This window comes from Phascolarctos cinereus, unplaced genomic scaffold, assembly GCF_003287225.1.
Source record: "Phascolarctos cinereus isolate Bilbo 61053 unplaced genomic scaffold, phaCin_HiC Scaffold_5;HRSCAF=322, whole genome shotgun sequence".
Lineage (NCBI taxonomy): Eukaryota > Metazoa > Chordata > Mammalia > Diprotodontia > Phascolarctidae > Phascolarctos > Phascolarctos cinereus.
The window spans coordinates 162,846,004-162,990,182 of NW_027555958.1; the positions used below are offsets into that span (position 1 = coordinate 162,846,004).

At 37.6% G+C, this 144,179-nt stretch overlaps 1 protein-coding gene and 1 long non-coding RNA gene across 2 annotated transcripts; one reads left to right on the forward strand and one right to left on the reverse strand.

Moving 5' to 3' along the window:
• Window positions 1-12,458: 12,458 nt before the first annotated feature.
• LOC110216454 (uncharacterized) lies at window positions 12,459-103,304 on the reverse strand. Its single transcript, XR_002326774.2, has 3 exons — window positions 103,257-103,304; window positions 15,633-15,695; window positions 12,459-12,590 (listed from the first exon to the last, which is right to left on the reverse strand). It is a non-coding gene; the product is annotated as an uncharacterized LOC110216454 (long non-coding RNA).
• Window positions 103,305-114,623: 11,319 nt separating this feature from the next.
• On the forward strand, window positions 114,624-138,805 carry MCHR2 (melanin concentrating hormone receptor 2). Its single transcript, XM_020998270.2, has 5 exons — window positions 114,624-114,805; window positions 123,033-123,242; window positions 132,379-132,573; window positions 134,868-134,987; window positions 136,552-138,805. Exons 1-5 carry the CDS (start codon window positions 114,624-114,626, stop codon window positions 136,874-136,876), a joined length of 1,032 nt encoding a protein of 343 aa, XP_020853929.1. The 3' UTR covers window positions 136,877-138,805.
• The last annotated feature ends 5,374 nt before the right edge of the window (window positions 138,806-144,179 follow it).

A 144,179-nucleotide genomic window follows, 5' to 3' on the forward strand; every position in this document is an offset into this window, starting at 1 on the left:
GTATGTATACTAAAGCAAAGTTGATGGCTTTGGGGAAAAACCATTGTTAAAACTCATACATGCATTGTAATGTGTTGTTAAAACTTATACCTGCACTGCATAAGTTAAAACTTATGTCATGCAGCAAATTTTAACAGGAGAAGGGAGCTATCTACAGTTGGGTGAAGTTCACTTAGACAGGAAGCAGAGTTATCACTGTGGCCGTAGGGCTCAACTTGATAGAGGCCAGCTTGGTCATTTCACAAAGTGAGTCAAATGGCAGAGTACGTTGGATGTGCTTAAGCCTATTTGAATGCCCAACTTCTTGATGTCTTCCTTGATCTTGGACCTTCTTTCCTATTTGCCTTTTGGATGCTTAGCATTGCCAACTTGTCTTTCTGAATCTGGGAATCTCCTACTTCTGTCCTCATTTACTAGGTATCTCATTATAACTGACTTTTGTTACAAACAATTGATTTCCTGATTCTGACCCATCACTAACTGATTTATCACCTTCATAAACTGTCCTGCCATGAACCATGTCAGTGTTCCAGACTATAGCCCACAATGATCTCAAGTTACACCTTTAGGCAAGTCTTCCCTGTCCTCATTCATGTTAGGTTAGGTACAGGGAAAAGAACATATAAGCAAAGAATAATCAAATTTATAGGACCACCATAAAATGCCAGACCTATCTCCTTATATCTTTGTGTGGTTGTTTACATCACTGGATTGTATTATCCTATCCTTTGTAAACTTGGTTGTGGTTATGAAGTAACATAATAAGAAATTACTGAAGGAACTGACCATATAAAGATATTTTTATATGAAATTTCCATGACGCCAAAAGTTCTGCTAAGCTAGGTTTCTTCTGCTGAAATCACTTGGTTTTGTACACTCATTTCACAACTAGTTTATCATAATGGTTTTGTGAATTTTAAACAATAACCTTTCACATTTATATAGCATTTTTAGTTTTATAAAACACTTACCTCACAACATTATGCAAGGTGGGGGTACAAGATTGATTAACCCCATTTTACGAATGAGGAAACAGAGAATTAGAAAGATTAAATGATTTTCCAGTGGTCAGTCAACACCTAAATTTGGAGATAGAATTCATATTTAACTCTCCCCTGACTCTGAGTCCAGCAATCCTTCCAGAACACCAAATGAGCACTGAAAATTGAATCGTTATTAAGTAAAACTTTATTTTTACAGAAATGATATGCAATGATTAACTGAAAAAAATAAGTATAAGAAAAATATACCACTGACTACTCCAGAGTATGCAAGCATCTACCTGAGATTAAGTTTTAAAAGTATGACCAGAAGAGAACAATCTAGGAAACATGGCAGCCTGAGTCTGCATGTGACAAATGCTTGTAACCATAACACCATTACAGCTTTCCATTTCACTTTCTACTTGTCTTCAGTTCTCAGATTTTGTGTGTTGATTGATGTTAATGGTTTTTTTCTTTTCTTTTAAAAAAATTGTTGTAAGGAATAGGTTTCTGGAAGGGAGAGAAGTATGCAGAGAGAAAGATAAGCAATGTATAAACAAAAGGTATCAATAAAAATCTATTATTTGAAAAAGGAAAGTGAGGAGTGGATCTGAGGGTCAGAGAAGGGAAAGGATTTGGAGATTTGTTGGGGATTCATTGACAAGTCAGAAGAGGAAGGAGAAGAGGAAATTGGCAGGAAGGTTGGGGCTGGGCTCTGGAGCATGGGGAGGGGGAAGTATCAGGTCTGGCAGTGACCCTCCCTGAGCCTGGGATGGAGTCTTCGATTGTGGTTAGCCTGGGTTTATAGGCTTATCTGGAGCCATTAAGAGATTAAGTCACTTACCCAGGGTTGCAGATATTGTTTATGTTATCAGAGATAGAACGTGAATCCAGGTCTTCGCCAATCTGAAACTGTCTTTCTCTACTATGCATCCTGACTCTCTCATACTCTTTATTTTTACGATGTAATTACATCTTTCAGGCACTTGTTTCATATGGTTCCAACAGCTGAACACAGAAAAACTAACTGGAATTGTTGACAAACAAGGATGTGTGTGTGTGTGTGTGTGTGTGTGTGTGTGTGTCTGTGTGTGTGTGTGCCTGGGCGGCGGGGAGGAGAAAAGATGGACTGCCCTTTGACTGGTTCACATTTGAAAGTCAAGTACAAACTCCACTTTGTAAAAGACAATATTCTCTCAGCCTGTATCATGTGGTATTCCATCATTTATGCAGTGTGACTTGGAATGCTAAGCCAGAACTTATCAGTTCAACAGCTATGATATAGGAAGAACAGAAAAGGATTTTTTTTTCTTTCCATTAATCTTGTTTTAACAATGCTAAATTCAAATAAGGACAAAGGAGTCTGCATTTACATTTTCTTTTGTTTAATGAAGTGGCCACAGTAGAACAACTATTAGAAATGAGTGTGGGGGAAGGCAGCTAGGTGGCTCAGTAAATAGAGCTCTGGCCCTGGAGTCAGGAGGACCTGAGTTCAAATCCAGCCTCAGACACATAACTCTCACTAGCTGTATGACTCTGGGCAAGTCACTTAACCCCAATTGGCTCACCACCAACAACAACAACAAAAAGAAATGGGTATGGTAAGAAATTTGTTGTTGGTGAGTTGTGTCCAGCTCTTCATGATCTCATTTGGGGTTTTCTGGGCAAAAATACTGGAATGATGTGCTGTTTCCTTCTCTAGCTCATTTTACAGATGGGGAACTGAGGTAAACAGGGTTAAGTGACACACAGGGTCACATAGCTAGTATGTGTCTGAGGCTGAAGTTGAATTCAGGAAGATGAATCTTTGTGGCTCCAGACCCAGCATTCTATCCACTACATACCTAACTGCTAAGAAATTAATTAATTTTAAATGCTTTGCTCAATGGCACCAAAGAACTACTAAGCAATAATGAGAATCGCAATCATAGAATGATACTGTAGAATTTGAATGGGCCTAGGCCTCATCTAGTTCTCCCTCTTTCAGGCAAATGAATGTTTAAGTCATTCAAACTTTCTGTTTTCTTCTTGAAGATCTCCAGGGATGGGCATTACTCAACTTCTCCTTGTTACTTTTTTTTTGTCATTTTGTTCCTTTGAGCTCAAAAAGTTATTTCTTTTGGCCAATCAAAATATTTTCTACATTAACTCTATTCCCTCTTGTTTTCTCCTGTGGTAAAACAGGGAGCTGCACTCTCATGTGACTCAGAAGTTTTCCAAGAGATACAACACAGAAGGGTATAATTTTGTTTATCTACTTCTTTCCCATGGTGCATAAGTTTCACTTGAGTAAAACTGGCAGAGTCTCTTCAAGCAATGCGCTTATTCTTAATTAATGATTCCAGACATAGGCTTTCAAACTTAAGACATTCATTGGTGTGGATAAGAGGATTCAATAGAGCATGGCTGTTGTGGAAATAACACTGGAATGGGAGGTAAGAGACTTGAGTTCAGATATCAACTCTGATTCTCCTGGAGAGTTCTCTAGACTATGATGCACAAAACATAAAGGAAATCAACCATTTAGGTGTCACAGTGGATAGAGCAATGGGTCTGGAATCAGGAAGACCTGAATTCAAATCTACTCATTAGCTGAGTGACCCTTTCGCAGCTTCAGTTTCCTCAGCTGTGAAGTGGGGATAATAATTGTGCCTAGCTCCCAGGGTGGTTGTGAGAATCACATGAGATAATATTTGTAAAGTGCCTGGCATGTAACAAGCTCTATCTATGTAAATGCTAGCTATGATTATATTGAAATACACTTACAAAACTTTTCAAAACATAAGTTTGTGGATCCCAGTGTATTTCAATATAATTGGTTTCCTTTTTAATCCTTTGCATTTTACTTAATGCATTTCAAAACTTTATTTGAAGAATGGGTCCACAGGCTTCACCACAACATGGGGCTCATGACAAATAGAAAAGGTTAAGAACCCCTAGATTAGAATATGAACACATACCACCTGCCTTTTCACCAGCATAATTGAAATGCAGGAAATTTTGACAATGCCTTACATGCAACCTCAGTCATAAATTATTTTGAGGAGAGAATATAGGACTTACAAAAAGACATCCATCTATAAGGATAAACAAGTGTGAGCGTTTGATAGCTCTAGTAAATCTTTACATTAGATTATAGAATTACATTGAACTTGCATAAAATTCTTCTATATCTTCTATAACGCACTAGAGAGCACCTGTGTGACCTCAGGCAAGTTAGTATCTCTCTGGGCCTCAGTTTCCTCACTTGTAAAATGAAGGGAGTTGGACTAGATAATCTGTAAAGTCCCCACAGCTCTAAAATGCTATTATCTCTATAATGTAATTTTAAAAGGTCTATTTTGCTTCCTTTAGTTCCAATGTTATAAACAGATACAGAATAAGAAATACATTCATTAAAAAATGAAATTAATTTGAACTGAATCCTTAAGTGATAGTCCATCTTTATTTTGCTTTATATCACCCCACAATTATATTAACTTGTAATAAACATCAGAGTCAGTCTTGTTCTCTTCCCTGTAAAAAGAGAATAATAAAGTTCAATGAATAGGAATACTGGGAACATGGTCTTCTAAGATTGAGGTTATTGTAGTTACATAAAGAAAAAACCCAAGCCTTCCTGGAAATTAAATCACTTCTCTGGATCCACATTTGTTGGTCATGCAAAAACGATTAATTCCACTGAATATTCTGTGCCCACTTCTGATGAGGTCCCTAGGCTATGATGGACTGCAGTGGGAATGTGGATCATTTGGTCTTTCACTGGTATAACTGACATTCAGGAAATTTTAGCAATTCATTACATGCAAACACTGTCATAAAATACTTAAATAAAGAGCAGTATAGAATATACAAAAAGGCCTCCATCTATAAAGCATAAGCAAGGGTGAGTATTTGATAGCACTAGTAAATCTTTATACTGGATTACAGAATTCTGCTGAATGTCCCTGTTGTCCTCCTATAAAGCCCCAGACCATCCTTCTGACCCAGACCTGCACAACTTGGCAGTAGGTAGGGGCCAGAATTGAAATAGACTAAACTTTCTTCAGCTGCAGATAGGTTAGACTAGAGAAAGACTGACACTGGTTGCCATGGGTCACATGACAAACAGGAGACTGTGCAGCGGCAAATCTACATTTTTTGGTGGCCCTGGTAGATTGTGCCGGTTTTATTGTAACCTATTGTTTCTTCTTCACTTTGGGGAAAGTGTAGGAATTGGAAACAGGGTGGGGAGGAAAGGGAGAAGGGAGGGAAAGGTTTAAGGTATAGCATAGATGAGAAACATTGGGGTAATAATGATTAGTATGACCAATTTGCTGTGGGAAATGCAGTTTGATGGAAGGATGACAGCGAAACATTTAAAATATGGTCTCATACTTTTCTAACAAAGAAAAGTACAGGCTGAGATTATTTGGTCTATACTTTTGTTGTTGTTCAGGCATTTCAGTCATATCCAACTCTTTGTGACTACATTTAGGGTTTTCTTGGCAAAGATACTACAGTGGTTTTCCATTTCTTTCTCCAGCTCATTTTACAGATGAGGAACTGAGGCAGATAGGATTAAGTGACTTGCCCAGGGTCACATAGCTAGTAAATGTCTGAGGCCAGGTTTGAACCCTGGAACACGAGTCTTCCTGACTTCAGGGCTAACACTCTATCTACCACACCACCTAGCTTGATCTTTACACTCTTAAAAATTAATGAGGACTTTCCAAAGAACCTTTTTTAAAAAGTGGGTTATATCTATCCAAATTTACTGTATTAGAAAATTTTAGTATTATTGGAAAAATAAGTCTGTCCTGACCAATTCCCTAACAGAGGCTCAGGGACCCACAGGCATCTTTCGACTATGTCTTTAGAACCACCATGACAGAAGATTGATATCTGGAGAAGAGATCTGTGTCCAGTGAAAAGTAGTGTGTTCATGTACATGACAACTTTTTTACACCTCAGATTTTGGGGCACTAGCATTTTGTGAACAATTAAATCACAATTCTCATTAAGGAGAAAAGCAGTGAGCAAATATGCTTCTGTGTTTTGAGTCTCCCCTGACTATTTTTTCATTGTGATCTATAATAATGAGCAAAGATAAATCATGTACAGTCTCCCTTGACCCAGACATTAGAAAGTGAAGGGAAAATGCTATCTGTTTGACATGATCAGCTAGGCAGATCCAAAGTCCATGACTTAGACTGTATCACATTAGTTCTCAATTAACTAATTTTCTCCTACACTTTGTGCTATGTATACCTAACCATGGGGAAAAAAAATAAATGGAACTTGAATAAAATTTGAATACTACCAGGATAAATTGGAGCAAAGCCAAATAAATTATAACTATTTATTGACACCAAGGAGAATTAACAGCTGTCCAAATAACTCATGCACACAATTGAACAATTAACTATTTATTAATAAGTAGATTGTGTGGAGAATAGATAAAAGAACAGGAGTAAACCAAACCTGAGGGTCTTGATTTCTGCAGTTGTTTAAGACTGCTCTGAAGTGGTAGAATTTCTATTCATAAAATAAGATAACAGAATTAAGGAATTTCGAGTAGATTCCACATAGACTTTGTTTTTTAATATGCTGGAAAATATCATTCATTTTGGTAAAACAATAATAGATCCCCATTCCTTTCTTTTCTAGCTTTCCCCCCCCACTGAATTCTAACTGTATCCTCATCAAATTTCTGCTTTATCTCTTACTTCCTTGGTTTATAACATTCCTTTCAGGCAATACCTCTCTATTCGGGAACATAAAATTATATATAGCTTCTTCCACATTACTCATAAATGTCTAGATGGCTACATAGTATAATCACAATCAATGTGAGGTTTACATTCATTTGTCATATTCTTGGTTTTCCTTTTGATAGAACACTAGGCTTCGAATCGGGAAGACTCATCTTCATGACTTCAAATCCAGCCTCAAATACTTACTAGCTGCGTGACTCTGGGCAAATCACTTAACCCTGTTTGCCTCAGTTCCTCATCTATAAAATGAGCTGGAAAAGGAAATGGCAAACCACTCCAGTATCTTTGCCAAGAAAACCCCAAATGGAGTCACAAAGAGTTGGACATGTATGACTGAAACAACTGAATGACAACAACAAAATATTTTTTGCTTAAAATCACTTAAAATGAGTGATGGATGGGGAAGGAGAAGCAAGAAATCAAGAAAAAGACTGGGGATTTGAAGGGTAATGACCCTGAAGACCATCTTTTTTCAATTACTCCTAGGTCCCCAGATACAGTACTGAGGCTACTCCTGGAAAAATAGGCATAAAGAGCATGTAAACTATTGATCAGGATATATAGCGGGGACTGGACTAAATAATTTCTTGCAGTTTTTTTTTCAGACCTGTACCAAGACTGCTGAAGGAAAATAAGGCTAGTTTTCAAATTCTAGCTGTTTCTAAGGTGCTTTAGCCCTCTATCTAATGTGCATCTCAGAAAAAAAAACTAGCATGAGGAGGGTAGAGATGATCATCTACTTATTACCACTCTGTGTAGCTAAGCTAACTTCCCAAGTTGATACTCCAAACAGTAGCAAGGTATATTTCTCACTTGTTCAGAAGGGCAACCAGGCCCCAGGTGAGAGACTGAGTATAGCAGTTCTTTTTGGAGGGATCCTGAGAAATATCTATGGAAAAACTGAAAGCACTAAAGTGGGAGAAGAGAGCAAGGGAAGAGAGGAGGCTGTGCTCAGGGCCCAGCCTTTGGAGAGGTACCTCTGAGACTGAAAATAGAATGGAATCACAGGAAATAGGAAACAAGGGCTAGAAGGGCTGAGCAAGAAAAGAACATAATATTCTTCTTAGGGGCTTGTGGCCATAAAAGCTGAATTTCCTGGACCTTTAATCCTTTCTTTATAGCAAATATCATTTCCTACAAAGAACACAGAGCCTCTTGGAAAAGTTCCAGATAAAATTTATGACTTATATTGCTGTCATAATTGGTCACCTTGCCAGCCAAACTAGAAAGCCAAGAAGACAGTCATCATTTGAAAAATATCATTTTGTCAGCTTGGTTATTTATTAATATGACAAGTATTCAAAAGGTGAAAGGGTATTTTAAATATGGTTTTCTTGTCTTAGTGACTCCACTTGGACTATATGTATGACTTTTTGAAGATATTATTGTACTTCACAAGAGACCTGAAAGCAAGGTGACCTGTAATAAATACTGTGAATGTCAGAAAAAGTCCGTTGTCAGATCAGATCCATTGAGATGAAATTTAATAAGATAACTAATAAATCCTACATTTGAGTTCAGAAAACCAAATGGGAGAGATGTGTCCTGACACATATGAAGAAGATTCTAAAGTTTTAATGGACTCCAAGCTCAAAATAAGTTAATAGCCAAAAAGGCTAATGGAATCTATGCAGTATCTAGGATGAGGAAAGTGATAGTTCCATTATATTATACATTGGTCAGAGCTTATGTGGTCAGAATATTGTGTCCAATAACTTGTTTTGTAGGAAGGATGTTGACAACATTGATAACTGGTACTTCATCCAAGAGAAGGTAACCAGAATGTTGAGGAGACATAGAACCATTAATCATTTAAAAGGAGTCATTAAAAAGAACTGTCAGGTATTTAGTTTGCCTTCTACACGGTATCACTGAAGTCTTTCTCATCAGAATGGAATTTATCTGTGGCATATCTCCCACTCTTTCCTTGAATACATTTCCCAACAATCAAGGATGAATAAGAACAAGGTCTTCCCATCTTTCTTTTCATCCTACCTCACTTCATCTGCTTCTACTCTTCCTCTCTTAAAGTATATATGCGTGCATTCCACTGCATCTTTAAACAAACATTATTTTAAAAACTGCTTTTAGGCATGCCAAACAACTGCATTGTCAATCATCATTTAGCAATGAAAATAAAATTAGTCAAAAAGGACTCTACTGATAGAATACAGTTTTTTTGTCATAACAAACCTGATGTTTTATTCAAGCAGTGTCTCCTTCTGGTAATTCTATGCAGAGTATTTTAATGTATATCAAATTCCTAAGGCTGTATTCATACTGGAGCTATCATCTGGTGTTTGTCTGTTTCCAGCATCATAAGTATATAGTGCTCAAATTTTCAGATTTTTGTTACCTTGTATTTGTCCTGTTAGGGGGAGAAGGGCTAGAAAATGTAAAATTAGATGACCTTGAGAAACAAAGGAATCTGACACTTTTTAATCCCACAAAGTTCTGCATACATTCATATTCTGCTAAGTGCTTGCCTGCTGAAAAATATCCTGTTACTATGGTTTAAAAAAAGAGAACTATTATTCTTCTTTAGAAAGGGAGTGTGTGTTGCTTGTTTTATTTGGAGAATGATACTTTATGTGCTGAAACTTGTGACTATAATTTTAAAGTCTATTTTTCTTAGCCTACAGACAACTATTTCATAAATTGCTATGACCAAAGAATTGGCAATCTAGTGGTCAACTAGGCTGGTCAGTTAGGCAGTGCAGTGGATAGAATGCTGGGCCTGGAGTCAGTTCAAAGCTGGCCTAAGACATTTAGTATCTGCATGACCCTGGGCAAGTCACTTCACCTTGTTTGCCTCAAGTTTCTTCATCTGTAAAGTGAGCTGGAGAAGGAAATGGCAAACCATTCCAGTATCTTTGCCAAGAAAACTGCAGATGAGGTCACACAGAGTCAGACAGGACTGAAAAACAACTGAACAACAACAAGGTGAGTAAATTTTGGCTATCAAGAAGATAGTCTGCCACTGAAACCACACAGGGTATCTCAAAAGGTTGAGTGTAGTTTTAAGCCTGAATGAACTTCATATAAGTATCCTAGGGTGCTAATAATAGTAGTTAATATTTAGAGCTGTGTTTAAGGCTTGAGAGGCAGTGTGGTATAGTAGGTAGAGAGCAGCCCTCAGAGTCAGGAAGATCTAGGTTCAAGTGCCACCTGTAACACATAGTGGTTGTATGGTTCTAAGCAAGTCACTCAATATTCTAGGCAATTCTCTAAACCTGTAATTTGCATAGAAGTTGACTACCTACACTGATAGAGAAAATTTTCCCATCTGGGAGTTCTTTATACCTATGAAATCTCAGGGTCAGTATCTATCCCCTTTAAGGTTTATGAAATGCTTTATCTACATTTTTTCATTTGGCCATCACAACAACTTTATGAGGTCCCTAACAACAAAGTATTTTTAAAAATCTAGACCTGTGATGTCAGTGTAAAGAACACCTGGTATGGAAACTCCCTCCACTGATGTATCTGTGTAATTCATCTGTAACTCATTTGTAACTTTGAGAGTTGTCTGGGGTAATGAGAAGTCAAATGACTTGCCAAGAGTCGCATAGAATCATGGGCAAGAGTCAAACCAGATCTCATCTAACTTCAAGACAAGTATTCTTTCCTCCAGTGCCTATGGTTGGCAGATGCTCACAGAAGGAGCTTTTGAAGATAGAATCTTCAAGAATTCATGGTCATCTCCGTGCCATGACACGGAATCAGAGTAGGGTCTCTATGGGATTACGATAAGCAGCAATGGCACCGTACGACAGTGATGAAGTCACAGATCCATCCCTACATGACTTATTCTTCCATGCTCCAATTACCAGAATTATAATGTCTTAAAGTATCTAGTAGGTGTTCAATAAATATTTGATAAAAGAAATAATAGAGAAGATTAGTATTTGATGCCTTAGAGACACTTCAGGTTATTATTCCAGGTCTTAATTAACAACCCATATTCATTAATTAGTGACAATTATCTATTTTAAGAATTTTCACCTGTGGAATGTCTCATAATTGCCTACAAATTCAGAGTAACTGCTCCCCTTCAATTTAATTTAACAAATTTTTAAGTGAAATACACTGTGCTAGGTGAGGAAGAAATGAAAACCAAAAAAGTAGCATATGTCTTCCTCCACTTCCAAAGAAGTACAGAGGGATGTGACACATACACAGACAAGTATACATCAAGGTAGAATCTTACAGGGACAAAGCAGAAATAGGGTTTAGACCTATAAATTCTTTGGTGTAGAAAATTCCTTGTGAGCAAACTTCCCCTGCCAGTGTAGGTTAGCACTTTCTTTGAAACTGATAATCTTGGAGAACTGAAAATTGAAGGGATTTGCCCAGATCACACAGCCTGTATATGTAAGAGGCAGGGCTTGAACACAAGTATTCCTGGCTATGAGGCTAGGCCTCTTTTCGCTACATCATGCTATCTCTAGGGACAAAATGCTTTAGGAAAATTATAGGTAGATGTAATTTTCAACTGGAGAAATCAGAGAAAGCTTCAAGGAAGAAGCACTACATGATCTGGGTCTTGAAGGAATATTTCAAAAACTTGAGGTGAGGAGAGTGCATGTTCTAGAAACAGAGGGGTGGGGTGGCATAAGAGGGAAGAATAGCATTGGAAAATAGCTAGTGGCAGTCACATTTGGTGATAATTTGAAGATTATGAAATAAGATTGGAAAAAAGGGAGAACCAGATAACAAATAGCCAGGTTAAAGAAGGTTTTATCCTATTGGCATTGGGGAACCAATGAAGATTTTAGAACAAAGAAGTGATATGGTCATTTCTGTGGATTCTGAAAGATTAGGTAGACAACTGTGTGAAGGATATACTGGAGAAGAAAAAGAGAGACAGGAAGACTAGTTTGGAAGTATTATAATAATCCAAGTGAGAGGTCACAAGGGTCTAAACCAAAGCAGTAATGTGAGTGATGGAGGGGACAGATATATAATACAGCTTAGAGGTAGAATCAAAAGATCTCTAAGGTACTTCACTGGAGACCTCCTACCGGAGTGACCATTAAAAATTATTCTTTGAGTCCAGCCAGCCAACCAGTAAATCCAATTGTATCCTAATCCATATCTCTCCATCTTTTCTACAAGAATAGCATGAGACACTTCATAAAAAAACTAATTCTTTTGTGCCAAGAGGTCTCTAGTGGAGCCTCCCAGGAATCTATGCTGTTTAACAATTTTTAAAATTATTTAAAAAAAACATACGTTGTATGCTCATCAAACATATAGATGACACAAAGCTAAGAGGCACAGCTAAGACCCTGGATGGCAATAATAGGTCCCAAAAGACTCTTCACAGGCTTAAGTATTGGACTGAATCTAATGAAATTAGAAATTATCTGATGAAATTCAATAGAGATAAATGCAAAGTTGCACACACGCATATGTGTGTGTGTGTGTGTGTGTGTGTGTGTGTGTGTGTATAAAATCAACTTCATAAGGACAAAATAGGGAAACCGTAGTTAAGACAGCAATAGTCTTGAAAAAAGATCTGGGGGTTTTACGAATATTTCACACTCAATATGAGTCAGCAGCACAGCAAAGCGCTCAAAATACTAAAGAAATTTTGGGCTGAATTTCATGGAGTCAGATGATATAAAGCTAGCAACTAGTCCTGTGATTTTTTTCTCCCATTGACATAGGTGTAACCCCAGTCCCAAATCCCATTAGTATGAAACTCCTTACTGGTGGAGATCAATATCTCATGTCTACATGAGGGCTGAGATGGAGTTAGTGACAGTGTAGTTCCTCTTGAGACAATCTTTGGTCTCTTCAAGTCTCTTAGGGTTCGGCATTTAGTTCAGGCTCTTCTGTCTTCCAGCTTCAAGAGAGAAGATGAAAGAAGTCAACCCCAAGTTAGGTTGCTGAAGGAAAAGACTCTGAGAAGAAGCCAACATGAGAGGAACTGGTAGTCTCCATTACATCCCTATCCCCAACTTGCTCCACTACACTCTGGAAACTTCTCCTTGTGTAAGACCAAACACTCTCTCTCTCTCTCTCTCTCTCTCTCTCTCTCTCTCTCTCTCTCTCTCTCTCTCTCTCTCTCTCTCTCTCTGAATAACCATGATCCCAAATGGCAGAACTCCTTCACCCTGTATTCTCTTGTAAGTATTTTCCCACGTATTACTTTCTCTAATTTCTATTTTGTTACCAATTTGGATAAGTCCATATTTTGGACTTATAGAATTCGTATTTGGTGGGAAGGGAGTAAAGCCTTGAATATGAGCTTGGGGTCCTCCTGCTTCTTCTATTTATGAAGTAGCAATCAGAAGTTAGACTGAACCTTAAAATCACATCTCCTAGATTAATATAATTTAAAGAAACAGATAGATATAAGTCTAGCCCTTTCTCTGAGGAGAACAGGATGGTGGCCTCTGGCCCCAACCTACCTCTTCCCCTCCTAGCAGGAGTTAAAGTCTCCCTTTGAGAAAGGTAGGGGGAAAGGAGGCTAGAGATGTCTATTCTGCCTCCCTTTGAGCCACACAAAGACCCCATTCCACATGTGGGAGATAGCCCTTGCCACATGCAGAACTCCCTGAGGAGGAAATTCCCTCTATTAATGTAGGTTGGAAGGCTGCCCAAAGCTTTCTGTGCGGCTAAATGGCTTGTCCAGCATAATGTAGCCAATTTATTTCAGAAGGATTTGAACACAGGTTTACTTGGCTCCAAGACCAGATCTCCATCTCTATGCTGTATAGTCTCTGATTTGGAGTTAGGTGTGTTGGGTTCAAATTCTATTTTTGCTTCTTCTCACCTATATTGCAACAAATAAGACATTTAACCTTGCTGGTCCTCAATTTCCCATCTATAAAATTATGGGACTGGATTAAAGAATCTTCAGAGTTCCTTCTATCTTGAAATTTATGATACTATGACATAAAGAGATTTTGAGGCATAGGACAGAGATGATGAAGCTAATGAAAAACAACTACAATTTTCTAAGTAAAATTGAAAGCTCATGAGAAAAGAAATACTGAAGTGTTGGGCATTGTGCTACGCACCAGACATTCAGAGACAAAAAGAAAACATGCCCTGCCATCTAGAATTACTAGAAACTTGGAGAGAAAGGAGAAGGTATGTCATTTATGGGAGGTGAATAGGGAGGTGGCTAGAGATAAGTGTTGGGGTTGTTATTGCCAATGGTGGAGGTGGTGGTGACGTGTGTGTGTGTGTGTGTGTGTGTGTGTGTGTGTGTGTGTAGCACAGAAGACCCAAATGAGGTTAGATTCAAGTAGACACGTATTTGCAGAATGCATTAACGTCTCTGCAAGACACTTATTTCCCTAAGAATAAATCCTACCAAATTATTGGCCTTGGACCAGAAAAGTTCAATATGGCTTTATTCAAAACTGAAAGGGAATATGTGGAGATACTGATGTAAATCTCTCCTTTGTGCAATTGAAAGCCTAGAGCTTCAGCCATACAGTAAATTGTTTTCTGTGCTCTTAGCATAAGAGGCCTTAAGATGTTTGCGACTGCTGAATGATTGTTTTTTAACCAAGTGATCTCAAGAGACTCCATCTACCTGATGAAATCCCTGTACATATAGGCTTACTCATTCCTCCTGTAAATCTGCTTCTGGAAAACAAAGTCTGACAGCTGCAGATGGTCTCAGAGAGTGGTGTCAGGTCTAATGGCCAATAAACATTATTTTGGTTTTTTTTTTCAGTCAAGCTGTTTACAGCTGAATTTTATGCTGTCTTTTAACTAGATAACCATATCCTAACTAGCCAATGCAGAATGAAGGGCAAAGCCAGAGGGCAGGGCCAAAGTCAACAAGACTTTGGCTTCAGGAGACAGGGAGCCTCACTATTATGGGAGGGAGGAGTCAATGCCTAGCTAAAGGCATTCTGTGTTAGTTTCCTGGTTTCTACTGATGCAAAATTGCTGGGCTAGGGGCCATTTGTTCCTCTAAGGTCTTTTGGCTTCAAGTAAGCACTTAAATTTTTAAGTAAGGTCAGACTTTGAAGACGCCAAGGTCATTCACTGCATCACAGGCCATCACCAGTCATCTTGACTTTTGTCCTGCCACTGGACTTTGATGACACTGGAAGAGAGACTGAAGCTGACAACTTTGCACAACTCTGCCTCACTGAAATCTAATTCATGCACAATTCATTCATCATCTACTATTTTATCTCAACATCATGATGTCTTTGTCTTCTTCGAAAATGAAGGATGAGGATAGAGCACCGCCCCCGAATTCAGGAAGATCTGAGTTCAAATCTGGCCTCAGAAACTTGACACTTACGACTTGTATAACCCTGGGCAAGTCATTTCACCCATTGTCTCACAAAAAAAAATAAGGATGAACAACAACAACAAGCACTTAAGTTTTTAAAATTAAATTTAAGTTATTCTGTTATTATTATTGATGATGATAGTGTTTGCAAAGCACTTTGTATATGTTATCTCATTTGATCATTTAACAAAAATCTATTTTCTCTCCCACCTAACCTCCTCCTTATTAGGAAAAAAGAAAGAAAAATAAAACCACTGTAACAAATATGCACAGTCAAGCAAAATAAATTCTCACATTGCCCACGTCCAGATGATATGTCTTATTCTGTACCTTGAGTCTATCACGTTTGTGTCCAGGGGGAGGTAGAATAATTCATCACTGGTCCTCTGGGATCATTGTTGATCAATACCATTGATCAAAGTTCTTGAGACTTTCAAAGTTTCTCTTTACAATGCTGTTTCTGTTACAGTTATTTAAACTAAACACTAGGAATAACTTTGTAAATATCATATTGCTACTTTGTTTAGAGTGCTGGTATTTCACAAGTCTCCCTCATATGTTTAGCTGGAATATGATAATTCTCAAAGCAACTAGATGCATTATGATGTTGTATACACTTACCTGTCTGGGGCCTCTAGCAGGACTTGTCTGGAAATTTTCCCAAGATATCAATGATCAGAATACCTATGAATCACAAAATCTGAGTTGAAAGAGGCCTCTCAGATTATATAGAGTTCAATTTGTGCCTCCATAGAAATCCCCTTAATGGCATTTCCAAACAAGTTGTCATTCAAAATAAATTTTCAGAAATCCAGTGATAGGGAGACCACTAGCTCCTGAATCTACCCATTCCATTTTTGGACACCTCCAGTTATGACAAACTTTTTTCTTATGTTGAACCCAAATTGGTAACCCTGCACTTCCTGTTACTCCTAATTCTGCCCTCTCGGGTCATGCATAACAAGTCTAATGCACCTGTCTTATACCCACCTTGTCAATGTTCAAAGATAGCTAAACATGATCCCTCTAAATTAGAGTTTTCCAAATTCCAAATATTCTCTGGGAGTAAGGGACACAAAGCAATGGTCAACATTACTGGGTAAATACTAGTAAAACTTTTGCATAAATTCATCCACTTTTTTCAATGGAAACAAAGTTCAAATCAAACTCAACAAAAATCAACCGGCTGGCATGGATAAAGTTCCTGCTCTGTGTTGGGCATTGTGCTAGGCACCAGACATTCAGAGACAAAAAGAAACATTCCCTGCCATCTAGAATTACATAGTCTATGGAATTAAAACTAAGGCTCACACTGCCAATCCACTTCAAATTGTGGAGAGCTTCAAAGAAGAAAAACATTTCCTTAGTGGGCCTCAGAGCCTGTGGTGAAGGACAGACAGAAGACTCTCTGTTCCTTCCCCTAGAGTCCAACAGAGGGATGCAGTGAGGGCTTATGGCAGCAGACCACCTACATGCCAATGACCTGATGCCTCCCACAAGTTTGACAGGCTGCCTAGTGCACAGAGCAATCCCAAGTGTTCCAGAGAAGGGTGTCTGCTCCATGGACCTTTTTCTTTTTATTCTGGGTGAACCCCACACCCTCAAAATAAAAATTAAGGGTTTAGGAGTGGGGGAGGTGGCTCAGACAAAGTCTTGATGAAGTTCACAAGTTAGGGGAGAGATGACAGCCTTTCCCCCATGCTGATCCTAAGTACTTAGCATATCTAGACATTTAATTATTGGGGTGTGCAGAGGACTTCTCCTACTCTCCCTTTACTTTTTTGCTGGCAGCATAGCTCAGTAGAAAAAGCATGTTAATTTTGGAATCCAAAGAGCTGGGTTCAAATGCTACCTCTGCCATTCACTACCTGAATGACCTCAGGTAGGTGACTTCACTTCCCTGGGCCTCAGTTTCCCCAACTAAAAGATGAAGGAATTTATCTGGAAGTCTCCAAAGGTCCCTTCCAGCTGGAACACTATCATTCTCTGACAGTGAGAAAATGCAGCACAGCAGTCATTTTCCATCATTATTTTCCTAGGGCATAAATACTTTATTCAGATTCTGGCTCAGGCCAATAAAACATTGAGATCCCTGCTTTTTATAGCAATCTTTTAGGTAGCCATAACACAGAATCATTCAATTTAGAAATGTCTGCATCTCCACTGAATGATCCTTAGCCAACAGTTTTTAAAGTGATTGTTCTGATTTCATTTCCCGTATTCAATCTACGTCAATCGTTCCTTTCCCAACTCTAACCCAGGCGATGAGTGGTGTACTGGAAGGGCCAGGCCAAGTGTGAATAGAGTTTAAAATATCACTTACTTGGAGTAATTATGCAGAAGGCTCAAAATAGGTTTGGAAGCATGTTACAGAAGTAGAATTAAATGAGGAGGGAGAAGTGGTGGCCATAAAAATAAATGTGTTTATCTTTTGCACAATAGACGATTATCAGAATTTTAAATTCTAAGCCATAAACTGATGCAGACAGGTTCATATATGGGTGCATCAGCATAAGATTACTTCTTCCAGTTCAAACCGTGCTGTAAAAACGTCACAATTTTTTTCATATAGAAGTAGATGTTTTTTGCTTTCTTAAGGGATACTTATGTGGTACCACAGGGCTCATGAGACCTCTAGTACCTGATCACTCCACTGTGTGCAGTGCTCGCAGTGCCCCCTTCAGATTTCTATCCATAACCACTTACTCTCTATTTACTAAGATGTCCTGCACACCAAGGCTCCTCCTGGAGCTGGAAAGTAGATGCTAGGGTTTCCTTTATCCATTCCTCTACTGCTTAATAATAGTTCTCAACCTAGCAGATAATTACAGATTTGTTATGAAACATAGCAAGAGAACAGACAACAAAGAAAGGAGTTGGAATAATAATGCACAGTTTACAAAAAAGTCTTATGATATTTACATGCTTTCTAAAAGTTTTCTCAGCAAATTCTTTGTGGTGGAATCCCACCTCCAATACTTGCTGGCTGTGTGACTAGGAGGACATGCTTAAACTATTGGAATTTCAGTTTCCTCATCTCACAGGATTGTAGTGATTCACAGAATCACAAAATTTCAGAGCTAAAAGTTACCTCAGAGACTATATAGTCTAATCCTCAAATTCCTATTGCAACATAACTACAAAATGGTTGTCAAAACTCAGCTTAAATGAGGGAGAATCTCTGTTGTTGTTGTTCAGTTGTTCCAGTCATGTCTGATGCTTCCTAACCCATTTGGGGTTTTCTTGGCAAGGACACTGGAGTGGTTTGCCATTTCCTTCTCCAGCTCATTTTACAGATGAGGAAATGAGGTAAACAGGCTTAAGTCACTTGCCCAGGGTCACACAGCTAGTAAGTGCCTGAGGCCAGATTTGAACTCAAGTCTTCCTGATTCCAGGCCCAGCACACTACCACCTAGCTGCTGGAAAAGAACTTTACAAGCCACCTAGTCCTACTCTCCCATTTTATAGATGATGAAAATGAGGCCCAGAGTGATGTATTCAAAGTCACCGAACTGAGATTTAAACCTAGGTCCACTGATTCCAGAACCAATATTTCCATTGCCATAAAGCTGCTTCCTGTTCAATGAAGGTGGGATGGATGTCAAAGCTGCCTTCCAGAATCTGCTTCCCTAGCCCTCAAAATGACATGCAGGAATCTGAAGTCTAGGCAGAGACTCTCATTTTGAGATAAGTTACCTTTAATCCAATGGGGGAAAGCCTATTCTGAGGCTAACCTCCTATAGAGAAAGAGTACTTTTCTATCTAGGTCTCCCATGTACCTCTACAAACATTAAATCCTTGCTCTCTCCTGCCTCTTCCCTCTTTCTTGCTCTCTATTCATGATCCAGTCCCTTAAAGAAGTTGTTATCCTTTTCACCTTGCCTCATGCTCTGTTATGGCTAGTACCATGACATAGGTTCCACAAGTCAGCTCTTTGGTCACAATTAGCCCTTGACCCTCTCCTATCTCTTTCATCCACACTCAGAAAATGGCAGTCTACTTAGCCAGGCCAACCCAAATCTACTGAACATGACTTCTTTACTCTCCAAGGCTGCTTCCCCACTCTGACCTGACCTCTCAAGTAGGCCTGCTCTAGTCCCCTACCATTGGCTGAACTAAGCTGAGAGGCACTCATCAGGATCAAGAAGTAATGAATGTCTTTCCTTTGTTCTCAGTTAGAAATCCAACCATTTCCCCTCCACAGGCTTCTGAGTCACTGTTATTGCTTCTCAGTGTCCCCATAATACAGAGATGTTTTCATAATTATGAGTAATAATTCATTAGTCGAGAAAGGTCAACATCTCACTCCCTCCATAATTGAGCCCAATCATTTTTCCTCCATATGTCAGTTAGTTGAACTGCAATGGGAAGGTGAGGGGGGGGGGGTGAACACAAATGGAACAGCTATGGTCTCTGCCCTCAATACATTTACAGTTTAATGAGGGAGATAGCACAAACACACAAGTAGAAAGGGAAAAAATTAAAAAGCTGCTGCCTCCTCAAAGGATATAAAAAGATATGCAGACACAGAGACATTAAGTCAGACTGAACCAAATCAGGATTTGAGATGTCAGACACAGCATGCATTTTCATAGTTTCTTGATATGAGGAACTCCCAATGAGAAAATGCCCTCTACTCCTATGTAGACTGGAACACGCTCTCCAAGATTCTGGCAACCTGGATGAGCTACTTCAAGGTTGGGCAGACTTGAACCAATGGAGCACCAATGAAACCATTCTTTTTACCCCACAATCAAGTGGACAATTATATGAGCCATACCTGTGATTTCACTGGCATAGAGACCTCTCAGGTATGGAAATTCTCTCTACCTATGTGAGCCAGCACTTTCTCTGCCATTTAGAGTTCCAGAAAGGAGCCCAGAGTACTGAGAGGTTAAGTCACTTGCCCAGGGTCCCAGATGATATGTGTCAAAGGGGGAATTTGAGCCCAGGTCTTCTACATAGCCTCCTTCAGTGAAATATAAAAAGGTAAAAAACTTTTTCAATACAAAATAGGATATCATGGGTCAGAACAATTTCAGTGGGTGGTAACCTTTATTTGAATGCCAAATTTGCATACATACTTTCTCCCAAAAATAAAAAACTGTACATTCAAAACATGCTCGACATCAAATGTTTAAGCCTATGATATGGGGAAAACTCCATTACATAATTTGAAAAACGAAATCCTAAAACTGAACACTATTTTCTCATCTATAAAATGGGCATAATACATACCGATCTACCTAAGGGTTTTTATGAGATAATGTGAATAAAGTGATTTGTAAGCTTTAAAAGGCCATATGAATGTCAATTATTATTCTTGAAGTATTGAAGAATATTATGTAAAGAATGATTATTGCAAAATGTAATTTTTTCTTATCTCATTTTATTCATAAGTACTCATTTATACATAAATGCTTCAAAAGATCAGATCATATTGCATGGGTGTTGTGCCCCCCTCCCCAGTCCCCTCTTCTATCCTTGCTTTTTCCTCTTCTTATTGATGTATTTCTATAAATCATCTAATCTTTTACAAGCCTTCCTCTGGATTTTAAGAGTATTTCCTAGGTACCTGAACACCACTCAGGATGTTTATATGTTACTTTTCATTCTCACTATGTAACTAGCCCAGCTCATTTTCCAGTTACACATGTCCTTGGTCATATCTTTTATGCCATCTCACACAGGTAAGTGATCATTAGTTTATGTGCTTCAGCCTACTCACATTTATCATGTGTCCTTCCAGTGCCCCTTAGGTTACCTGAGATTTCACTTCTTTGGAGGTTGACATATTGTATAATTTAGAAACCTAAAGTATCATCCAGAGAATATTGCTGTTTAAAACACTGGCTTTGAGGACAGGGAGCAACTCAGAGCCATTGGAAGAAGCACTATGAAATTTCACTATTGTAAGGCAGCCCAATTTCCATTCATTTACAGTGTCTTTCTAACTACATGCCAGGACCTGGGCAAAGTGCTTTCTTTATCCATTTACTTTTTCCCCAGAATGTCTTGATTTCTCTTGAGTGGCCATGGATCTGATTGAGAAGGTTCTATAATGTTCCAGGGCTTTTTTCAATCAACACAATGTCACCAATAAATAGGAGCTTCTTAGAGGCTCTTATCATCTATAAGGAAACCCTCTGGGGGGTAGTGCCAAGACGGGGGAGAAAAGAGAGGAAGTTACCTAAGCTCTCCCTAGTTTACCTCGAAAAACAATGTTAAATCAAGCCTCTTATTGATTCTGGAGCAACAGAACCTACCAAAAAGACAGAATGAAACAATTTTCCAGCTTAAGAAACTTGTAGGGACTTCAGGAAAGGTCTGTCTCATTTGGGTAGAAGGGGAGCACAGCCCAGTGCAGGCAGTATCTGGGCAAGCCTTCAGGAAGGCCTTAGCCACAGCACAGATCAGCAACCAGGGCCCCATATTTCTGTCTCAGCAGGCCATCTGTGAGGCCTCCAGCTCCAGTGAAGAAGGCAAATTGCCAGGCCTGGAACCCAGGGCACAACAGGTGTGACTAAACTGGGGCCACCCCAGTACAGTGAGCAAGCTGCCAGCACCTCAGGCACTGAAGCAGAAAATCAATGACCAGGTCCCTGATCCCAGTATGAGAAGCTTGGGACAGGGCCCCCTGTTTCCCAGGAGCAGAGCTAAACTTTAAAAGCAGGAAATAGGCTAAAAATGGGCAAGACACAGGGAAGAACCCTGACCATAAAAAGCAACTATGGTGACAGGAAAGATCTAAACACAAACTCAGAAGAAGACAACAATGTCAAAATGCCTACATGCAAAACCTCAAAGGGGAATATGAATTGGTCTCAAGCCCAAAAAGCCTTCTTGGAAGAGCTCAAATTTAAAAAAAAAAATCAAATAAATAAAGTAGAAGAAAAATTGAGAAAAGAAATGACAGGTATGCAAGAGAGAGTCAACAGCTTGGAAAAAGGACAAAAATTGACTGAAGAAAAAAATTCCTTAAAAAACACTATTAGCCAAATGGAAAAAAAATTCACTAAAGAAAACAACTCCTTAAAAAGTAGAATTGGCCAAATGGAAAAGGATGTGCAAAAGCTAACTGAAGAAAATAATTCCCTATAAATTAGAATTGGGCAAGTGGAAGCTGATGACTCCATAAGACATCAAGAATCAATCCCCAAAACATTAAAATAATGAAAAAATTTTAAAAAATGTAAAATAACTCATTGGAAAAACAACTGACCTGGAAAATAGTTCTAAAAGGGATAGTTTAAGATTTATTGGACTATCTGAAAGCCACAATTTAAAAAAAAGATCCTGGACTGCATCTTTCAAGAAATTATCAGGGAAAACTGCCCTGATATCCTAGAACCAGAGGATAAAATAGTAATTCGAAGAATCCACCAATCACATCCTGAAAGAGATCCCAAAATGAAAACTCCAAAGAATACTGTACCAAAATTCCAGAATTATCAGGTCAAGGAGAAAATACTGCAAGCAGCCAGAAAGAAACAATTCAAATATCAAAGAAGTGGAGTCAAGATTACACCGGACTTAGCAGCTTCTACATTAAAGCAGCCCTTCTACCAGGGCTTGGGAGATCATGTTACAGAAGGCAAAGGAGTTTGGATCACAACCAAGAACAACTACCCAGCAAAATTGGTCATAACTTTTCAGGGGAAAAGATGGATATTCATTGAAATAGGGGACTTTCAAACTTTCCTGATGGAAAGACCAGAGCTGAACAGGAAATCCAATCTTCAAATACAATACACAAGAGAAGCATAAAAAGGTAAACAGGAAAGAAAAAAAATGTTATTCAATATGGTTAAACTGTTTACATCCCTACATGGGAAGATTATACTTGTAACTCTTGAGAACTGTATCTTTATTAGGGCAGTTAGAAGGGGAATACATAGAAAGAGGGTGTGGTTATAAGTTGACTTTGATGTGATGCTATAAAAAAAATTAAGGGTTAAAAAAAGATTATACTGGGAGAAGAGGAAAGAGGGAGGCAGAATAGGGTAATCATCACATGAAGAGGCACAAAAGAACTACTACATTAGGGGGAAAGAAGGGAGAGGGTGAACAATGCTTAAACCTTACTCATTGGATTTGGTTCAAAGAAGAAATAACATACACACTCAGTTGGGTATAGAAATTTATCTTACCCTATATAGAAGTGGGAGGGGAAAAGAGAAAAAAAAGGTGGTGGATAGAAGAGGGAAGAAAGGAGGATAGAAATAGGAGGAGAAAGGGGAAAGAAAAGGGACAGGGGCTTATAGAAGGGAGGGCAGATTGAGGGAGGTGGTGGTCACAAGCAAAACACTAGTGAAGAACAGGGTGAAAGGAGATAGATAAATACAAACAGGGAAAATAGGATGGGGGAAAATACATGGTAATCATAACTGTGAATGTGAAAGGATGAACTCTCCCATAAAACAGAAGTGGATAGCAGAGTGGATTAAAAACCAGAATCCTACAATATTTTGTTTGCAAGAAACACATTTGAAGCAGAGAGATACACACAGAATAAAGGTAAAAGGCTGGAGCAAAAAATATCATGCTTCAGCTAAAGTAAAAAAAAAATCAGGGATAGTAATCCTGATCTCAGGCAAAGTAAAAGCAAAAATAGACCTAATTAAAGAGATAAGGAAGAAAACTACATAGTGCTAAAAGGTACCATAGACAATGAAGTAATATTAATACTAAACATATATGCACCAAATGGTATAGCATCCAAATTCTTAGAGGAGAAGTTAAGTGAACTGCAGGAAGAAACAGACGGCAAAATTATACTAGTGGGGGACCTCAACCTCCCCCTCTCAGAACTAGATAAATCTAACCACAGAATAAATCATAAAGAAGTTAATTAAGGAGGTGAATAGAACTTTAGAAAAGTTAGATGTGATAGCTCTCTGGATAGAAGTGAATGGAGGTAGAAAGGAATATACCTTTTTCTTAGCAGAATCTGGCACCTACACAAAAACCCACATAAGACATAGTAATAAATGACTATGGTAATCTACTGTTTAGTAAACCCAAAGACTCCAGCTTCTGTTTGACAAAATTTGACAAAAACTGTTGGGAAAACTAGAAAACAGTGTGGCAGAAACCAGGCATAGACCAACATCTCACATCATACACCAAGATAAGCTCAAAATGGGTTCATAATTTAGACATAAAGAGTGATACCATAAGCAAATTAGGAAAACAATCCTGTCAGATCTACAGAGAGGGAAAGAATTCATGACCAAATAAGAGATAGAGAGCATTATGAAATGAAAAATGGGTAATTTTGATTACATTAAATTAAGAAGTTTTTGCACAAAGAAAGTCAATGGAACCAAGATTAGAAGGAAAACAGAAAGCTGGCAAACAATTTTTACTGCCAGTGTTTCTAATAAAGCCTCATTTCTAAAATATATAGAGAACTAAGTCAAATTCATAAGAATACAAGTCCTTCCCCAATTGATAAATGGTCAAAGACATGAACAGGCAATTTTCAGATAAGGAAATTAAAGCTATCTATATTCATATAAAAAATGCTCTAAATATGAGAAATGCCAATTAAAACAACCTTGAAGTACCACCTTGCACCTGTCAGATTGGCTTATATGACAGAGAAGGAAAATGATAAATATTGGAAATGTGGAAAAATTGGAACACTAATGCTTTCTTGGTGGAGTTGTGAACTGATCCAATCATTCTGGAGAGCAATTTAGAACTATGCCCAAAGGTCTATAAAATTGTGCATACGTCTTGATCCAGCAATACCACTATTAGGTTTGCATCCCAAAGAGATCATAAATAAAGAAAAAGGACCCACATGTACAAAAATATTTATAACAGCTCTTTTTGTGGTGGCAAGGAACAGGAAATTAAGGGGATGACCATCAATTAGGTACAGGTTGTGGTATATGAATGTAATGAAATACTATTGTGCTATAAGAAACGATGAGCAGGTGGATTTCAGAAAAACTCTGGAAAAACTTACATGAACAGATGCTGAGTGAAGTGAGCAGAACCAGAACAGTGAACACAGTAACAGCAACACTGTGTGATGACCAACTTTGATAGCAATACAGTGATCTAAGACAATTCCAAAAGACTCATGATAGAAAATGCTATCCACATCCAAAGGAAGAACTATGGATTCTGAATGCAGATCAAAGCATACTATTGTCACTTGTTTTTCGTTTTTTTCTTTCTTGTGTTTTTCCCTATTGTTTTGATTCTTCTTTCACAACATGACTAATGTGGAAATATATTTAATATAATTGTACATGTATAATCTATATCAGATTGCTTGCTGTCTTGGGAAGGGAGGTGGGAAAAGAGGGAAGAAAATAAATTTGGAACTCAAAATCTTATAAAAGTGAATGTTGAAAACTAAACAAAAGGAAACCCTCTTCCATTTTGACTGCACAGGATACTTAAAATTTCGTTTATAAAATTTAGCTTAGTTATACAATTCAGACCTTTCATGTAGTTAGAACAAGACTACACCCTTTCACTCTAGATATTTATTCCAAACTAGTTTTTAATCACCAAAGTTATACCCCACATGTGTAAGTGTGCCTCTTTACAAAAAGCCTCCCTGATAGGGTCCACCCAAATGTGGGGAACCATTTAAACTCTTCATACCATCAGTGCATTGACTTCCATAACTTCCATTGTCAACATTTATACAGGTGACTTAAATCTCTATGTCTTGTCTTCACTTCTCACCTGAATTTCAGGTCTATTAATTCCAAAGACCTGCACTAATTTCATTTTGGTTGTTCAGTCATCATCACCAATTCAGTATTTTAAAAAAAAATCAGTCTCTTTGTCCAACGAACCAGCCCACTCCCTGCCTTTTCCTAATACCATATTTCTAAATATAGTACTTACCCTTGAAGTCAGACAACCTAGGTCCAAGTCCCAAGTCTTCTACTTACTGCTATATGATTTTGGGCTAATGCTTAACCTCTTTCTGGGCTCCTGTTTTCTCATCTTTAAAATGGGGATAATACGTCATTCTGTCACAGGTTTCTTATGAAGATCAAATGAGATAAAGTATATATTACCTTAAAAGGAAATATATATGCTCATGCATATGCATATATGCATAAGTACATATGATCTTTATTTCTCAGTCTACTTTTTTTTCACTATGTAAACCATATTCACTTCTGTTTTCCTGACTTTCTTGTGTTCCCTTTCCATTTCCCTCTTTCAAAATTCTACTTAGTGTTAAATATCCAACTTAAGGCCTTCTTCTTTCATGAAGTCTTCCACTACTCCCCAGAATTTGCTATCAGAATCTCACAGTTCATCATTTAATTGTTCTCTGTATGTATTAATTATTCTGTATCACATTGCCAACTATATTTTAATCTTTTTGAGGGGAGGTACCATGTCTTATAATTGTTCTTATCTCCCACAATAATACAATGCTAATCACAGATTAGATGCTCAAAAATATTTCTTGGTTTATTAAATCATATCTAGTGGCTGGACTTTGAAAGTGGGCTATTAATAATGCTAACTATTACAGCTAAATCCTGAATTAAGTAGTTTAATTATTTGAATTTTCAATGAATATTTCCATTGAACTACAACCAATTACCATATTTTACATATAATTATAACTTAGGGTAGTGTAAATTTGAATAATGTGACCACTTCTTGTGATTCTTTATTTGCACTAGTCAGGATTTAACTATAATAGCTAGCATTTATAGACTGCTTTTAGGTTTGCAAAGTACTTTTACAAATATTATCTCATTTTATCTTCACAGAAATCCTGGGAAGTAAGTACTATCATTACTCTCATTTTACAAAGATAGACAGAGGTGAAGTGACTTGTCTGGGGTCACATAGCTAGTAAGCATATGAGGCTGGAGTTAAGCTCTGGGCTTCCTGATTCCAAGTCTAGGACTCTATCCACTACACAAACCTACCTACCTCACTAGTAATACAAATTACAAGCAAATGAACTTGCCCAAGTTCTGATCTTTAGCAAAGATGCCATTTCTGTTATTATTATTGTCTCTTTTCTTTGTATTTTTGCATGTTGTCCCCCCATTAGACTGGGAGCTTCTTGACGGCGGGGATAATATTTTTGTCTCTCTTTGTATCTCTAGCACTCAGCACAGTCTTATAAATGTTTGTTGACTAACAAATACTTCAAAGAAGGACAGTGGCAAGCTGACAAAAAAAAGGAAGAGGTCTTCAGGCATTTTTATGTGATCTAGATTTTTTTTTAATGATATTAGAACCACCACATCTGGATTCTGTCTCTAGCACCTGATGTACTATGTACAGAAGTGGAAGGGATACCTAATAAGATTAAGTTGGGCAGGGTGGTTGTCCCTGACAAAATACATGTAGAAAAAAAAATAAATCCGTGCTGGCAGGAATATTTTTTAAATATCCAGGCATAGATTTTCAAGCTATCTCAAAGAATCAAGTCAATAGGCATTTATTAAGCACATCCTATGTGCCAGGCACCTTGCTCAACCCTGGGGATACATATTCAAGATGGCAAAACAGTCCCTGCCCTCAAGGAACTGACAATTTAATGGAGGAGATAACATGCAAACAACTATGCAAGCAATATACATAATTGGAGATAATCTCAAAGGGAAGGCACTATCATTAAGAGGGACTGGGGAAGGTTTCTTGTAGACAACAACAACAACGGCTGAGACTTGAAGGAAGTCAGAGAATCAGGAAGCAAAAACGAAGGTGGGGAGAATTCCAGGCATAGAGTACAGCTCCTGAAAATGTCCTCCTATAATTATTTACTAATTTGAGTCTTGTACCAGTCCTATGACCGTATAACATGATAAATTTTTAAAGCACTAGAATCATCAAAAACTTTGTTGAAGGACCCATGAAATAGCAAAATGCAACATTGAATTGACATTGAATCTCTTTTCTGCACACTGTCAGTTTAGTGTTTATGTATGATAATAACCAGTAGGGGGAAAAATGGGAAGGCAAGATTTAAAATAAAATGCATTCAATAAGAAGAGTGGACTGTGTTGAGCAATAACCAGGCCCATTAGTTGCAAATGCCCTTACCCTGCCCAGGTCTGTTCCACATGCAGCCTTGCACATGCCTCTTTTCAACCATAAATTAACTACATGTTTCAAGTGAGGTCTCTGTCTTTTTCTTTCAACACCCTCGCCATTTGATATGACTTTTAAAGGTCATCTACCAGGGTTTCTTCTTTTTCCAACTACACAAATAAAATAAATCACCCTCATCCATGCCCAGCATAACTCAAAGACATATTTATCTTGAATGTGTGTCCTCAGTTCCTACCGCTTGCCCTTAGAAGACTTACATCCGGTTTCCTAGCAGTTCTTCAAATCTTCACCTCGCAATCCTGCTATCAACAGCCACCTCTCTACTATCTGTACTAATGGCGTATCAGGGATAAGTGAACACTACAAATAACCCTAAAGTTAATTTAGTCATTGATTTCAGCCCCCCCTTTTGCTCTTTAGCTACTAATGAATAGTGAGCTTGGCAGACTTAAATTTCCTTGTTGTCCACTAATATAAGTGCTAATGACTAGCGAAATGACCAGGAGGTTAGATTTACAGGAAAGGGGGAAAGACAAGGGCATGGTTAATCTACAAGATGGCCAATTTCTTTTTTAGTGTGGGAGCTCTGGGGTTTGTTTTGTTTTATATTTTTAGCTGTTCTCTGTGTATTGAAGTTGGACATTAAGCTCATCTCAGCTCTGATTTACTTTGAAACATGGTCAGGTAATTTAAAACTTTTGTACCTCTTGTTGTCCACCTGTTCAGCTTGTAAGACTAAAAGTTATCTTGCATTTCATGAATTAAAAGTTTAGGAATCTAAATCCTTCAGCAAAATTAAAATTTTAATGTGGCAGTAGTGAAACTGAAGAAAAATATAGGAAAATAATAACTTTGAGGATTTTAATAATAGTTACCACAATTGGGGAATGACTAAACAAATTATGGTATATTAATATAATGTGCTGTAAGAATAAAGAAATGTGAGGAATTCAGAAAATCATGGAAAGAACTTGTATGCATAGTGAGTAAAGCAAAACCACAGGGACTATACAATGACTATAATAATGTAAGCAACAATGCTAAAAAGAAGTTAAACTATGAATGAGGTTGGCCCTGAACATGGTTCTCCCTTCAGTACAGTAGTGGGGGCTGTCAAAGTGGAATTCTCTAGTATATATTATTAGATATGGTTGCTATGTCAGTTGACTTTGCCTAAATATTTCTTTTGTTTTTATTTTTTTTACAAGGAAATATTTAGTATGGGATGGTGGGTTTGAAGGGAATATGATTAATATTGAGAGAGAAGGTAGTGTATAGTGCATAGAAAGCTGACCTTGAAGGCAGGGAGCCCTGGATTTAAGTCCTGCCTTTGACACATACAGGCTATATGACTCTGCTAAGTCTCAACACAGTGATCTAAGCAACTTTCTGATACTGTGAGTTTCAGACAAGGTGTTGATCCGCATTAATAAAAGGCATTCCCCACCTAAGAGTTTCCTATATCATTGATAGCATAATTCCAGTCTGAATCTCTATCCCTTTAACTGTAACATAAAAACTAAAAAATAATAAAAGAGATTGGTTTCATTGGTGATTGGAACATACTTCTCAGACTTGAAGTAACTGGTACAAGTTACCAGAAATATTTTCTGGCTAGCTGAAGTAGCTAGCTGAGTCCTTGGCCCAGATCTAACTAGGTCTGCAATTCTATCCCCACAAATTCCATAACAACTAAGCCAAGGTTGTTCCAGTAATTCCCTTCACATTTGTTTGGACAAGTCCTATATAGTTGATACCATTGATAACAGAAGAGAGGCCCCTGCTGGAAGATTTTGAGAATTTTCGTCTTGAAGCTCAAAGGAATCTTTGGAAACTTCGTCCAGGCCATGATCATCAACAGACAGCTTAGGCAGAGAGGCAGGACTCCCTCATGGAGTATCCCAATTCTTTCTAGATGATGAATCTGTATTTAGGAGGTACATTGTACAATAGGCAGCCTTCAATTTTGAGTCAGAAGATCTCACTTGAATACTGACTCTTCCACATCTTCATTATAGTGTGGCCTTGGGTGAGTCATTTGAATTTTCTGAGTCACAGTTTCTTCAACTATAAAATAAGAAGGTTGGTTCAGATGATAATAGCTAGCATTTATATAGTGCTTTAAGAGTTGCAAAGCACTTTATATTTATCTTTTCAATAGGCAAAGTAATAGGTATAACTTATTTTTAGTTTTTATTTAAATGTTATTTTTTATTATTTAGAAATCTATTTTCTCTTTATCTCACTACCTTTTTCAATGGAAAAAGAAAAAGGAAAGCAAATTCCTTGTAAAAATATTCATAGTCAAGAAAAGCAAATTCCGTCATCGCCTTATATTCAAAAAATTATGACTCATTCTGCTCCTTGAATACACCACCCCTCCATCAGAAAGTGTATAGCACACTTCATTTTCAGTCCTTTGCAGTCATGGATGGTAATTTTATCTTCAAAATAGTACATTGTTTAATATTGATATTATAGTTTCAGTATTTTTTTCTGCTCTCTTCATTCTAGATAGGTTTATACAACTCTTTTCAATGTCTCTTAGAAATAATTTATTTCCTTATTTCTTATAACATAGTTCTCTATTGTATTCATGTAACAAAATTTGTTTAACCATTCCCCAATTGATGGGTATCTTTTAATTTCCAATTTTGAATACCACAAGAAGAGCTGCTATAAATGTGTTTATATACATGTTTTCCTTAGGCAAAGTTTTATTAGCTTAAATCACAGCCTTGTTGTTAAATAGTTATTCTGTCTGCCTTCTCTACCCTTCCAATTCACCACCAAAATAAAAATTTACCAAAATATCCTGATTTTCTAACTGGTGTGTCATTTGGGGGAGGGGTGTAGGCAATGGGGTTAAGTGACTTGTCCAGGGTCACACAGCTAGTAAGTGTTATGTGTCTGAGGCCGCATTTAAACTCAGATCCTCCTGACTCCAAACCCAGAGCTCTACCCACTGTGCCACCTAGCTGACCCCAGGTGTGTCATTCTAAGAGACAAAGATGCACTTGGCAAAGCCATAGTCTAGATGTGACCATACACAATCCCTCAGTTGTTATAAATTATGCTGCTCACAATTACTTGAGGGCCATATGCATACACAGTTAGAAAAGTTACAGGTTAGCCAGCAAAGGCTAGAGTTTCTAGGAATCATTGTGTGTCACTGGTGAGGCTGGAACCCCAGAAGATGGAAATTATTCTGATGTAGGCAGTTCTTATAATCAAGAAAACCCCACAGCAGCTCCTGTGAATTGCTGGGTTTCACTGCTCATCTTTTTGACAACTTTTTTAAAGCCCCCAAGAACTGCAGGAGAAAACATGAGAGAGAATAACAGGAGCTTTAGAAGCATCTTGCCACCCCTAGTCTTCTGGCTTGCTTTGATTTCCAGAGGCTCTTCATCAACAGTCAGTCAATAAACAATCACTTACTGATCATTATGTTCCAGGCACTGTGCTAAGCCCTGGGGGTACAAAGAAAGCTAAAAACACAGTCTCTGCCCTTAGGAGTTCAGAATGTAATGAAGGAGACAACATATCAATAACTATGAGCATATCAAATATATACAAGGTAGGTAAATGGGAGGTAAACTCAAAGGAAAGGCACTAGCAATAGGAAGGTCCAGGAAAGGCATCTTAAAGATTTTAGCGGAGTCTTGAAGTAATCCAGGGAAGCCAGGAGACAGTTAGGAGGAGAGAGAACACTCCAGACAGAAGAGACAATAAGTGTAAATGCAAGGAGTCAGGAGATGGAGTGTCTTGTATGAGAAATGGCAACAAAGCGAGGGTCATTGGATCAAAGAGCATACATACAGATGTATGCTCTTCTTACACTAAAGAAGACTAAAAGGTAGGAAGGAGCTAGGCTATAAAGAACTTTAAAAGCCAAACACAGGATTTTGTTTGATACTACAGGCAATAGGGAGTCACTGGAGTTTAATGAATGGGGAGTGGGAAGGACAATGATGTGACATGATTAGACCTGCACTTTAGAAAGATGAGGAATGGGTGCGTGCATGGATGAATCAATGATGAAAACGTATTTAAGTACTTACTATATGACAAACATTGTGCTAAGTGTTTGGGATACAAATACGAAAGTGAAGATAGTTTTCTGCCTTCAAAGAACAAATATTCTAATGTGGAAATCTACAAAGAACTTGTTGATAGAGTGGGATATCTTGGTTTAGAAAGTTACAGGAATGTTGGAGCAGATAGGTGGCATAGTGGATAGGGCTCTAGCCTTGGAGTCAGGAAGACCTGAATTCAAATCAGCCTCAGACATTTACTAGCTGTGTGACCCTGGAGAAGTCACTTAACAGTTTCAAAACAAAGTTGCAGGAATGGTGAGTAGAGTAACAGGAGAATAGATTGGCATATCCTTTTCAGGAGTAAAAGCAAAGGTGATTTACAAAACTAAAGGGGGAGAGAATAAGCTTTTGTTGTTGTTGTGCAGTCATTTAAGTTGTATCTGACTCTCTGTAAATGCATTTAGGGTTTTCTGGGCAAAGTTACTGGAATAGTTTGTCATTTCCTTCTCTAGCTCATTTTACAGATGAGGAAACTGAGTCAAACTAGGGTAAGTGATTTGCTCAGGGTCACTCACTTAGTAAGTTCATCTCTACTCCAGGCACTCATCCCATATTTAACTTAATCCTACTTGGGGTGCATCTCCAAAAGCACAATGGCATTATCCTTAAGCTTTCATTTATACATTGTCCCCAAAGCTCCAAACTTCACATGGGAGGCTTCTTCAGGGCGTAAGGGTAAGAATGTGGTAGAAGCAGCTATGAGGACTTCTTGCATCACGCAAGCAAGTCTTTGTCTCTAATTCTATGCAGACTTGTGTCTTACTGTTTCCTTCCAAATGTGTATGGACCTCCTGTGGCATATTTAGGGGAAGACAGGGAAAAGTCACACAGGTTGGGCAGCCATGGATGAATCGTGATTTGAACTGGGGGAGAAGGGAGATTTCTGAATCAATGAATTCAAAAATTCACTTGAGCACCTATCTCATAGGGTAACTGTGAGGATCAAATTAGGTAACGTGCATAAAATCCCTTAGAAATCTTAATAGGATTATATAAATGTCAGCTGTTTTCATTACTATTAATAATTCTATTATTGCTAATCATTAAATATGGCAGAATTTTAGGGTTGACATGAAATAGATAAGGGTGGAAATCAGAAGTGCATACTATTCGAAAAATAAAGGGGAGAAATAAGCTATGAGATGCCATTCAAAAGATGTCCTTTGATAGTCACTAAGTTTCATAAAAGGAGGAAACATGTATCTTAGGGGCTTCCTATTATTCTGCCATTGTTTCTTCTTCTAAACATTTAAGCACCAGATTTAGAGAATGAATGTTTCATTTCTGGCCCAGTAGCAATTAACTTGTATTATTTAACTCTAAGCATAATGTCGGACTTCACACTCAGTGTTCTCATCTGTATATCTGCAAAAGCAATGGTTAGAGAAGTGTTGAGCAATCCTGATTCCACTGCTTATTAACTATGGAAACTTGGGCAAGTTGTTTAAACTCTCTGGGCTTCAGTTTCTATTTCTGTAAAATGAGATCGGTGGATTCAATAAACATGCTATGAAAATTATGAGATTAATATATAATGAAGTTATTGAAAAGCATTATAAATTAATAATTATAATATCCATCAAAATTGTTCTAATGGATTTGGTTAATATCTGGGAGCCAATTATATATTATATATTGAGCTTTTGAAAAACATTACTTAGGATTAATGTAACAGAAATGTATTAGAAACCAGAGACCAAGAGTAATTTACCACGTGTGGAAAAAAATAATCATTCTTGTTTGTAACTATTGAGAGAAAGCACTGACAGGGAACATAGAGGTGAATAAATATAACATTAAACTAAAATAATTTATGATATCGAGGACTTTCAATATTGCTGTTTAAAAAAATGCCAGCCATAGTCATTGACTTACAAAAGGTCATAGCAGATCTGATTCTCCTCTAACAGGCATTTCCTAGACCCAACAAATTGTAAATTATTAGACCAAGAAGAGATATTAGATTAGAAATGACCTAATCCAACCCTCATTTTTTTAAAATTTTTTTCACCTCAGAAAGAAACTGAGATCGAAAGAGGTTTGCGTCCACTCATGTCTTCATTCAGTTGAAAATAGAATCTTTGTTGCTAAATCTTTTCTTCTTAGAACCTGGTGAAGCTGCCCAAAATTTTTAAATTTGAAAAGTCTAATTAATGTTAAATAAGTACTACTCTAGATAATCTGATAAAATTTCACTTAAGGGAAGAAATTAGTTTATGTATTTTTCTTCTCTATGTAGTTCCCAAACATATTCCATTTAAAAACACTTTCCACTAAACCGTAAGTACTAGCTAGGATTGTCATTTCATTGCAATGTCATGGTGTGCTTGTTGGATATTCCTGCCTAAGGCTTATTTTCTGTGCTTTATCAGCTCCATCTAAAATTTCCTAGTTATTATACTAGGGATTCAGGCAGCAGACAACATAATCCCATGAAGCACTAACATTTCCCTTTAGAAGTCACCTATTGTTTAAAATATTTTTAAGATGTAAAAGACATTTGCAGAAGGATTGGGAGGGGAAAAGGTAAAAATGCAGGAAAGAAGGACACTCCCCAATTTTTCAAAAATACAAATTACAGTAAATACCCCATCTGAGAATATAGGCATTAAAGATCAATGACTTAGTAACAGAATGCTGGGCAAAATAAATCAAATAATACTTCTTGTTATTTTTAGCTTTGCTGTCATTTATATTTCCTTTCCTTCATTTTTGGAACATCTTCTTTGCAAAGTGGGAGACAAAAATTTTCTTCTCTTTGATTCATGGAGGACAGAAGTCAAAGAATAAAACAAATACATTACTACTGCTTCATTTGATGTTGCATGTTCCTCATAAGATGATTTGCCACTGGAGATGCATGAGTTGACTTCAGATGCAGAAACTGTTTCTTTTATGTTTGCATTCCCATCACCTAACACAGTTTCTGGTGCCTAGTAGGTATTCAAGAAATTAATTTAAGTTCATGATTGATTGATTAAAGTAAAGACATGATAAACAAAAGTGTAAATTTGATCCACGTACATGTTGGTGGTGGTTAAGTCATTACCAAAAAGATTTCTTAGAGAGAAAAAAAAAGGAAGTACATAGAAATAAACATCTCATAAAAGGGTTATCAGAAATTGTCCAGCTCCATGCTTTTGGATCCACACTGAGCACAGATACACGGGAGAGTTCCAACTTAAGTTAACCCATTTTATCATTACCAGAAAAATATATATGTACATATATTTTTTCTATTTTGATCATTTTTAATGAATTTAACTATTCCTGGGGTATCCTTGCTTCCATCTTTTGGTTAACTTGTATATGTAAACTAATCTTGGCATACTGCCATTGTCCATCTTGCTACATATGTTTTCTTCCATTTCAGCAAGTAACTTTCTATTTTAAATAAGATTTTATATTGTTATTCTTTCTTATATTTATTTTAATTATCTTTACTAACAATCCAAAAATAATAGCACATTTATTTTCATTGTGCTATTCTCTTGTTAAATGCATACTTCATTTTAAGATCAGCATGCTATTTTGGGTGATAAAGGGTTATGAAACTTAATTCAGCATCTATGGCCATTTGTTTGCCATTATTTCATAATACAGATATCATATCTTCAAGGGTCTCAGCCATTTGGCTGCTGAAGAGAAGTAGCTCAGGGGTCCCTAGTGTCTGAGCCCATTCTTTATGTAGCCTAAATAACACGCATGGACCAAAATTTGTATCACAGTAGTATAAAGGAATCGAAAGGAATTTACTCACTGGAAATCAAATTGCAGTTTATACTGAAAGAATCCAAGTGACAATAGGAGAAAAGAAGATCAAATGAGAGACTTCAAAAACCTAAGGGCTTCCCTAGTTATCTGACAAAGTGAGGCTGGCTGGAGTCTGCAACACAAAAAAATCAAAAATGCCCCCAAGGGCTATAAAGTTACCTACTGGGAAGAAAACTCATCATAAGTGAAGACCAGAACACATCATCAGAAAGCAGCAACAGTTCCACAAAGATTCTCCCAAAAGAGAGCATAGAGCAGTTCAGTGGAGATTCCCAGCAGAAAGCAATACAATAACATCGCAAGTGGACATTAGCACTTCTACGATATTGAAGGGATAAATTGCTCCAGTCAGGCAAGTTCCCTGTTGGTGCAATTTTCCATATATGTAGCCTGATCATACACCATTTTTACATACATCCATACTGGTAATATAGTAATCTGTGGAAGAGTATATCCAAATATCTTGGTAAGGGAAGGGAAAGAAGGAATCTTTCTTAATATTTATTTTGCTGTGCTATCTAATCAAATTCCTTTTTCTTTGAACTAGTATAGCTCCCAAGTCTTCAGCAGTTTTGAGTGTATGCTGGCTAACAAAGGGTGTCAAACCTGAGGTCTGGGCACGTTCATATGAGAAGAAACTTGGATATAATTCAATCTAAAACAAATTTATAATTTCTTAATTCAAATAATTTTTTTTATTGTGTGTCCATTAAGTGCCTAGCAATTATTGTATGAGTCATATTAGGAAATGCAAAAACATGTAACATTCATTTGTTTCAATTTAGTCAGTTTCCTTTGTTATCCTATGTATTTTGTTTTGTTTAAGAACATGATTCTGAGAATAGGTCCATAGGCTTTACAAGATTGCCAAAGGCATCCAATGAGGTTAATAACCCTTGCACTAGGCTGACTCACAATGGCTGACCTTAACAAGATGAAACGTTTGATGGCTCTAAATTCCCCTACCTTTAGATAGTTTTCTGTCAGTTCAATGCTAGATTTGGTGCCATACACACATTTTATTTCTCTTTTTTATGCTTTTAATTCTATGATTTTATTACTCCAAGGAAACATGCAGAAGTTATAACTCTCCAAAAGCACCTTTCAGTGAACGTTAGACATAGTATAGCAGGTGTTCACATGTGTAAGTAAAGCATTTCAAGGATCATTCAAATCCACAATAAAACAGGATCAATCAAACCACAGCACAAAAGAAAATACAGATAAAGCAAAAAACAAGGCCAAGATTTCATGGGCCATTGCTAGGAAACAGTTTAATTAGCCATCAGAAAACAAGCTAAAACCTTCAGATGGATCTGGTAGCTTGATAGGTTGTTGCTGATTTCTCTGCAAGGTAGTATAGACTTCTTGAAGTTGTAAGAACAGAGTGAAAACTAATTTAAAAAAAGAAAAAGACAAAGCTGCTGGCCATTGTTATGGAAAAGACACTACTTATGAGAAGAGGATACAAAGAGTGGAGGACTAAAGATTGAAAAAAAGATAGTTTTTACTAATGAAAATCACTTTTTTTTATTCAAAGAGGTACCAAAAACATTGTCAGAAAAAAAGTCCAGCTTAGCCTATAATATCTGAGTGTTGATATTAGATAGTAAAACATCTGACCAAAAAAAGTTTGGAGAATTTTTATACACTAGTATAACTGGAAGTCTTATTCCCATTGAAGGAATGATGAACTCTGATATAAGTATGTTGTTATATAGAGAAGAATTGTTCTGGAATTACAGAAAATCCCAAAAGGAGTTGAAATATAGTAATATGGCCTTGTACCATAACAAAGTTTAAGAAACTCATAAAAAATGGAGATAAATGTAGTCAAACTGGGAACTTGCCTGATTTAAATCCTTTTGAAAACCTATGGTCTATAATAAAGGCCAAACTTGGAAAAATAGATTATTGAGCAAATATATATTTTTTATGAATGTGATTTTTTAAAAAGTATTATTTCAAAATGAAGTATTAAAGAATGAATCAAAATATTGTGACTTCAATGTCAAATCATGTGAAACAAGTGATTGTAGCCAAAGGAAGACATATCACATATTAAATTTTTTAAGGTATAAGAATTATATTTTATTGGATTTAACAAATTTAATTATTTTGCTTTGTACAAGTTCATTGGCATATAACTAACACTCTCTTTTTCCCAACAGCAATCTGTGGTAGTAGTATAGTGTCATGTAAAGAGCACCAGTGTTGAACTTAGAGGACCTGGATCCAAATCCTGGCTTTATCATTTACTTCTAGTGTGACCTTTAACCTCTTGTTATGTCCTCATCTATAAAATGAGAAAGGTAGACTAGATGACTTCTGAGGTCTCTTTCAACTCTATATTTACAATCTTATAATAGATGTGAGAGCAGCTGGTGGCTCAGTTAATACTATTGGTCTTAGAATCAGGAAGACCTGAGTTCAAATCTAGCCTCAGATACTTACCAGATATTTGGCCTATGGTAAGTCATTTAATTTCTGTTTGCCTCAGTTACCTCAAGCATAATACAGAAATAATAATAGCATTTACCTTCCAGTGTTGTTGTGAGGATCAAATATTTTTAAGTGCTTAGCACAGTGTCTGACACTTAGTAGGTATTTTATAAATGCTTATTCCCTTCTCCCTTCCTTACTTCAATCTCTAGGTGGGACCCTGTCCTATGTAACCTTTCTTCCAAAGGTTCTTCTTTCATTCATTCTCCTTGGTAGACATCCAGAAAAAGTAGGCACAAGTCAAATCTCCTTTACCAAAACATTTTCTGACAACTTCTAGACTCTGCACCTAACTGAGAGCAAAAAAATTCCCCTAAAGCAAGGACTCAACCTCTTCTGTTTCATGGTCCCATTTGGCAATTTGGTAAAACCTATAGATCCCTTCTTAGAACAATGTTTTCTAACGCATAAAATAAAACACATCGGACTATAAAGGAAGTTTATTGTCTACGAACTTATGGGCACTTTCTCAGAATAATGATTTTAAATGCATAAAGTAAAATATGTAGGGTTGCAAATGAAATCACTTAGATTGAAATATAGTTATCAAAGTATTTAAACCAAACAAATAAACAAACTCATGGATCTTAGGTTATGAATCTCAGCTAAGGGCTTTTACTGAGATATCTAAACAGGTCCAACAGCTTCAAAACTGATAACGTTTATACCTGTCTTTCCATCCTTACTTGCTTTGAATTACCAATGATTCAATGTACCACTTTCTTGACAACTGATTGAATTTACTAAATTCAGCAGCCTTTCTCACAGTAGAGCAGAATCCTATTTGAGAAATTTCACACTTAGGTTACTGAAACCTGAGCTCTTTCAGTTCTTAGCCAAGTGTAGTATTTAATTTAATTTCTCCTTGTTCATTTCTTCTGTAGAATGAATTTCCTGTCATTTTATCCATTTGTTCCATGATTTATTTCTAGCATTTCCTCATTTTTACTGATTAATATTTCATTCAATTTTTTTCATAAAATAAATTTTCACCGGGTTATTTTCTGTTACATTGTTGCAGGGTTTTTTAAGGATTTAAAATGCAATTTTTCTCTGTAGTTCTATTATGTCATGTTTTACAGGTTTAGAAAATACATCTCAGTAATTTCTTCTTGTTTTGTTTAGTCTCCTAACTTTTGCTTAATTCAATTTGTCAAATGTTCATTAAGCTACTACTATGTATAATATGGAGTGATAGATACAAAGGGTATAAATATGGAAAATGGCATCCCACTCACGTTCAAAGAACTTACTATCTAGTAGACTGGATAAAACATCCATCAAAAAGTATTTATTAGCATGTATTCTGTGATAGGCACTATATTAGATAGTAGGGGTGTAAAAAGGAAAGAGCTCCTGCTATCAAGAATTTACATTTCATTCAATATAAACAAAAATAATGATTTTACATTCTATTCTATGTAAATAAATATAATAACTCAGATGTATAAATGATTTAAGATTCACAAATGCATATGAAATGCATATATAGGAAAGATTAAACTAAAAAAACACTAATATATTGAGAAAGGAGAGATAAAGTCTTGCTAGAATGATCATAGAAAGTTCATGGGGAAGGTGACTTCTGAGCTGAATCTTAAAGGAAGGGGAGGATTTTGACATGTCAAAGTATAGGAAAGTATATTCCAGGAATGGGGGGGACTGCCTGCAAGAGCTCATGGAGGGAGAAGACAAGGCAAAATAAGGAAATGGGTATTTTGGCTAGAAGTTAGACTATATGTCAGTAGATCAGTCAATTAGCATTTATTAAATGCTTACTATGTGCTAGGCACTGTACTAAGCCTTGAGGATAGGAGGAGGAAAACAAAGGAAAGCAAGGCAAAGCAAAACAAAAAAAATAGTCCCTGCTTTCAAGGAGCTTATAGTCTAAGGGGTGGGGACAACATGCAAACAAACATATACCAAAAAGATGTATACAGGATAAATTGGGGGGTAATCTTAGAGTGAAGGCACTAAGATTAAGGAGGAATGAGAAAGGTTTCTTTTTTTTTTTTGGCTGGGCAATAGGGTTAAGTGACTTGCCCAGGGTCACACAGCTAGTAAGTGTTATGTGTCCGAGGCCGAATTTGAACTCAGGTCCTCCTGAATCCAGGGCTGGTGCTCTATCCACTGTGCCACCTAGCTGCCCCGAGAAAGGTTTCTTGCAGGAGGCCATACTTGAGCCAAGACATGAGGAATCCAGAGAAGCCAAGAGGCAGAGATGAGGAGGGAGAGACTTCCAGGCATGAAGGATAGACAATGAAAACTCTTAGAGTTGGGAGATGGAGTATAAAGTGCAAGGAACGGCAAGGAGACCAGTGTCACCCAATCTTAGAGTAGATGGAGGGGAGTAAAGTATAAAAAAAAAATTAGAAGGAAAGGAAAGGACTAGGCTATGAAGGGCTTTAAATGTCAAACAGATGATTTTATATTTGACTCTGAAGGTAATAGGGAGCCACTGTAATTATATGGACACAGTGGAAGTAGGGGGACAATATAGTTAGATCTGTGCTTTAGGAAGATAGCTTTGATAGCTGAATGGAGGATAAATTGGAGTGGGGAGAAAATTGTGGCAGAAAAAAAAACCCAACCAGAAAGCTATTGCCTTCTGGTATGAGGTGATAAGGGCCTGTAACACGGTGGTGGCAGTGTCAGAGGAGAGAGCGTATGAGAGATGTTATGAAGTTGGGAATAATAGGACTTGACAACTAATTGGATATGGAGGGGTGAGAGTAAGAAGTCAAGGATAACATCTAGGTTGCAACCCCAGGTGACTAGGAGAATGCTAGTACCCTTGAAAGTAATAGTGAAGTTAGGAAGAGGGGAGGATTTGGGGAAAAGATAATGAATTCCATTTGGGACATAGTGAGTTTAAAGGGTCTATGAGATATCATCCAGCTTGAGATATCCAATAGACAACTGGAGATGGTAGACTGAATGTCAGGAGAGAAATTAGAGCTGGACACACAGATCTGAAAGTCATCTGCATAGAAATGATAACTGAAGTCATAGGAGCTGATGAGATCACCAAGTGAAATAATACAGAGGCACAAGAGAAGAGGGCCTAGACAGAAAGAGAGATTTTACAAGAAAATTAGAACATAGAACATATTATTTATTAGATTTGTGAATAGGTGAGCAATTTATGAATAAACAAAAGATAGAGCAAAGTTAGATATAAAATGGATCATTTTGATTACATTAAATTAAAAAAGTTTCATACAAATAAAACAATTATAGCCAAGATTAGAAGGAAAGCAGAAAATTTAGGTGGGGAATTTTATAGATAGTTTATCAGAAAAAGGTATCATATCTAAAATATATAAAGAACTTTGACAAACTTATAAGAACATGAGTCAATCCCCAGTTGATAAATAGTCAAAGGATATAAATAGGCAGTTTTCCAATGAAGAAATAGAAACAATTTATAATCATATAAAATGCTCTAAATCATTATTGATTATAGAAATGCAAATTAAAACAACCTTGAGACATCATTTTATACCTACAAGATTGGCTAAAATGATAGAAGGAGAAAGTGACAAATGTCAGAGAAGACATGGAAAAATTGAGACACTAATTTATTCTTGGTGGAATTGTAAAATGATCCAAACATTTTGGAAAGCAATCTCAAAGTATGCCTAAAGAGTTATTAAACTACCTATACCCTTTGACCCAACAATATCACTATTTGGTCTTTTGCCAAAGATGATTAGTGGAAAAGGAAAAGAACTTATATGGTCTAAAATGTTTATAACAGTTCTGTTTGGGTGGCAAAGAACTGGAAATTGCAGGGATGCCCATCAATTGGAGAACGGCTGCAAAAGTTATGGTATATGATTGTGATGGAATATTACTGTGTTATAAGAAATGATGAGCTTGATGGTTTTAGAAAAACATGGAAAGACAAACAAAATAATGAAGAGGCAGAGCTTAGAGAACATTGTGTACAGTAACAGCAACATTGCTTTAAGAATGGCTTAGATTATAAAAAAGGGAAAAGGACTCACATATACAAAAATATTTATAGCAGCTCTTTTTGTGGTGAAAAAGAATTGGAAATTGAGGGGATGCCCATCAATTGGGGAATGACTGAACAAGTTGTGGTATATGAATGTAATGGAATCCTATTATTCTATGAGAAATGAGGAGCAGGCAGATTTCAGAAAAATCTGGACTTACATGAACTGAGGCTAAGTAAAGTGAGCAGAACCAGGAGAACATTGTACACAGTAACAGCAACATTATGTGATGACCAACTTTGATAGACTTACCTCTTAGCAATACAATGATCTAATTCTAAGACAGTTCCAAAAGACTCGTGATGGAAAATGCTATCCACATCCAGAGAAAGAACTACGGAGTCTGAATACAGACTGGAGCATACTATTTTCTTTCTCATGCTTTTCCCTTTTGCTCTGTTTCTTCTTTCACAACATGACTAATGTGGAAATATGTTTAGTATGATTGCATGTATATATAGCCTATATGAGATTGCATACCCTCTTGGGGAGAGGGGAGGAGAGGGAGCAGAATTCAAAATCTTATAAAAGTGAATGTTGAAAACTAAAACTAAATAATTTTTTTAAAAAATGACTGAGAAAATAAGTTATTTTGTCTATTACAAATACCCAAATTAACTATAAGGAACATATGAAGAAAGACACTATCTGCATCCAGAGAAAGAACTTATAAATTAAAGTATGAGTAATTTTACAAACATATATATACATATTATATATATATATACATATTTTATATATATATATATACATACATACATATATATATATATGCATTTGTGTTTAATGGTAGTCATCTTTAGGGCAGGGGGAGGGGGGAGGGAAATAAAAAAAGAAATTTACATGATAGATTTGTTATATATTTGAAAGGAATAGCAAGTTGTGCATAGTAAATTTGCAGTTTCATGTACAATCATCTTTCTATTCAACTGTGCTATGGAAATGCCCATTTTATTCCATGAATTAAAAAATTTTTTAAAAAAGAAGGGAAGAAGACCCAGGACAAAGCTTTAGAGGAGACCCACAGTTATCAGGTGTGACTTAGATGAAAATCTAGCAAAGGGAAACCAAAGGAGCAATCAGACAGGAAAAGGAGAACCAGGAGAGTGCCGAGTCACAAAAACCTAGAGAAAAGTGAATATCAAGAAGTGTATCAGAGGCTTCGGAGAGGTCAAAAGTTGCAGAGGCCAAAGGAGGGAAGTCATAAAATAAGAAAGGAAATATAGACTGCCAATCAATTAATCAATCCATAAACATTTATTAAGACAAGTCAGAATTTGAGAGTGAATGTCAAAACAGTACTAGAAAGGGAGCAAGACATGACTTCTAGTCCATGTTTAACATTTATTAGCTATGTAACCTTTAGTCAAGTCATTTAATTTTCTAGACCACAATTTCCTCATCTGTCAAAAGAAAAAGTTGAGCTAGATGAACTCTAATGTATCTTCTAGCTCTGAAAACATCTGCTATGCTATAGATTTTCAGTTTATAGCTGCTGGATTCTTCTTTCTATTGTATATCGAGACGGAGATTATTTGAACTGAGAGTGAGTCAGATTTCCAGACTCTAGATGAGATGGAAGATAATAAATTCAGATAGTAGAATTCCAACCTTGATTAAACTATTGAGGCTTTTTATCTGCTAGGGGAATATATCACATACATCACACATATACACAGAGAGAGAGGCAACTACATAGCATAGTTGATTAAATGCTGAACCTGGAGTCTGGAAGACCTCAGTTCACATCTGTTCTCAGTCACTTAATAGCTGTGTTATGCTGAGCAAGTCATTTGAACTCTATCTGACTCAGTTTCTTCATCTATAAAATGTGGATAACAATAGCACCTACTTCACAGGGTTGTTGTGAGGATTAAATAGATAATATTATAAATCACTTTGCAAATCTTAAGGCACTAGATAAACGCTTGCTATTCTTATTATTGTAGTTGTCATTATTGTTGTTATGTCTACACACACACACACACACACACAGTTGTGTATGAATAAACCCAAGTCCTTCTCCAGCTTGTCACTGTGGCATAGAGGTGCTCCTCTGTTCTTGAAGGCTAAGCCAGGAAAGCAGGAAAGCATGTTATAAAGGCTTCAGATACTATCTTGGGAGAAGAATGAGAACAGAATTTCAAAGTGGAAAGGAACCTCAGTGTCCCACTCTCCATAATATACTAGCTAAAATTAAAATCCTCTATCATATACTTGGCAAATAGTAATTAAGACTAGATCTTCTTTCCTATAACTAACTTAGCTGGATACAAAAAGGCTCATCACCAGGAGATTAGTTCTTTGCTGATTAATTCTTTAGATGTGGAAATGTAATAAAAAATACCAAATGGTCCTTCATTCTACATAGTACCTTTCCATTTCTTCAATGCAATGACCATGGAAAATTTTAGGCCATCTATAAACATTAGAAACAACATAGCACAGTAGGTAGAAAGTCAGCATTGGCACCAGGAAGACCTGGAGTTTAGGACTTTCTTCCAACACAAATTGGCTATGTGATCCTGTACAAGTTATTCATCCTCTCAGTGTTCTTGGCAATTCTCTAAGACAATAAGTTGCAAAGAAGGTGCTGATCTGCATTAATAGAGAGAGGTTCCTCATCTAGAGAGCTGGTCTCATATATGTGGGTATAATGTGTGTATATAGGCAGAAATATATTCTCGCTCTGAGACCTCATGGTCTTTGTGAAAGGCTTATCAACATAGTTGGGGGGGGGCTGTGGTGATAAATTGTGTGCTTTTTTTTTTTTTAAAGAACCAGCCTTGTCTGATTTTAAGGAGAATTATTATGAAGTTGGCTGTGGGGTGATTTTTTTTAACCACAAGAAATTTGAAGACCATATACTACAGCACAGAAAGGTTGGCAATTTACAAATAGGTAAAGGGAGTACTGACACCAATAAAATCATGGATCTCTGAAGTAACTATGACAAGGGACTCTTCTTTCAGTCTCTCCCCAAACATATGCATGTGCACACATGCACATACACACATGTACACATGCATATAAATATGCAACACAAAACATTCTCAAGAATTAACAAATGGGATATTCAATTATATCAAAAAGCCAGAAAAATTTGCAATATCAGTAATCCCATCTTAGAACAAGACAAAAAAATATATTTAAGCCATTCTACCTCCTTTAAATATATGTGTGTGTGAACACAAACAGAACAGAAATTCAGATTCAAATTTATATGAGGCACAAGTCACATAAAAGGTCTCTATTGACTTGAAACTAAATATATTATTTCCTGATTTTTAAAAGTTGAGACATAAGTTTTAACTACAAAATCTGAATTTGGTTTCAAATCTTGGCCCTGCCCCTCAACTACCTATGTGATTTTTTATGTCTCTGGGCCTCACTTTTCTCATCAAAAAAAAAAAAAAGGGAGTTGAGCCAGATGATCCTGAAGTTACTTTCCAGCTCTAGTTTTCCAAGATCTAAGGAATGAATCATAACATTTGATTTATCAATGTATCTTGTGTTAGCTTAAAATAAACAGAAATGCAGTATTGTATAGTAGAAATAGCATAGTCAGAGAATCTGAGTGTGGATTCTGGCTCCACTATGTGTTACATCAGCCAATCTAATTTCCTTAATCCCATTTTTACTATTCAATATTCCTTTTAATTGCTTTTCAGTGTTTTGAATAATCTTAAAATGAGATATCAGGATGCATTAGTCTGTTTATAGTTTTAAATTAGGCTTTGCTTTCAATGTTGGCAGGAATCATCACTTTAGTATTTGAAGCACACTTCCCAGGCACATGTTTAATGCATGGTTTATTCAGTGGGTTTGTGATTGTCCAATTTTGTCCAACTCATGAAATTTTATCCTAGAGTAATAAGAACACCATATAATAATTAAAACCAGCCATCGGAAATCTCTCATTTTAATAAGTAATCATTCCACAAAACCACTTTAAATCATTTTGTTTCATTGTGGTCATGTTAAAAAAGAAATTTCCAAAGAAAGTCAACTTCCAAGTTTCCAAAGATTGTAGAGCTGGAAGGAAGCCTCACAAATCAGCTACTCCAACTCTCTCATTGTATAGATGAGGAAACTGAGGCCCAGAGAGTTCATACAACTGGTAGGTAGAAAATCCAGAATTCAAACCCAAGTCCTCTGATTCTAAATCCAGTATTTTTTCCATCAGAGACTCATTTATTTAATATCACACAGGAAGCTAAGAAGCAGAGCCAAGATTTAAAGCCACATTCAGATTTCATTACCAAAAGCTGTGTGTGAATTTTAAAAACCAGGAAATAATATGTCTTGTTTTAAAATCAATGGTCATAGGTCTTTCAAATGATATATGCTGTATATAAATTGATACATATAAATATTAACTTTAAATTAGTGAACTATAAAATAGTATGAAACAAATGTTGGTAAATTAAATATTACTTACAATGTTGTCCATAATCTTTCCAAAATCTATGAAAACCGTGAGATGTCTCATACCCTGATGGTATATAACATTTCATCACTATGACTTCTGTAGAATTACAGAGATGAATCACTGTGAGAGATTCTTGGATTGCTACATCCAGCTCACAAGTACCTCTAGTTGCAACTGACTTTCCCTATAAAGAATCTCCAAACCTCCCCAAAGGATGATTCAGGTACCCAGTTGCTTTTACCTTATCTCCAATCATTTTGTAAACTGTTTTCCATCGGGCAATCTATTCCAAAATACGACTACTTCTCTGTGTTCTCCCATATTTCTCCACAATTTATGTTATCTTCATTCGAAAGTGCAAATAATTTGGACTTCCTGGTCTGAATTTCTATCTTTCATTTTATATTCCATTTTACATTTGTAGCTAATGACAATATTTCAAAGGATCACAAGCCAACTATCTTATTTCCTTTGGATTAGCTACCTTTGGGATACAAGGGTTGGAGAGAAAAGGTCCAAACAGAAATGTGTATGATCATCTGGTAATATCTTTCTCATTAGTTATTATAGATTCACTTTTTAAAAATATAATCTGTATAAAATTAATTTAGATTTCAAGGAGCACCATTTAAATCCCATTACCTAAGCTGGAGCTTATATAAAATATACTGTATATAATTTATTAATGAATACTATAATACTGTTCCATTGATTGGACTCTCTTAAGCATCTTATACTCTACTGCTGACCCACAAACCCCCTTGGGCACCTATATGCTTTTCTTTAACTCTAGCATCATCTCCAATTTATTGGACAGTAATTAGCATTTTTAAATTTCAATAGATTTCCAGGTCACATGAGCAATAAGAAGAATATTTTCTCTGATCCCTATGAACCCTCATACCTCTCCACAAGAGAAGGTACGAACCAAAGATAAAGAAATTTTAGCTATCTTCATGGTCTAGAACATCTAGAACCCAAAGGAAAGCAAAAGAAAACCCAAAATTCATGAATTGATGCTTCCTGACCCTGAGCTCACTTAGCACTCCTCCCTCACCTACCACTCTTCCAGCAATGAGGATGCCCTAGCAGACCCAAGGACACAGAACAAACTTACAACAAAGTGAACCCTCATACCCCATCCCCATCTGTCTTTTCAGTGCCATGGAGACCCTGGTTCCAGAATGTGGAAATTTGCCCTAGCTGTGACAAATAGCTCCTCAGAAGCAAAAGTCAATTGAGGTCCACACTCTATAACCATAGTTGCAAAGCTCTGAACTACCAGTGCCAGCCCAGACAACTTTCTAGCTCCAGATGAGTCTGGAGTCAGACCAACAACCCCATAACACCAATAGGGCTTCAAACCATGGCAGACAATCCTAGAACACTAGTGCTTCAAATCTCTGAACTGTTAGTACCAGGTCAAAGAGCTAAGAAAGAAAAGGAGTAGAATAGAGTACAAGTACAGGACACTGTGTAGGGGTGGGGAGGGAGGCTGTGTCTACAACATTCTACCAAGCTTGAGGGAAAGAACACAGTATCCAGCTATATCCTGTTCTAACTTTCAAAAACTCATTTGGAACAGAGACTTAGGCTGGTGAACCATGAATTGTTTAACAAGGGAGGAGACTGAGGAACTTTGAGATATAATTTAAGGACAGAGAGTCAGGGTGTGAGTGATAGGTAAAACAAGGGAGGAAAAGACCAAAATTACGAAAGATTTCAGAAAGAAGAAAATGCAAAGATCTTGAACTTAAACAGAAAAGTCAAATGGAGAAATAGGAAAAAAAAATTAAAGGATATATGACCCCCAGATTTAACAAACAAGTTTAGGCACCTTTGAATAAATACTACAAAACAAAGGAAAATGATAAAATACTTGATGAGACAGAGTACCCTGTGGAATTTGAGAACATGGAATCATAACCTGCTATTCCTGAGTAATTAAAAAGAGAAAAAAGAATTATTTGTGTCTCGCACAGCAAAAACAATCGACATAATAGGAAAATCTGGAATCTGCAATAGCAAACAACCAAAGAAACAAGAGATAACAATAGATGATAGGGAATGCAAATACACAGAAGTGAAAGACAATCTAGAAGAAGATAAGCAAAAGCCAATAACATTAACAGAAAATATGTTCACTATGCAAGCAAAACATATGGATCTCAAAGACAAGATGCATAAAGACAACCTAAGATTCATAATTCTCCAAGAGGATTACAGGACAAAAAACCTTAATACTTTAAAGAAGGAAATAATAGAAGGGAACTAACTAGAACTTTAGAACATAGAGAATGAAATTCCAGTTGAAAGAATCCACAAATAGCCTCCAAATTCCAAGATATGTATTAGTTTAATTTAACAATATAACAATTGTTCAGAAACAAGAAGTACTGCAAGTTATCAGGAGAAAGACCTTCAAATAAAAAGGAAAAGGCATTTGAATAATGCAAGACTATTCTGCACCTGCTAGAAAACACAGGAAGGAATGGAACAATATGTCCCAAAGACCAATAAAGCTCAGCATGCAGCCAAGGGTGACCCCCTTAAATTTCAATATCTTCTCCAGTCTTTTTCTATTAGTTTATAAAACTCCCACCTGGTACAAAGTGACTTGTTTGAAAAGTCTGGCTGTTTTGAAACCTCTCAGTTTATCCCCAATTCTCTTTCCCATAGTGTCAGAAATTACTCATGCTATTTTTATTTTTTTAATTTTTCTTAATTTTTTTTTTTGCTTTTTTTTGGTGAGGCAATGGAGTTAAGTTACTTGCTCAGGGTCACACAGCTAGTAAGTGTCAAGTGTCTGAGTTCAGATTTGAACTTAGGTCCTCCTGACTCCAAGGCCAAAGCTCTAGCTGCTGCGCCACCTAGCTGCCCCTACTCATGACATTTTTAAAGGAAAGAAATGGGGAATGTAAATTTAAATTTAAAAAGATGGGTAATATATATCATTCATCCTTACCATATTTGTCTCCCATTTTAAGTATTTATTATTGGTCTGGATCTGTGATTTCCCTGATATATGGAGCTCTCTGTAAGGATCTCTGCACCTATGAGAATCAGCAACTATTTTTGAAACTTATCATCCTAGAGTGTTGCTCAGAACACTGTTTCCCAGCACACTACATTACCTAGGATCACACAACCAGTATATGTCAGAGGCAAGTCTTGGACCCAGGTTGTCTTGACTTTGAAACCAGCCCTGTCTACTACTAGTTGCCACCTCTTGAGTCCTTACTAGTAGGCTTTCAAAATTTTGCCAGATTGATACTACCACAGGCCATCCCCAAGCATTTTCCATATAACTTGAGATTTCTTTAAAAGGAAAAAAATATATATATGTATATATATAATATATGTGTGTGTGTGTGTGTGTGTGTGTGTGTGTGTGTGTGTGTGTGTATATATATATATATGGAGAGAGAGAGAGAGATAGCTAGGTACTGAAAAGGAATTACACAAAATTAGCATATTTTTAAAGCACTGACCAGGAAAAATTTTCTGTTTTTTGACTCTTGTCACATAAAAATGTAAGGCAATATGATAAGTTCAAAGGATCCCAGGAAAGAGGAAGTTTACAATGATAAACATAGGAAGATGATTGTTGGGATTGAAGAACAAGTTGGCAATTATAAATCATGCTTATTGGCTCTTTCTCTCCCCCTTCTTACCTTCTCTTATTCCATTCCCAGAATAGTGCCTCAGAGTTGGAAAGCTTTGAAGCTTCAGTGCTAGTGAAAGCCATTACTCCTGCATCCCTCCCCCACTTACTTTCTCTCCCTCTACTAGCAAACTTCCTAGGCCAATGTCTGCCTCTGTAGATAGCAAATCCTACAGCCTTCTCTTTACAAGTGGGAAGCTGAGTCCCATGTGGAAAAACGGTGCAAAACTCTTTGGTGAGGTGAATTCTAAGGTATCACCTCTACACACCACTTACCACTAGTGAACTATGCCAGCCTTGAAGATTGGGAGAGACACAGAAAGATTTGCTGAATTTTGCAATGAAATTCCTCTCTAAGGGCCTGGGGGTGGAGATACAAACAATATTCAGAGCACCAGAGACAGCAATCTGTCACCCTTCTATGACAGTTCCAGGAAAAGCTACATCATGGGTTTATGGAGTAGTGGATCATTTGGAGGATTTAGACCTGGGAGGGACAACAGCAGTCATCTAGTTCAGAGGTGTCAAACACACAGATGCTGGCAATGTGTTGCCCAAACTAGATAAATTGAAATTGGGAAATACTTAACATAATAAATAAAAATACAATAAAACATAAATAATGTTAACATGTGGTTTTTTTAAGTCACTATGAATCTTGAAAGTATCTTTATGTACTGGTTTAGTGGCCCCATTTCTATTTGAATTTGACACAACTGATCAAATCTACATAGTTTTTCATTTTATGGAAAAGGAGGATGATACCCAGAGAAATGAAATATTTGTCCAAAACCATATAGATAGTAAAGATAGTAGTGACAAAGTCAAGCTATGAACTCAGGTTCTATGATTCTAAGTCCAATGCTCCCCTGTACTACAGACTCCTTCCATGTATGTGTGGAAGGTGGGGAAACTATATGTTCTACTGTTGCTATTGCTAATGAAACCAGAGAGGCACTATGTTGTTTTATTCTAGTGATGATGGTAATGATAATAGTAGTGGCAGTAGCAGTGATAGCAGTAGCAGTAGTAGTAAAAGCAGTAATAGTATTAGCAGTAGTCATAGAAATAGTAGCAGCAGTATCAGCAACAGCACCAGTAGTTGTAGCAACAGCAGTTGTGATAATAGTAGCAGGAGTAGTAGTAGTAGGAGTAGTAGGAGTAGTAGTAGTAGTAGTCATAGTAGTAGTAGTAGTAGTAGTAATAACAGCAGCAGCAGCAACAGCAATAGTAGCAGGAGGAGGAGGAGGGAGAGAAGGAGTAAAAGTAATAACACATCTGCTTGGCACTTGAAGATTTATAAAGAACTTTCCTCACAACCCTATTTAGTATGCAATTGTTTTAGTACAGGTTGAGCAAATTTCAGGATTCCAAAATTCAGTACAAGAAACACAGCAGCACAGGACAGAAAAAGAAATGCAAGCCAGCTTTACTGAGGGGTTAACAATAAGAAAAGTCAATCATGAGCATTGGTAACAAGTGAGGTCTGGTGGGGCCCAGTCAAACGGTAAAAATCTAGTGAGTAGTGTTTTTATCTGGATCCAGCAAGAAAGGCATCGGGAAAATGGAGTGAGGAGTTCAGAGATGGGGACTGATAAGTCTTAATTCATGCTGAGAAGAATGACTTAAAAAATGGACACTAGTTGATTTTTAAACTCCCTACTAGCTGGAGAAAAAAGAGATCATTACTTCAGGTCTTACTTTGACAGCATGACTCAAGGGATTTACATTTCTCTGGGATGTTCTTCTTTTATTAGGATGGGGAAACAACTTGAAGTCCTTACAGGAGTATAGCTTTTATTGTCCCTGTTTGCAGAGGGAAGGAACAGGAGCTCAAAACAACAGTGTGATATGGTGGAAGATACTGTATTTGTAGTCAAGAAGTACCTGTCTGTCACATTAGCTCTACAGTGATAGGCAAATCACTTGGTGTCTCTGAATCTCTTCTTCTAGGTCCTAGATTCCAGGAAAAAATGAAACTGATGACACCTATAGTGCCTACTCCACAGACGATCAAGTGAAGTAGCATATGTAAAGTGTTTTTGTTAACCTTCAAATATTACATAAATATCAGCCATTATTATTTAAGTCACTTACCCAAACTCACAAAATTAGTTAGTACAGATTCCAAAACTTGAACTAGGTTTTGTTACTACAGAAACACTGTTTTTTCCACATACCATACTACCATAATCTAAAAGAACAATTCAGGTGGTAGCAATATTTGAGTCAAGTTTGGGGGAGGAGGTGGAGCAGGAAATGGAGTACTGCTTATGTTCAGACTGAAATGTCATTAACATGAGCCTCCATTACTCTATCAAATATTCTCAGCCATCCTGATAACTTAATATTGTAATATTCTTTTCATAAATATCAAGTCAATTTTCAATGACATCTTTCACTCCCATGCATTAGGGTTTATTTGTCCTTGAATAGAATAAGTAATATGACCTGCAAATCTAATTAGGTCAGCCTCCATTTATGCTAAATCATTTGCTCTTCTAGTGTCTGATGCCTTATAAACCAATTGAAGTATTAGTGGCTTTTACTCATCATTTTCTCTTTAGATTAAACTGAGAAACTATTCTCTTTTTCTTGTCAACATTAGAGAAAATACATATTACATATATTATTTATAAACATATGAGATACATACATACACACACACACACACACACACACTTATATATAGTCTTGCTTCAATCCTATTATGAAAACACTAAGAATTCTGTAGTTAGCACAACAGTAATCTTAGGTCACTGTTTCAGGGACAGCTGTAAAAGTGGCAATGATCATTAATATCATCATTCTTACTTCTTTAGAGAGTCTCACATTATCTATCCCACGTCAATTTAAATCTTTCACCAGAAGCATTAACTCTCCCTCCCCCTCATTGCTAAAAACCTACTTTGTCCAAAAATCATTTACTATACTTAAAACTTTCATAAGGCCTTTCAAAACAATTGGCATGTTACTTGCCATTACGAGATGCCAAGGGCAGATTGCTAACTATGGCATTCTAAAACATTGCAAGTAAACTGAAAAATAATGAGTAGGTTGACAACTTCACCAACAATGGTTCCACAACATCTCAAATCTAAGTGGATTGAAACTCCCCCAAGCTTCCATTGATGTCTTGGCTTGACAAAGATAGATGCGCTCTATACCGAGGATACTCAGATTAAAGCATGAGTCATAATTAAAAATATACATATATGATATATTACATACCTGTAAATAACATACATAAGTTGTATAATAGATAATACTAATTAATAAGAATTTGTAAGGCAAACATTGGTACATGCTGATTCTTAGTTTGTCTAGCAGAAAAATACAGGATATTCCACAAAAATAGAGACATTCTGTTAGTGATCTAAATACTCCAGCTATACCCTATAAGAACTTGAAATCTTCTAAATTTTCGCCAAACACAACTTCTAAAATTTCACCAAATTCACAGGCAATCAAGGAACTTACAGGAAATCAAATAGAAAAACCATTTTTATTGAGGAATTTTGTTGTTCAGTCATTTCATTTGTTTCTGACTCTTCTTTGCCCCATTTGATGTTTTCTTGGCAAAGATAATGGAGTTATTTGCCATTTCCATCTCCAATTCATTTTACAGATGAGGAACTGAGGCAAACAGGTGTTAAGTAACTTGCCCAGGGTCATACTTGGTCAAAAACATTGAATCAAGTTGTTAGTCTCAACAGGTCAGCATAGTGTTAAAATACATGCTTAATTCAAGTAATTCTATTATCTCTCAGCCCTTAAATCTAAGAAAAATATAAACATTAAAAATATTCAGTGTTACCATCAGAATGATTTTTCTAAGAACTAACTGAAACGTGAAAAAGCCCTCCATCGATAATTCCTGAAAAAATAAATACTAAGTTTCAGTAGATCTAGTTTTTGAAAGAAACTCTGTATCATCCCAGCAATCTGAATATGAGCTAAATCATTTTTACATATATTGAAAAACTTTTTTGACAATTTTCTCTTTAGAGTTAAATCAAGAGGCTACTCTCTTTCATTGCCCACAGAAGAAGACATGAACTGTCCATGGTTGTGAAGGCTGGCTAATCTATGGAGCAGGCCACCACTTACAGTGCTGAAACAACTGAACCTCTGAAATTTCAATTACTTGCTAAAGGTAAACAGACACCACTCTAGAATTTAGTTGGGGTCCCTGAAGATAGCCGAGGTGGGCAGCAAAATTAGGTTCATGAATTATGACTGAGTTAGGTACAGAATATTAAAAAAAACAACATTGGTTCCCTACCCTTTGCTGTTTAACTATCCTTTAGCATATTGGATTGTTTTCGGAGCTGTGGGAGCATTTTTGAAGAGAAACTCATTACACAGCTCCATGCCCCAAAGAATTTTGCTTTCATAGGGTTTAGTGACCTATTCTTTCAATCTGTCTTTCGAATTCTGTATGTTCTACCCCAAGAATAAGTCAAATACTGCTGAATTAAGGTAGGGATGTTATGTTTTCTGTGTGTCCCAAGATCAAGACCCTTTCTTGGGGCCTATGGACTTGGATTATCCATGTCTTTTGGGAGATTTGAGAGAATCAGAGCTTCTTCTGCATGCATTGGTCCACTAGATGAAAATTACCCTAGCAAGTTGTTCAGTTTCTTGCCTGAGGCACAACCATCTGAGACCCTCTTTATTCATCACTATAGGGAGTATAACAGAGCACTAGCCACCACAGAGTAAAATAGCCTACTCCTTCTGGAATGGACTTTTCTAATGGTAGATATAGGGGAGGCCAAAGAAAGCAAAAGAAAAAAAGTTTCATGCATGAAAGCAGGGATTGGCTAGCAAGTAAGCAGTTACAAACACAGATTCATTCCACTAGTGCATTGATTCACTAAAAGACTACACTCACATCTCTACTAAAAGCTTGAAAAAAAGACACAATTAATCATAGCCACAAAGAAAAACAGAAATCTCATAAATGCATTAGAACAGGACATGCAGACATACAGGGCTGTGGAAAAGATCTGATCAAAAGATCATCAAAATAAAAGGAGGCAGCATTAGACTTTTCCAGACTTCAGAACTGCAGTTCCTTTGAGAGCTTACTAGTCACATTGGCACTTTCTCATTGAAATGGGTAAGTGAATAGTAAAGATATAACCACAAAGAATTCACTTCCTACTAACTTTTTAATAATCAGTTGAATGGAGATTATTGGAAGGGTGAGATAATTATTAGCTCCCAATTAGTTCGAAAAATGAATCTCATGAAGTAGTCACATTATTTGAATTTACATTGCATATTTCCATTAGGCTAGAACCAATTACCATATTTTACATAATTATAACTTCAAACAGTATGAATTTTAATTCAGTGGGCCACTTTATAGCATTCATTATTTGTCCTAATTGGGACTCAGCTTTTTTGGTAACTTCTAGAAGAAAGCGGGTTTTTTGTTTTGTTTTTGTTTTTAACTATTTCAAGCACATGCAGGTTCCAGAACTTGAACAATGTTTCCCTCAACCATGATTATTTAAATTGTGGATAGCATCTAGTGTTGGACATATTGTCTCACTGCTAAAGACAATAAAGGCAAAAAAGAGCATAAGGAAAAGAAAATTAGTATCATGACAGGAGAGAGGAAAAGGAAAGTAAGGGAAAAGTGATCACACTGTTTACACAGTTAGCTCAAAGGAAAGGCAATTATAGAAATGGCATAGCCTAAGCAGTAGTAACCAGGTATCCATCCCACTCCCCTCAATAAACCTAAATCCTGACTCCATCATCCATTATGTTGGCTACCCCACATGCTTCACACTATTTGCAAATTTGCTGAGTTGATATATGTCATCTAGGTAACTACGTAAGTTACTGATAAAGATATTATTCAATACAGAGTCTAAGATATATCCCAAAGGCACTCGATTAGCAATTTCCTTCCAAGTTGACATTGACCCATTAATGACTTCTCATTAAGTTAATCATTCATCCAGTTCCAAATCCACCTAATTACTATCCAGGAAGCTACCTTTCTTCTTTCCTTCAAGGATCATATGAGAGTCTTTGTCAAACACAGTGCTTAAATTAGGTAAACTTTATTACATATTCCCAAACTATCAGTCTAGTAGCTCTTTAGAAAAGGAAATAAGTTTGGTTGGATACAAGCTATCCTTTTTAAAGTAAATTTCTAAAAATTAAAAAGCATTTTTTATCCCTCTTTCACTGAAAAAAAATACTCTTGCAACAAATATGCATAGTATGAAACCACTCTTTGTGGTCAGTAATTCTATTTCTAAATGTTTAGAGATGATCTCTTTAATAATACATTCCAAACATTTCCTAAGAATAAAAGTCATATTCACAAGCTTATCGTCTAAAGATTCCACCATTGTCCACTTTTTCGAAAATGGCATATTTGCCCTTCTCTCAGCATATAGCATCTCTCCATTTCTCCATAACCATTTGCAAAATGGAAACATTTTGCACCTACTACCCACGATTGTTGTGAGGATCAAAATAGATAACATGCAAAGCACTTTGCAAACTTTACAATGCTAATTAAATTCTAGTCATTATTATTATTACTATTACAATAAACTCAGAGATTGGTAGGACTGGGAATAAATTTGATAAGAGGATTTATGGATTTTCTCATGGCCAGATTTTACAGCTGTACCTGAAGAACCGTTCTTTCTCCTCTTAAATGATGGCACCCCTTTCCAGGGATTCAAATTTTGCTACTGACACTATCACATACAAGATGCTATGGTTAAGTAGTGCATTCTGGGCAAGAATTCCTCCGGTTCTTGACAGAGAGCAGCCAAAACCGTTACTAGATCCCCCATGACCTGAAGCATGGGGTGTATGCCTGGAGTAGGGGTGGGGAACCTGTGACCTCGAGGCCATATGTGGCTTTGGCTAAATCCAAACATCACAGAACAAATCCCCTTAATAAAAGGAGTTGTTCTGTAAAAGTTGGACTCAGTCAAAAGGCAGCATCCATGGACCTAGAAGGCCACATGTGGCCTCAAGGCCATAGGTTCCCCACCCCTGACCTAGAGAAAAGCAAGACTGTCTTGTTCTACCTGGCCTGGAAATGGGATTGGGCCTATTATGATCAGCATCTGGCTGTCCTCCAAAAGTCTCCATAAGCCTCACAACAAGAGAGACTTGGAGATTAGAGCATAGGTACACAGTTAAGTTTCTCCATACTCAATTGCTGTGCAGGAACACGAGAAATAGCATATGTCTAAGGGGCTAGATATGAACAAGAGACTTGTCTAAGCATAGTGAGAATATTGAATTAGCAAAGCAGTGTTTAAGGGGCCAGAAGCAAGGTGTCCAAGTATCATAGCAACAAGCTTAGATAGCCAATCATCAAACAAGATCCAAGACAGGGGAAGATTAATTTAAATGTGTGCTCAAAACAACAGGCCAGCAGCTGAGAGAGGAAGGTCAAGACAAGCTTCCAGAGCACTGTAATTTCCTTCTCTAGATAGGTTTGAGCATCTGCTCTCTTCTCCCCATTTGCTCTCTTTTTAGGCAGCTAGGTGATATAATGGTTAGAGCACTGGACTTTAGTCAAGATTTGAGTTCAAATCCTGCTTGCGCAAGTGCTACAGACACACCTATTGGATATCCAGAAAAGAAAGTTCTTATTTTTAAAAAAAGTCCTTGGCACTGTCAAATGGTTCAATGTTAGAGATTGATATGATTTTTATCAGCAAAATGACACTACAGAAGAGATTAATATTTGTTTTGTCACTGTACTGTAAGGACAATGAGATCTTTCCATCTGACTTGCAACTAAAACTTTAACATGTGTTGTCTCCATCAGTAGAATGTGAGGTCTTGAAAGTAGGGACTGTCTTACCTTTCTAGTTGTCTCCCCAGGGCTTAGCAGAGTGTTTTACACATTATAAACCCTTAAATGTTTTATTCATTCATTCATTTATTCACTTAATATCTCTCAGTCTTAGTTTCCTCATTTATAAAATTAGAAGAATAACAGCTCCTATTTTCCAGGGTTATTGTGAGGACAAAATGAGATAATATATGTAAAGTATTTTGAAAACCTTAAAGTTATAGACATATTTGTGTATATATATTAAACCAGGAAGAGTGGAGATAATCCTGCTCCCCTGATTCTACTTAATGAGACAGGATTGCTTTGGCTACTAACAGGAGGTTGCTGTGTCATAGTGGATACTAACTAGCTCTATGTTGGGGCAATCTACCTCCCCTCCCTCAGTTTCTTCACTTATAAAATTAAGAAACTGAACTAGATAATATCAAAAGTACCTCCCAGTTCTTACATTCTATGATTACCCCACTAATAGCAAGTCAGTATTTTATGGATCTCCAGATGTAGAAACTCTAAGCTTATGTAACTTGGTATATGCTTTTGTCCAACTTTCTCCAGGCCAGGCTTGTTGTATCAGCCCCTGAGAGTTATAGGGCATCCTAAGGGTTTGTGGGGTATCTCCATTATCTTCTATTAGCTGGAGCCACCATCATCTGCGTTTTCCAGCAACTAGCACCCCAAATCAATGTAATCATTTGTCACTAGGTGGGTTTTTCAAAGTGATATTTACTTCACAGATATAGCAAGAACAAATATGCAAACATTCTCACCAACATTACATAAACATATTTCCTTCTTACAATTCCTTGGAGAAGAGGCAGGGAATTAAGCTTAAAATTTTGCTAAGTTCCTCAGTAGCATTGCTACTACCAACGCCACGTCCAAAGGGAGCATCAATGCCAACTTCAACTGGGCTGAAGCCTTGAAGATCACTCCAGGTGATTACTCTGTGCTGGGCTGACTGCAACACAAATTTAGATTGTTGGGTTCCCATATTCCTGTAGCTAATACTCCCAACACCTTTAAAACTCCCAACAACCAAGACTCCACTTTCTGCATATAGAACAGAAAAGAATGAGTAAAAAAAATAACCTAGTACCTAGGCCTATTTATTAGAAACCACATGGCCTCAGTTAAGGAAGTCTCCAGGACTTGTCCTCTTACAGTATGTTTTACTAAATGTAATGAGTGACAGAGTTAACTAGCTCCCCATGCTTGAGTGCCACAAAGAGATGGCCAGAGCTGACTTTGTCCCTTTTGAAAAAGCCATCAGTTCTGGCTATGCAGCCAATAGACAAAGCCACCTCCCAACCATATGGTAGGGTACTAGAACAAGTTGCAGAATGTCCACGCATTTAATTTCTTCGGAAGTCATCCAAAGTCTCCCAGAAAACAATTCCTTAGCATCCTCCACATGGAGATACTATTTTAGCAATACATGTGCTAGACCCCCATTTGTAATTTGACTTTAAATAATTCAAATTTCCAGTGCCTGCATGATTGAGAGATATATGGATAGAGCTGCTTATTGTTGAATCTGTAATGAAACCAAAGATAAATTTGTAGGAAATCAATATTTATCTTTAAAAGAAACTAAAAAAGCATTTTGAAAAAAGTTAATCACTACTGGTTTGACTCTTCTGTGAGCTGCCATCTTTAGTGTGTTTTGTCGCTACACAATTTAACAAATTATTATTTCTCTATCTCCAATAACACTGCAACTTTAAATTTGTTTAACAACAGTCTATTGTTGTTATTCAACAATGCTAACATTTTTTTTTTTCAGTTTGGAAGAAAAGATCCACTGTCTAAGTAGATGCCAATCTTGGCTAGCTTCCAAGAGCTGTTTTCCATTATTTTCTGAGAACAGATGAACTGTTAGCCAGTGATCTATTTTACAATAATCATTTGGATTTATCTGCCACATGGTTTATGAGTACACCAAGAATGAAGCTGAGCTTTTTTGAGGTTAAATGAGATTTGGCCAAAACTGCAAATAGTGCTGGCAATTCTTTGTCAGCATGCAAAAATGTAAAAACTGCTTTCAAGCCAGTGAACATGGGGGTGATCTAGTGGAAAGACCTCATGATTTCTTTCATTTCCTTTTTATTATTACATTCAAAATTCAAAATTATACCTTCTCAAGAGAAATATTTCACCATTGATATATATCGATATACAGTTTCTTACTAAATGCCTGCCTGTGGTAATGTAGCCATCTACAGAATATCACATGATTTTAAAATGTGTTTCTTAAGTGCAATTTTTTTTTCAAATGCTACATGATTATGCTTCAGGTGAATTCGAAGTGAATTCTATATCTACAACTGAATTGTAGATTAAGTTAATGCCAAGTTAATGACAACTGAATTGTAGATTAAGTTAAGTTAGTCTGTGTTACATAGACCAATTGCATATGTTATTACCATTTAAAATAATGTCTCTTATAGAAAGACAGACCCACTAATGAATTGTTGGTAGAGTCATGAATTGGTCCAATCATTCTATAAAGCAATTTGTAACTATATGAAGAAAATGACTAAAATATACATATTCTTTGACTCAGAGATTCTACTACTAAGTATATTCCCCAAAGAGGTCAATGACAAAAAAAAAAAGAAAGAAAGAAAGTTCCTACATAAAGCAAAATATTTGTAATAAGACCTTTTCTTTTTTTAGATTCAAAGAACTGGAAATAAAGTAAATGCTGCTGCTATGGTATTAAAAACCCTAAAATCAAAAAGAATATTGAAAGCCCAGATTAATTTCTGAGCATGTCTGAATTTGAATCAGGTGGATTTACATGGTAAAGTAATGTACATGGACTTGATGGTCCATCAGTATCTTATCAGACACAGTTCTGGATTTGGAGTCAAGAAGACCTGAGTTTGAATATTGCTTCAGACACTAGCTGTATGAGCCTGGGCAAGTCATTTAATTTGTTACAGTTTGTTTCCTCATCTGTAAAATGGGAATAATTATGGCATTTATGTCTCAGGGTTGCTGTGAGGATCAAATGAGATAATTATGTGAAGCTCTTTTTAAACCTTAAAGCATTATTTAAGTGTTAGCTACTATGATTTATGATTCTTAGGATAAAGTATTCAAAATAGAGCACCCTAGCACAATGTTTTGAAAATAATAATAATAATAATAATAATAATAGTTCATTTTTATGTAACACTTTCCATTTTACAGAGTGCTTAACTCTTAACCACCCCTTAATGTGGGTGGTACACAAATTATTGTTCCCACTTTACAGATGAGGAAACTGAAGCTCAGACAGGCTAAGTGACATACCCAGAGTCAGATCTCCTGACTCCAAGTGTTCTTACTGCTATGTTGCAGAGTCTCTCATTCAATAAGTCTTTGTTGAATAAATGTTTAAATGAATGAGCCTATTATTCTTTCTTGGTAGCCAAATGTGTCCAGTCTTCAGCCCACCAAACATTCTTTTAAGCTCCAGGAATGATTATATCATAGGTGGGGAATCTGTGGCCTCGAGGCCACATGTGGCCCTCTAGGTCCTCAAGTGTGGCTTTTTGACTGAATCTAAACTTTGGATTTGGATTCAGTTTGGGTTCAGTCAAAGGGCCACACTTGAGCACCTAGAGGGTCACATGTGGCCTCAAGGCCGCAGGTTATCCACCCCTGAACTAGATAGACTCTTAATTTCCATTTGAAGATTTTTAGCACGTTACAGTCGTGGGGGCATTTCTACCATCACATCTCTCTCTGTTTATTCAAAAGTGAATTCCATATAGAGTTGATTAATGATGTCTCTTTCTGCTTCTCCCTGGGAGTGAATGGGGAGAGTGAGGAGAGTTGAATGTTGACAGAGATGCTTGATAACTTGCTGCCAAAACTTGGAATAATTTAACTGCAAAAAAACTCTGCATATGAGAGCTTCCCTTATGCTATTTTGAAAACATTTCAAAATAAATTACATGGAATTTTAAATAGCTGCCAGAGAGAAAATATATTTTTTCAGCCCTCTTACAAAGGGGAAGAGCTGAGTTCTTGAAACTCCAGACAGATAGTCAAACCAATTTCTCTTACATAATAATTATTCTTGTCCTGCTTTTTCCTAATGGCGGAATTTCATCTGACAATTGTAAATCCCCTTAGGTTTCTTAATCATATGCCACAGTATAAATATGCTGTGCATTAAGGTTTTTGAATGAGTAATTAATCATTATAAAATATTTTTTTAATATCCTGCTTGTCTATGAAGTGTGCCATTGCTTATTTGGCCTTCTTATACCATGCTGAGCTAGTTGTGAATGAAACTGCCCAAAACTTTAATGAGGATTAATATGAAAATGGCCTGACCAAAATGGTTTTTGTATCTTCTGTCCAGGTTACGTTGACCATTTCTACTTTCCTCTTACACCATATCAATATTATTTACTTCACTCCTCCACAATTCCAGTATTGCTTTGATACTTTGCAAGATCTGAGAGTTCATCTCTGCGAGTCCTCCTTACACATTGAAATAGAACTAAAAATAAACATTTCTCCTATGTTTCATGAGCTGCTATGACCAAAAGACTTGGAATTCTACTTCTTGTTGGATCTCTTTGCATTTCAATAGTCTGGACCTTGGACAGAGATATTCAGTCCTTCACTGGGCCTTTACCTGTATTCAATTTCTTTCTAGTATAGCCTATCCTGGGTACTACTCACAGTGGGGGCAATGACTCAGAAACTCAAAGATAAAGGAGACCCACCTTCTGAGTAGGCAGTTTTTCCAACTCCCCAAGGTCTCAGCTGCCTCTGAACTTGATCTGCAAAAGGATTGTGGGAAAAAGACTAACAGAAAGGAAGGCACAGAAGCTATCAGGGAGAAGCTGCTGTGATCTCTCTTAGAGCTGCCCCAGGTAGGACCAACATAAACTGAGTGATAATGTTGAATCAGAAATAATGATGGACCCAAGCTAGGGAGAAATCTGCATCTCTGATGAAGTTGTTTAGGAAGGAAGAAGCATTGACCCTTCTCCCTCAGCCCTTCCAGAGATGAGCCAAATGCTGACAATGTCTAGAGACTCATTTCTGTTCCCTGCTTCTCTCTGGTCCTGGCCAGGCTGTTCAAAAAGACAACTGGGTGTTTGGAAGATTCATTCTTTTCTCAATGTTCCCTTTTACTTCTAGGGTTTAAAATGGGATAAAACTGTTAGCCAATAACAAAAGCCCCATCTTGGAGTGTTTACCTAAAGTACAGGTACACAGAAGAGAGGTGGGGTGAATTCCTCTTTCAGAGATAAGACACATATGCATCCAATGAAGGTAGGCTGGAAGCAAGAGGTACTTAAAAGGGAAGGAGGGCTTGTGTTATCTTCTGTAAGCCTTATAAAAACATTTAAGGCAAAATGTAGAAACATATCCTTACACTTATTTTCTGTCCCTTTTGTGAAAGACAGAATAACCCCAAAAAGTCCATGGGCTGGGAGTGAATGGTTACTTTAGTTTGAAAGGCTTTGGAGGATTGATTCCTTTTCAAAGGATTTGTCTGGACAATTCAAAAGAAACAAACTCAGAGGAGAGGAAACAGGGAGGACCAGGAAAGTGCAATAGTTCAGTCAGAAGGCATTGACTGTGAATGTGCAAGTACCTTAATCACACTAATGTACATCATGTTATCTCATTAATATTTTTTCATAAGAAGCAAACAATAATGAAAGGGTGTAAAAGTGTTTTGGGGTAAAGGAAAAGAGTTGTATTTATTGTCAAGCAATGTTAGATATTGCCACTGTTATGGATAAACATTCTGATTTTTAAAATGAATAGAAAAAGAACTTTGTTTTCATGTAAACTGGTAAAAAAAATATCTGTGTATGAAGCAATACTGATTTTAAATAGAATTTTGCACAGTTGGGGAAAGAAAATTATCTGTGGTATGGATTTGAGGGCTTAGATCTCTTTGTTGACAATGTAGAATGATGCTTCATTGTGTGGGAACAATTTAATGTTATAAAGAGGCAGATGAGGATTTTTTTATTTATTAAAAATAGATAAATGTGAGTGGGGGAGAAAAGAATCTTAGGATACTAATTGCTTTGTTGGGGACTTAAAAGCAAGCTTGAGGAGTATCTCACTTAATTTGCATATACATATCTGCATATATATACATATCTGCATATATATACATATATATATATATATATACACTTTTAATGTTATACCAATCAAAAAACCAAGGGAATGTCATTTGGAAAAATAAAATCTCTAGAATATCAAGGAAAATTATGATAAGAGGTAAGAAGAAAGAGAGAATAGCACTTCCAGACCTCAAACTATAGTATAAAACATAAGTCATCAAAGTTATCTAGTATTGTTTTTAAAATAGAAAGAAAAGAACAGAAAAGATAAGGGAGAATCAGAAGCAATGAAACTCAATATAATGGAAAGGATATTCCATAATTCATTCTAAATTGATATATGATCTTAATATTACAGATTATGCTCTTAAAAATTAGAATAGAAAAACATCCCATGCTTCTCACAGTTATGTAACCTAATAGCTATTTCCCAATAGATAAATAACAAATGACATCGATAAGAGCTTATTTTTAAAAATAGAAGTTGATAGAGTGCATTTCCCTATGCCAATTAAATCAAAAGTCCAGAGCAACCTTTCTGTAAGAATAAGCGTGACAGATAAGAGCGTTAGGTTTGACATCAGGAAGAATGGGTTCAAACCTACCTTTCACATTTACTACCAAGTTCACTTACGCTCTCTGAGTCTCAGTAAATTTTCTAAGACTTCACCAGACAAATTGCAATCTGCCTTGGTGGCAAGGGTTCTCAGTCCATCGAAATCACCAATCTTGGATGTATTGGTGAACTTTCTATAATGATTTTCATAATTCTCATATAACCTCAAGCACCCATACTAAACACCCTAACTAAAGAAAGAACTAGGCATATTTATGTGGATTTATAGAATTTCAGACACTCATTCAACAAAAATGTATTTATCCAGTGAAGTAACCAGATTCCCTGACTTGGAGAAAGCACTTCAGATCTTACCTGAGAAATAGATATTGGAATTTCACCTCCTCCCACTTCCTGTTCACCATCTCTCATCAACATTCCCTTCATCTTCTATCCTCCACTTCAGACAGGGTACCAGTGTTCATGGCTATCCTGTTTCTTTTTACCTTTCTCCTTCTTAACCTTCTTCCACTTTTACCAACCCACGGTTGGGCCAGTGTTTGAGACTGGCTATTGCTCTGCTGGACTGATCAGGTAATATATGCATTTTGGCAGATTGGCAAAGTGATTAGTCCCTCTCACCTCCAACGTTTGTATGACAGTAAAAATACTCTGCTCCTTTCATTATGAAAATAATAGCAACACACAAACAAATGCAATAACACACAAACAATAACAAAGAACAAAAAATTTCCCTTTTATTCAGCAATACAGAAGGATCTACACCCAGAGCCAGGCCAGGTCTGTCTAGATTGAAACACGATTTCTTTGAGAACCCCTTTTCTAATTCTCTTGTTCATTTCTTTTTTTTTCTTTTCTTTTTGAGGCAATTTGAGGGATTAAATGACTTGCCTGGGGTCACATAGCTACTAAGTGTCTGAGATTGGTTTTGAATTCAGGTCCTCCTGACTCCAGGGCCAGTACTCTATCTACTGTGCCACCTAGCTGCCCCTTTCCCTTATCATTTAGATCTAAATACTCCAGTTCTATTTAACACCAGTTGCCAGTAGGGCACATATCTTCATCTGGTTATCCTGTAGTTACTTGAAACTCCACATGTCCAAAGCTTATTTCATCATTGTTTCCCACAAATGGACTTCTTTTCCAAACTAACCTGCTTTGGTCAATAGTACCATTGCACTTCTAGTTTCACTAGCTAGTAACCTTGAAAAGATCTTTGACTTTTTTTCCCTTTCTTTCATCCCTTATACCCTCAAGTTCCTGTTGTTTCTTTCTTCTATACTTCTATCAAATTTGCCTACTTTTTTTTCCAGGCCTATTAAGACCAGTCAAGTTTAGGTAGTCATCACCTCATCTTCATTATTATATTAGCCTCCTCTTTGTCTCCTCTCATTCCAACCAATACAGTTCACTACCAACAAAATGTCACTTTTATTACATCATTATCTTCTCCAAGAAACTATAATAGCACCTTCATTCACTCAGCCAAATATTTATTGAGGTTCTCCTATGTCTTAGACCAGTACTATGAGGTAATGTGCAATGAGGGAGAAAATGATTAAATAAGATAATATATCACATCAAACTTCCCCAGTCTGACTTTTAGAGACATTCCATTATGTTACTCCATTCTTATTTCCCTCTGTGCCCCAACACATGCTCTCCATTTTCATCATGCTAGTTAGTCTCTGTACTATCTACACACATTCTATGGTTGCTTTGCCTCCATATTTTGCCTATACTGTATCCCTCGCCTGTAATATATTCTTTCTTCCCATCAACTTATCTAAATTCTAACAGGTAAAAATTATTCATTTTTCAATGAATTTTTTTTCTTTATGACAGTGAGTCCAACTAGTGTATTTAAGATATAATTTAGTTTACAAATCCATATACAACTTTTCCAGGACACATATATAATCAAAATTGAGAAACACTTGTAAATTGTATATACTCTTCAAATATGTATTTGTCCTATCTCTCTTACTCATATCTTTCTGGAGCAGGGACTTTACTTACTGTCTTTTCCATATCTCCCCTCAGTATCAAGCTCAGTGCTTCATAGTAGACATCAATAAAATTATGATTCACTAACAGTACCACAAATATATAAAATTGAGTGAAACTGTTTTATGAAAAGTTTCCACTGGGGAGAAGTGATTTGGATGGTTTCCTGTATGCTTGTTTTATTCCCTGCCAAAAAAAAAAAAACACAATACAAATGTATTGGCTTATTCCCTGCTCTTTTCCCCTACTCCCAAATTCTTGATCTCTCCTCACCCCCAAAAAGAAAGAAATGTTATTGAGTAGACTCATCTTAAGAGGGAAATAGATTCACAGATAAACATACCTATGTGCCATCCTATTTTCCTGTAAGTTAGCAATGTAACAAACAATCTTTACCTATAGTAGAAGGTTTCTTCATTATAGACAAAGCTGTTTAACGTTAATGGTGCTGAAAAGATGTATATGTTCTCACTGAAAACAATGCTTAAAACATCTGGGCTAGTTACTAAAGTAGTCTCAGCACAGATTCATCATCTGTAAAATGGGGAATAACACCTGTAGGTTATTGTGAGGTCTAAATAAGATAATGTATGTAGGGTACTGCACACAATTGGAGTCACTATATAAATGCTACCCTCCTTTTCCTCCTCCCTCTTCATATTATTAATTCCAAACAGCTCTTTCAAGAACAAGGATTGTGTATTGGGATTTTGGTTTATTTGTAAATTATGAGAGAACAAACAGTATCTACATTTTTTTATTTTCCTTATCGCCTAGCACAATGCTCTGTATGCACTTAGGGACTCCTCTGAAATTAGATTGCCTAGTCTTTCAATGATAGACATGCAGCCCCTCTCTTCACCAAGTATCCAAAGCCTCAGCTTGGTAAGACCTACCAGTCCATGAATTCTCCTGGCACGACTTTCAAAAATTCAGAGTCACCTCTGAATGAAGACTGTAAATAGTAGGTACTTAGTAATAAATGAATTTGCCTAATGACTTCAAGAAAATAAAAGTTTTAAATTATGGAACTTCTTTTTTAAATTATTTTTTAAAAAGGTCACTTCCAGTAGAGATGACATCTTGATTTTCCTTCATATAAATAAGATGCCTTCCTTCCTTCTCTTTTTACCTCCTTTCTTCTCCTTCTTTTCATTTTCTTTGCCTTGCCTTCCCTTTTTCCTCCTTTCTGGTCCTTTCCTTTTCTCTTCACCCACACTCTCTCCTTCATTTCTTGACTTTCCTTCCCTTTCTTCTCCTCTCTTCTTCTCTTTTCCTCCCCTCCCCTCTCCTTTCTTCTCCTTCCTTTTCTTCCTCTCTTTTCCTATCCTCTTTTTTGTTCCTTTCCTCACTTTTCCTTTCCCTCCTTTTCCCTTTCTTTTCCTTTCATTCTGCTTCCCTTTAATTTCCTTTCCTTTCCAACATTTTACCTTCTTTTCCCTTGCCTTCTCCTTTACTTTCCCTTCCCCTCTTTTTCCTTCTCTTTTCTTCTCTTTCATTTCCTTTCTCTTCTCTTCCTATTCATTCCTTATCCCCTTTTTTCTCATTCCCTTCAGACAGTCCCTGTTATAAAAAGCTTACATTCTACGGAAAGAGAGAGACATGTGCACAAATAAGTAAATCCAAAAATTATACAAAATACATGCAAAGTAATATCAGGGGATGACAGTCCAAATAACTAAGAGGATTTTTCCTACAGAACAAATGTACAAAATGGCATGTGAGCTCATCTTTGAAGGAAGCTAGAACTTTTAAGAAGCAAAAGAAGGGCATGCATTCTAGGTATGAAGGGAAGGGACAATATAGTCCATGCAAGAGGTCTGAGGTAAGAGACAGAACGTTTTGTGTGAAGGATAGCAGGAAGACCAGTTTGGCTGAAACATGGAGTACAAGTATGTCTTATGTATAAAATTAAATCTCATTTTTACCCTTGACTGTTTTAGTGGATTCATGATTTCTCCAATGTGGATACTTCACCAAGGTAAATTTAAAAAAGCCTTCCTTGCCTTCTCATCTTATGTAATTTTTATCCATATTTCCCCCAAAATCCTCCATAGAAAGTCTACCCCACCTAGTACTAGCCAACATAACACAAGCCCCCCTCTGGATCTTTTAATATTTTAAAGGTGCCTAATCTCTACAGTTATAGCATGTACTCCTTCCTATGACAGCCTGGACTTAAAACTATATCATCACAAATTCTATTCTGGTTAAAGGGAGATAGGACAATTTTTCAGAAATCAGTCTTAATTTATTAAAGCTCAAGACCACCGAGCAGACCTATCTGAGAAATACATTGGCTTGCATTTATAATAGCTTCTCATTTAGATGGGGTAGCATATTACAGTTTTTCACTGTCTGTGTGTACAAGATTTGTACCCATTGTACTAAATCAGAATTTTATTGAGTATATTTGCTAGGCGACATGATTTGCTGTGGTTCACATCTCCCCCACCCCCTTATATATAATAAGATGAGACCTGAAGGATTCTGCTACATAACAAATAATAGCCAGCACTGAACTTTGCCACTTCCTGTCTTTGCCTTTGGAACACAACAAATAAGCATCTCCCACAAAGGAGATGTGGGTTGCTCATCCTTTTAGGAGTCACAAAACTCTAAGCATTGGCCCTGTTCTGTCCTGCCCTACTTGGGTCACAAACTAGAATGACAGGACCACAAAGTCTATTCTAAAATAGCTAAATACGGCAGAGGACCCTAATCCTGGAGAAGGCTGGGGTACTCTGCACTCTTTCAGCTCTTTAAAGGGAATTCAATGAAGTTTACTTCCTGGCCCTGTGAGCAAGGACTGAGTTACTACTGCCACCAAGTGGATGATCATAAGAATTGCAAGTGGTGCTACAACCAAACAGGGAAAGCAGTCTCCTGAGACAACTCAATCTCTTGTTTGAGACTGGCCAACAGAACAAGACCAAGACCAGGCATGCTCAAGGACCCAGCATGTCCAGGTCTCCTTTCCTACACAAGACTCCCTAGAACCACAGCCATAAAAAGCTGGTGCTCTTGGAAACATTTTCTGCATAGTTATGATGCCTTTGAGACTATGGAATTTGTACCCACCAATCAGTGAAAAGAAAAATAATAAGACTAAGATGACAATTTAATGAAAAAATCTCCCACATACATGACTTCAACATCAAGTGTCTTATATTTGACATTTCTGGATTATTTCTTCATCTATGAAGATATCACTATTGAGGTGATGAGACAAAGGAGGGTCAGCTGAGTTCAGCCTTTCTTTATGTTGCTCTAGGTCTACTGATGCTGCTATTATTACATGCATATATATTATATTCATGAATCTACAATACCTACTTCAGCTAAACCATTTCAATTTACAGGGCATATTTATTCGAGATCTGCATAAGAAATATATTGCTTTATCTGCTACTCCATGCTGTGTCTCTAGTTCTAATATCATCTGTCAATATCATGGGTTCTATCAGATCTTCCACAAATTTGTCTTATAAGTAACAGGAAATCATGTAACCTTTATACTTTTCCATCCACGGTGTAATACAGGTATTTGTGACCAAACCACATCATAATTTCAAGGTCACCATTCCAGGAAGAGAAGCATTTAGGGTTCCTAAGTGAAGTATAAGGTACTTAGCCTTTCTTCTAACAATGGCTTCCTGCCAAAGCTGGGGCAAATTGACTAATCTTCGAGAACTTGGCTTCCATTGGTCATATGACATTAAACTTAAAAGGCAGGTAGAAAATTAATTACTGGAATAAATTCAGAAACAAATGGCAGAGCAGTAAAAAAAAAATGAATGCAGGGTGGTTTGTAGTAATACCTTTTCTCCAAGTGGAGTATAAGAAATAGGTCATGCAGATGTTACTGGATGTCTGAACTGTCAGTCATCATGCTTACTAAACATGCTTAATTTAGTGGAATTCAGTCCAATAAGTATTTATTAAATGCTAACTCTGGTGCCAGGCATTGTGCTAGACACTAGAAATACAAAGACCAAAAACAAGGCAACCCCTGCTTTCAGGAAGTTAACATTCTACTATGGTAGAAATTGCATGGTCACAGTTAAATAAATAAAAAATAAATTTAGGGGAGCATAGAGCACTAACAGTTAGGTGGAAATCAGGGAAGGCCTCACCAAAGAGGTAGCACTTGACCTTAGTCTTGAAGGGAGCTATGGATTCCAAGAGCTCCGATGGCTAAGGAGCTTGTTGTTCTGTTGTTGGCTAACTTGGTACTGATTTGGAGATGAACCACAGAGGTATGAGGAATTCAGAAATGCCAGAAGGGGCAAGTAGCATCATCTTCCTTCCCAAAATCTCCCTGAATTCAATATAAACGAAAAGTCTTGGGAAGCATCCTGAAGATTAAAAAAAAGTTTGCCGCAGTTATAAAAATGCTGCTTATTATCTTCCTCACTGTCATAAATAATTTAGTGGGAGGAGGGATTATAGGAGCATGGATTTGGAATTGAAAAGGACCTTAGAGTCTTTTGAGTCCAAATCTCACCCTTAACATTTACAGATAAGGAAGAGGAAATGGAGGAACAGAGAGTTTAAGTGACTTGCTGTGAGTCATGCACCTAGTAAATGTCAGAAGTGGGATTTGAACCCAGATCCTTCTGACTCCAGGTTGTTTCTTACACATTACAGGCATCCCTAAATGAGGCAATATCCCAAAGTTCTCAAGTCTGATGATATCACTAAGTGGACAGATTGAAGACTTGTGCTTATTTTTTTGTTCTTTTTTAAGTTATGCCCCTGCCTCCCACAATAAAACACAAACATACACACATGCACACACACACACACACACACAGTAATGTTACAAAATGGATGAAATAATTGACAAGAAAGGCTTTCTACTGATAGGGACTTGGAAAAATAAAGGCCAGAAAGCTAAAAATTCAGCACAGACATGACCCAGTTACTGTCTCCAACAGTCCCTACTTCTGGAGATGGCAGACTGGAAAGATCTTTTCTTGCAAAAGTCCTGTTTGTGGGCTCAGGATGTAGACATTCCACTGAGCACAAGCAAACAGACACATAACCAGATCACAAGTTATAAGGATAGTCCACTGATGGCTCATAGGGTATGAACAATGAATCAAGTATGTTCAGATGTGCAGAAGAAGTATTCTCCTTGCAAATGAATCAAAGTTTTCAAAAAAGCTGAAAGCTGTTTATGCCAATGTCCCTTAAATGAATTATCCTAATATATGATTTGTCTGTTATAGAATCTGAAAGTATGAGTAGAGTGAATTTTGTAATATTTCCCTACCTGCAACCTCTCGCATTTAAGTGACCAGGGAAAATAAATGGTGTTATCATCTGAAGGTGTACATGGTAATAGGTAGGACTGGTAAACTAGTAGAGACTGGAGAAGAGAAAAGTAGAAAAGAAAAAAGACAAAAGAGGACAGTGGCATTCAGAGGAAAGGAAGACTTTGGAGGTTTTGCCTTTATCTTTCACTGAGGAGATGGCGGCCACGAACGGTGAGTTCTAGAGTCTTACCACAGTCTTACCTGAGCAATTATGGATTTTCCAATTCTATAGCCATGCTATAGATCTAGAAAGGACATTTGGAATGGTAGAAAACTGAAAGAGAGAGAGAGAGAGAGAAATACTAACTCTTCCCTACCTTTCACCAGCAATAAGCAGCAAGTGGATCAAAATAGGACAAATAAGAAGAAATACAGTCTAACAGGAGAGCTTGTATACAGGCATACCTCATTTTATTGCACTTCACAGATTGCATTTTTTATAAATTGAAAGTTTGTGGCCACCCCACATCAATCAAGTCTAATGTGCCATTTTTTCCAACAGCATGTGCTCACATCGTGTCTCTGTGTCACATTTTGGTAGTTCTCACACTATTTCAAACTTTTTCGATTATCATTATATATGTAATAGTGATCTGTGATCAGTGATCTTTGATGTTACCATTGTAATTGTTTGGAGGAGCCATGAACACATCCACATAAAAAACGAGAACTTAATTGATAAATGTTTTGTGTGTTCTGACTGCTCCACTGACCTGGCCATTCCTGTCTCTCTCACCCTCTCCTCAGGCCTCCCTATTCCTGCAACACAATAGTATTGAAATTAGGCCATTTAATAACACTACAATGACCTCTAAGTGTTCAAATGAAAGGAAGAGTCAACAAATGCTGCAAACTTCATTGCTGTCTCATTTTAAGAAACTGCCACAGCCACTCCAATCTTCAGCAACTACCACCCTGATCAGTCAGTAGCCAACAACATCACGGCAAGACCCTTCACCAGCAAAAGGATTATAACTCACTAAAGACTCAGATGATGATTAGCATTTTTAGCAATAAAGTATTTTTTAATTAAGGTATAACATTGTTATTTTAGACATAATACTATTGCATACTTAATAGACTACAGAATAGTGTAAACATAATTTTTATATGCACTGGGAAACCAAAAAATACATGTGACACACTTTATTACAATATTCACTTTATTGCAGTGGAATTGAATCCAAAATATCTCTAAGATTTGCCTATATTTAGAACTAGAACCAATTCTGGGGATTTACACTCATTTTTCTATCTAAGTGGTTAATCATTGAAGGAAATTGACCATAGTATACTTGAAGTTTAAAAGAGAAGCTGAGGCTCTTTCTGAAAGGAAGAAGCTGGGTGGTCTGAAAAATAAGTATTTGCATGTCCTCCAAGAATGACAAAGTAGAGTCCTTCTCTGGTTGCATTCACACTTACACATCAATTTGAGATTGCAAGAGGGCAATGACTACTCTCCTTGCCTGTTTTAAAGGTAAAGTATGAGGAATTGGAGTTTCTAGTACTGCCAGGCATGAGCCCCCACTAGTGTTCTTCACATTAACAATAAGCCAACAGCTTAAATTAGCTTTAAGAAAGATATCGAAGAGGAAAGCAAAGGAAGATAGACTATTAGAATATGTCCTGGTCCTGTAAAAATAGTATCTAGAGCACTATAACTAAAAGTGGTCTAAACCTGGCAGGAGAATCCAAGAACAACAAAAACATCTTGGTTTTATTTTTAACTATATTGAGGGGAAAGAGAAAGATCCAAGAGGGGTGATAGCAGTACTTAGGTTATATTAAATGTTAACTAACAATACAGAAAGGGCAGATGTGTCCAATTCTTATTTTGCTTCTATTTTCTTTGATAAGGAAAATGAACCCTGGGAGTGACTTAACAAAAATAGCTAAGAGAGAATTAACTGATACTTGAGATAAATTGATAGTAAGAGATTGATCAGATAACCTTAATTAATTCAAGGAATCTAATCCAGACAAACTACATCCTTGGGTACTGAAGGGAAAAAAAATAGTAGATATGCTTGGTGAACCATTGTCTATAATATTTGAAAGATTTTTTTTTAAATGAGAGGTCAATTTAAAAAAAAATAAGATAATAGAGTCTACAAACTATAGGCCAGTGAGTTTGACTTTGCTTTCCAACCAAATGTCATAATATAATATGTCTTCTTTCAACATGGTTACTAAATTAGTAGATCAGAGGAATGCTATAGATGTAGTTTACCTAGATTTTAGCCAAGCATTTGAAAAAGTATTCTTGTGAAGAAGATGGAAAGATACAGACTAGACAAAAACAGTTATATGGATTGGGAGCAACAAATGTCATTAATGGTTCAATGTTAACTTAGAAAGCTGCCTTTAGTGGATTCCTCAGGGATCTACACTGAGCTGCTTAACTTTTTTTAAACAATGACTTGGACAAAGGCATAGCTATTATGTCTATTTGATCTGTAGATGACACAAAGCTGGAAAGGATAGCTAAAACATTAGATGACAGAATTGGATCTAAAGATAAATTGATAGACAAGAGCCCTATGATGAGCCAAAAAAGATGAAATTCAACAGACATTAATGTAAAGTATTCCTTTAATATTCAAAAATTAACATCAGAAGTATATGATGTAGAAGACATGGTCAGACAACAATTTATATGGGAAAAAATGAATGTTAATGGAATGCAAACTCGAAATTAATCAACAATATGATGTGGCACCCAAAAAAAGAAAAATAAATGCTTTCTCACCCTGTATTATTATACACGTGGCTTCAGAAATAAGGGAGAGTGGAGGGGGGGGTGAGATTTGTTCTATATCCTGTGGCTAGAACATTGTGTTCAATTCTGGCAACAGTTTAGGAAAGATGTTGATAAGCTTGAGGGCAATCAGCTTGGTGAAGGGCTTCAAATCATTGAATCATCATCAATCATCAGTAGAATTTGCAAAGAGGACATTTAAGTTTGATGGCAAAATAAACTGTCCGAAGTAGAATGGCCTGTCTTAGAAAGAGGTGGGCACCTCATCCTTGGAAGTCCCTAAGTACAGCCTGGAAGACCACTTGTTGGATATGCAACAGCAGGAATCTTTTTTTCCAGGTATGGACTACTAATTCTGATTAGTTTTTGTCCTTATTTCAGTAAAAGAGTATTCTATCATATTATAAACTTTGTACTTACATACAGAGTTAGATTGTAACATGGAAAATAGTCTCATTATACTAGAAGTATTACATAAATATTTTCTCAAGTTTATTGGGTAGGGGCTACAAACAGAGAAAACAAAAATATCTCCCCAAATTTATAAAAGGTCATTGGTTCATGAGAATCTCTGACACAGGAGCTCCATAATATTTCTAGAGAATCACAGAATCTGTGCCAACTGTATCTGAAAAAAAAAACCCAACCTTCTACAATATCCCTGACAAGTGGTTATCCAGCCTTTGCTTGAGTAACAGAACTCCAATGAGGAGGAACCCTCTAACTCCCAGGGCAGCCCATTTCACATTTAGATAGCTTCAATTGTTAGGAACCTTTCCTTTACACTAAACTTAAACTTACCTCTTTGCATCTTCCACCCCATTGCTTCTCATTCTGAACATCTGTAATTATGATAATAATTTTGAACAAGACATTTTCAGAAATAGTGAAGTGACAAGGGAAAGGTGGGGGTGGGGCGGGGAGAATCCAACAACAAAGAGAGGTGGCTTAACCAAGAGAGAGACATGAAGACAGGTATATGAATTATACTGCTAAGACCCCTGAGGAACCAATTTCCAAGGAAACCTGACAAAAGTGAAATTCTAAAAGAAAGAGAAATGTACAGGAAAGGGTACTGAGGGCCTTGAGTCTGGAGAAGTCAGTGTCAGAAGATTAAGACAAAATCTTAAGAGGAATCATGGCTGAAAATAGAATAGGTAGTTCAAAGACAGAACTCCTGTCCTATGGTTATTCTTTTTTACATTCTCAAGGGAATAAAAAGACCTTCTGAGGTTATTTTCTATTGTGCAATTTCCCTGGAATCCTACCTTAGCATATATTTTATTAATAGTGCATAATCTCAACAATAGTCACTAAGGTAACAGAAAAAAAAATTCATCTGATTTTCACAAGTGTCTGAAATGCCAATGTCAGTATATCCCAAGAGCCTTCCCAAGGACCAGGCTTACTTCTTAACATAAAAGGCAGCTCCCTATGTAGTTTATGGCTTTATGTTTTGAGGGGACTTAAGGAAAGCTTGTGCCTCAAAATAATAATTCTAGTATCTGTCATTCCACAACTGTAGCTTCATTCTTTGGTGTCCAGGGTCGTAGTAATGCTGACAGCATGGAGAGAGAAGGAGGGAATAATTCTCACATCTCTGCCATAAAAGAGTACTATCTCATACAAGGGAATAGTTAACACAAACTGTTGTTTCAGTGGCATGTACCACTCTACTCTACTCTATGCTACATTCTCACCGATTCTGTGCCAAATTCCCTCCCCTTACGCCTCTGATTCAGCCTTCATTTGTGGGTCCTTCCTCCCTTGGATATTACCCATAAATTTTGGCTTGACCCAGCATGACCTCTAGTTGTTCACTAGGTGAACATTTCCCTGGGGAATAAAGGGATATGACTCAGAATTTGTGAGAATTAAGGAAAGGAAGTGATCATTAAGAATCAGCATATGTTCAATAATAATAAGTAGAATTGATAGAATTACTAAATGCATGTCAGAGAGATGCTATAGATTTAGTATCTGTAGACTTCAACTAGGCATTTGGCAAAGTCTCTTATGGTTTGCTACTTGAAAGACCTTAGAGTGGATTCAGGAACTGGTTAAATAATTGTACCCAAACAATACTGATCAATAGATCAATGTCAGCCTAGAGTAGGGTCATTAGTGGAGCACTTCCTGGAATCAGTCTTTAGCCTTGTTCTGGTCCAGATTTTTGTTAGTACTTCTATAAGAGCATAGATGATATCCTTATCAAATTTTCAGTTTGCATGGACCTGAGAGATATAGCAAATATTTTGTCTATTAAGCAGGATCCAACAAGATTATGACAGGCTAGAACTAATTTAATAAGACAAAATGTAATAGGGATGAAGGAGAAATTCTTTTTAAAACAAACTTTTAATCATCAAGTACTGTCATGCCATATCACTTGTACGTTAATATCGCGATCCAAGATGTTATTTAAAGGAGGTAGAAATGTCACAGGAGGGAACAAAGGTGGGAAAAGTAGATAAAATAAGATAAGTGGACCTAGAAGTAGATCAGGAAGGGACTTTGGAAACCCATCTAGTCCAATACCCTCATTTTACAGATAAAGCAACTAAAGGCTAGAGAAGTTAAGTGACTTGCCCAAAGTAAAAGGGATCAATGAAAAGGTCTAATGGGGAGGGGGTGCTGTGAGATGGTCTGAACACATTATAAATTGAAAGTTATAAGGAGAAGCAGAGTAAAGGATGCTATCAGACCATGAATGAAGAAAGGCAATGGACTGGTCATGACACAAATGAAGCTGCCCATGGACTGCCCACATTGCCCATTGGTATCCTTGCAATGTAAAGAGAAAGCAAAGAAAGTCCCTAAAACATTGAGTGGGCCTATTGTGGCTAATTTATGGGAAGACATGGACAAGATTCTCACAAGATGGGTAAGCATAGAAGGGTTGCAAATTGCATTGTGTGGGCAGTGCCATAACAATAAGATCAAATTTCCATTTGAGATTTGAGCCAAATCCTATACTCAAGCTTGGGGGGAAAAAAATCAAGAGAATGGGAGAGGCATGGCTAGAAAACAATTCCTGTGAAAAAAAGATTAGGGGATTTAGTGGAATACAAGCTCAGTTTTCACAGGAGTCAACCATGTGACAAGGCACCCAAAAACAAATCCAGCCTTAGAATGTTTAGTGGAAACATAGCATACAGAATTAGGTAGGTGCTAGTAGTCCCTCTTTTCTTTGATCAGTTCATTCTAATCTATACTATTTTGTTCAGCTCTGGAAGATAAATTTGTGGGCTAATATTTACAAACTGGAGTACCTTCAGGGGAAGGTGACTGGTATGGTGAGGGGACTGCAGAAAAAGTCATATGAATATTAGTTGGAATAACAGTATATATTTAGCCTAGAGAAGGTTTGAGGGACACATGATAGGGGCCTTTAAGTATTTGAAGGACTGCCACATAGAAAAGGGGAGAGAAGTTTCTTTCTTGATCATAGAGGACACTACCAGAGTCAATGGTGGGAGTTACAGAGAGGCAGATTTTCCCTTGATATAGGTAAGACTTTCTGATAATTGCTGCTGTTGTTCAGTTGTGTCCAACTTTTCAGGACCCCCAAGGACTATAGCACACTAGGCCCTTTCATCTTCCACTAACTCCCCAAATCTGTCTAAGCTCATGTTCATTGCTTCCATGACACTATCTATCCATCTCATCTTCTGCTGTCCCCTTCTACTTTTGTTTTCAATCTTTCCCAACATCAGGGCCTTTTCCAGTGAATCTTGTCTTTTCATTATGTGGCCAAAGTATTTAAGCGTCAACTTCAGTATTTGTCCTTCCAAAGAATGGTCTGAATTAATTTCTTTAAATATTGATTAATTTTGTATACTTACTCTCCAAGGGACTCTCAAAAGTCTTCTCTAGCACTACAATTCAAAAATGTCATTTCTCTCAGCTTTCCTTATTAGCCCTACCCTAATAGGTCTATTGGGAAAAAAAACTGTAGCTTTGACTATATGGATCTTTATCAGAAAGGTGATGTCTCTGACTTTTTTGTATGCTTTCCAGATTTCCCAAAGTTTTCCTTCCAAGAAGCAAGCTTCTTTTAATTTCATGACTGCAATCGCTGTCTACAGTTATCTTTGAGCCCAAGAATATAAACAGGACCTGTGTGCTGTTTTTGTTTTTATTTGTTTTAATGTTAAGTTTAAAGGCAGCTTTTACACTCATCAAGAAGTTTCTTAATTCTTCTTTACTCTCTCCCATAAGAGTGATATCACCTGCATATCTGAGATTGTTGATATTTCTCCCAGCAACCTTAATTCCAGCTTTTGATTCATCCAGCCCAGCTTTTTCATGACATACTCTGCACATAAGTTAAATAAATAAGGTGACAATATATAGCCTTCCTGTGCTCCTTCCACAGTCTTAAACCAATCAGTTGTCCAATGTTCAGTTCAAACTGTTGCTTCTTGACTTACATACAAGTTCCTTAGGAGACAAGTAAAATGATCTCCATCTCTTTGAGGACTTCATTGTTAGATCTGTCCAAAGATGAAAAAGGCAGCATCAGGAACAGAGTACAGTAGATTCATTATCACTAGAGGTCTTCAAGTAGAGAGTGGATGATCATTTATGGGAGATATTGAAAAAGGTTTCCTAGGTCAAGTGTAGGTTGAGGTATAATAATTACACTCATCTAGCATTAAGATTTGCAAAATACTTTTCAACAACAATATTGTAAGGTAGAATTATTATCCCTATTTTAAACATAAGGAAACTGAAACTCAGCTACTGCTACTACTACTAGTAATAATAATACTTACATTGAGTTTTAAGGTTTGTAAAGTTCTATACCTTTATTGTCTCATTTAATCTTCACTATAATCCTGTGAGGTAGGTGCTATTATGATCCCCATTATACAGTAGAGGGAGCTGAGGTGCAGCGAAATCAAGTGATTTGTATAGGATCACACAGCTAGTGTCTGAGACAGGATTTGAACTCAGGTCTTACCAACTTCAATTCCAGCACTCTTACCTGCTGTGCCACCCAGATGACTGTGGTCACATAGATAAGAGTCAAAGTCAGGATTCAAACCCAGATCTCCTTATTTCAAGTCAGTAGGTCAGTCAACAAGCTTAAGTACTAAGCATTAGGGATTCAAAGAAAGGCAAAAACACTACTGATGGGCCCAGAAGCTTTTCTGACCTGAGCTGAGTTGCCCCTCGTTAGGTAGCCTGGTATTCCCCTCCCACACCTGCTCCCTTCACCATATTGGTGCCTGATTTACTGTGGACATATGATCTGCTTTAGCCCTGCTATAGCTCAGAAGTCCTCAGCTCAGGTGATCCACCGGCCTCAGCTGCCACCAAACCAAGGATGATAGGTCTATACTGCCAAGCCCAGCAGTAATTTTAAAAGTTAGCAACGATGATTGAATGAGTAACTGGGCATTCAAGTACATCTGACTGACAGTGGCATACTGACAACATTTTGATAAGTGATAAATTCCTCTCAAGTGCTATCAGAGAAATATAGTGGGCATACCACAGTTCCTTTTCACAAACCTAGGTGGACATGAATTGAATAAGAAAGAAGTGTTTCCAGACACATTCTCAGGAAACACATGGTTTTGCTTTGGTGTTGAAGTTAGTAGTCCTAAGGTTTGGCATTGTGCTCTCTCATTGGGTTTCTAAGGAATTCAACTGTATCTAATCTATCTTTATTTATTTTTAAACCTAAAAGAAATAGGGATTAACTAACCAGTACTTACAGATTCTCCATCATATGCTAGATAAATGGCATGTAAAATATTATCTAAATGCTAGTTATTATTATCATTATTTTTATTCCTGATTTCAAAAGGGCTTTATAATCTATGTCAAAACTGCTCCTCTCAAAATAATCAATTAACTTTAACCTTTTAATGTCTAATTAAAACGGGGAGGCAGGGGAGAGGGAGGGGGAGGAGGGAAGGGGCAGACAAAATAAAAGGGATGGAGAAGTTATCTGTTTAAACTATGGCCAGAGACTGCATTACAACTAAGTATTTTTCAGAAAGGGAGTTGATCAGAAGTGAGCCTTAAGGGCCATAATAAGCTTTGTAGCTACAGGATTGAAGCGGCTTCCTTCCTAGTCTAGAACAGCCCCAGACTCCTCTAGGCTCCTTCTTCCCCTGCTTTATGGGATTAGTTTTCCTTAAAAGAAGAAAAATCTATCTCCTGAAACCTGATAGGCCTTTGCTTCCTGGACATATAAAGGCATAAAAAGTCCCAACCACATGGACTCTAGGCCTGTGGAATTTGCTGGATTTCTGAAAACCATGTGAAATACCACATCTTTCACAATATTCTGCCCTGCTGGTCACACTTATCTCCATATGGAAAGACAAGGGCCCAGCCCTGAGAACCTAAGTGCCACCATATCCTTGCTAGGTATACTTGCTGTGTGTTAGGGCAAAGCAAATCTTTTGTTAACTACTCAGTGCCTTCTGAGTCCTCATTTCATCCCATCAAAGAAACTTAACTAACAGAATGCTGGCATTAGAGCCTTCTTAGACTGCAGGGAACTATGAACTTGTTTCTAAAAAATACTCATTAATTATTCAATATACATGGTTTCCTTTGTAATTCTTTTATTTCACACACTAAAAAAAGAATCTGAAAAGTTTATAGGCTTTGCCAGACTGTTAAAATGATTCATTATACAAAAAAAGATTAAGAAACTATGATATAGTCCAAACCAAATTAACCTATACTTGATTTTAGCATCCGCTTAGACATCATTCATTAACTTACACTTTGTATAACTTACATTGTAACAAACTTGCATCATTTGGGGTTTGCAAGGTGCTTTCCCAACAACAATCCTTTGAGATAGTTCAAAAAATGACAGCGCAAAAAATATTAAGATCACTAGGCTAGCAGATTTGCTAAAATTCAAGTTCCAGGAAGTTTTGCATAATGTTACAGTTTACATTGATTTGTTACTTTAAGGTTTCCAAAGGCCCTTTACATACTTAATCTCATTTCATAGGATTATAGGCCTGGAGCTGAAGAGGATTTTAAAGGCAATCTAGTCCAACCCGCTAATTTTACATAAGAGAACATTGAAGCCCAAAGTCACTGTGACCTGCCCAAGGTCACACAGTGGCCAGTCAAGGCAGAATACAAATTGGGCACCAGTCCACCAACTATAATGTTCCTTCTCTTTACATCCTCACAACAATCCTCTGGGAGAGGTACTATTGCTATTCCCATTTTACATACGGGGAGACACAAAGAAAAACTTTTCCTTGCTCAGGGTCACACAGCTTGTGTCTGAGGAAGATTCAAACTCAGGTGCATCTGACTCCAACTCTAAAGCTCTGGACAAGGATTGGTTAGTTCATAGACTTAAAGTTGGAAGACAAAGCCCTCACGCATCATCTAATGCAAGCCCTAATCACATAACTGCCAAAATTGAGGCCCAGAATGTGATTTGGTCAAGGTCACAGAAGGAGTAAACAGAAATAGAGATCAGGTGTTAGAATCTCAGAGTCCCAGAATTGTAGACAGACCTGGACGGAACCTCTGAGCTCATCTGGTCTTTCTTGCTCAAGAACATACAGGGACTAGATGATGGTGCCCAAGTTTGAACCCATGTCCTTCAGTTCCAAAGGCAGCCAGCATTCTACTTTTCCCCACTGCCTCTTTAGGATTCCTCTGGTTCAGAGTTTTCTATGGACCCTTCAGGCAGTCTGTAAAATCTATGGATCTCTTCTCAGAATAATGTTTTTGAATATAGAAAATAAAATACATCAGATCATGAAGGTAATCAATTATACTGACATAAAGATGTATTTTTTTTTGTTCCCAGACAAGTTCATGGACCTCCAAAATTTGTTTCCCTAGTAAAGAATAAGAACCCTTGTGCCTAGTTCAACTCCTCACTTCCTCATTCTGAAGATGAGGCCCAATAATTTGTTCAAGGTCACCCAGCTAGCTGGTGGTAGAGCCATACCAACTAATGTGACTGTTTTCTCTCCCATTACACCAGATTGAGCCTCTTCTGTTGAGTTGAGGTTTCTTCCTTTCTGATTCCTCAGGCACTATTAGGGAGGTGAGAGAAAAACCCTCCAGGGAAATTTCCAAAGCTGTTTAAAAATAAACACAGGACCTGAAGGCAGCTATGTTTCTGGATAAATAAAATTGTGCTTTTCAGCAGCACAGAGATGGGGGGGGCCGCGGGGCGGGAAGGGAAGGGGGGTTTGTGATCGCTAGAAGGGTTCCTTTTGTCTTAGGAAAGTTCCTATGGAGAAAGGGAGCTGTGGGTAGCGGCCGCTGCGTTTCCTGCTCGCAGACCCTCCCCCTTTACTCGCAGTCCCCCCCCCACACCTTCCCGCAGCTGGAACACGTTGGGCACTGGTGTGTGCAGGGTGGCTGGAAGCTCAGTATCCAGACTACTGAAGAGGTGGAGGTGAAGGTGGAGGTGGAGGAGGAGGAGGAGGAGGAGGGAGGCAAGGGGGCATTCGACTCAGCTCGGGCCGGCAGAAGAAGGGCAGCCACACTTTCCATCAAAGGTGATGATGCTTCAGCCGGGCGGGTTGGTTTTCAGGACGTGTCACAGCACAGAAAAAGACTTCTGTCCGGGTGACAGGATGGGCAGAGTGGTGGACGGGTATCTGAGCTCTCGAGCTGCAGCTAGAGTGGTCACAGCCCCCCCAGCTGTTCTTCCAGGGGCGTGCCCCACCCTTGCAGCTGCTCTATGGTAGCCTTTGCTGCTAGGTTGGCCAGGTTCCCTTTCCTGGGGCAAAGGCGGCTCCTCTTAGCTGCTTTGGATACCAGGCATGCCTTCTGTCAGCTCTGAAGCTCCCCACGAGAAGAACTGGCAACAAAGTTGAGTTCTGGGAAGTAGCTGATTGCGTGGGGGTGGGCGGGGAAGCTTGCAAAAGCAAATCCCCCAAATATGGAATGCACCTCTCTCCTTACTTTGGAGAGGATGGTGGCTATGGGTGCGGAATCGATGGTTTGTTTGGTTTTGCTTAACTGTATTCTTTGTTCCAAGGAATGACTCAGGGCTGATGTGGTTGGAAATTATATCGAGAAGTGACAGTTGAATAAAAACGAAAAGCATAAATATATATTTTTTAATTAAGATAACACAAGGCTATTTGCAAACCTTAAAAGGCAAAGAACTGTTAAGAGGAAAACAAAAACGCAGAGAGAGATGACAGTGGGGTGGAAAGGAAAATGGCTTTCAGTAGACAGCACTGGGCATACAAAGTGGCTTTAGCTACCTTGAGCTTACCAGCTTTGCAACGTTGGACCACATGTCAAACCTGGGAGCTTCTTACTTGACAAGACAATATTGGTAGAAAATAAGTCAGGGAGACAGGAGGGGAGAGACATTGGGCTTCTGCTTTCCTAAGCAGAATGGGTTCAAGGTGTCTGCTCTGTGAGCAGGAATGCCAGATGCAGACTCTCCTCTCCGCAAGAGGCAGGACTTTTCAGTAAGAGAGCTCAACCCCTTCCCTGAAGTTTTACTTGCATTGTGCTAATATTCAACTAGGGCACCTTCTGTAAAAAGTCTATTCTCTCCACTTGGGTTAGCTTGGAAATTGTTGTATTTGATAGGGGATGGGGAGCGGTAAATAAGCTCAGCAGGGTTGCTCAAGCTTACTCAAGTTAGTGTCAAAATGTTAAAGAGGTTCCTATCTAAGATCACAATGAAGAGTGTATGATAGGTTGCTGTGAAATGAAGGACACGGGGTTTTACACAGTAGCCTGTGTTTTGAGTAGGTGGGAGCATCAAATGAGTGCTCCCAGGAACAGGATATGATTTTTCCCAAACAGGGAGAGAGAAAAGGGTTTTTATCTAATTTCTCTCCTGAGAATTACATTTTAAATGCTAGCACCAGCAGCAGAATTGTCAAAAGCATATTTAAATTATTCCCAAACTGTTCCTGGAAGCAACACCAAAAAAAGTGAGATTCCTTAGTTGGGGGAGGGGCTGAAATTGCATTTGTTAACCAAGATCAGTGGGCTTCCTTTTCATAAATCTTTTGAGTGAATGTTTTCTGGCTAGATTCCTTAATGTTCTATTTTCTCTCTGGGTACACAAAGTCACATATGAATATGTTCATAGATATTCTTTGGGAGCATATGTGTGTGCATACTCACACTAATACACATATTTCAAACTGGACAGTATAGCGTAGAGGAAGATAGGCTTGCTATAAATTGACTTGTGGTGCCTATGATTTGATTTTATTTTGAATGTGACGTCTATTTCATGTCAATTGAATTGACCATTTGCAAAGTAGTTGTGCTTTCATTTAAATATCTAGTAGAAAATGACAGTATGATTGCATTCAATATAATTTCTCACAAATGTTATAAACAGTTTTGAAGTGGCTAGAAGTATGCCCATTCCAAGAAAAGCCTTTTTTTCTATGCTCGCAGTGCCCTCTTTCAACATGCAACCAGTCACTGATGAAATATCAGTATGACATATTAACAAATAGAGATTGAGCAAGAAAAGAAAAACCATTAGACCCTTTAAATAGGATGCAGCAGTAGCCCTGGGGGCCCGGAATGTTGTGAAGAAAATAATTAAAGTTTTGGAATCAGCATCCTTGTTATGAAGTACTGGAAACTGATTTTATATTGGTATCACTACACTGTGTGAAATGATATGTTGGCCTAATATGTCTTCAGAGGCATACATAACTTGAGTTTTGTCTCTATTTTTCCCTGATTTGATTGCAATGGGACAATTTCATCATGAGATTAATCCAGCTGACTGACAAACTGGATTTGATGGTAAGAGAGTGTTGCTGAGGATGGTGCTAGAAATGCCTTCCAGAAAATCATGAAGAATAAGCAAACCAGTATGATGCTGAGGGTGATTACAGATCAGTATGACCCAGATGAAGCCTGGTTATCAGAGTTCTCACTGAAGCACAGAGCTTTCAGGCCTGGAAGGGTATGAAACATTTTTGCAAGCGGCTTATGTTCATGCACAGATAAAAATAAACATAGATGCATGGCCACAAAATGTGGCAAAGTGTGTCTCTAGTGTCCTCCGCCTTCTCTTTAGCGCCCCCCTTCCTCAATACTATCCCCTCCTTCTAAAAACAGGAAAGGATCTGATAACTTTCACACTCTGACTGAAATTAATTCACACTCATATACTAAGTTTTCCTAGTTTACACAGATTTATAGAATCATAGATTAGAGCTGAATTAGAAATGATAGAATCATAGAATTTAAAACTGGAAGGGACTTTATCATGTGGTCTAACCTTTGTCATCTATTTGTAAATAGTTTTTTTTTTTCAATCTTGGTATAGTGGAAATAAAATTGGGTTTGTCTTACTTTGTGACCTCAAGCAAATCGCTTCAGTTCTCTGAACTTCAGTTTCCACATCTAGGCAACATGAGATCTGGACTATAATAAATGATCTGCAAGGCAGCTTTCAGTTATGAATTCTATGATCCTATTATCTCCAGTTGTGAAATAAAGAAAGGTAGTCAGGTGGGGCACAGGTCCTTTTTCAAAACCCTAAAAATCACACCATTCCTAAGGCTGATCCTGAGGTTAAATATGCTTTAGTTGGGAAGGAGGGTGTCAGAAATGACAGTAATTTTTGTCTTTCCCCCTACCATGGACATTTCCCTTTTCTGCTGAGTAATGTGAACCTGGCTATAGTAACTAAAGGCCTATTGCTTGGGGGTCACTAGGTATGTCCTGAGATCACTGGCTTTTTATACAGATTCCCCTGACCAAGCAGCTGCCTTCTCTTTCCTCTCTTCTCCGCACTTTGACTCAACTCTATCTGTTTCTGTCCCTCTGATTCATTTCTCTCAGACCTACCATTTTAAAATAGGTTCGGGGAACTCTCTTCTCTTGCTCAGCATCTGTTTATGATTTAGTAGATAGGACAGAGCTGCCTGCATGTCAGGGAGGTAAGGTGACTTTGCCTCCAACTAGTAAGTATCAGAGGTGAAATTCAGGCTGTCTTTCATGACTCTACTTCCAGCACCATATTTACTACACCACAGTGTCCTTTACTAACCCTCACATATGCACTCAGTTGCTAAATATTGTCATTTCTACCCCTATGCTCTTGAATCTGTCCCCAAAAAGCCAGCATCCAGCAAAGCCCTTATCACCTCTTGCCTTCATTAACAAATTAGCTTCCTAATTGATCTGCCTGCCTTGAGTCTGTCCCCACTCCAATATGTCCTCCACACAACCACCAAAGGGAGTAGCCAAAATTGCAGAACTGACCAGGAAACCACCCCTGTTAAACTCTATTATCTCTAGAATCAAATATGATTTGTACTTTGGTTTCTATGCCTTATTACATATTGCTCTCTCCACAGACACTATGATCTGGCCAAACTGTCCCTATTGGGTTTTTTATTCAACACTTCATGCCTTGCTTCTGTATCCTTCCACTGGCTACGCTACTACCCATGCCTGAAGTACATTCTTTTCTTCTCCCCCCACCCCCTTAGTTTCCTTCAAGGTTCAGCTCAAGTGCCACCTTCTGTATGAAAACTTCCTGGTCACCCCAGCTGCTAATGACTTCCCCTTAAAATCACTTTGCATCTATTTTGTAGGTAGATACGCCCACAGCTATAATATACAGATACAGATGAGAAATAGAGATAGAGAGAGAGAGAGAGAGAGAGAGAGAGAGAGAGAGAGAGAGAGAGAGAGAGAGAGGAAGGAAGGAAGGAAGGAAGGAAGGAAGGAAGGAAGGAAGGAAGGAAGGAAGGAAGGAAGGAAGGAAGGAAGGAAGGAAGGAAGGAAGGAAGGAAGGAAGGAAGGAAGGAAGGGAGGGAGACAAATAGACAAAGATAGACGTTAGTTCACTCAGCTAGACCCCACACTCCTGAAGGTTCACTTTTATCCTTGTATCTCCCATGCCTGGTACATAGTAGGCATTTAATAAAAACTTGATTGATAGATATATAAATATTTCCCCCTAATGTAGTTAATTTTGCTAACTTAACATAAATAGAATTGCCATAAGTAGCAATTCTATCACTGCTAACTATTCCTGAAGCTAGAATCAGAGTCTATTCTCCCTAGACCCTGGCTTCTCCCCAGTGCTACCACTAATGACCTAAATTCCCTTTCCTCCTACTCCCCCCACCCATGGCTTACAGTTGTAGTAGTCTCAAGTACTCTATAATCCAGAATGCCCCCAGGCAGTAGGGGAGCAGCTAGATCCCTCAGAAGGAAGAATTGTAGAAGAGGATTGGCATTCTTAGATATCATGTGGGACTTTTAAATTTGGAACTTTGGGAGAGAAGGTGCAAGTTAGGCACAACAACATTTTATAAACACATGTCTGTTTCTTCATTGTAACAATAATTTAAAGATGCGTAGTATTAAAGATTTCTAAATTGTCATCTATAGGTAAATGGCGAGTGGACAATATGAGAAGAGAGAAACTAAAAATTTTATTTCTATACATACAGTACCCCTCTGAGATACTCCTCAAAATTGTACTCACTCATGATCTGGTTCCCCCATCAGTCAATCAGTTAATAAGCATTTATTAAGTTACTATTACTATGCACAAGGCACTTAGATAAGTGCCAGGGATACAAAGAAAGGCAAAAAACACTGTCCTTCTTTCAAGGTGCTCACATCCTAATGGCAGAAATATCATGCAAATAACTGTATATATAGAAGATATATACAGTGTAAATGGAAGGAAATCCCAGATGGAAGAGTCTAGAGAGTCAGCAAGCCCAAATGCAGTCAGAAAATAGAGCATCCAATGCATCTGTCTAACAGAGTATCTGGAGGGGGACAAAGTGTAATACTGGAAACTAGTAAAGGACAAAATTTTGAACAGCTGTAAATAAATGCCAAACAAAGTAGTTTATATTTGTTCCTGGAGGTAATAGGGAGGCACTAAAGCTCATTATACATGAGGGTGACATGAGCAGAACTACATTTTAGAAAAATCACTTTGGCAGATGAATGGAGGGTGGATTAGAGTGGAGAGAGACTTGAGGCAGGGGAGACCAATTGGAAGGTTGTTGCCATAGTCCAGGTGAGAGGAGATGAGAGCCTCAACCAGGGTTGTGACCATAGGAGTGGAGAGAAAAGAATCTGTATAAGAGATGTTATAAAGGGCATGGTGGCATACACCTGTAATTCCTGCTATTGACTAGGCTGAGGCTAACAAATCTCTTGACCTTGGGAGTTCTGAGCTGCAATGAGCTAAAATGATCAGGTGTCCCTATTAAGCCAAATATGGCAAGCTATCAAGAGTAGAAAGCCACCAGGTTGCCTAAGGAAGGCTGAAGTAGAACAAGTCATCAAAGTTCCCATGCCAAATACTAGTGGCATTGGGCCTGAGGGTGTCCACTGCACATCTAGCTAGGTTTAGATAGGGAGACTCAACATACTGAGAGAGAGAGAGAGAGAGAGAGAGAGAGAGAGAGAGAGAGAGAGAGAGAGAGAGAGAAAGCTAGAGAAAGAGAGAGAGGGAGAGAGAGAGGGAGAGAGAGAGAGAGAGAGAGAGAGAGAGAGGGAGGAAAAAGATTTGACAACAGATTGGATATGTATAGTGACTGAGTAAAGAGTAGTTTTTGAGTGTGAGTGAAGGGGAAGATAATAGTGCCCTTCACACAGTATAAAGGGAGAAGGGAGGGGGCCCTGGGTTAGAGCTTTGGGGAACACTCATAGTTAGTGGACATGACCTGGGTGAAGATTCAGTAAAGGAGGCTAAGAAGGAGTAAACAGAAGATCCAGGAGAGAGCAGTGTCCCCAGAAGGTGACTGCTACTTCAGGTTCTAGTTCATGTTACCTTATGATGGGTTGCTCCTACTATTATAACTCATGAGCCCCAATCTGTGTGATTCCCATTGACTATCAGCCATTAGATACAACTACCTCTTAGCGAAGGCATTTACTCAAATGACATAATAAGAAAAATAAGTACAAAGTACTTCTACCATCCATGTGAAGTGGATTCTCATGCAAATATGCATAAAATCCAGAAGAGCAAGCTTAGAGTATAATAGCAATGTGTCACAGGAGTAAGATACATGCATAGCAAAGGCATCTCACAACTCTTGGTACTACAGGGACTGGAAGCTCTTTCTCCCACTGTATAATATATACACAATTCCTTTTAGAAGCAGCATCCATACTAGGTGGGTTTACCAAGCCTAGATGTCTATTCTCTCTTTAAAGAGTCCTTATCCTGAGTTTTCCAGGAATTGCTCCTCTCCATAGCCTAACTCTCCATTTCTAAGGATACTTGAAGCTGCTGCCTCTATCAAGTGACTCTCTCTCTATATCCATGTCTGTTTGGAATTTATGTCTCTGCTTCTCTACAAATGACCCCAGTGAACCCAACTAGCTCTAGTAGCATGGCTGATATCATGAGTGGGAGATGGGGGAGAGAAAATTTCCCTTCCCCTTCCTTCCCTCTGACACACATTCAAAGGTCTCCTTCCACAATTGCCTCCAACTCTTAAATTTAAACTTCTGAAATTCATCTAGCTACTTAACACCTCCAGACGTGTAGCTTGCTTATTTGTTCAGGTATAGCACTTTTCCCTTCTTGACTCAATTAGAGAGGAATTTGCATCTGATAATGCAATCAGGGCACAGACTCATCTTATTTACATATTAAAATTTTTTATCATATATGACTTTATTCTGCAACTAGATCAACTGAGATGGGGAAAAGGAAACTCCCTGTTACATGTAAACTCAGTATTAAATCTAGTTATTTAGGTGAACTACCTTCTGTTTATGCCTAATTATTTTGCAGTTAGTATAGGATTAATTATGTATATCATTAAATGCCTCAAATAGCATTGTTGCAAGTTTTATTTGATTACAGTAAACTGTGTAGATATACGGTCTTCACAGATTTCTGACCACATACCGTGGCCCCCTGCTAAGAATTTTGAAGTGTTAGAGGAAACATAAAATGTCATCAGAGTAACATATAATCAGTAATCTGATTGCATGATGAGAGTGAGACATAACCAAATGACAGGCTTTCTCCTCTTGTTTTGTTGTTGTTCAGTCATTTTTCAGTCATTTCTGACTCTTCGTGACGCCATTTGTGGTTTTCTTGTCAAAGATACTGGAGTGGTTTACCATGTCCTTCTCCAGTTCATTTTACATATGAGGAAACCAAGACAAATAGGGTTAAGTGTCTGGCCCAGGATCACACAGCTAGTAAGTGTCTGAGGTCAGATTTGAACTCAGGTCTTCCTAACTCTAGGACCAGCACTCTAGCTGCTCTGTGAAATTCTGAGCTAACCTCTAATAACTGAAAACTGTTCGTCCCTGTTTTGAAGAATGTATAAATTAAGTTCTATGAAACTCCAGTGGTAGAAACATATTTGATTCTTAATGATTTTCTCTCAGACCTCTTCTTTTTAGGCAGCTTCCAAATTAGAGTTGGGCTAGATATTTATTTTGTGATATTTAGTATTTATTGTATTTAGTACTTATTTTATGGGAGCATGTCGCTGAAATGGAATTTGATTTTTACAATAAACTAGAAGTTTGTGAAATTCATTTTGTAAGAGGTGTCCTTTTGTTTAAAAAATGTAAGAAAAAAAGCACTACAAACTCCCTTACTGAGATATTATGAGGGAGCCATTGTTTCATTCATGTGGATAATCCCTACACCAGTACAACGTATAAGCCCTCATGCCTCCTTAGCCTGTGCACTTCATGTCCATGTCCTTCCATAAATCTTCCAAGTAATGTGCTAGACTCCTTCCTCTCACTCTTTCAGTTTTTCCAGGGTACCAATATACTACTCAAGCTATCCATCTGTTGTTTTTCATTCTCATTTCATAACTGATCCACCATTGCCTTTTCCGGGCATGTTGTTATTGTTTAGTCATTTTTTCAGTCATGTCCGACTCTTCATGAACCCTTTTGGGGTTTTCTTGGCAAAGACACTGGTTTGCCAGTTCCATCTCATTTTACCGATGAGGAAACTGAGGTAAATAGGGTTAAGTAACTTGCTAGTAAGTGTCTTAGTCTAGATTTGAACTCAGGTCTTCCTGACTCCAAATCTGGCACTCCATCCACTGTGCCACCTAGTTGCATACATACCTTCAATAATGTATTTTTGCCCTTTCCTGTCCACAAGTAGTAATGAGCTATGAGCTATATGCAATGCTATTTATCTTTCTATTACCTTGGATTACCTGTAATTTAAATTTTTCTTTTTTTTCAAGTAAAATTATTCTGAAATAAATTTAAAAGGTGAATATTCTCCCAACGAAAAGATACATTACTACATACATATCTAATACCTTTTCAAGTGGCTATACTGTAAAAATATTATTCTTCTGTTACTTTGCTGGATCTGTGATCCCACTGATGTGCATACTTCTAATCAGGATTGCAACCCATCTGTGTCTTCATTCTTTGTAACTATGGTCCAAGTCCTCCTGTAAATCTTTCACAGGTTATTTTCTACTTCATGTGTTGGGGGGGGGGGGATTGCTCCTCTAGATCAAGAGCTCTTAACCCCAGGATCTGAGAACTTGCTTTTTTTAAAAAATTGATTGCATTTAGTATAATTGATTTCCTTTCTTTTCCTATATATTATCACATGTATTTAAAAACATTGTTCTGAGAAGTGGTCCATAGGCTTTGTCAGACTGCCAAAGGGCTCCATGACACAAAAAGGTTAAGAACCTCTAGTCTAGGGCTTTTGATATTGCATAGATACTAGTAGAGCATCTTACCACATGACCAGTCTACCATCTTTTCCAATCATATTTCATTCTAATGACATCTTTCATGCCACCTTTCTGCAGTTCTTCATTGGTAATGCATTATATTCTGCTTATGCTCTTTGGTTATCTGAAATATTAACCTTTTGGAGTCTGCGATATTCCATAACTCAAAGGAGTATGGAATCCATAAAAGAATATCAGTGTTCAAAAGACAGACCTTTGTTTCTGTGAGAAGTTTAGGGTAATTAAAAGCATGCTGTAATATATAAAAAGCAATCTAAACTATTTTTCTCTTGTTCTACACAAAGCCTTCCCTACTGCATTTCAGCTGCCTTTTGGTGACTCTGAGACTGCTAAAGAAGAAGCAAGAACGCTAAAATGAACAAACAAGAAAAAAAACTTTACCACAGGCACATTTCATCTCACACAAGGTTAAATTGTAATTGTAAGGGAGATGAGGGAATAGAAAGGGGACAAGGGAGGAGAGAGCAAGAGTACCTCAGGATCAGAGATGGCAGCTCCAAGAAGAAAGTACTTAAGCTTTGGATATGATGAGGTGCAAACTCAGCAGGAGGAAGAAGTCAATCTGTGCTCTAGGCTAGAGGCATCTTCTGGACATGACGTCCAGGTTATGCCAGGCTCTCATCACTCAATTATTGTGTGTATATATGTACATACATATATACACATACATACATATACATATATATAGGTGTGCGTGTAGGATAGATATTATTTTTCAATCATTTTATACAATTTACCAATAGATCTATCTGGACTAGATTATTTCTATTATTTTCCTTTTCTTTTCTTTCTTTGAGATTGAGTTGTTTAAGATCTCTGTCTCATTCTTTCTTAATAGGGTGGGGGAAAGGGAGGGTTATAATCACTCAACAATTTCCATTAAATTCTCAAGGTATTTTTTGGCTTGTTTATCTTTGCTTTTTATTATTATTATTATTTACATAAAGGATGCCATTAAAATGAAGCATGACCAAAAAATGTGAGCCAATCATGCGGTGAGAATGCTCCATTAGTAACCATGTAAGGTCAAAAGTTTTAGAGCAGTAGCTTTTAACCTTTTTTGTATCATGGATCCCACTGGCAGTCTGGTAAAGTCTGTGCTAATTGTATATAGCGGATTCTGATAATTATTTTTATTGTTCCTCTGTCAGTTGTGAATATACCTTGTTTGTTGAGAAAGAAATAATTCCAAAACACCTATTTTTATTATCTAAACGTCTTCCTAGTACATAACCATGTAAGGATAAAGCGGAGAAAGACAATAATAGACTAAAAAGTACAAAACAATATAGGACTAATAACACTATCATTAAAATTATTCACAGTTATAAAGTTAAATTTATACAAAGGATGCAAAGATGACTCAACATTGGAAACATAATTAATCATATTAAAAGCAGAAACAACCCAAAACACATGATAACGATAGATCCAGTGGGGGGAGTGACTTAAAAGATACAACATTATTTTATGCTAAAATTCCTAAAAATCATAGGAAAAAAGGTTCTTTTTAATCAAATATAAAGTAGAGGGCCTTGGTTCCTCATATGTTCAAAGACTAGGTAGGACTAAATAGCTTCTAAGGTCCCATCCATCTCTAAATCTGTGATTCTATTAATCTATAATCCTTTATGTCCAAAACCATGCTTCAGTCTGTATTCATACAATACAGTTCTTTCTCTGGAGGCAGATAGTATATTTCATCGTGAGTCCTTTGGGATTGTCTTGAATCATTGTGTTGCTGAGATTAGCTAAGTCATTCACAATTCATCATACAATATTGCTGTTACTGTGTACAATGTTCTTCAAGTACTGCTCAATTCACTTTGCATCTTGTTTTTTGGTTTTGCTTTTGTTTTTGTTTTTGGTTAGGCAATGGGGTTAAGTGATTTGCCCAGGGTCACACAGCTAGTAAGTGTTATGTGCCTGAGGCCGGATTTGAACTCAGGTCCTCCTGAATCCAGGGCCAGTCCTCTATCCAGTGTGCCACCTAGCTGCCCCTTCACTTTGCATCTTGATGCTCTTTTATTCTCTAGGTTTCCATGACACTATTGTTTCCTGGTTCTCTCCTACTAACTGCTCCTTCTCAGTCACCTGAGAGAAAAACCTAAAATAAATGAAGAAAAAAAACCCTTAATTTAACCCTACCATCCCCTCAGACTATTAACCTAGTTTATCCTTCCTTTCATGACAAACTCCTGGGAAAAGCAGCTGGTGGCACAGTGCATAAAGCAGGCAGCTGGTGGCACAGTGGTTAGAGAGATGGGCTTGGAATCTGGAAGACCTGAGTTCAATACTAGGCACAGGATGAGGAAAATGGGCAAGTGACTTGCCCAGGGTCACACAGCTTGTAAGTGTCAGAGGCCAGATTTGAACTAATGAAGATGAGTCTTCCTGACTCTAGTTTTGGTGCTCTAGCCACTGTGCCACCTGGCTGCCCCAATTAACTCTAGAATCTCCCTATTACTTCAAGGATCAAATATAAAATCCTTTGTTTAGCTTTTTAGAGCCCTTCATATCTTGGCCCTTTCCTCCATTTCTAGTCTTCTTGATATAGATCTCCTTTCTGGTCTTGCACAGGACACTCCATTTCCTAACTATGCACTTTCACTAGCTGTCCCCCATTCCTGGATTGCTATTCCCACCCCACCCTGCCCCACACCTCTACCTCCTAGCTTCCCTGACTTCCTTCAAGTCTTCCCTAAAATCTTTCTGCAAGGAGCCTTTCCTAGTTTCCCTTAATGTTAAGATCTTCCATACGAGATTACTTCTAATTTAATCTGTATATACTTTACATGTACATAGTTTTTGCATGTTGTCTTTCCCATTGGCATATTAAGGGAAGGGACTGCTTTTATCTTTCTTTGAATTTTCTTTGTGCCTTTAGCACAGTGGTTGGCACATAGTAGGTGCTCAATAAATGCTTGACTGACTGACTGACTCCTCATTTCCTCATGCCCATCGATGTCAGTCCTAATCCCTCTGGAGTCCCTATTTGACTGTGCCCTCCCTTTCCATCAACCATTAGCACTTCTTTTTGTTCTAAATAAAGTGCTCTTCATATTAGATCTCTTTTTCACTTGTCCCTTATAGTCACAGACACCTGGCTTAGCATCTCTAAAGCTGGATATACTTTCATTCTCCTCAGTAGGAGTAGGAATGTGTTTGTTTTTATCTTCAATGCCATTTGAGTCTATCTCTCAATCATCTACACTCAACGTCATTTCCTCCTTTGTGTTTTACTCCACCTACGTATATGATCCAATCTTGATTCTAGTGGCTGTTCACTACTGACTTCCTCCCTCCAGGTAATTTTCCTTCCTATCTCAGCTCAGCACCACATTAACTATCTCTGTTCTAAATCCTAACCTTATACTTGGGTTCCCCCAGTTTCCTCATTTCCTATGATTTGGACCTTCACCTTACTTCATCTACATATAGATCATAGATTGAGTTAGATGGGATATTGCAGACCTTCTTGCCCAGCCCCCTCATTTTACAATTGAGATAAAGGAAACCCAAGAAGTTTCACTGATTTGCCTATAATCACACAGGTAGCAAGAATTAGAGGTGGGACTCAAAGCTAGGTCCTCTGGCTTCACAGCTGGTATTCTTTCCATTGCATCTATCTCATTTCCCATACATGTTTTGCCTCCACAGTGTATTACTCTTAAATTCCTGTGTCTGACCATAACCTCCTCACTCCATTGGCCTATCATTGATCATTCCTTCCAGATTCCAAACCTACATTACTTCCTCCATCTGACTTCTCCATTCCTGTTTTGGTGTAACTGAAGAGAGCTGGAAAAAGTTATATAACAAGGCTGACCAGGTCTGTTACAAATTTATTTTACCCTGTGTTCACTGGGCTCTCACTGTATGGCAATACTTCTACTTGCCTCTGCCATCTCTATTGTACTTGTCTATGTTATAGTTTCAAACCTTCTCTTCTCATTTCAAGTGCTCTATATCATATTCTCCCTGCCTTCCTCTTAGCAGAGGACCTTGCCACTTCATTGAAAAATTGATGCCATCTCTAAAGAAGTCCCCTCTATTCCCCAATGCTACACTTCAAATCACCTTAGCATCATTTCCCATCATCTCTTTCTTTGCTCTACTTTCAGAGGAAGAGGTGGTTTTACTAATGCTAACCCTTTTCCTTGTATCCTAGATCCCATTACTTCTTGTATCATCTGGGAATTTAGCCCTTTCATTCTCCTTTTCCCCACCTTCATTGCTTTATCCACTAATTCCTTCCATGTTGTCTTCCAGCATGACCAGATCTTTAAAAAAAAAACTTTGTTTGACCCTGTTGTACCTTTAAATTATCACCCTAGTCTCTCCTCCCTTTCACAGACAAACTCCTAGAAAAAGCTCTTTATATCATCACTTTCCACTTTCTCACCTATCACACACTTCTCAACACTTTGCAGTATAACTTCAGACCCCACAACTTGTCTGAAACCATTCTCTCCATGGTCACCAATGATCCATTTATTCCTGAATCCAGCACCTTTTTCTCAGTCACTATTTTGTTGACCTCTTTGCAGTGTTTAACACTATCGACCACTAACCCCTTATTTCTGAATACTATCTCCTATCTGGATTTTCAGAAGACTTCTGTGTTGTGTTTCTCTTCCTGCCTTTCTGATTCTTATTGACTTGATCCTTCTCAGTCTCCTTTATAGATTCAGCAACTGTGTGCTACCCCTATGCTTGAATCTACCCCAGGGCTTTGTCATGGCCTCTTTGTCTCTGTCTGTTTCTTTGTCTCTGTCTCTATCTCTGTCCATCTGTCTCTCTCTCCTTTTGTCAGCTCCCATGGATTCAGCTATTATCTCTCAGTAAATGATTCCCACATCTACATATAAAGCCCTCTAATACATGCCAGTCCCACATCTTCAACTGCCCACTAGACAGTTTTACCTGTGTGTCCCCTCGCATCTCAAATTCAACACGTCCAAAACATAATTTATTATTTTCCCCAAAAACCTGCTTCTCCTTGTACTTTACATATTTGTTTCCAGTCACAAAGATGAAAAACCTAAAACTCATTGTTAACTATTTAATTAGTTGATAAGTCTTGTTTATTCCACCTCCTCAACCTCTTATACTTGTTCCTTCTCTCTGATCATAGAACATCCCTCCCAGCTAAGTCCTCATCACCTCTTAGCTAGATTATTGTCATAGAGTTCTGGGTTCTCCCTGTCATCAGACTTTCGCCCCCTCCAATCCATCCTCTTACTTTCAATTTTATATTTCTGAAGCCTAATTTCTTACTATGTAACTTCTTGATCAAGAAGTTTCAATGGCTACCCATTTGCCTTTAGGGCAAAATTCAGGTCTGCTCAGGGCCTAACTCAACAGTTTTCACCATGGCTGGTCTGAGAGGACAGGAAGTTATGAAACTATCTTTGGCCTCCCAGAGAGGCCTGGTTCTTCCAAACCAGGGCTATCCCAGAGCTAGATGGGAGTAGACTTCAGGATGATAGTTTGAGAGGCTGGGAAGGTCAAACAGGGGCAGCTAGGTGGCATAGTGAATAGAGTACGAGACCTGGAGTCAAGAAGACTCATCTTCTTAAGTTCGAATCCGGCCTCAGACACTTACTAACAATGTGACTCTGGGCAAGTCACTTAACACTGTTTGCCTCCGTTTTCTCATCTATAAAATAAACTGGAGAAGGAATTGGCAAACCACTACAGTGTCTTTGCCAAGAAAACCCCAAAATTGGGTTACAAAGAGAGGGACACAAGTGAAAATGACTCACCAACCACAACAAAGGTCAAACAAAAGAGCTGTTGTTTGTTTGTTCTTAGAATGGGGGAGATCTGGTCATGTTGGTAGACAACACAGAAGAAATTAATGAATAAAGTGTTTAAAAGTGGGGGGAAACAGTCTGCTCAGTCTATACCAAAGCCCTAGAGCTGTGTCCCTCTCTGGGAGTTGTCTATCTCTCTAGGGAGTCTGTAATTCCAGAATACAGTGCAATATATTTTACTTATTTTGTTAATCCTTGACCAAATCAACCCAAGACTGCAAAGAAAAGTGTTTGGCTTTTCTGAGAGTTAAAATTGGTAATCCCAGATTTACTGGGTGCCTGAAGTTAACCAAGCAAAATCTTCTTGTTTTTCAATCTTTTGTTCTTTCAGTGCACTGGTTATGTGGCATAATGACTTTTATGAACACTTTAAGAATCTCAAGATCTTTTCCTCACTATAACCCACTGAGCATTAGCAATAGAAGGATCGCTGGAGGCGCACTCTGGTTCTAGTGATGTGACCTTGAGCAAATTGCTTAACCTCACTGAGTCTCACTTTCCTAATCTGTCTAATGTTATTGATGATGATGGTGATGATGATGATGATGATAGCTATATATATATTATATAATACCTTATATACAATCTATAATTATGTATATTATATATAACATGTATTGCATATAATACTTTAAGGTTTGCAAATATCTTTACAAATGCTATCTCATTTGAGCCTCTCAACAACATTGTCAAGTATATACTAGTTATTTTCCCCATTTTATTTATTTTTATTTTTTAGAGTTCTCAACCTCAGAAACATCAAACAAGGTACATTTCCACATATAAAGTAAAAAAAAAAGAAAAAGAATTTTGTGTGAAACCATGAATCTCTCTGATTCATAGCTGGCTTTAAAAAAAAGTATGTAAATCCAACATATGACTTTCAAAGCTGTTATCCTTGCCTGTGATTTCCTTCTGAACTTCCTTCAAGGACCCTCTGTTTCTTTTGCGTCTGTGTGTGTGCAAAGACAATCAACACTGTTCCATTGGTGCAGTTGTATATTGTGTTCTCCCTCAATACTGTTCCCATTTTATAGATAAGGAAACTAAGACAGAGGGACTAAGTGACTTAACCCAGAGTCACAGAGTGGATAAAGTGTCCAAGGCAGGATTCGAACTCATGTTTTCTGGACTCCTAGTCCAACATTTCTTCACTGTGCCACCTAGCTGCCTTAAAAATAAATCAGGTTAGATAATATCTAAGGTTCTTTCCAACTCTTAAAAAAAAATCTAGTGCTGACTCATTATTTCTGGGTTTGAATCCAGGTTCTTCCCCTTTTTAATTGCTTACAAGTGACTTTTGTTAAGTCATTTAACTCATGTGGTCAGATGGAAGATGAATTCTACTAGTCCCTGAGGGAGGAACTGAAAGCAAAAGACAGAAATTGCAGTGAGCATATTTGAAGAAAAATTCCTAAAAATTAGATGTTTCTAGAGTAGAATGTACTGCCTCAGCAGGTGATGGATATTTCCTCATTAGAGGTTTCAAGTCAAAGCTGGATGTTGGAGAGGGGATCTTAGTTCAGGTGTCAGTTACACTAGAGAGCCTTTGAAGTCCATTCTAACTCTGAAATTCTGTAATATTTGTGTTGTAGGTATGCAAAGCACTTTGCAAATCTTTATGTTGATCTTAGATATTGTTGTTCATTATTATTATCATTACCTTTTGAGGGGCTCTTTGCTTTTTAAGCCTTCTCTCTAGTTATGGATCATGCATTAAAACCTTATTTTCCCCAGTGACTTTCTTGTCGTTCCTCACACAAAACCCTCCATTTCCTAACTGTGGGTATTTTCACTGATTGATCTCATGCCTGGAATATTCTCCCGGGTCATATCTGCCTCCTGCCTTCTCTGGCTTCTGTCAAGTCTCAGCTAAAATTCTTTCTTCTACAAGAAAGTCTTTTCCAGTTCTCCATAATCTTAGTGATTTCATTCTGAGATTATCTCCAATTTATCCTTCATATAATTTATACACAGTTGTTTGCATGTTATATCCTATGATCTTTTACCTTTCTCTATATCTTCAGAACTTAGCACAATGCCTGGCATACAGTAGGCACTTAATAAATGCTTATTGACTTGACTTGACTTAATATCTTTGAATTTCAAGTTCCTCCTCTGTGAAATGGAGATAATGATATCTGCCTTAAGTGGCACCCTGACATAGCAGATAGAAGGCTGGCCTTGCAGTGAGTCCTGCTCCTGTCATACACTAACTTTGTGATAAGGGGCAAATCACTTAATTTTTCAATGCACCCTGATATCCTTTAAGAGCATAAGATTCCTAGAGAATTGCATATCTGCAGTGGTGGTAGAGAGAAGTTCCATACTGGGAGTGCCTTACATTGGTAAAAACCTAGATCTGACCCCAGGGCCTCTATATCTATGTGCCCTATCTCTCAGAGTTATTGATTGGATCAAATGAAATAATAAATTTTAAAGTAATCTATTATCTAATCATGTTCTTAGTATCCAATACTTATTCTCATGTTTTGATTAATAGCCAATAACACTGTCTTTATGTAATATGGTTAATTTTTTCCCTAAATTTTCAGAAGTAGTGTCATATTGTGAGTTTATATTTCAGCCATATGTCCACAGGTATAGTAAAATGAGACATCATGAATGAATGAAAAATTGTGAATTACACACTTACTATGTGTCAGACACTTTGTTAAGCCCTGAGGATACAAATAAAAGTAAGATCTAGGCAAAATATATGCAGGGGTGTGGTGGCCAGGTAGGAGTGTTTTGGATAAAAAAGACAGATAATGGTGTTTAGATTTAAGAGCAATTTACTGAGGCATCATTGGACTGAATCATAATTGTTCTCCTTTGTTCAATCAAACTGTCAAATGGACCCACCATAATTTCTGAGCAAAGAGAGCAATCTCTTTATCTGTACAATTAAACAGGCACTTCTGTCATTCTCCATCCAACAGTTTGAAGTGTATAACAACATTCACTTTTCCTTGGTCATGCCTGGGAAAAGTCTCTGTGATGATGCGGTGAGCCATAATTCTCTGTGAGCCCCTCTAAGAGCCCCAGAGATTTCTTTAGGAGTGGAAAAAGTAAAATATTTGAGCCCTGACTCCTTTACCTACAGTGTAATTCATAAAGAACATTCTCTTTCACATAATGCAGACCTGTGTGAAAGTAGCTTTGAATGTGCTAATTAAAATGTCAAATGCTGCTGGGATGGAGGAATACATCGTATTTTTGTTCATAATTCCCTACACTTATTTACTGGTGAGTAATGACGTCACTGTCACATGGATGGCATCCTAAATGCTAAATACACTTTGAAAAACTATGCATTTGATAACATTGAACCAGACGAACTACAGGAAAAAAATAGATTTACAGTAAGCTGAGAGGTTGATTGAAAAATTAATGCAATAAAACCACAAAGCAAATTAATAAGGTAGGTTGCTGTTCATGTTGCAGAACGTATGAGATATCAGGTAGAAAGGCATTCAGGGGGTTGAGGGTCACCTCAATAGAGGAGAAAATACTAGCCCTAGACCTAAAACACCCTTCCTTAAGTGGTAAGGCAAGATTACAAACAGTAGATACTAGTGTCCAGTCAGTTACAATACACAGCAGTTCTCCTGGACTGCAAGTGTGTTAAGTATTCTAAAGCAGCAGCCAGAAAATGAACTGAGGCGAAGAGACACAGAGGTGCAAATTCCATTGAGATAATGAAATTATGGAGAGCTGGGAAACATTGCCTTGAGAGAAATGATCATTAAATAACTAATTGTTAATATTGGGGAGACACAGGATTTATTCCTTTCTGACATCTTATTCTCTACCTCGCCCAGCCAGCATCTGAAAGACATTGCTGATAATGAAATTGGATTAACTTTCTCCTCAATCTTGTTCAGACCAGATCTGGAGAAGCCCACTGTGTTCTATTCAGGTTTGGGTAGGTATAAAATCTTTGATTAGATTGGCTAAGCCTGGGGGGTAGGGGGTTGAGAAGTAAATAACATGCTCAAAGTCACAGCCACCAGCCCCTCGTTAGAATAGGTCCACTTCTCATTATAACATTCATTCTCTCTTATTACTTGTTAACCAATCAAGGTGTAAATTGCCACCCTCAGGAACACCCACTCTTCCAAAGGTGTATAAGTGTTGAGTGACTTCTGTGAGGAGACTTTGACATTTGAGAATGTCACTGCCACATTTTGTTAATTAAATTCTAGCATTAATTACCCAGAAATTATATCTCTCAAACTTTTGAAATGTCATAGCCTTGAAAGATGGCAGATAAGTAACTGCTTGAATGGGCTACTGCACAGAACTACCACCAAAGTCTAAGTCCAATGTCCCAACATAGTGTGTAACCACATCATGTCACCCTAGGTTCTCAAAGACTAAGCCAGCAGAGCTCAAGTTCCTAACAAGCTGGAAAGGCTCCAAGCACAGTCTTGGCAGTGGGAGGTATGCTACAATGGAAAGAGAACCAAGGTTCTTATTGTGTGGGACAGCGACCCCAACCCAAATTAAACTCAGAGACTTCTCACGGTGGAAAGCAAAAGGTTACCTTCATTACAATCACCCGAGATGGCTGTCTACTCCTCCAACAGACGCGGAGAGAGAGAGAGAGACCCGCGCGTGAGGGGCCGCGTTATAAAAGCAATTCTCCGCCCACCACGCAAAGTCTCCACACTCTACGCAAACAAGTCTCCACCCACCACTATCCCTTACCCCTTAACTGGGGGTGGGCTTACATTCTAAGCTCGAAAGTTTCTTCCTATCCCCTTAACTGGGAGGTGGGGCTTACATTTCGAGAAATTCTAGGACAAGAAAAGAGGCCGGTCGCCAAGGGCAAACGGCTCAGGCTGGGGGTGAGGCAGGGCTTATTCTTTCTGTTAAGTGCTTAAAAACAGAGTCCGAGTGCGGGAGGATTTTGAAAGTCGTAATCAAGAATTATTTGACCCTTTGAGGAGCCTTCACTTCTGAGAGTTCATTTCTCGTGCTACCTTTTGAACTCATTACCTTAATTACACTGAGAAGTCTTCACTGGGACATCCCATTCATTATCCAGCCTCTGGCACTTACTACCTGTATGACTTTAAGCAAATCATTTAACTTGTCTGGGCCTCACCTTCCTCATTGGCAAAATGAAAGAGGGGATAGACCAAATGGCCTCAGAGGTCCCTTCTAACTCTAGATACATAACCCTATCTTAATTCAATTCAAGTCAATAAGCATTTGTTAATGGAAAGACTGAAATTTAATGATGCCTGACAGGCCTGTTCCTTTTAGTCTAGTACTAGATACTGTATACTAGTGTCTAGTAATAGACCTGGAGATGCATTATAAAACTATAATTTTATATGGCTCTTTAAGGTTTCAAAGAACTTTACATACGTTATCTCATTTGATCCTCCCAATAACCCTGTTATGTCAGTGTTGTGTTTGAGGAACTGCAAGTAGCTTAAAGAAGCCAGATAATGGAGTGTGGTTAGAAGACTGGAAATGTAGGGAGGGGCCGTGTATTGGGTAAATAGTTGTCTATGAGATTAAATTGAAAGGTACTTAGAATGACTAGCTCTTGGTGTTGGAAAGGTCTTGAAATATCATGTATTAAATGTCCCTATTCAAAGCATGAATCCTTTCTAGAAGTTTGTTGGCTGGTGCTTATCCATCTTCTCTTGAATATCTCAAGTGACAGAGAGCTTATTGCTTATAGTTCTATGACTCTTGATGAAGCAAATTCAAAGACTCCAATAGTATTCAGTAGTTTCAGTTTGTAAGGCATGTCAGGTAAGTAATGTCAAGTTATGTCCCTTTTTATAGTGGGTAATGAACAAAAGCAAAGCATCTTGTCCATAGGTGTTCAATAAATAGTTTTGATTGATTCTCAAGCAAGGGAAAGTTAATGCTTACATAAAAATTCCGTGAATAGGGCTATAACCAAAAATGTGGGCCATTTGTCCTTTTTCCTAAAAATCTTCCCTTAAGGCAGTTGTTTGTATTGTGATAGAGTTCAGGCTTTGTCAGGAAGGGGTCAGTCTTTAACTGAGAGTTGTCAAATAACCATTAATTGATTTGAATATTTTTCCCATTATTTCTCTGAAATGAAGTTGTTCTAGGTTGTTAGGAAAATGGACCTCGATTATCCTCAGGCTTCTCATTGACTATTATGTTAAATACTAATGACACTGGAGAATGTTAATTATGTCCTCTACAATGCACAGTGAAAAACAATGACTAAAGTTGTATGCTACCTCATTTATGTTGCACTTGAAATAGCTTTAAATGAGCACAAGTTAGAAATACAAAGCTTCATTTATGATGCAGATGTCACAATTGTGTGTTTAAGCCCATTCCCCCCTTCACATCTGGATTGCCAAGCTTTAGGGAATTGGAGAAACTGGAAGGCTTGTACTGGAAGGGACCCCTATCCACCTGAGATCCTGAGCAGCTTCATCAGACATGAGCTTCAAAATACCACCAGTACTAGAAGGTCTTTGCTTCAAGGAACTCAGAAATTAGAAGCCAGTGTTTATGATGGTTACAGTAATGCAATGAAAAGAACACTAAAACAGAACTGAATACTGCAAATTATAACAATCTTCATTCTGCAGAAGAGATGAGAAAATCTATCTCCTTCCTTTTCTTGGAGAAGTGGGGGATTATGGATACAAAATATTACATATGCTGTTAGATATGATCTCTAGGTCAGTTAGTTATGTTTAACTTCCTTATTTGGTGCAAGGGAAGGCTGATGATAGAGGGAGATGGGGAGTGGTGCTAGAATATCTGGAAAAATTAATATAAAAATAAAATTAATCATTGAAAAAGTAAAAAGGAATCATGTATATAGTTGTCTAAAACACTGATGCTTAGTGTTGGAAAAGACCACCATTCAACTGAAATTGTTATCTCCAAGTTTACAATTGATTTCTTAACTCCTTGGCTTCTTTTAGATATCTTCTTGACCCCTCTGCAGTCTTTGACTTTGTTGACTAACCCCTCTTCAAGAATATACTCTTCCCTTGGCTTCTGTAACACTGTGTGTGTGTGTGTGTGTGTGTGTGTGTGTGTGTGTGTGTGTGTTGTAACATCTTTTATAATTTGGCCAATACTGATTTTTAAGGAATAATTTTTTTCAGTATTTTTGTGCCTCTTTTACCAAGCTATTTGCCAAGCTCTTTTCATAATTTTCTTGCATTGCTCTCATTTATTTTCCCAATTTTTCCTCCACTGCTCTTATTTGATTTTTAGAATCTTTTTTTTTGCTCTTTTTTATCTCTTTCTTTAGATCCTCTAGGAATTCTTGCTGGGCTTGTGTCTAATCTGTATTTTTCTTTCTTTCTTTCTTTCTTTCTTTCTTTCTTTCTTTCTTTCTTTCTTTCTTTCTTTCTTTCTTTCTTTTTTCTTTCTTTCTTTCTTTTTTAGCTAGGCATTGGGGTTAAGTGACTTTCCCAGGGTCACACAGCTAGGCAGTGTTATGTGTCTGAGGCCGGATTTGAACTCAGGTCCTCCTGAATTCAGGGCTGGTGCTCTATCCACTATGCCACCTAGCTGCCCCTCTCTAATCTGTATTTTTCTTTGAGGCTTTGCTTATAGATGTTTTTAAATCACTATCTTCTTCTGAATTTGTGTCTTGAGCTTCCCTATTGCTATAGTAGCTTCTTGTGGTAAGGTTTCTTTTTTTGTTGTTGTTTGCTCATTTTTCCAGCCTGACTTCGGACTTTATGTTAGAGTTGGAACCTGCTCACCTCTTGGGGTAGGAAAAGATACCTGGATTGAGCTTTTGTGTTTTATGCCCTTCTGCTGTTTTTACAATGGGGGAGGGGGGGCAGTTTGTAAGTTTATGGTGCTTCCAACATGGTGTGATCTGGGGAGAGATCTGGTTACTGGCCTTCTGGTCTGTGCTCTGGTCCTTACCCAGATAAGACCTTTGCTACCTCATGATCTTGACTGCTTCTCTCTTTGAAGTGGAACTGAGTACTAGGACTAGGTAATGAGTGACAGAGCTGCCAGCTGCAACTGTTCCTGCTCTCAGAGATCCCTTGGGATCTCTTTCTGACCAAGTGTATAGTCCCTTACCATCCTTGGATATTGGGCTGCTCCCCGCTTCTCTTGCCACTGCCACAGCCCAGTTTTGCTACTATGACCAGTGCTACTTCTGCCACACCACAGGCTCCTGGCCAGCCTTCACCCCATTCTCTGCAGACCTCTCTTTCTGTATTCCTAAGCTTCCCTTAGCTGGAAAAATAGCTTACTATAACTTTTAATTGGCTTTCTTGCCTAGAATTCAATTTAAAGCATTTTTTAGGTTGTTTTGGAAGGGGTGTGTCTCTTGAGCTCAGAAAAATGTTGATTTCACTATACCATCTTGACTCTGCTCCTCCTTTGTGACACTGCTCTTCAACCTAGCTCTCTTCTGTTTTTTGTTTTGTTTTGTTTTGGCTGGATCATCATCCAAGTCCTGCCCTTTAAAGCTCTGTCATGAGCCCTGTTCTCTCCCTGATCTTGTCAGTGACCATGGGTTCAATTATCATCCCCATTAAGTTGACTCTAATAGCTCAGTCATCATAACTCAAGTCTAATAGCTCCAGTCTCATATCACCAATTACTTACTGAATAACACCACCTATATGTCTCATAAGCATCTCAAGCTCAAAATATGTAAAAGTAACTGCTCAAAACTTCCCCATTTACATTAATGGTACAATTATCCATCTAAAAGCCCAGATTCATAACCTTGGCATCATCCTTTACTTTTCCCTCTTTTTGCCCCTATATCCAGTCAGTTGCTCAGTCTTGTTGATTCTACTTCCACTGCATCTTTCAAATCTCCATCCCTTTTTAAACAAACATGGGCCTAGCTCAGACGTTCATGTCCTCTTTCTAGGACAATAGTCTTCTAATGGATCTCTTTGCTTCCAGTCTGTCCCCTTTTCTATCCATCTTCCACACAATTGTGAAACAAATTTTCCCAAAACATAGATCTGACCAAGTCACTCCCTTGCTCAAAAATCTTCAATGCCTTCCTATTACCCCTAGAATAACATTCCTTAGTCTGGCATTTAAAGCCCTCCATAATCTGGCTCTGACTTACCTACCTTTCCAGACATTTCATGTTATTCTCCTTCATACACTCTACTTTCCAGACAAAATGTCCTATTTGTTGTTTCCAAAGTTCACCATTTACCCTCCCCTCCTCTATGCCCCAAGCTCATGCATGCTGCCTCCTTCCCTCTGACTCTGAAGCTTTAGCTTCTTTCAAGTTACAGCCTAAGTACTTTCTTACACAAAACATTTACTGATTCTCTCTATTGTTAGTGATTGATTTCTCCTCAAATTATCTCGAATTTCTCTACATGTTTACATGTACATGATATATATCCCCTCCAACTCTGCTCCACAAATATGAAGTCTTTTCAGGGCAAGGACTATTTCATTTCATTTTTTTTCTTGGCTTCCCTTCGTGCCTAGCCTTGTACATAGTAGACATTTAATACTCTTTTTATTAATGTCATTGAACTTAACTCAACATTTTAGCCCCAACTATACTTTTGCTTATCTTTCTAGTGCTAAATTATACAACCATATCAGCTTGAGAAAAACCAGAGTGGCAAATGTTAGCTCATCTTCACTCTTTATCCAACTGGTCTGAGGAATTAGTATTTCTTTCTCCCTCAGGTAAAAGATTATCCCCTCTCAAGGTACTTCTAAAAGCAAAACAAAACAGAATGAAGAAAGCTTAGCAGATTTCAGGTAATTATCTGTTCACAAGATCAGGTTGAATATTCAGATGACTGTTAATTAGGATCTATTAGTAATGAACTAATCAATACTGAGCAGAGACCACAATTCAATGGTAAGTTTGATAAAGTTTTTGAGGTGTCCTTTTGCTGACCAACTAAATATTTGCTTTGTTTGTTTGTTTTCTTATTGTTGTTGTTGTTTTGTCTTTCCACCCATTGATGGTCAATATCCTATTTTCAGAGCAAATTGAATTTACCTTTTTTTCATAGTCCGTCCCTCCCCACCCCTTGTCAATTGTGGTGGGTGGAACAGAGAGCAATTCCATTGTCTCCTGGGTTGTTCCTTTCCCAGCTCTGAAAGATAGTCTGGCCCTGGTTCCTTGCACCACAACCAGTAGCGTACTGTAGCCAGCAGGCACCAAGTGGCTATCAATTGTTTATTTTTAATTTTCAGTGTGAGCAGTTATACCTCCAGAATCAGCAAGTTACAAATGGGACTTGACTTATTGTTTTGTTGATTGTCTAGATTTAAGTGAGTATTAGTAATACAGATTAAACACAAAAGTAGGTTCTAATTACATCTCTGCCTTTGCCTCCCCACACTGTTGTTTAACATTTACCAGCATGACTCACAACTGCCCTTTTGCTTAAATCATCTAGATTTGCTGCCACCAACTGTTTGTGAAAGCATATTAGATTACTACATCATATAAATAAAAATATATTGGTGGAAACAACACTAGACTTGGAATCGGAAGCTGCATTCAATTCCCAGGCTCTCTCATTTACTAACTATGCAACCTTGGCAAAAGCAACTTCTCTAAGCCTCAATTTTCCTCCCTACAAAGTAGAAATAATAATGCTCCTGCTAACTACCTCACAGGTTTGTTCTGCCAAAAGTATTTTATAATTTTTAATATTAATTTTATATTAAGTATATTTACTTGTTTTGTTAAATATTTCCCAATTATGTTTTAAAATTTTGAGTTTTAGAGCTCCAAATTTTCTCTTTCTCTCCTGCCTCTCCCTCACTCCTTTAGAAGGCAAGCAATATGATATCAATTGCACATGTAAAGTCATGGAAAACATATTTCATATTAGCCATGTTGCAAAAGAAGTTTTATAAATCTTAAAACACATATAAATGTTATTATTAAATTAAAATGTCAGTGTCTTTAGTTATCAGAACATTTTTATTATTTAGTCTTATATAATCCTAGTTCTCTTTCAAAACTGTATTTTATGCCAGTAGTGGCAGTGCACGCCTATAGTCCCTGCTACTGGGAAAGCTGAGGCTAGTGGACCACCTAAGTTCAGGAGTTCTGAGCTTCAGTAGAGCCAGTTGGGTGCCTACAGTGTCTAGCAACAATATGGTGAGCCCTTAAGAAAAGGGGAGCCACTGGAAACTAGACTAAGTTGGAAACTGAGTGAGTCAAAGCTTCCTTGATGACGGACAGTGAGGCCAGGCCAAGGGCTACCACTGAACTTCCAGCCTGGGCAAGATAGGGAGATCCAAGCTCAAAAACAAAACCAAGAGGCAGCTAGGTGGCACACTGGATAGAGCATCGGCCTTAGGGTCAGGAGGTCCTGACTTCAAATGTGGTCTCAGACCAGCCACTTGACACTTACTAGCTGTGTGACCCTGGGCAAGCCACTTAACCCCAATTGCCTCAAACACACACACACAAATACCCTACATTTTACATAATATTATATATGATTAAATTATTATAAACTTCTAGAAAGTCATTTTGATTGAATAAGAATCCTACCATCACTAATGGCAGTTTACAGGGGGAAAGAAAGATTATTCACCTAATAATTATTTAAAAACATTCAGAAATGTGTGAAATTGTCACTGCAATAAAACAAACTAAGCATTTGCCTTCTCCTATGATTTATTCTCTATCTTACATTGCCCTTTAGCCTATAAGTTTGTTTTTCACTATTCAAATTTCTTAACACTTTTCTTAAAAAAAAAAAAAGACATTCCCTTTAAATTCATTCCACATTCTGCTGGTCTTGGTAGCAAAGAATGCATTTTTAATGTGTGAAGATGTCAGCATATACAGATGACTGATGTGAATCAGAATACATTAAAATGGCACTGTCAGTCTTCTTCCTTAAGTACCAAGCTCATAAGCATAAATTTCCTTCTTTAAAGGGAGTGTTTTAAAAATTCTCCAAAAAGGAGGAACTGAAAACTATTTAAGAGCAGGTTTTGAGAGAGGGGAGCATACTCCGAAATAAATATCAAAACTTGGACACAAGGAAAAAGAGTTTTGCACTTGGGAGACTCTCAAAGAAAGTACTTTGTTTCTTCTTTCCTACTTTCAGAAACTAGAGGAAGGGTGACCTTAACAAGTAATTTCCAATTGTAGGTTTTCATTGGTGCCAAGATGAACAGAAAGAATGTCCCACAAGATGACAAGGACCCATGTTCTGTAGGATTTTTCTATTAAATTAAAATGAATGCACCCTTCTTTCCAAGTCTTGTTCCACATATAAAAATATTAACTTGCTGGTTTCTTCCTTTTTTTATTCTCTGGTCCACCCCAGTTTCCTTTCTGAGCATGTCCCATAGCTGCTGAGGAATAAGGAAATGGAAAGTGAGTAGAACAAAGAATGGGTGCATACACTGTATCTTTTTTTTCTAATGGATACCTAAGCATAGTGGTAGAATTTGTAAAAATGTAAGTAAGTTGAGGGTTGGAAGCAGAAGGAACTTGGGATGATTCTAAGCATCCTTAAATGGAGTAGTACCACAAAATGTTCAGTGCAGACATTCATGGTTATATCAAAAAGACACAAGGAAGATACGGCTGAAGAGCTAGCAAATTAATTCTTCACTGGGATGCCCCATAAGCATCTCAAACTCAATATGCCCTGTGTTTTTTCCCCAAATCTATCCCTCCTCTATGTTTATTTCTTTCCATTGATGGCAGTGTCATCCTTCCAGTCACCCTCTTAGTACCATTATTGATTCTTCTCTCTCTCTCAACCTGTTGCTAGGTCTTATTGGTTCCAATCTTACATCTCTTCATTTACACAGTTTGTACTGTAGCTTATGATCCCATCACTTCTCACCTGGACTATTGCAGTAGCCACCAACTGGTTTCTTTAATTCCATTTTCTTCCATCTCTAATCAATTTTTCCAAATTCCCCAATCCAGCTACCGAACTGATATTTCTAAAACACAGATTTGACACTGCTCTCTCAGGAAAAAAAAACACCTTCAATGGATTCTGCTTGCTTCTAGGATAAAACACATTACTCTGTTTTGGCATTTAACACCTTCTACAATCTGAATCCCACATGTATTTCCAGATTTTTCCATATTTTTCCCCTTGCTGCACTCTCCTTTCCAGTCAAACTGGGCTGCAACCTATACCTCATTCATGGCATCCTGTCTCACTCATCTGCACCTTTGAACAAATGGTCTCTGATCTCTGGAATTCATTTCTTCCTCACCTTCACCTCATAGAATACCTAGCTTCCTTAAAACTAGGTCTTAAACTGGGGTCCATGTCCTAAGGGTTCTATGGATAGATTTATAGGAGTCCATGAACTTGGATGGAAAGAAACATTTATATCTTCATTTTCACTAACCTCTAACTGAAATTTAGCATTTCCTTCAACTATAAATTTCTTAAAAAACCATTGTTCTCAGAAGGTGTCCATGGACTTCACCAGATGGCTAATGGTGTCCAAGACACACACACAAAAAGGTTATAAACATTCCTTTAAAGTATAACTCAAATGCCATCTCCTAGACAATGGCCTTCCTGTTACCAATAGTTATTGGCTCTCTGGCTCTCTTGAAAATCTTTCGTATATATTTTGAATTTGCTTACCTATGGACATGCTGTGTCAGACTGCAAGGTCACTGAAGGAAGGGACTGCTTCATTTTTGTCTTTGTATGCCACAGACACAGTGCCTTGCACATTAAGTAAGTACTTAATTGTTGAATTAATTTGGGTAGAATTGAATTGAATGAAACAGATGCTATGGGCAACAAGGAATATAGAAGAAGAGGAATTTGCCTTGTAAAATTATTTATTTTTGTTAGAAGGAAATTATTAGCATGTAACAAAATAGATTAAACTTTAAAGTATTAAGCCTGAAGTTCACATCTCATTTTTAATGAGACTCTATTCAGCAAAGTCTCACAGAGTCACATATCTGTAGGCTATATTTGGAGAAAGCTGAGGTTCTAGACTACATAATGATGGGAGGGAGGAGGTAATTAAAATGTCCATACAAAATTCTTTAGGAAAATTTGGATGCATCCTCATTTGAGTTGTCATTTCTGAGAACACATAATAACATGCCACACACAAAAGTCACTCCCAAATTACATTATTTTGACTGAGCAGTCTTTATTTAGCACACACCATAGTTCCTGGCATATAGTAGGTTCTTAATAAATGGTTATTGCTTGATTATTTTTAACTCAGAATTAACAAATAGCTTTAAGAAATTTAGTTTCTGGTTGCTGGTATATATCTCATTTTAAATTATTGTACAAATGTTTAAAAAGTGTACTCTTTTTTTAATATACATTTATTTATTTTTAGTTTTCAACATTCACTTCCACAAGTTTTTGAGTTCCAAATTTTCACCCCACCTCCTCCCTCCCCCCCACCCCACGATGGCGTGCATTCTGAATATTCCTTCCCCTAGTCTGTCCTCTCTTCTATCTCTCTCCCCTTCTTTTATCCCCTTCACCTTCTATTTTCCTGTAGGGCAGGATAGACTTCTGTACCCCATTTCCTGTATTTCTTATTTCCCAGTACCATGTGAAAACTTTTTTTTTAAACATATGTTTTTAAAACTTTAGGTTTCAAATTTTCTCTCTTCCTCCCTCCCCACCCACCCTCATTGAAAAGGCAAGCAACTCAATATAGGTTGTACATGTACAATTATGCAAAACACGTCCATAGTAGACATGTTGTGAAAAACTAACTCTATTTCCCTTAATCCTATCCCATTTATTCTATTCTTTCTTTTGACCCTGTCCCTCCTCAGAAGTATTTATTTCTGACTATCCCCTTTCCCAGTCTTCCCTCCTCTCTATCATCCCCCTGCTCTCTTGTCCCCTTCTCCCCCTATTTTCCTGTAGGGTAAGACAGATTTCCATACCCAATTGAATGTGTATGTTATTCCCTCCTTAAGCCAAATCCTATGAGAATAAGATTCACTCATTCCCTCTCACCTTCCCCTGCTTCCCCTCCACTGTAAGAGACTTTTCTTTTCTGATTTTTTTTGTGAGATAATTTACCCCATTCTACCTCTCCCTTTCTTCTTCTCCGAATATAATCCTCTCTCATCCCTTAATTTTATTCTCCAGATATGATCCCTTAATCTTCAGCTCACCCTATGCCCTCTATCTATGTATCTACATGCACATACATATAATTTTTTTCCTCTAACTACCCTAATCCTGATAAAGGTCTCTTGAGTCATAAATATCATAAAAAGTGTACTCTTTAACTGTAACTGTGTGCCTGTAGTTTTCCCTTAGTGGCTTGGTCAATGTGATGCTAAACAAATAGACAGTTTTCTAAAAAATTAGTTAGTTACATAGATGGTTTCAAGTAGCCATATGGTTCTCTCAACCATCATCTTTGTGACTGAGTTGAGACGCCAGAGTCTTCTCAGTTTGGACAAGAAGTCTGTCCATTATCCAAATGCTTCTTTGTCGTTACAACATCAGACAATAGATTTGAATGAAATATTACCTAAATTGATTGTCTTCTGGCATCACAAAGCCCAACCAGATTAAGGTTATCATAAGCAATGACTGCCATAAGTGAAAAAAGTGTTGAAGTGAGTGGGACCTTAAAATTTAAGAGAAATTAATCTGAGTTAGCAAAAAGGAGATTAATAGGAAAAAAAGAGTATAAATGGAAATGTAGGTTGTCTGACAGCAATATCCAGATAATGGACTGAATTTTTCGATTTTATCCAAATTTGGTGGAGAAAATGTTTGCCAAATGTTCCTTACTTATCCCTCCCCACCCTCACCATGTGTCAGAACCTACCTGCAAGTTAGTTTTTAACTCTCAACTTAACTTTGCAAGCATTCAATATTAAAAAGTCAAATATTCACGTTATAAGATTCAGTAAGTAATTCACTGTTCTGTTGCTGTTACAGCTTTAGCTGCTGGAAGCTCATGAAGAATGAATTCATTTCAGCCCAGCTTTTGGAATACCACCTCTAACCCTTTGAACCTATCCCAAAGCAGAGAGTTCTCTTACCAGAGCATCAGTATGGCAGAAACAATCATCCTTCCTTCCTTGATTGGAATTCTCTGCTCCACAGGCCTAGTAGGCAATATTCTCATTGTGTTCACTATAATAAGGTATGAGAATGAATTTAAAGACTCATTTTCTTTCCTTTCTCAATCCTGTCAAGCTATGATTTCAAAGCAAGACTTTCTTCCCACAAAATTGTACTTTACATGTCTAAGCCTTTAAAATATTTCCTAAAATACTTGGCCAACTTTTCAGGCAATGAAACCTTATCAGGTGAGTGCAGCAGCTAAGACACTAGCTGATTCTCATATATGTCTTGGGAGGGCAGAATCATATTCAGTGTCTGCTGGTATGCTGGTGAATTTTTGAAGAGGTTAAAGTTGAAGCGTCTTTAATACATTAATAAATTGTTAACCTGGAGCATTATGCTACTTACCATTAAGTCTGACTCATGCCTCATTACAGCAAGGAAGTGAAGCAAAAGCTCTAGAAGGGCTATGATAGCCAATTGCAAACTGGCAAATACTACCAACCTAAGAAGTCTTTGAGTATGGACCAGGTGACAGATTGCATGTAGGAATATGCAGACCAGCATAGGTAAGTTTGAAGAGATTCATTACTGAAAGTTGGCTGCTGAGTGATGAATTTTCCGGCCCTAAAAACCATCTACTAAGGTCATGGAGAAAGATTTCAAGGAGGATGATGATCCCAGAAGTACATAAACTCTAACAGGTTTTGAAGATGGGTCACCAGAGAATTGCTCCCTATAGGAAATCCTCATCTGAGTCATAGATCAGAAAACTGAGTTGATCTCTCAGCTTTATACCCTGAAAATACACAGATGCTTTCTGTTCTCCAGAGGATAGAAGGCAACCAGATGGTTGGCTCTGCCTTTTAGTAGAAATTATCTCCATATATGCCAAACTGAGAATCTCCTGCAACTATTAAACTAATTTCTCACCATATTCCCAAACCCTCTGTTCCTAAACTACATTTGGCTCTCTTTATTCCTCTCAACTCAAAATTCAGCCAAGTATCTATAGAGTTATAATTTTTTTTAGTTTGCTCAAAAGCAACCTCAGTTCACCTCAGTAAATGTATGAGCTTAAAGTTCACTTATGCTCATTGTGATTATTAGCATCTCTTATCAAGAACCTAGTTCTGCTGCTTTCTAGCCATGTAACTATAAACAAACAACTTAAACTCTGAGTTTCCGTTTCATTTTTTGTCGTTGTTGCTGTTACTGAGTCTTTTTTCAGTTGTGTCTGACTTTTCATGGAGTTTTCTTGACAAAGATACAGGAATGGTTTTCCATTTCCTTCTTCAGCTCATTTTACAGATGAGGATACTGAGGCAAACAAGGTATCTGACTTGCCCAGGGTCACACTGCCAGTTAAGTGTCTGAGATCAGATTTGAATTCAGGTCTTCCTGACTCCAGACCTAGGATCCATACACTGCACCACCTAGATGTCCCTTCATTTCTTTAACTTGTAAATTGAGGAGGCTGTACTTTTAAGTTCCTTCCAAACTCTAAAATTCCTATCTTATCTAATCATATCTCATCCCTTTCCATCCCATCCCATCCTATTGTATCCATCTCATCCCATTTCATCCTATCCTTCTTAGTTTGAGCTTCAGTCAGAACAGAAAATGAGAAAGAGAATATGGTCTAATGGATAGAGTGCTAGACTTTGAGAATCAGGAAAACCTAGTACTAGATTTGTGATCCTGGGCAAAATACTTAATTTCTCTGCACCTGAGTTTCTTCATCTATAAAACTGAAGGAGCTGGACTGCCTGACCTTGAATGTCCTTTCCAGCTCTAGATCTATAAACCTATGAATGATTTTATTTTAACTCTCCCATAGGTATGATCTGGACCTCCTGCAACAACCATCCTCCTGTTTTCTTTGGATCTTTGCCCATGTTTAAATGTTTAGACCATGAATCTATCTAAATGATGACCTGGTTCATTTTAAGCCCTGATTTGGATCGCTGTGCAGCTAATTATATAGCTGTGGGTCATTAATAGACTTTCATTGTGAGCCTCCCCATACCAATTGACCCTGCCTTGACTGAGTCAATCAATTATATGGAAATAGCCTAAGATTTCACTTCTCCAGCCAGTCGCTGTCATTACTCAGAATGCCTTACAAGCTCAACCTGCTACTATCTCTGTAGCATTAATGTTGCTGTTATTTAGAAAGTGGTTTATCTAGACTTTCAGAAGAATTTTTAATAACATCTGAAAATGAGCATATGAAATGTCCAAGAAATGCTTGTACTCCAAATTCAGTAAAGATACATTCTGAAATGGTGCCTATAAAATGACATTTCAAAAATCAAACTTGTAGGGGCAGCTAGGTGGCACAGTCAATAGAGCACTGGCCCTGAAGTCAGGAGGACCTGAGTTTAAATCCAGCTTCAGACCAAACACTTGACACTTACTAACTGTGTGATCCTGGGCAAGTCACTTAACCCCAATTGCCTAAAAAAATCAAACTACTTTTCCATTGATTTAGATTAAAGTTAGAACTTGGAGTCCCCAGTTCTGCTGCGACTGCCACAGAGTATTACTTCTGTTAAGAGAACCTGCCTCATTAGCATTTGATGTACTATTTAATCATCAATGGTTGAAAGACCTGAGAAATTTCCTTAGAAAGGATTTGATCATACATAGCACCTGAAGTACTAACTAAAAATCCACCTTCCCAATACCAAGTGAAGGAAAGAAATCATTTCTGAAAACAGCTACATAATCAGTTCAATAATTAATAAGTGCCTATTGCAAGCACTGCATTTTGTTAGGTGACAAGATATGAAAAAAGAAAACGAATTTGAGTATCAGTGTGAAGCTCACAATCCAATTGAAAAGTCAAGATTTACACACATGAAGTAATTAGAGAACAATACAACAGAGAAAATAATGAAGTGCAAAATGAATGGTAGGGGTATTATAGCGGGAAGGCAGGAAAGCAATTGTATGCAAGGTAGAATTCATGAATGAGGTAAGATTTGAGATGGGTCTTGAAGGCTATCTAGGTAGAAAGGAAAGAGAAAGGCATTTCAGAGCATTCCAGATCAAGGAACAGTATAAGCAAATACCTGAAGGTAGACATGAGCTTGGTAGATAGGGCCTGACTATTAGATGAGCAATCTGAACTGAGCAGAGGGCATATTCAGGGGCATTTGTTGTTCATTTGTTCAGTCAGTCATGTCCAGTTTTCGTGACCCTGTGGACCACAGTGTCCATGGGGTTTTCTTGTCAAAGATACTGGAGTGGTTTGCCATTTCCTTCTCCAGTGGATTAAGGCAAACAGAGGTTAAGTGACTTGCCCAAAGTCACATAGGTAGTAAGTGCCTGAGGCCAAATTTGAATTCAGGTCATCCTGAATCTTATTTTGGAGTACAGTAAGAAATAAATAGGGCCAATTACAGTAAGCTGAAGTCAGACTGTCTTTGGTATTCTTCTACATAATTATAGACATAGTCTTGCATTTAGAACTGGAAGAAACCTTAAAAACTATTGCATCTAATGTCTTTATTTAACAGAAGAAACGGGCAAAATGATTTTCTAGGGTCATTCAATGAGTAAGTGTACATCTCTTCTCCTCTCCTAAATATGCAGTATCCTATATCTTGGTCAATTCACACATGGCCTACCTCTCTCAGGAATATTTACAGTTTTAATAGGTGTATCTTAAATACTGCAAAGATTAAACTAACTCTCCAATGGGAAAATTTCAGAATTCCCCACCATGATAGACTGATGGGGTGATAATTTTGACCCAAGGGGCTCTTCTGACATAATTCTGTCCCATCAGGACTAAGTAGCTCCCTCTTCCTGCTACCCTTAAACTGGCTCTAAAAATATGGTTGGAAGAAAGCAATGAACACAGAAAGTGAATTCTTTATTAAAAATCAATCCTGGGGGGCAGCTAGGTGGCGCAGTGGATAGAGCACCGGCCCTGGATTCAGGAGGACCTGAGTTCAAATCCGACCTCAGACACATAACACTTACTAGCTGTGTGACCCTGGGCAAGTCACTTAACCCCATTGCCTAGCCAAAAAAAAAATCAGTCCTGAACTAATGACACATAGAAGCATGATAAGTCCAAATGCAGTAAAGAATTGCTTAGCTAAAAGAATACCTGAATCCATATATTGATTTTTATTACTCTTGTTAAAAATCTCTCCTTTCTTCACCTCATCCTCATTTGATGGAGGATTCATGAAAAAAGAGCCAGCCTTTTTAGCTAAAGGAATATTAATGCAGCTTTTAAAATGAATGCTTTAATCTTCCATGTAGTACTTGAAAGCAACTTAATGCTCATCTTTTATTGCTAGGCATTTAGCTAACACTGTATTTTTACAAAGTGTTGTATTAAGCTTTTAAGGCATTCTTATTAGGCATTCTTGTTTCTGAATTTAAAAATATTAAATCTATCTAAATAAGGGAAAAGAAAATTCACATTTACGTATTATATATATAATTATGTTAGAGAGATGAAAAATAATAGACCCTAAAGTCAGATGGAAAAATTGATAAGCTGTGAACAGATGTCTATGTTTATCAAAAGAAGACTAGAAATACGTATGGAGAATTGGACCGAAATAATGATAAACTGAAGGGTCATAAGATTATAGATTAGAACTAGAAGAATCCTTAGAGGACACTGAGTTCAACTATTTACTTTACAGATGAGGAAAACAAGAGGGTATGAGAGATTGTGACTTGTCCAGGGTCACACAGCTAGTAAGGGTCTGAGGTAGGAATTTGAACCCAAGTCTTCTGCCTCTAAACCCAGCACTCCATCCAGTTTGTCATGCTACCTATCTAAAGGCAGCATGATATAGCAGGTAGAACACTAGAATCAGAAGAAACCAAGGCAGAGAGAGGAGGAAACAGGAAGACGAACTCAAATCTAACTTCAAGGGGTGTTCAAAATATACCAATGAAATTATATGTCCTTATCATTTAAGTAAAACAAAATCAACTTTTGGAAGTCAAGGTTACCAACTTGGAAGAGATTTGCAGATCTGTAGTGACATTCAAGAGCCTTGAACTTGACTCCTAATAAACAGATAAACAGGAAGTCAACTATGGGCCACATTTAGACTGTAATTCCAGCTTAAGAAACCAAAACAACTTCTCTTCATTTGTCTCTTAAACCCTTGCAATGTGTAAGATAGCTATCTATTGAAGCCTGACAGCAAGAAATGCAAAGAGGACTTGGAAAAATAAATCAAAATGTAGATTTAAGTTCTGCGTCCTATTGGGTAAGCAGATAGGGACAAGCAGCCTTTCAAACATGATTGTACTTAAACCCACCCACCCACACACACACACACACACACCTCTAAAACTCTCTTTTCACCCACAACAATGAGCAGGCACACATAATGCAAAAGACACAGGAGCTCATGGGGAATGAAACCACACCGATAAAAATGTTTCACACATAAACAGCAGGTTAGAGGATTTTCCCGTAGCTTTTGTTTTGTATGATGCCATTTGCAGTCATAAAATATTTAATGAATGGATTCCTTTGCATTTATTGCCTAGGTATATCTGAGCTGTTACATCCCTAAGGAAACGTCTTTTTTTTGTTGTTGTTCCCAGAGTCAGAATTCAAGGTTTCTGCTATGTTCACTACATCATTTAGTTTTTTTATTCTTGTAAACAAAAACAAAGTTGTTTTAAAAATAATTCTTACCATATACAATAGGATCATAGATTTAGATCCTGTAATCCTGCGCAAGTCATTTAATTTCTCAGCCCCCCCCATTCCCACTCCTCACCAACAATTCAGAAAGGAAGGAAGGAAGAAAGGAAAGAGAAAAGGAAAGAAGGAAATAAATGCATACTATGTGTCAGGCATGATGCCAAATTTACTTACAGATATTATCTTTTTTAATTCTCATAACAACCCCCCAAGGAAGGTGCTATCATTATCCCCATTTTACAATTGAAGAAATTGAGACAGACAGGTTAGGTAGCTTGTCAAAGGTCACACATCTAATAAGCGTCTGAGGCTGAATTTGAACATAGATCTTCATGACTCCAGACCCAGTATTCTGTCCATTGCCCCACTTCTGTCTTATGAGACTGTAAGTTATAGACCAGTTGCCGAAGAGCATGGGTAGAGGATATTTCCACACAAGGAGGTCTCTATACCTGCAAAATCACAGGTCTAGATCCCCCCCAAAATGTACAAAATTCCTGCACCTAGCCAGACCATAAGGCAGGAGCCAGATCTATTTTGATGGCACTGAGTGCTTCAAATAGTGGTATTTAATAATAATTCATTAGTAATAAATAATAATAATTCAACAATAAGGAAACACACATTCATAAATCATCCAATATGTGAAAAAAATGCTAAGCTAGGTAATAAGGATAAAAAAGATGAAGGCAGTGGAGTGAAATATAGAGAGTATACATTCTGGAGAAAATGGATTTTATTTCCATCACAGACACTAGTTGTGTGAACTGGCCAAGTCACTATAACTCGGAACCTCAGTTTCCTCAGCGTTAGCTCACATGGCTAACTGGACCCAGCATTCTAAGCTTAGGGGCAGCTAGGTGGCTCAAGGGATAAAGTGCCAGGCCTGGAGTCAGGAAAACTCCTCTTCCTGAGTTCAAATCTGGCCTGAGACACTTACTAACTGTGTGACCCTGAGTAAGTCACTTAATACTTGTAAAATGAGCTGGAAAAGGAAATGGCAAACCATTCCAGTACCTTTGCCAAGAAAACCCAAAAATGAGGTCACAAAGAGTTGGACATGACTGAAAGTGACTGAACTACAATAACAACAATTCTAAACTTAGGTATCTATGGAAGATGGTAAGGGGAATAGAGGCTCAGCCCCAGTAGTTGTGAAAACTGAGAATCAAGTTCTGCTTTCACATACTCTGACCACAGGCAAGTTATACTTAATGTTCTAGACTTAGAGTCAGGGGACCTACTCAGGTTCAAGTATAAACCCTGTAACTTACCCTGTGAGCTCAGAAAAACTGCTCTTGGCTTCAGTTTCCTATTCTGTAAAATGAGGGATTTTGTATAGATGACCTCTAAGGTCCCTTCTAGTTCTTTATTCCAGGACTGAAGACTTTTCCAGCTCTAACTTTCATAAGATCACAAATAAAGAGTTGAAAGGGACATAGAAGCCATCTAATCTAGCCTGCTTATTTTATTTTATTTATTTATTTTTGGTTTTCAACATTCACTTTTATAAGATTTTGAGTTCTAAATTTCCCCCCCTCCCTCCCCAAAACAGCATGCAATCTGATATAGGCTATACCTGTACAGTCATATTAAACATATTTCCACATTAGCCATGTTGTGAAAGAAGAATCAGAGCAAAATGGGAAAACCATGAGAAAGAAAAAACAAAACAACAAAGAAAGAGAAAATACTATTCTTCAATCTGCGTTCAGATTCCATAGTTCTTTCTCTAGATGTGGATAGCATTTTCCATCATGAATCTTTTGAAATTGTCTTAGAACACTGCATTACTCAGAAGAGCTAAGTCTAATAAAGTTGGTCATTGCACAGTGTTGATATTACAGTGTACAATGTTCTCCTGGGTCTGCTCACTTCACTCAGTATCAGTTCATTCAAGTCTTTCCAGGTTTTTTCTGAAATCCACCTGCTCATCATTTCTTATGGAACAATAGTATTCTATTACATTCATATACCACAACTTGTTCAGTCATTCCCCAATTGATGGGCATCCCCTCAGTTTCCAATTCTTTGCCACCATGAAAAGAGTTGCTATAAGTATTTTTGTGTATTTTCCCTTTTTTATGATCTCTTTGTAACTCACTCATTTTAGAGAAGTGAGGCCTGGTGACTTGCCCGGAGATATGTAACTAAATCAGAGGTAGGATTTAGAATTTAGATGTTCATGACTATAAATGTAGTAGTCTATCTACTATGCCACAAAAGAGTTGTTAATATATATGTATGTATGCATCTATGTCTGTCTGTATGTATGTATGTATGTATGTATGTATAGATGTATATAGTATATGTATATGTATGGGTGTGTATCAGTGGAGAGGTTTTCCTATACCCAAGAAATCACAGGTTCAGACTAAGTAGGGGGAGGGCAGTGGTTGGAGGAAAATGACAAATAGTGTCATGGCTAAACCAATTTTGAGATTTTTGAATAAAATTAAAATGATGCAAATCAGTTTTTCTTTTATCTGTTGAAAAGTAAGCATATATTTTAATGTTCTCTAGGATAACGAGTTTTTCCCCAGGTGTCATGGGTTTGAGAGGAGATAGCATTTTTGATTAGTTGTTAATCTTTCTCTATTTGTTTTAGGTCTAGGAAAAAAACAATCCCAGACATATATATCTGTAACCTGGCTGTGGCTGATTTGGTCCATATAATTGGAATGCCTTTTCTTATTCATCAATGGGCCCGAGGAGGAGAGTGGGTATTTGGGAGTCTTCTGTGCACCATCATTACCTCACTGGACACCTGCAACCAATTTGCATGCAGTGCAATCATGACTGTAATGAGTTTGGACAGGTAGGCAGATGTGCTTTGAAATACCTCATTAATGGCTGAAAAATAAGGGAAACTTGAATTTGGCTTTACAAGTAGAACATTCAGCAGAGATTTTCAAATACAGGGCAAAACTGGTGTTAGTTTCTCAACAGTATGGCTGTTTTCTTTTTGCTCTTCACTGTAGTGTTAACTAATTGAGGGAGAAAACTTACCCCAGTTAAGAATTTTTTTTTCAGGTTTCATAATTGTATAATGTCATTTCATATTAATCTTTTTATTTAGTTTTTAAAAAAACTATTTTATTGATGTCTTTTGGTTTTATATCATATTAATTTCTTGGATTCTCATTTACTTCTCTTGTATTTTCTCCTGACAATTCTGTCTCTTCCTCCTCACAAGAGAACCAACTTTTGCCCACAGGGAACAGTGGGAGATGATGCAATGCCTAGAACACAGGTGGAAAAATAATTGGGCCTCTTCCTGAATCCTCAGCTACTCACATAGTCCTGCCCTAAGTGTAGCAGTGGAAAGAAGCAAGTAGGCCAGAAATCAAGAGAGAGAATCTGAAAAGCCCTTGGCAGTAAAGCTGAGCAAATGATTCTGTCAACTGTCTCTGGGTCTAAACATTGAAGCCGATCTGAGTTTCAAATGCAGCTGTTTATGAGCATATTTATAGGACCCTTGAGTCTCCCAGGGAAAAGATTATCTTTGGTCCTATAGACCAGAAGTGTCCAAAGAGCAGGCAAAACTCCAGAGTGAGGCTATAATCAGATTAAAATGTAATTGGAAAATGTTTAACAAAAGAAATAAAAATTTAATACAACATAGAGAATGTTAATTTGTGGGTTTCTAAGTCAATATGCATTAGCAAGGATCCATTTTTATTTGAGTTTGATACCACTGCTATAGACTTAAGGATATCATTAGGTCAGTAAAAGTGGTGCCACTTTACACTATTAGAAATTTATTCTACAGTAATCACTAGCAACCTACAGTCTTATTCCAGGGCATTTAACCTGGTGCACAATCAAAACAGTCACCTCAATCCTAACAGGGTCAGCCATTGCTCTAACCACATATATACATGCTAGGGACACATAGACAACACACAGGGACAACATGCCAGAAACCACTGAGAAATACCTTGTAGTCAAAGTCTGACTGGCTGTTCCCACAGAGAAGCAAAACAGCCTCAATAATAAACAAAATGTCAGGGCATCAGTGAATCCACCGGGCATTGTTCTGACTGATAACTTCAGAGGTGCTTCAAGTATTTTATGAGAATTGAATTGAATTATGAGTATCTTGGAATTTATCTTCCTGAGCATGTCCTTGAGGTGGGGAGGATGTGAGCACTTGTGCAGATGTATGACCTGGGAACCAGCAAGGTCAGCATGGGTCATTTACTTGAATGTTAAATCAAATCAACAAGTTTTTTATTAAGTGCCTGCTGTGTGCCACACACCAAAAGAAAAGTGAAAAATAATCCTTGCTGACAATCTGATGGGGAGAGGGGTAACCTGCAAACAACTCTGTACAAAGAAGATACTATCAGAAAAAAAAAACTGGAGCTAATCAACGGAGAGAAGACGCTAGAATGAAGAGGAATCTGGAAAGGCTTCTTGCAGAAGATTGGATTTTATCTGGGACCTGAAAGAAGACAGGGAAGCCAGAAGACAGAGATGAGGAAAGAAAACATTGCAGCCATGAGGAACAGCCAGGGAAAATACATGGAGTTGGAAGATGGAGTGTAATGCCTGAGAAATATCCAGAAGACAAGGTTACTGGATCATAGAGTACAAGCAGGTAAGTAAGGTGGAAACCAAAGACTACAAATATAGAGAGGAACCTGGCTTTAAAAACCAAACAGATGATTTTATATTGGTCCTACAGGTAATGGGAAGTTAACTGGGGGTGAGTAACATATTCAGATATTTTAACATCAAATATTTAATCTCTTATCAGGTTTCTGGAAAAAAATTCTCAAAATGTAAAATGTGCATCTTTCTCCATAATTTAATAGCCTACATATTAATTAGTACTCTCATGTCTACATCTAGTTTGTTCATTTGAGTATAGAGCCAACGCACCCGAAGTCATGAGTCCAAACCTCATGCAGGCCAGCTAGCTTTGTCTTGTTCCAAGGTTGCAAACTGTAACGCAGGCCTGCAAATTGTATTTTTAACCACAAAGTGGACAGGATGAGAGAATGTGGTGACTTCAGTGCATCCAGGGTGATATGCAGGGATTTTGCACTAATGGGATCCCCTAAATCCTTTTGGCTACATAAAAATATAAATAAATGTAGAGCAGGGCTCTTCTAGCTGAGATCCAGGAAGCCTCAAATAAACCAGTGTTTCCAAATAACTGAGGTTGGCTAGTGCCCTAAATGCTATCCACCACCACTATTAGCAAAATAGTTCTAGGTAATGAGGAATTAGTATCACCAATTTCTCAAATGAATGCTGGCAGTTCTTGAAGCCCAGAAGACCTGGGTTTGAATCCTACCTCATACATTACCTGTTTGTAAGCCTCATCTGTAAAATGGAGGTGCTGACTTCCCGAGGTGGTTATAAAGATCAAATAATATCGTTGCTGTTGTTCAGTCATTTCAGTAGTATCTGACTATCTGTGACCCCATTTGGGGTTTTCTTGGCAAAGATACTAGAGTGGTTTGCCATTTCCTTCTCCAGTTCACATTATAGACAAGGAACTGAGGCAAACAGGGTTTAAGTGACTTGCCCAGAGAGTCACAAAGCTAGTAAGTGTCTGAGGCCAGATTTGAACTCACGAAGATGAGTCTTCCTGACTCCAGGCCTACCACTATCTACTATGCCACCTAGATGCTTCTACAAATAATATATTAAAATGTAATTCATGTAAAGTGCTTCAGAGACACTGAAGTGCTACATAAATCCATTGACATCATCATTATTTAAGAACACCTTGTTATTACCAGGGACAGAGAGGAAGGAAAGTGTTAACCTGTCTTAGGAATGAAAATTTGTCTCCCTCCTGAAAACCTCTTTAATAACACCTGCTTGGCCCAAGTAGTCTCTTCCTTTTCCTATTGTAGGATTCTTACCTCTGGGTTCAACCCAAGGAAAGTCTGACTTCTATAGGAAGGGATTGAGATCTTTCTCTTGTATTCTCTGGCTTTTTCACCCCCTCCTTGGAGCCCAGGGAAAAATCTCTTGAAGTTTATATTTCACTCATACCTAGGGTCTCCCCAGAGGAATTTATCAAACTGGTTTCTTTTTAAACCCAAATTGTTTAAGGTTAAACAGTGAGTGTACGGAATGTAAATTCTCATAGCTTAAGGGTTCTCAGCTTTTTTTGGTCTCCCATACTCCTTGGTTTGCAGTAAACCTTCTTCCTGTTACCCCTGTCCAATATGAAAGAAAATAATTTATAATGTTCATGATGTCCATGCACACAAGAAATAAAATAAAGAGATTAATTTTTCTTCTCTGAGAATACATTGAAAATTTTGTAATTTCTCAAGCCACTTGTACCCCAGGTTGCAAAGGGATCCCTGTTGATCAAAGGATCACAGATTTTGAGCTGGTAAGACTTTAGAGTCCAGTGAGTCCAACCCCCTCACTTGACAAATGAAGAACACTGAGCCTGAGAATGATTAAGTTATTTGTTCATGATCACACATCTAGTAAGTGTTTGAAGCAGAATTTAAACCCATAACTTCCTGACTCCATGTCTATTATTTTATTCCATATACTAGGGATTCTTAACCTTTTTGTATCATGGACTCCTTTGGTAGTCTGGCAGAGTCTATGGCCCTTTTCTCAGAATCATGTTTTTAAAGGCATAAAATAAAACATGTAGAATTATAAAAGAAACCAGTTATATTGAAATGTGGCTATCAAAATTCACAAACCCAAGTTAAAAACCCCTACCCTCTAACATGCTGCCAAATTTCTCAAAAAAATATAAAGAAATATCTATGCTCTCCTGTATTTTGGAAAGAAAATAGTGGTTTCTATGTAAATTACTAAGCTCTTGATGGTTGGCTTTTATAGCTTCAGTAATGTGATCAGTAAATCTTTTCAATTGTATATTTAAACCACTTTGATGGCTGTCAGTTTAATGGATGATAAAACTCAAGTGTTTCAAGTAGTTCTTTAATTTTTCTTTTCATGATTAAGGACAAGCCCATGGCTGCCAATGTGAAATATTTCAATAATAAGCAGAAGCCACTGTACTGTAGCATAGCTCCCAAAGTTTTAACATCCCAATTTTCATCTTATTTGCCTTCAGGACATTTGGAAGGAAAAACAAAATGTGTAGCCAGGCTTTTCAGCAAGGGCAGCTTTTGTGAATAAGTTATCTGGAACATCTGAAGCCATAGTCTAGGGCAAACATTCTTTGGAACAAGGCTCCCAAACCAACTGATTGCCACTGACAGATCTCAGAGCCCAGACTAATTGATTATAGCACTTGCATCTGTTTCCCCTTGATGCTGTGGCATTTCCAACAGGGTGATGAGCTACATCAAAATCTGACAATGTTCTTCTCTCCCTACACTAACAGTCAGACATATATTTGTCTAACAGAATAAGAATATGCAATACTACTTACCTACTTCCTTTAATCAAAGGCCTATACTAAGGAGGTAGTGTGATACATTAGACACAGCACTGGACTTGTTAGAGGATCCTGAGTATAAGTCCCACTTATGTCACTTACGACACACGTGACCTTGGGCCTCTTTTTCCTTATTTTTAAAATGAAGGAGTTGGACTAAATATCCTGTAAGGTCAATCAACCAATTAAGAAGCATTTATTACATACCTACTCTGTGTTAGGCATTGTGCTGCTAGGTGATACACAAAGTTCCTGTCCGCATGAAATTTATATTTTAATAAGAGAGACAACATATACAAATGTAAATGTATATGTATGTACATGTTGTCTCTCTTATGTACATATATACATATGTACATATATATGTACATATATACATATACATAATGTATATGAGGTATTTTCTTATTTGTATGTTTTTATTTATTGAAAGAGGAAGAAAATAAAGTGTGTGAGACACTGACAAAAGCAGCCCTTCAGAGAAAAAAGTGCTTACTGAAGGAAAGATGGCCAAAATGTCTTTTTTTTTCCAGCAGCTCATTTATATATACTGTTGTTCAGACTTTGAGGTTTATAGTGGGAAACTCAGATGACCATAACTTTTTGGTAATTATAGGACAATTCTAGATTGCCTATCCATGATGTGTATTATAGAAATGTGAATTTCATCATAAGGTAGAGAGGAGTCATATTATACCAACTAATCCTGCTTTGGGGCAAGAGTTGGTTAGCAACTAGAGTAAGTTACCAAAGACAGAAGCAAAGCACAAGAGCAACATAGGAACAGAACTAAGGAGAAGCAGAAGCTAAGCAGAAAGTGAAAGAGAAAAGCGCAATTGCTTAAATAGGGGCAGGGAACCCGTGACCTCGAGGCCAGATGTGGCCTTCTAGGTCCTTGGGTATGGCCTTTTCACTGAGTCCAAGTTTTACAGAACAATTCTTTTATTTAGGGGATTTGTTCTATGAAGTTTGGATTCAGTCAAAGGGCCACACCTGAGGACCTAGAGGACCATGTGTGGCCTCGAGGTAGAAGGTTCTCCACTCCTGGTTAGAGCTAAGTCCTGTTGAGTGGAAGAAGATAGCCTCTACACCTGCTGGGAAGTGATTTGATTGGAGGAAAGCTCTGCTACTCTTAAAAGCTAAGCAGAGGAGAGGAAAATCCTCTTCTGTTTAATAACGCTGCCTGGGGAAGGGAAAGGCCAGCCTGAATTGCCCTTTACTCCTACTTACAGTTTGGAAGGTGGAAAACCTCTCAGATGTTTGTCTGCTTTACTGATTACTGCCAATTTCAGCCTGACAGAGGAAAACCTCTTCCAAGCTTTAGTGAGCAGACATAAATAGGTCTGTGGATTCCAGATTTGGGGAAGTTGTTTTTTTGAGAAAACTAGTACTCCTTCAGGGTATAGCCAAGGGAACAGATCTTAGTAGCCCTGAAGACCTCAGATTTAAGGTTTCTGCTTTCATTAAAAGAGCTTAAAACTGCTGTACTGGCTTAAGAGTACTAGTCATTGGAGAAGTGACTCTACACCAGAAAGATGGAGAAGAGACCCAGAAGAGAAATAGCTATGCCCAGCATTTGACATGTAGTACAGACTGTTTCCTATCAAGGACATCAAGGATAGCAGTTCAGAATTAAGTTGTCCTGGGAATATGAATTTCTCTACTCATATGCCTTCATTCTAGGTTTTCTATAAATTTTTGCTCACTCTCCCCAGTGGACACTATGTGAATTGGTAGAAGAATGTGAACTAGGTTTGTAAGTAGACTATTATGTTATGATTGTTCTTATTTTTTCATTCTTGTTTAGTAAATGCATTATGATTAAGACTTAAAAGTATCATGCTGGTTGATTTATTTAAATGGGAAGTATACCAATGGGGGCTCAGGAGTTACAGTTGTATAGTAAATATATGTCTTCTATATCAAAACCTGAAAGCTAATTATTATGTTAAGTCTTACCCTCTGGAACCACCATCACCCCCAGCTCTTTTACCAGGGTGAATAAGCCATCTCAGAAAGAGATAGCGCTCAAGAAAAGAAGTACCACTTGCCATGCCCATACTACATATACAGAATGAATGCAAGGTATTTGGGTGAGGACGGATACTAGAAGATAGGAAAATATGGAACATCTTCATATAAAATTGGCACTTGAGATAAGTTTTAAAGTAAACTAGGGAATCTAAAGATGCAAATGAAGAGGGTATATTCCAGGCATGAAGAACAGTCAGTGAAAATGTATATAGATAGGAGAAAGAGTCGGTATGTACAGAACAGTAAGCACAACAGTAAGGTTATTCCAGAGAGCACATAGAGGGGATTAATGTGTTGTGAAGAGTTTTAAATAACAAACATAGAAGTTTGTTATTTGATTTTGTTATTTGTATTTGATCCAAGAGGTTATAAGAAACTACCTGAGTTTATTTGGTGGCAGGAAGCAGGCAGGGCAGGAGGAAGCAGAGCAAATGAATTTAGAAAAATCGTTTTGGCAACTATGTGGAGTAGACAGATACTCAAGGTCTAAACCTCAATCTCTGATCCTATGAAGTCACCACTTTAGTTACAAGATTTATTTTTAGGATCAAACTATTAAGTTGACTAGAAGTAAGACTGAGGGATATTGGATAAGAAAAACCTTCCTATGCAACTTTGGATTCCTAAAACTAGTATCACTATTTGGGAGTTCATTAATTCCCAAAGCCCCACACCCCCACATGAAGTCCTACTTGCTTTAGATATTATCAGAGGCAAAATGCATCAGCCTACATGTTTGCTTTGGCAATCATATCAGTCTCTCAGAATCTCTCTCTCTCTCTCTCTCTCTGTCTCTCTCTCTCTGTGTCTCTGTCTTTCTGTCTCTTGCTCTCTCTCTGTCTCTTGCTCTCTGTCTCTCGCTGTCTCTCGCTGTCTCTCGCTGTCTCTCTGTCTCTCTCTGTCTCTCTCTCTGTCTCTCTCTCTCTCTCTCTCTCTCTCTCTCTCTCTCTCCCCACCCCCACCCATGGGAAACACCTTGTTGAAGGAGATTTCTTGGAGACTAGGTTTTATATCACCAAATCAAATGTATTTTAAAATTTTTTTTAAATAATCAACAAACAATAGACACAGTGAGATTTTGCATTCTCTATTCTTCTCATTTAGTTGTGTTGCTCTGAAAATATGGTCTGATGTGGGAAATCATCTGCAAAAGCCTTTTTGTTTCTTTTGCATATGATCTTCAAAGAGATCCTCTATATATTTGCAAAAGAGTCTTTAAAATCTTTTAGAGATAAAGAAAGTAAATGTATTACTCACTAGTTGATACTTTTCAGTTCCCTTTTTTCAAATTTTCTCATTATCTTTTCTATTATTTTGGACTCTTCCTCCTCCCTTTGATATATTTCAACAATCTATCCCAAAGTGTCTTTAAGACTGTCTCAAAGAAAAAAAGACTGTCTCAACTCCAGCATGGATTTTCTTCTGCATGTATCTCATCAGAAGCAGCCGTCCTTTCCAAACTCATATTCTTAAGAGTACATTACCACTTCTTTATATAGCACATATGGTACTGAGGTATTAGAGTACAAATCTGTTGGTTACTTTTTCATCGATGATGAAAATAGATTGCTATAGAAATTCTGGCAAATCTGGTACATTTTGAATCTATTTGTTTTCCTACTTCCAATTGTATCTATAAATATTGTTAGTTTTATCTGAGTTAATTATGTCATATGACTAGTTTTTTGTAGACATATTTCCCCCTCCCTCTAATTGACATTGTATTTGGCTGTCGTGTGTCTTTGTTGGCAAGGAGATCATGTGCTTGCTAGTTGAAGTGATTTCTACACTATTTTGCCCTCCACAAACTGTTCGACTTCTCTAAGCTGCAATTATCTACATAGTGACACATCTCAAAAATTAGTTATCCAAAAGAGGGGAGGAAGTGGATCCCCCCTCACTAGTTGTACTCAAGCAAGGGATAAGTGCTATGAATCAAGCTTGTTGTAGAGATTTTTTTCCAGGTATAGGAAAAACTCAATGGTCCCTAAAGGCTTCTTCCAACCCTAAAATTCTATGATTCTATGAAAAAAGGAACTGATAAAGTTAAACATAACCGTTCATTCTTCCATGGCTTTTCCAATACCCTTCTCAAAAAAAAAAAACTGCAACTGTCTCCACCAATTTAATTGTGCTGAGAAGTGAATCCTCTTAAATACATAGCAGGGACACTTCCTCCAGAAGGAAATCTCTGATTAGAATCTAACTTTTAGAGAATATCTATGAAGGATAACATTGTAAAGGTAAAGTTCAGTCTAAAGATTTTTTTTTTATCATTATCAATCTTATTTGTAGTGGCATTTATTTGTTTGAGTGGTTTGTTCAGCCCTCCAGACTGAAAAGGTGTTTTCTCTAAAGGTGCAGTCCATCTTTCAAAAAGTATTACTTTCCTTCACCATGACAGAGTTGCACTTCAGGGAGAATAATAATACTAATAATTTACTCTTGTCATGAACCTTTCATCCTTAGAGCTCAGAGCTTTTATTGATTGTTCACAAACCCTTCTCAACTGATTTTACAGGTACTTGGCTCTCGTCCAGCCATTTAGGCTTACCACTTTGAGAACAAGGTCGAAGACCATCCGCGTCAATTTGTGCCTTTGGGTAGCTTCATTTACTCTGATGTTGCCTGTCTGGATCTACTCAAAAGTCATCAAATTCAAAGATGGTTTTGAAAGTTGTGCTTTTGATTTAGCATCTCCTGATGATGTGCTTTGGTAAGTTGTTAAAACTTAGAGAAAATAAAGTTGAATTAAGTTGTCAAGTACTTCATCCCACTTGTCGGTGAGTGAGCAGCATTGGAGAGCATCCTCTCAAGGTACTCAGCTCACTGCTCTCATCTCCTTGCTTTCCACAATCAATGGATACTTTCATTTTGGGTGGAGGAGGGCCTGCACATTTGGTAACCTTTATAAAAACAGCCTGAATTTAAGATGGTACCAAAATGATTTAGAATATACTAAAATGTTTGGTTAAAAGCAACACATTAGATTAGCTGGACTGGCATGCAGCAGTCAAGATCAGGAGAGCACTAGTGGGCTGCTTTTATTCTAAGTCTATATCTAGATAACTCTGACTCCAGACTGGGGTGCAATTTCTACCTCTGAAATATGGGACCATTTTTGTTGTTGTTATTCAGCCATTTCAGTTATATCTGACTCTTAGTGAGCCTACTTGGGGTTTTCTTGGCAAAGATATTAGAGTGGTTTGGCATTTCCTTCTCCAGCTCATTTTACAAGTGAGGAACTGAGGCAAACACGGTTGAATGACTTGCCCAGGGTCACACAACTAGTAAGTGTCTTTGGCCAAATTTGAACTCATGAAGATGAGTCTTCCTGACTTCAGGCCTGGCATTTTGTCCAATGTGCTACCTAGCTGTATGTATGACTATTAGTTATCCATAAATAGCTGTCAACTGTCTCCCACCATCTGTAAAATGAGAGTGGGAATAGATGACCTTTAACATCCTTTCCAGTTCTAAATTTATGCTCTTTTCAGCTATGTGAAAAGTAATAATCAAGATAACCAGGTAGGGTTTTATTTATCTGTGGAACACAGAATAAACCACTTGGCTGATTTTTTTCCCCACTTGATCAAAGTAGTTTTAACTGAATTCACCAACATAATCACTTATTTTAGAATTAGACAGACAAAGACAGACAGTGGCTGAGTCCTAAATTCTGCAATGGCAGCAATGGCCACAAACAAACAAATCTGCATAGTTGTGGTATATGAAAAGGCCACTCACTTATTTCTCCCTTAATCCCAGTTACACACAGAGATTATAATTCCCAAAGGATAATTTCTAAAAATTCCTAAAAGATAGCAGGGACAAGAGAAATTTAAAAATTTAGGTCATGAGCTTAATAAAAGGAAGAAATGAGAATGGAAATGGAGGCATTTTGTTCTGGTAGCCACCTCTGCTTCTGTTCCTAGCTGCTCCTTTCACTCTGTCATTAGGACCTTATATCATGACTTGATCTCAGGAGAAGGTGAAAACTTGTCATTTACAGGCTTGTCCCTCAATATGATGCAACCATTTCCCCCCTATAATCAATCAAGCAATAAACATTAAATGTCTTCTATTTGCCGGTACTGTGCTAAACGCTGGGGATAGAAAAGGAGGCAATCAGGGAACAGATCTGCCAGAGGGGACAGTCAGTTGATATCGTTGTTTGGTTGGTTGTTCAGTGGTATCTGACTTTATGACCCTGTGGACTATGCTGTCCATGGAGTTTCCTTGGAAAATATACTGGAGTGGCTTGCTATTTCCTTCTCCAGTGGGTTAAGGCAAACAGAGGTTAAGTGACTTACTCAAGGTCACACAGCTAGTGTCTGAGGATGGATTTGAACTCAGGTCTTGCTGGCTCCAGGCCAAGTGCTCATCCACTGAGCCATTTAGTTGCCTCATATGTTGGTACATATGAAGAAAAGTGTCCCTCCTTACTCTGGAGAAATGTGAAGTAATCTTAACTGAACTGACAGCAAAAATCACCCTAAGTAATTAGCTCCTTTTCACTCTATGTATCTCCAGTTGGACCACTCTCATCACTGAAGAGGTGCAGAGAGAGAGCAAACACCTGTATTGTAAAGGGATTCTTTACCAAGTCCATAGATAGATTTCAGGTGGTCCATAAACTTGAATGGGGAAAAAAAATCACATCTTTACTGTAACAAAACTCTGGTTTCTTTTGCAATTCTATGTCTTATATTTTATGCATTTAAAAACGTTTTATAAAGGGGTCAGCAGGCTGCCAAAGAAGTCCAAGACCTACAAAAGGTTAAGGACCCCTGTTCATCTTTTCTCAACATCTACATGTCCATGCACTGATACTTGAAAGATATCCCGGGATCTGTTCACATAGAAACACACATGAAGCCTCTTAGACAATCCATTCATATTTTTCCCGAGTCTGAAGAAACGTTTTAATGTGCTATTAACTATTGAGTAAATTATCAGTCTGATGTCACAGTGTGATATTCATTCTCCTTATTTCCTTTTTCTTTACAGGTACACACTTTATTTGACTATAACAACATTTTTTTTCCCTTTGCCCTTGATTTTGGTGTGCTATATTTTAATTTTATGTTACACCTGGGAGATGTACCAGCAAAACAAGAAAGCAGGATGGTAAGAATCTACTTCATTATCTTTTTTGGTTAATGAATCTTCATGTATCCTAATAGACCTGCAACGTAGCTACATAAATATCATTTTAAATGAGTGTGTATGTTCATGTATAATATGTATATGGATGTGAATATATGTATTACATGCTTGTATATGCAAGGAGGGAAAAGAGAGAGAGAGAGAGAGAGAGAGAGAGAGAGAGAGACAGAGAGAGAAGGAGGGGTGGAAGGAGGAAGAGGTAGTGTATAGTGAATAGAGAGCTGACCTGGAAGCTAAGAAGACCTGTGTTCCAGTCCTGCTGCTGATACATACTGGTTGTATGACCTTGAACAAGTCACTTAATTTCTCACTGCTTTCTAGGAAACCCTCCAAGACTGTAAATTATATATTGCAGAGAAGTTGCCAACCTGCATTGATAGAGGAAATTTGCTCACCCAGCAAGTCCTCTCATTCTCTCTCTCTTTCACTCTCTACACACAAACACACACACACACATAAACACACAACACACACACACACACACACACACACACACAAATGTTCCAGAAGACAGTACCATTTCAAACAATTAAAGCTTAAAACTTCTAATAGCTTAAAACTGCACTAAGACTTTTAGGATCTGCAACCAGATGGGTTTGTATGTATGTACGTGTATGTATATATATGTGTGTATATATACATATATATATACACACACACACACATATACACTTATATATGTATATGTGCCATAAAAGTCTCATATATCATATATGTATGTGCCTATGTATATTTATACAATACCATACTGCCATGTATGTATGTATGTGTATGTGAACGTGCATATGTATATGTATGTATACACCTATATGGCAGTATGGTGTATTAGCTAAAACAGTAGCCTCAGTCAGAAAGATGCAATATTTTTAAACTCTCATCTCCAAGTCATAGACCATTGCTATCAAGAGTAGTTATCAGTAAGATCTACTTGGGGAAATTTTCAAATGAGTATCCAAATGCAGAGCAATAACTAAGAGTGTTTTCACCTGGGGCAAAATCATTTGCGGAAGCAGGGGAGGTAGTCAGTAGTGGCACTGACAATATGACTAAGACTGCAGTTACTGCAAGGAAGGGAATGATCCATCTCTTCCTCCTGAAGGAGTTGAGAGGAAAAGTGGGTCTCAAGAAAAGGGCACCCCAGCCAAGAGGTAGGGAGGGCATGGCCTGGGAGTAGTTTTGCTAGCTGCAGCATGGAAAGACCATTAGGTGAGGGATTGGGATAGTAGTAACCTTGGGGGAAAAGCATGCCTTCCAGGTGACAGAACATGCCCCCACGCTAAAATATTGGCATCTTGGGAGAAAGCTCCATTTGGCCCATGCTACTTATGGCTCTGTCAAAATATGAATCTTAATATTGAGTATCTAATAGTGAATTCATATTATATGCTTGGTAAGTTTTTTGAAGATGTACATTCCACTGAAAAACCATTAGAAGACATACTGAAATTTCAAAGAAATCATTTTCTTCTCATTTCCTGTTACCCTGGTCTATATGTTCACTTGTCTCTTGATGTATCCTTTGCAGTTGTAACCCTAACATTCCCAGGAAAAGAGTTCTGAAGTTGACAAGAATGGTTCTGGTGCTGGTGGGGGTGTTTGTCCTGAGTGCCACACCTTATCACGTGATCCAGCTAGTAAACCTGCAGATGGCACAGCCAACACTGACTTTCTATGTGAGCTATTACCTCGCTATCTGCCTCAGCTATGCCAGCAGTGGAATCAACCCCTTTCTCTACATCCTGCTGAGTGGCAATTTCCAGAAACGCCTGACTCGGTGTATCCGTGTCCAAAGGAAGACAACTGAGAGGGAAATAAACAATATTGAAAACACACTGAAATCAAGCTCTTAGTGGGTGACCCTGGCTCACTGAGGGAATTGAAATGCATATTGGCCTAGATAAGGCTCAATTCTGGAGGTATATAGAGTGGGCCCAATAGAATGTAGTAGTAACCTTATTCTTGTGCAAGTATGACACAATGTCATAAGTCATTAATGAAACAGGTCAAATGTAATGAGTTCAATGTGTTCATTGTAGATAAGATTTTGTTCTCTATTTGGAGGCAGGAGTTACATTAAGATGCCTGGAGTTTCCAGTAGTTTGTGTTTGTTATTAGCAACCTGTAACACCACACCACCACAGATTGCCAACTATCTAAGTCACCCGGCCACATAGCCTTCTGCACTATAGCCTCCCCATAGCTGCCCTCAAGGTCCTTGCCATGGACTGCCTTTCAATGAGGTCCTATTAGTACTTAAGTATCTGAGCCCCTTTTAAGAAGGGACCTTATACTCATTTCCTCACTGTATTACCTAGTGTGTAGTGAGGCCCCAGGGTGCTTTGGCTTCTTCTGCTCTTTTTTTTTTCTTTAGTATTAAGACAAAAACTAACAAAACAAAGTTGAATTATCTCCACTATGTGCTTCTGAGTCTAGCTTAAAAGTCTAGCGTTGAAATCTCTAAGTCTAGAACCTAGAGATTCTAGTGTTTTAAGACTTTAAGACCTAATACAAGAGGTTACAAGTATATTTTGTAGTTTAATAACTTGCTATTGTTTATTCTCATTGTTTTTTGTTGTTGTTCTTGTACTTTCAATCCATGGGAAATGAGTAGCGCACTGTAGTGTTTCCCTCAGATTGTTAACCCAACACCCAACATATAGTCTTCATATTAAGGAGCATGACTATATAAACAGAGTCAAAGGTATATCACTTTCAAATCACAGGCATTCCTTACAGACCATTTCTTCTCTTACTGTACATATATATGTACACATATACACATATATGTAAGTATGCATATGCATATGTATATGTATGTATATATATGTAGTGCATATGTGTATAAATTGAAGAAAATATTAATGTTTTTTAGAGCAGAAAGTACTCCTTGTTTCAAGTGGCAAATGAAACCTATAAACTAACCTCCATTATTGAAACATATAAATGATTTGCATCACTGACAATTGGATCTAATCTTTAATCAGCCTTTCAGAAAAGATTCTAATAAGCCACCTTCCCCTTGGGGTTCAGATTCTCTCTGGTGAATCAAATCTGTAAAACATTGAATTCAGACAGTACTTGAAAGACACTGTACTTAGAACTGGAGCTTGATGAAATAGAAAACCATTTAAAATGTTTTTCAGGCTTTTTTTTTCCTTTTGCAATATCTAATTGTAGGTATGCATGGTGCCAACAAAGTGGATGCAAGCACCTAAATTGAACTACACTCCCATTCCTTTTAGCACTGTAGCTACCATAGTAAAATGTATACTTGCCTCAAATACCTAAATCTTTCCCTTTAAAGGCTGGTTAAATTCCTTGGGGTGTAGATCTAGGAACCTTCATTCTTAACCTCTCTGAGTATGGTTGTTACCGCTCAAGCACCGAAATCTCTAAGGCCTAATACAAGCAATCACATTTATATTTTGTAATTTAATAACTCACCATTGTTTATTGTTGTCTTTTTTAAATACTGGCACTAAATAATCTGGTGTTTTATAAAAATTTTCAAATCTGCTTGGAGGCTATTGACAAATGGATTTTTTTCTAGCAATATTTTCAATTACCTTAAAATAATTGCAAACATCAAACATGCAATAATAATTAATACATTGAGGAAAAAGTCCCTTCCCTCTGCCTACAAGTTGTACATTAATACAGTAGCTAATGAAGCATGAATGAAGCTGGTGACTTTTTGGTACCTTTGTATATTTTTTTCTATTGCTAAGCACATTTGTATGCAAACAAGCAAGGATGATAAAGCTTCTTGATGTAATATATATTTCTCACCATAACACATTTATGCATAATTCTAAATAAATGTAATGACTATGTCTATATGTTGATTAACATATCAATATTGCATTATTCACTTTTCTATAGGAGTTTAAGGTACACAGGATGCTTTCCCCATATCAGCCCTGTTAGAGTAACTTTATTAATGCCATTTTACAATTGAGAGGGTGAATGATTTACCCAAGGTGACACAGTTCATAAATATCAGAATTAGGGTTCAAACCCAGTTCTCTTGACTTGAAAGCTCTTTCAAGCTTTCACACCAGGCTGCCTCTTTCTACTAGTTATCTTATGAGCTCCTGCTAGTATTCCTCCTTCATGTACATTCAGATCTAGTTGAGTCGCTTCAAGTTTGGGGTATTGGTTTTGCTAGGACTTTCATAAAAATCATCTCAGAAGTAATCTTACAACTATGTGAAAATTGCTTATTACTGTGGCTCCGATTTGCTGTTTTCACTTTTGAATTTATCTTGTCTAACCCATTCCAAAATTTAATTTGATTAGCTCAGTTGTGCATATCACAGCTTGGTCCTGTGTATATCACAGCCTGGTCAGGACAAGCCCCTTTGAGTACCAGGAGTAGTAGAAATGTATGAGCCATAGCAGGATATATCAGTCTCAATTAGCTTCTACTGTTTTGCTTGACCCTGATCACCTTCACAGACTTTATCTTCTCTGATCTTTCTCTCTCTTTTTTCCTTCTTCATTCTCTCCTTTATTCTGTTAGGTCAACTTCTTCATGTTCTTCTCATAGCCCTCCATTGCTCTTCTGAATTCCTGGGTTATATGTTCTTCCTTCATCTTTTTTTCATGTTCTTTTAAAATCTGAGCTCATCAGAGAGCTTGCTGTGCAGTCACATACGTTTCTTTCCCATTTGGGATTATTCATGATGTATTGTAAGAATTTTATTTTTTTCTAAGTCATATTCCTCTTGGGACATGGTCCCTTCGATTGTTTTTATTTACATGATCATATTTTTTATCTTAATTTTTTGATAAACTTCTTTACTAAAGTCATGGAGTTACATCTGACTATGAACAGCATTTCCCTTCTTTCAATAATACAAATTCCAGGATAAAAGTCTTCCTGCTTCCTGCAGATTCTACATCACCATCTAGTTCTTTGTTATCAGAATTGTTTCCAAAGTAGTACTTACTCTCGTTGCTTCATTAACCTACTGAGAAATGAAATTCTTACTAAGGTCAATCAAGAGTTTAACAGATGCTCTGCTTTTAGCAGATTGAGACTTTCAGCGGATGTCTGGATGGTTGAAGTCTTCCAGAACTAATATAATTTACTTCTCTAACAGAGTTTATAATTTGTTCTGGGAGAGCATCAGCCTAGAATAGTGGAAAGTATTCTGGATGGGGAACTAGGAGACAGGTTCTAGCCCCAGCTCTGCCACTAATAAGCTATGTAACATCAGGAAAATCACTTCCCTTTTCTAAGCTTCAGTTTTCTCATCTGCAAAATGAAAACATTGAATTAGATGATTTCTAAGTCCCCTTCAAACTGTAGCATTCAATTTTATGAATTTCCATAACTTCTATTTAGTTTAGCAGACACCATTTGCCTGCATTGCATTAGGCACCATGAGTGAAATAGATGTTTAACATGGTGCTCACCCAACAAAGATCTTACAATCTGGTTGGAAAAAAACAAAGCTATCGAACAGGAAGTAACTGCTGACCAATACAGGACAGTATATGATTGAGGGCTAAATTCTGTGGTAGATTTGCTTTGCCTCCACGGCAAAGGATACTTTCACAGTGTGAAGTCTAGGGCTGGAATGAGCCTCCAGGGTAAAGAGGTCTCTGGGCATTGTAGAGAAAGTTTGGGAAGGGAGATTTAGGACAATAATTTTACAAATTGATACAGGTAAGCATAGGGGCAGGTAGGTGCCCCAGTGGGTAGATTTCCAGGCCTGGAATCAGGAAGTCTCATTTCCTGAGTTCAAATCTGACCTCAGACATTTGCTAGCTGTGTGACCCTGGACAAATCATATAACACTGCTTGCCTCGGTTTCCTCATCTGTAAAATGCACTAGAGAAGGAAGTGGCAAACCATTACAGAATCTGTACTAAACAAAAACCAAATGGGGTAATGAAGAGCCAGACACGATTGAAAAACAACTTAACAACAGCAGGTAAAACACCCAGAAGCCAGGGCGACCGACAAACAAACAACAATAAAAACCCTGTCGTTTGCATTTTAAGCAGATTTTGCTGAAGTTTATTTTCTTTGCTTGGAACCAGGTCTTTTACAACCTTCAAGACTCTTCTTCGCATGGAACCAGGTCTTTTACAACCTTCAAGACTCTTCTTTTGAATGTAGTGCCATTTTTGGATTGAGGAAGACCTGAGTTTGAATTCCACCCTTGCCACTTACTAGCTGTGCGACATTGGGCTAGTCATGTAAGTTTTTCATTTCCTTATCAGAAAATGAGGAGGTCTGACTCAGTGATCTCTAAAGTCCATTCTAGCTCTAGATCTCTTATTATATGAGCTTCCAGGAAGCCTTTCCAGACCGTTCTGGAGTCTAGTGATCTCTCCCTTCCTCCATCCTGACAGCCCTAGTCTCTACATTGTACAATTATCATATACTCTGGAAGCTCTTGAACTTTTGGATTTATTGCATGCTCATTTAAATCTTGTGTGTAACTTTTTCTGTGCTTATGCCTCATCTCCCCAGTTACATTAAAAGCTCCTGGAGAATAGTGACTCTTGTATTCAACCATGCATCTCACACTGCACCTTGCACATAGTTGGTGCTCAATAAATATTTGTCCTCTTTGCCTTATATTTCCCACACACACACAGGTAGAACTACATTATAAATGGTTTATTAAGATTTTACACTTCCTTTATACCTTTCATTTGAGGACTTTATAGCACTTTTACAAACTGTAAGCAGACACATCTATTTGGAAAGCATAAAGACATGGATCATTTCCTATGATTTAAAAACAGGCATCCCAGAGGTACAGAACAACATTTTGACTGAAAATCTTCAATGTCATTGTAATCACTGAATGGAAAGGTTTTGACACTCCATTTAGAACATTCTGCCTGAACAGTTCCAAGATATCCAGCTGAGAGAATACTTATTTCAGTTTCTCTGCTTCTTGTAGCTTGTGGTGGTGTTATGAAATACATGAATAACCTCCCTGAGTAAATGATGTCTCCACCTCCATTTAAAGTTATTAGCTTAGGTAACGGGCTACTTTTCCGAAGGGTAAGAAATTTACTACCTTCTAAATGATGAGACAGAAATCTGCAGGGACAGAGACAACCATTATTCAAGGTGAGACGTTTGCCTCAAAGATGCAATGGTTGAAATTCAGAACTACCTAAAAGCTCTATCAATAAATAATGTAAAATGGATGGAAAACAAGCTTCCCAGTTCTGCTGCCTGGTTTCTTCTCTCTCTATTAAAAGCTGCCCTTGGGGTCATGGGATCATTGATTTAGGGTTAGAAAGGGCCTTAGAGGCCTTCTAAGTCCAACACTCTCATTTTACAGATGAAGAAACTGAGGCCTAAAGAGGTTAAATGATTTTTCTGAGACCACATAGCTAGTAAATGGGAGAATCAGGCTTCAAAATCAGGTTTTCTGACTCTAAATATAGCACACTTTTCACTGAAATTATATAAAATTTATTCACACTAAAGTGTAAATGACACGCCCAAAATTGCTATCTTTCCCAAGGAAATTTGCATTTCAACAGGGATAAGATTCTTAAGTTAAAGTAAGAAAGTTTCCATTGGTTTGCTTGGGCAGCCTTCTTAATTTCAGGCATTGGGGAACAAGAGGAGGTATTCCCATTGTGAAAGAGTGCCCTCTCTTTACTTCTGAAATATATCACCTCAGCACTCACCTGGCCTATCTATAGGACAGAGCAACCAGTCCTTTTGGTGGTAGCCAACAATATGATACCCTCTAATGTGTCCGTAACAGTAAATCAACCAACATTTGATTTCTGTCAGGAGTAGCCTGGCCTTCACATCATGAGCCTCTGTTAATGTTTTTAGTGTCAGGCAAAAGAGTACCATACCTTCTTATGCCTGAATAGAAGTCAAAGGTCAACAACACGGTCTTCAGGTAACTAACATAGACTTCCTCTCTTCATTATTACTTATGAAGCTGTGACCTGCATTTTCCTCAATGGTCTACATAATCGTGGCCAAACATTTTAACTCTTCCCTAACCTGGGAAGACTTTGGTCCTAACCCATTCTGCATGGTGCCTCAAGAGGGAATTGTACTTTTTTTCTTTCTTTCTGATTAACTGTGGGAGAGGGGAAGGGGGGGAGATTTTAGTCTCTGACGTGATAAATGAAGAACAATAGAATCACAGAGTTAGAGGTGGAAGGGACCTTTGATGTCATCTAGTCCAACACCTTTATTTTACAAAGTTGAGGAAACCAAAGGCAGCAAGTAGCAAAGTTAAAGTCTGAACTCAGGTTCTCCGACCTCATTCTTTCCAGTGTACCAAAAAGGACCTTTTTCAAATATCAGTTTGTCTTTGCCACTTTACTCAATCTCCTCTTTTCCTCCTTGAAGCCTTCCCAGACCAATGTAGACCTCAAAATAGTGGATTTCATCTGTCTACCTATACAAATCTAAGCTCTTCCATAATTCCTTATTCTGATCCATTCTTTTTTAAATTTTATTAATTTATTTTGATTTATCAATAATCACTTCCATATGCTTTTGAGTTTAAAATTTTTCTCCTCCTTCCTCCCCACCACCCTCCCCAAGACAGCACACAATCTGATATAGGCTATACATTTACATTCCTATTAAACTTATTTTCACATTATTCTGATCCATTCTTGCCCTAAGTGTTACTACTTCTGAAAGGAAGTTATAGACTATTAGTTGAATTAATAATAACTTTATTCATTTCATTTTCTAGGATTGTTTTCAAGTACAACTTCACAAAAAGCATACATGATGACCATCAAGTCATCATTCCAAGCAAACAACACCTAGCACATAAATCAGATCACTTCAATGTACAAAGGAAACTTTATTCTAGTATATTTGGGGAATTTTACCTTACAACTTTTTTGGCTTTCTATGGGTATGAGGTTTCATAAATATATCTTTTATTTCGTCTAGTAAGTTATTTTATCCATTTTGCAATAAGAAAAAAAAGCCCAAAATGTTTGTTTTTAATTAAAGGTTAAATGTTCCCTCCAATTCATGTTCAGGAAATTTTCTGTAATGTGACACAATTATATGGGGATGGATACTTACATATTTTATTTTGTTATCAAGCATACACATAGTAAAGTACCCTGTACTCCAACTAATAAGCCGATTTTTCTCACTATTTTCAAGTTACTTGACCTCAC

Bases quoted from the DNA above. Each gene is read 5' to 3' on its own strand.
- MCHR2 (XM_020998270.2), top strand. From the start codon at position 114,624: ATGAATTCATTTCAGCCCAGCTTTTGGAATACCACCTCTAACCCTTTG. The intron at 114,806-123,032 runs GTATGAGAATGA...TATTTGTTTTAG, and splicing joins ATTGTGTTCACTATAATAAG to GTCTAGGAAAAAAACAATCC. The intron at 123,243-132,378 runs GTAGGCAGATGT...CTGATTTTACAG, and splicing joins ACTGTAATGAGTTTGGACAG to GTACTTGGCTCTCGTCCAGC.